Source organism: Phoxinus phoxinus, assembly GCF_949152265.1.
Source record: "Phoxinus phoxinus genome assembly, chromosome: 7".
Classification (NCBI taxonomy): Eukaryota; Metazoa; Chordata; class Actinopteri; order Cypriniformes; family Leuciscidae; genus Phoxinus; species Phoxinus phoxinus.
This window is the reverse complement of record NC_136882.1, coordinates 39,388,781-39,532,959: the sequence shown is the minus strand read 5'-3', so window position 1 is coordinate 39,532,959 and position 144,179 is coordinate 39,388,781. Positions and strand designations below refer to the sequence as shown.

General features: G+C 38.9%; 5 protein-coding genes and 1 long non-coding RNA gene across 12 annotated transcripts in view; 4 read left to right on the top strand and 2 right to left on the bottom strand.

Moving 5' to 3' along the window:
- Positions 1-13,355: 13,355 nt before the first annotated feature.
- LOC307002042 (uncharacterized protein) lies at positions 13,356-14,745 on the top strand. Its single transcript, XM_079619254.1, has 3 exons — positions 13,356-13,676; positions 13,875-13,904; positions 14,200-14,745. Exons 1-3 carry the CDS (start codon positions 13,433-13,435, stop codon positions 14,349-14,351), a joined length of 426 nt encoding a protein of 141 aa, XP_079475380.1. The 5' UTR covers positions 13,356-13,432; the 3' UTR covers positions 14,352-14,745.
- Positions 14,746-30,553: 15,808 nt separating this feature from the next.
- On the top strand, positions 30,554-32,650 carry LOC307001701 (uncharacterized protein). The gene is made up of 3 exons (XM_079618522.1): positions 30,554-31,156; positions 31,352-31,375; positions 31,663-32,650. The coding sequence occupies exons 1-3, from the start codon at positions 30,922-30,924 to the stop codon at positions 31,812-31,814; spliced, it is 411 nt and encodes a 136-aa protein (XP_079474648.1). The 5' UTR covers positions 30,554-30,921; the 3' UTR covers positions 31,815-32,650.
- A 28,432-nt stretch (positions 32,651-61,082) lies between these two features.
- On the bottom strand, positions 61,083-92,153 carry akap17a (A kinase (PRKA) anchor protein 17A). 3 transcript variants are annotated; one of them, XM_079619676.1, is made up of 6 exons: positions 78,625-78,787; positions 76,094-76,870; positions 71,061-71,209; positions 64,905-65,145; positions 62,741-63,234; positions 61,083-62,698 (listed from the first exon to the last, which is right to left on the bottom strand). In XM_079619676.1, the coding sequence occupies exons 1-6, from the start codon at positions 78,649-78,651 to the stop codon at positions 62,524-62,526; spliced, it is 1,863 nt and encodes a 620-aa protein (XP_079475802.1). In that variant the 5' UTR covers positions 78,652-78,787; the 3' UTR covers positions 61,083-62,523. The 3 variants fall into 3 exon arrangements, with proteins under 3 accessions (XP_079475802.1, XP_079475800.1, XP_079475801.1); XM_079619674.1 differs by lacking the exon at positions 78,625-78,787 and adding an exon at positions 91,180-92,153 and having other exon boundaries at positions 61,083-63,234; XM_079619675.1 differs by having other exon boundaries at positions 61,083-63,234; positions 78,625-78,723.
- Positions 79,969-83,544, top strand: LOC307001860. The gene is made up of 4 exons (XR_013798334.1): positions 79,969-80,774; positions 80,888-81,026; positions 81,166-81,357; positions 82,820-83,544. It is a non-coding gene; the product is annotated as an uncharacterized lncRNA (long non-coding RNA).
- Positions 92,154-92,349: 196 nt separating the features above from the next.
- On the top strand, positions 92,350-121,057 carry septin10 (septin 10). Its single transcript, XM_079619679.1, has 10 exons — positions 92,350-92,693; positions 94,830-94,944; positions 100,168-100,363; positions 101,529-101,715; positions 104,181-104,342; positions 105,918-106,014; positions 109,105-109,273; positions 113,082-113,214; positions 115,656-115,840; positions 120,337-121,057. The coding sequence occupies exons 1-10, from the start codon at positions 92,664-92,666 to the stop codon at positions 120,350-120,352; spliced, it is 1,290 nt and encodes a 429-aa protein (XP_079475805.1). The 5' UTR covers positions 92,350-92,663; the 3' UTR covers positions 120,353-121,057.
- Positions 121,058-137,094: 16,037 nt separating this feature from the next.
- LOC307002253 (E3 ubiquitin-protein ligase SH3RF3-like) overlaps positions 137,095-144,179 on the bottom strand; it is a 140,486-nt gene continuing 133,401 nt past the window's right edge. For 2 of the 5 annotated variants that reach the window (XM_079619672.1, XM_079619673.1), the window contains exon 10: positions 142,862-144,179. This exon is cut by the window's right edge and continues 1,015 nt beyond it. The gene's annotated coding sequence lies outside the window, so the exon portion shown is untranslated. Of the gene's footprint in view, positions 137,363-142,861 lie in introns of those variants that run through there. The other 3 variants (XR_013798442.1, XR_013798443.1, XR_013798444.1) reach the window with 3 other exon arrangements.

The window sequence follows — 144,179 nt, the reverse complement described above, 5'->3', positions numbered from 1 at the left end:
TAAGGGAAGCACAAGTAAGGGAAATAGATAAAGTCTTTATCAATAAAGTTTTCTCAGTCTGAGGTTCAAGAGTCTCTCCATGTTTTATGACATTTATTGTATATTTAGTGTATATTTGACCAAATTTCAGCAGTGCGCCACATATAAATCTGGACAAGGACTGGAGATTCGGTTTGGTGTCGATCATGCCTAAATGCCCTTCGTGAGTTACATTTAAAGCTTTAGCACAGAGAGACTGTAGAAACACAACGCGTGTCCCACTCAAGACTAACTGTCCAGTCACTGTTAGCTCACTGGCAATGTGAGCGTATGATTAATATTCAATAAAACAACCAGTGTGTCTTCCCTTAATTCACTCTCTGTGCGGATGCTCCCATACAGTAACATTACACATGAGAACGACTCGTCCACTCAGTTCTTGAAGCAATGCTTGCATGTGCGATGACTTTGGTTGATGCTTTCTTGTCAAAATAAGAAAACTGTTGCTTTAAGACACTTTTCACACATGTTTATTGCTGAAAATGATATCATTGATCTAGAGGAAGTTGAGGTGCTGGAGCTCAAACTGATGTGGGTTTCACACATATGCTACTCCGTTTGCACAGCGTATTTTTCCGTACCCATGTTACACAGCAGTGCAGAGATCGTTTATGAGGCCATTTCTGCTGATGAACGCGCTGAATTAAAGCGCATGGTTCGTGGTCAAAATGAAAACAGATTGACATGAAAATGTAATTTCATTATAAATGCATTGCATTTAATTAAATAAAATGTAGTAGTCTAATCTTACCATAATTACATTTAAATACTACTATTTTTCACAGTGCTGTTTTTGTCAATTTAAAGTTCATTTAAAATGTTTGCGATTTTTGTGAAGTGGTTAAATATGTTACCACTTGCTTGGCCAACTTAATATAGAATCTATGGCTGTAGTCAAGACCACCTTTGTGGAGTCCAAGACAAGACCGAGTACAAAAAGGTTCGAGTCCAAGACAGAACCGAGTCCAGGACAGGAAAAAGGGGGTTCAGTCTTCAGCTGGCTGGCAGGAGCTGCCACTGGCATATCATCAGACCTGTTGCCTGCTAGTTGTCTGACTCTGGCACGTTTCAGAAACCATTGATTTTTGGCAGTTTTTGTCTTTTGTGTTCCTCCCTCTCTAGCTCATTTATCATGCATCTGTTGATATGATTATGCTCTTTTGCATAATTGGCGTTTTAGAAAATTGTATCCCAAATAAACCAGTCAAATGGCCGTGATCAGACTGGTTGCTTACTGACGCTTTGCTGGACGCTGAATCCAGTCAGCCGCGGCTGAACTGCGAGTATAAAGCGTTGTCTGTCACTCTCACTCGAAGGAAAAACATTGTTTTCTTTTTATGAATGTCATGAATTTCAGGATGAACCCAATCGCAGACAGCTTGCAGAACACACAAGGTTTATTGAGGACAACAACAAAACCCACGAGGGGGCAAAACAGCACAAGTAAGGGAAATAGACTAACACGACTAAACTATAGACGAAGACTATGAAGAAGTTGTATATTAAACTACACAAAAACAAACACAATATCACAACTTCACTAGACAGAACTCTTGACAAGGTACTCACAGGTAAGTCGCATACAAAGCATGGCATAGAATGACAATGAACCGGCACAGGACAGCAAACACAAGGGGATTAGATAGGGAGAAACTGATAATGACGACAGGTGACACTGATAAGGTAATGATGACAATAATGACTAACGAGGAGAACAAGGGGGCGGGGTTGAGTAACGAGACAACACAAGCACACAGCCCAAACACAAGGCCATGTGCTTGCACACAAAACATGGAGATGATCCTGCCTCAAGACTTAAAGAAAGACAAGGACTAGATGGCAGAATCATGACAATGAATGTAATCTCATGCATTTATTCTTTAGGCATGAGTGATGTTTTAGAGAATTTTATCCCAATTAAACCAGTCAAATGGCCGTGATCAGACTGGTTGCTTATACCAGCCGCGGCTGACTGGATTGAGCGCCCAGCAAAGCGTCGGTAAGCAACCAGTCTGATGACGGCCATTTGACTGGTTTATTTGGGATAAAATTCTCTAAAACGCCAATCATGCAAAATAACATAATCATATCAACAGATGCATGATAAATGAGCTAGAGAGGGAGGAACACAAAACACAAAAACGGCCAAAAATCAATGGTTTCTGAAACGTGCCAAAGGCAGATTTCCAGACAAACTAGCCAGCCACTAACAGGTCACATGACATGCCAGTGGCGGCTCCTGCCAGCCAGCTGAAGATTCAACCCCTGCTGGAAAAAAGTCTTATGCATGATTTTATTTTGGTAATTATTTGTTGATCTAAAAGCAAAAACAGTGTCACAACACCCAGGATTTTTAAGTATAGATATTCCCCTTGATATCAAATAATCTTCTAAGAAAACAGAATGATGACATTTGGTGATAGCTCATAATAGCAGTGTTAGAACTGACACACAAACACCAACCCACTACTATTACCACTGGGTAACACTTTATTTTACGGTGTCCTTGATACAGAGTAATTACATAATTAAGTACTTAGATGTTGTAATAACATGTAACTACATGTACTTAACATGTAATTAAGTTATGGAACAGCCTGTACTTACACATTGTAATTACACACATGTAATAGGCAGCTACTGTTACACATATGTAACAAGCCGGGTCAGTTACATATGTGTTACCGACTTGGTGCAATGTAATTATATAAGAAAGTACTTAGTACTACACAATGTAACAAAAAGTACTTAAATATGTTACTAAGGTGTGAAAAAGCCTGCAGGGGTAACATGGGCTTTTACGCCTATGTAATGGTAAAAAGTCTCTTACACAGCTGTTAGTGTAACCGGGAGATCCAGATCTGTACTTTAGTTTGGATGAACTCACTAGTTCACAGCATAAATGCATGTAGTAGTTTCCTAATTACATAATATTACACAGGGATAAGCTACGTAAAATAAAGTGTATCAAGACTGTACTTTTGGTCTCGACCGAGACGGAAGTGAAACAGACGGTGAGTCTGGTATCCAGAAAAAGAGTGAGAGATCAGAAAAAACAAATGCAATGTAGCAAAGGTTATGCTGATTCAAACAAAACCTGCTACAGATGCGCACAGACAGGTCATTTTGCAAAAGATTATAAATGTCCCGCACGTGGAAAATCATGCAGAAAGTGCAATGGAAGAGATAATTTTGCAAAAATGTGTGAAACTGGGCGCGAAGCACTTGCTCTGGTGTGGGCGTGTGAACGATTGCACCCTTATGTTTATGGTCGGAAGTTTGATCTCGTCACAGACCACAAAGCATTGGAAGCAATTTATAGCCCTCGCTCAAAACCATGCGCACGAATCGAAAGGTGGGTCTTGAGATTACAGCCTTATGGGCCCTATCTTGCACCCAGCGCAATTGACTTTGAACACCGACGCATGTATCATTCCTATTTTGCACCCGCGCACAGCGGACTTTTCCCTCCACAGACGCACGTCGGTAAATTAGGAAATGAACTTGCGCTCGCGGGGGCGGTTCAGCGCAAAGAGGAGTGTGTTCCGGCGCAAAACTTCCATGGTGCTATTTTCCAGTTTTAGAAAGCAATTGCGCCACTGACCAGGAAAAAAACAGTCTAAAGACAGTGGCGCGTTGCGCGTTAGTGATATGGTATTTTAAGGGCGCGTGCTTGGCCATAATGTTAACGCGCATCCACTTTGATTCTCTAATATAAACAGACGCAGCAGTTTTCATTTTTGCAAATCATACATTATTACAAGGAAAAATATTAACACACGAGGGAAATCATTGTTGTGTCTGTGAAGATGTGAAAAAGATCTATCTAGATAAAAAAATAAAAAAATCTAGATTAGGCTACACATTTACTACCCAAATTATACGCCTGTTTAACCGAAGCTAATTTGGGTGGGTTTCTCCCATCATCCCCAATGTCACTTCTCTGTGTTTTACGGCTCTGACGAGAACGTCGGTTTCCTCGGCTGTGAACCGCTCCTGCGTGCGCAGGCAAACCCGCCGTTATAATAGCGATCCGCCGTGGAACAAGCGCGCCGGCTCTTAAAGGGAATGTGAGAGGACGCTCTGATTGGTTTATTTCACGTTACGCCCAAACCACACCTATGAATAATGAAGCTACTTCAGACCAACCCCTTTTAGATTTGCGTCGGGCGCAAGAGTCGTTTATCCGCCGGGAAAATAGCAACAGCGCCGGGATCCGCCCACAAAGTTACTTGCGCTTTGCACTTTGACACTTGCGTTTCAGATCGTTAAAATAGGGCCCTAGGACTTCCGGGTGATTGAGAACACACAACATTGCAGATCCTCTGTCACGTCTGCTGGGCCCATCAGCCAAAAGTGAGATGCACACACATAAAGCAGAGGAATATGTGAGGTTTATAGCAGTTTGTGCGACACCCAGCGCCCTCACCACCAAGGAAGTCGAGCAGATCTCAGCAAATTATATGGATTCACAGAGACTGAGAACTGCTATTCAAACAGGTTGTTTTGATGACTGTCCTGCATACAGACATATTGCAGGTGAGCTATGTGTCATTGGCCAAATAATACTCAGGGGAACAAGAATTGTTTTGCCACAGTCGCAGCGAGGTAGAGCATTACAGTTGGCACATGAGCAAAACTTAGCCACAGATTTACTTGGTCCTTTACCGGATGGACATTCGATTCTGGTTGTTGTCGGTACTATGAATATGCAGTCCTCAAGTCAACAACGGCAGAAAAAGTGATCAACCGTTTGGAAGACATTTTCAGTCGGCACGGACTTCCTTTAACAATCAGGTCAGATTGTGGCCCACAATTCAAGTCCAGTCTGTTTCAGGCTTTTTGTCAGGAGAACGGAATACACCATATCAAAACAACTCCAAAATGGGCGCAAGCAAATGGAGAAGTGGAAAGCCAATGGATGGTGAATTGAGATGTGCTCAAGAGCCGAGTTATGATAAGAAGCAAAAGGGAAGTTCAGAGGAATGCAAAGAGAACTGTGAAACATTTCAGAGAGGGGAACAGATTCCCAAACCTTGCAGACCCCAGAGACTAATCAGATTGCCTGAAAGGTTTAGAGACTATGTTGTTGAGTGACTGATAAAAGCTAGGTTATGTAAAAAGTAAAACAAGTAAAAATCAGATTAAGAGTTATGTTGTGGTGTGGTGCACCTGTTCAGAAAGCATTGCAGAAGTTATATTAAGATGTACAGTGTTACATGTACTTTGAATGTTTTGAACTGTCTTAAGTTGTAAGAAAATGTGAATGAGAACTTGTTTAGTTGGGGTAAGTTCACATTCAAGTGGGGGGGGGGGGGGGGTGTTGTGTATTGATGTGACGTCATCAACGACTTAGTTGTGTTGGTTTTAGTGAAACAGCTCTAAATTGGTTTAATAATTACTCATCTGAAAGAACTCAATGTGTCTCAGTTGAAAATTTTACATCAGCAGAACAAACCATTAAACCATTAAAAAAAGGTGTACCACAGGGTTCTGTTTTAGCACCAATTTTATTTTCTACTTATATAAATGACATAGATTGTGGGATAACCCAAGCTAGAAAAAAAATATATATGCTTTTCACACGTGGTTCCATCAAAACAGATTAGTTACAACACCAACTAAGAAACACCAAGAAAGGTTACAACACCAACTATCAAAACTTCTGTTTTTTCTTTATTAAGTTGTAGAAAATTATGTGACATCCAGTGTCGATCATGCCTAAATGCCCTTCGTGAGTTACATTTAAAGCTTTAGCACAGAGAGACTGTAGAAACACAACGTGTGTCCCACTCAAGACTAACTGTCCAGTCACTGTTAGCTCATTGGCAATGTGAGCGTATGATTAATATTCAATAAAGCAACCAGTCTGTGTCTTCCCTTAATTCACTCTCTGTGCGGATGCTCCCATACAGTAACATTACACATGAGAACGACTCGTCCACTCAGTTCTTGAAGCAATGCTTGCATGTGCAATGACTTTGGTTGATGCTTTCTTGTGAAAGTAAGAAAACTGTTGCTTTAAGACACTTTTCACACATGTTTATTGCTGTTGAAAATGATGTAATTGATCTAGAGGAAGTTGAGGTGAATTATCAGGAATAAAGATCTCGACGCTACAGCTTCACATCAGCTCATCTGTCATTTTATCACTGAAGCAGTTTTGAAGAGTTTGTCTTTTCATATTTGTGACTGAAAGCGCTGAAGATGTTTCGCACTGTTTTCTTCTGTCTGTGTTTCTGGCGTCTGGATGGTGAGTTTTAAATCTGTTTTTTTTTTTGGCTTATGTTATTTCTCATGTAATAAATGCAGTGGCGGCTGGTGATAATTATTTTTGGGGGGGCGCTTTTTTTTGTGGAGGGGGGTTATTTTTATTTTGATAAAGCTACTTTGATCTCTTTTTATTTACATTCCAGACCAACAAAGTAGTAACAAAAAGCATGTTTCCTACTTGAACATAATGTTGATCTCCTTTATATAGTCCCTTTCAAAAAATAAGAATATCATGGAAAAGTTCAATTATTTTAGGAATTCAACTTAAAATGTGAAACTAAGTTTATAAAAAAGGCTCATTGCTTGCAAAGTGAGATATTTTAAGCCTTGATTTGTTATAAGTTTGATGATTATGGCTTACAGCTTATGGAACCCAAAAAATAAAAAAAATTGCAAATTAGAATATTACATGAAATCACACTGTAGTAGTTACACAGTAATCCCATGGTCATTGAACCAGGTTTTGGTTATTTTGGCAGTGTGGGCAGGAGAAAATCCTGCTGAAAATCATCTTCATAAAGCATCTTCATAAAGCTTTTCTGCTGAAGGAAGCATGAAGTGCTCTAAATGTCCTGGTAGACGGCTGCATTGACTCTGGACTTCCAGGACATTAGAGAACTTTATGCTTCCTTCAGCAGAAAAGCTTTATGACATTTAGATTTTGTGGGTTTCATAATCTGTAAGCCATAATCATCACAATTATAACAAATAAAGGCTTGAAATATCTCACTTTGCAAGCAATGAGCCTATATAATATATTAGTTTCACATTTTAAGTTGAATTTCTGAAATAATTAACTTTTCCATGATATTCTAATTTTTTGGAAAGGGTCTGTAGGTCTCTTAAGTGAATTCACATTATCTCCGACGAAAGGGTCTGTACATTTCAGACCAACAAAGCAGCAACAAAAAGCATGTTTCCTACTTGAACATAAAACAATGCTCTTCTTTATATACATTTCAGATCAACAAATCAGTACCAAAAAGCTTTCCTACTTGAACATAAATTTAGCTCTTCTCTCTTTCTGGCCAGCAAATTTCTCAATTACTCTCTGATTAAAGTCAGTCATCTCTGTGACAAGTCTCTTCTCCATGGACAGCAATGCCAGTGCATTCAGCCTCTCCTGGGTCATGGTGTTTCTGAGAAAGATTTTAATTCTTTTCAAGGTTGAAAAGCACCTCTCAGCTTCAGCCGTGGTCATGGGTGTGGTTATGATAACTTTTAGGAGAGTCACAGTTTCGGAAAAGACTTCTTCGAGATTATTCTCCATAAACAGCTGGAATAGGTCCACAGCACCACGGCAGGCACTGAACTCTTGCTTGCTGTAGATAAGACTGAGCTCTGTCTTGAGCTTGCTTCCATTGAGCATCGGGTACGCTCTGATGGTGCTGCTCAATGCATCGTCAGGAAAGGTATCCTTGAACTCGTCAAACCTGTCCCCCTGCAACAAGGTGGCACAGACAAGGTGGTCTGTGAAGGAGAAACGCTCCCTAGTGTGTCCCAGGATTGTGTCACAGACCTATAGAGATAATTAAACAATATATAAATGTAAGGTAGTAGCCTGTCATCATATACTCACCCTCGTGTTTTTTTTTCAAACCTGTATGAATTAATTTATTCTTTATTTTTATATCAATTTTATATATTTATATAAATTTATATTCTCAGGAAAATAGCCACTTATCAGTTAATCGTTAATCAATCGATTAGGTCAATCAACTAATCAAGATTAATGAATTAATCGATAACTTGCATCCCTAATTTGATAATTTATATTTATGTTGCCAATTTATTATTTTTGGGATGCTGTTGTATAATGTTAAAACGATGATTTTTGTAAGGTTTTATACCAAACTAAAATAGTTTTCTTGAGTCTGTAGAATATGATATGCGGGCACGACATTTCTGCAGCAGAACAATATTGTAAAATAGTATTTTGACTGATTTCTATAACAAACTCACCTCTGCTCCAATCCTTTCACGTTCTTCCGGACTGAGCACCCGGCGTCTCTTTGTTGGCTGAGAACCACTGCTTTGTTCACCAATGGAGTGGAGAGAGTTTCTGCAAAGGACAAAGCTAATTTATTATAATATTGGCAAAAGAGAGAGAGTTAATAATGAAAGAGAAACCAAATAATGATCATATTACAGGAATACAGTTACCTGATCTTTTGTATTTCCTGTTGGAACTGTTGGATGCTCACTTTGATATGGACCGAATCAATGTTCTTCTTCTGGAGCTTGGCATAGAGGAAGTCTACATGTGGCATGATGTGGTGATACAGTTCCAGAAAGAACTTAAAATCATCATCCTCCAGTAGCATGGCCAGGGCACCTGCTTCTCTGACAGTATTGGGGTCAAAGTCACCGGAGTCTTGTATGCTCTCAAAACAGTGAATGAGATCCTCTCTGTGCTCAAAAACTGTATTAATGACACGGCTATGAAAGTGCCATCTGGCATTGCTGGATCTTGGCAGTCTATGGGCAACCACTTTATCCAGAAAACATGTCCGCTTGGTTGACTTAGAAAAAAAGCTGGCAAATCCACCAATGTTAGAAAAAAAATTTCTCGTCTTGGATATGTGAGACGTGGCCTGCTGCATAATCAGGTTGAGCTGATGAGCGTAGCAGTGGATATAGTGGGCATTTGGATACACATCTTGTACTTTTCTCTGTACACCTGCAGTGGCACCCCTCATCACGCTGGCCCCATCATATGCCTGGCAGATGAGCTTACTTTTCTGATCCTCAGGGAGGATAGAAGCAAGACGCTCTTTTAGTGCAGTAGCAATGGACTCAGCTTTAGCTGACTGCAGAGGGATGAACTCAAAAAATCTTTCCTGCACGTTATTTTTGTCGTCGATGTAGCGCAAAACAAGCACAAGCTGGGCCAGTGTGGCAATATCTGTGGTTTCATCTGCCTGGATTGATAAAAAACTACTTGTCTGGACTTCTTTGATGATTTCTTCTCTTGTAACAGATAACATACAGTCCAGAAGCTCGTTCTGTATAGTTTTCGATGTTCCCTTAAATACAGTAGCACTGTCAAGATGCTCTTTCAATGCTCCATCAAGAGAGGCCACAAAATCCACCAATCCGCGAAATATACCAGGGTTATCTGAGCTCTCACTCTCATCATGACCACGTAAAGCCAACTCAAATGCTCCACAAAACTTTACACAATCTATTATCCTGGACAGTATGTGTCGATTTTTTGTCACCTCTTCGTTGTGCCTCCTAATGCCAATCCTGTAGCCTTCGTCTAGTTGACAGTGCTACTGAAAACTGTATTTATGGGAAAACAAAACAGGGCATTGCTAACATCACATCCAGTCAGCCAGCTCCGTTTCTCGTAACAAGCGCGGGTAAAGCTCCGTTTGTAGCTTCGTCCTCTGTCACTTGCCTGCTGCTGGATGTGTAAATCTGGTTGTTCCGGTCCGAGATCCTTAATCTTTTTTTTTTCTTCAAGCAAAAGTCTCGAGAAAGGGTTTTTTTGTAAATAAATTACAGAATTTGGTTTAACTGCTGCCATTGCGTAATAAAAAGTGATCAGCCTAGTAGCAAGCAAGGTTATTTCCCGCGGCGTACAGTTGAATGACAGGTGACGAGAACCAATCAGATTGGATAAAATAACATGTATCCAATTATGATTGGCCAGGGACGCAACGACTTGCGCCCCGAGGAGGATCTTTAAGAAACCAATCAGAGACCAGCTTCAGGTCACATGCTGCCCGAGAATTTGTGTACTCACATAGACACCCATGTGTCCGGCGTCCCTCGCCCATGAAACGTATTGAAAAACATAGTAAATAGTTAATCGATTAAAGACAGTTTTTATTAAATTCTGAGCCTTACTACCAGCCGGCACATGAGTAAACTATTTTTTTTTATTTCATTTTAATATAATGTTTTTACACATGTTAATTTCTGAAATGTTGATGGGGGCGGCGCCCCAGCGCCCCCTATGGACAAGCCGCCACTGAATAAATGACTGGTTAACCTTCCTCCGCAAGGATCACTGGTGATCCTGAATTATTATTTTTTTGTTAATTTCATTACTAGTTAAAAACATCACACTCTTACTTAATCTGGACAATATTAGCTTTATTAGGATGGTTTAAAACTCCAGCTTCGATATTTGACCACTGTTTATAATTAAACTGGTTTTCAGTGACATTAATTTCTTAATTTATCCCAGGAGTGCAAAATAATTAATCTGTAACGTTCGTTATTTGGAATAGAAATCATCACTTATACAGCAGCCATTCATCTCATCTCCGGTTTATTTGTGTTCATATACATACAATATCCACGATCCGCGAGGGATATTAGTCCAATGGTGCGCACATTTGGAGAAATAATGAATTATTATGACATTTTTTTTAAATATTTTATAATGCAGAAACACATTTCTATTCAAATATACTTGAAATAAGCGATCAAAAATGCTAAAAACAGCTAACAGAGCTAGCGATGACTCTACTCTTCCTGACTCGAGTAAACCATGACATCAGCGCGATATGATTCGTTTCTAAATCTGTCAATCATCTCTCACGTGTTCAACGTGACCAAAAGGCTGTGCTTCTTCACTGACGCGCTGTCTGTTTACTTCCTCATTCTGAGCTACGAGGCAAACGCAACTAAACATCTCTTCGTGTGATTAAAAAAAGCTAATAAATTCAGGATTCAAGTATATCTGGTTTGTGTGTGTGCTTTCTGTTCGATTTTGGTTATTATATAGGAACAAAGAATGTTACAGTATGCATGCTAGTAAAGATAGCCCCTAGCTTCGTATAAAATGCTAAATAAAACATATTTTAAAATATTTTTTTGACTTGAAGCCATTTTAAACCGCGACCGGAATATGATTCAAATACTCGATGGTGTTTTAAAGTGAGCTTTAAGTAAAACTGTAATATTAATAAATTATATTGTGCCATTTAGCTTGAGGCTACATGATTAGCTAAATGCACCTGCTACATGAGCTTGACTAGCGTTAACGTTATTCCATACAATATTTTTTTTAAAGAATTTTCAAGAACAGTTATTTTTTTGTTCGTAGACTGAAGATAATATATGGATTACTTGTATTAGTGGGATGGCAGAGATTTAGATGACCAAGCAAATAACACAGGAATGCAGGCTATTATGGCTGATCTCAAACAAAAGAATAAGAATAAAAGAATAATGGCAGATTAAGTCTCTCACTGGCAGAAGTGTTAAATGTTTGTCGATTTACACTAATGGGCCATTTCTCCTCACCAGACATTAGTCAAAGACTGTAAATGGGTATTTATAGGGCAATAAAAATATCTGATAAGCATCTCCAAAGCCTCCCATGATATGACCTTATAATAGGCTTCATAAAATGCATACTTTTAGTGATATCATCCTCAGATTTAAAATGAAGCATGACCACACTTGTAGCTACACTTTAGTTGTGGTTATAAGTTGATATCCTACATTTAAAAAAATATTTTATACATTTAATAAATATATCCTTAATATTTGTTGTTTTTGTTTTGTTTGACCTTATATATCTCAATATTTATAACAGTTTGATGAATTTTGAGTCTTGAACTGTAAACTCTCAAGGGTTGGCTTTCTAAATATATGTTGGTTATGTGTCTATTCAGAATGAGTTCTGAGCAGAAATCTTTTTAGTTTGGCTATGTCATGAATGCATCACTTGCCAAAATTGAGGGTGCCGAGGAAGGGGTTAAATTAGTCAGAGAGGATTAACATTCACATCAGCACTAACATTTACTAACATCTACTAAAGATATATGCATTATACAGCAACTAAATTCAGCCTATAACTTGTTACAACATTAAAGTAAAAGTGTCTTTTATTTAGTTTTTGTATCATATGTAAATCTATTTCTCTTTTAATTCATCATCTTTTGTCTATTTCTGCAGAATATTATTAATATCACATTTAAATGATTAGAAGTATTTCAGTGAAGCTTCATCAAACCAACATCAAGTGATTTTAAAGCTTTAATCTGTGAAACTCTGATCTTCAGGTGTGTTTGGAGATGAAGATGAATGGAAGTTTATGATGAAGGGAGAATCACTCTCTCTAAACTCTGATCTCACTGAAATAAAGGATGATGATGTGATTCAGTGGAAGATTGGATCATTTGGAGAGACTTTAATCGCTGAAATCAATAAACGGGCCGACAGATTCGCTGTATATGATGATGTTCTTGATGGGAGATTCAGAGACAGACTGAAGCTGAACAATCAAACTGGATCTCTGACCATCATTAACATCACTGAACATTCTGGATATTATTATCTACAGATCAACGGTGTGAGAAAGAGAGAGATCCGTATTGGTTACTATGGTGAGGCTAAACACATTTCTTTCACCTTTATTTAACGACAAAATTTCAATTAATTCATACAACATTCCATTTCTTTATGTTATTTTATAATATTGTTTATTTCAAACTGACATTTTAAATTATTTAGTAAAACATTATTAAACGATTTCACATTATTAATCTGACAAACCCTGTTTGTGTTTTTGTTTCAGGATTACTGACGTCAGTGTCGGTGAAGGACGGAGAATCACTCTCTCTAAACTCTGGTCTCACTGAAATAAAAAATAATAGTTTTATTCGGTGGATGTTTGTAAATGAAACTATTTTAATATCTGAAATCAATAAACGGGACGACAGAATCGCTGTATATGATGATGTTCTTGATGGGAGATTCAGAGACAGACTGAAGCTGGACAATCAAACTGGATCTCTGACCATCATAAACATCAGACCTGAACATGCTGGACATTATGAGCGACGGATCACAATTACAGCTGAAAATTCCTATAGTTCAGCCAAATACAAGTTCGTTCTCGCTGTCTTTGGTGAGTTAAATACTTGTTTTACCATTTTATGTCTTAATACCCAGATACAATTTTAATCCAAACACCATTTTTCTTTTTTCTGTTTTTGTTTTATGATATTAATCATTTGAAATTTAAATATCAATATCTCTGCAACAAACTCAGTTTCTGTTTGTTGATACAGTTGAAATATCAGTGAATGAGGGAGAATCACTCACTGTAAACTCTGATCTCACTGAAATAAAGGATTATTATTGGATTCGGTGGATGTTTGGAGATGAAAACATTTTAATCGCTGAAATTAATGTAAAGGCCGACAGAATCACTGTATATGATGATTATCTTGGGAGATTCAGAGACAGACTGAAGCTGGACAAACAAACTGGATCTCTGACCATCATAAACATCACATCTGAACATGCTGGAGATTATAAACTACAGATTAAACGTACGAGAGCGATTCAGCTTTCAGGAAATTTCTCATTAAAAGCTTTCAGAGTTTCTGTCTCTGGTGAGTAGAGATCATTTCTCCTGTCCTTCAAATATTCTTGTTTTTTTTTACCAATTATTTACATATTTATTAATGGTTGAATCATTTTATAGTTTGAGATGATAGATCATATAAACACTGACTCAACCAAAAATAATCAAAAGTAAGATTGTTGATTAGATCTGTTCGTATTTATCTTTTCTCTCTCATGTTTTCCAGCTCGTCCGCCTGATCCTGATCCTGTCTCTGGTGAGTAGAGATCATTTCTCATGTCCTTCAAAAAAAAAAAAGTTTTTACCAACTATATACATATTAATTGTTCAATAATTTTATAGTTTGAGGTGATAGATCATATAAACACTGACTCAACAGATAAACACTGACTCAACTCAATCTTAAAATAAGATTGTTGATTAGACTCAACATCTCAACATCACTCAACTCTGTCACACATGTTCAGGTACGGCTGATATTAGTTGATGTCAGCGCTGATATTAGCGTTTATGAACTGATCTGATCTCAGTTTGATGCTTTTATTCCTCAGACTCTGTCCACTGTTGTGGTCCCACTGAAGCTGTGATCCGATTGGTCCTCTCTGCTCTGGTGGGCGTGGCTACTGTCATCATTCTGGTTTATGACATCAGATCCAGAAGAGCTGAACGAGATCAAGCACATATTCACACATCAGAAACCTAATGGTGTCACTTCTCATATTACTATTTTATGCCATTTATTAATCTTCATTTATTTGTAATGGCTTTATATGCTGGCATTTACTGTATGCTTATTTCCACACTAGAACATTATATGAGAACAAACAGCAACATATTTTCATTAACATTAAATGTGAGTGTTTGTCGTTGTAAATACTGATTCTTTACTGATCTAGTAATTCATAGTTGATTGGGAACTTACTGAAGCTCTTTTACTGACTAAACACGACACATTTATCTCAAATAAGACACAGATCTCACTTTACTACTGCTGTTCATCTGTCATTTAGATTTGCTTGCCTTTGTCAATAAAGTTTTTCATTGATTTTTTGATTAGTAAATCAAAAGGGACTTTTTTAATAAACGTATACGTATCCAAAAGAGAAATCAATTGAAAGACTTTCTGGTTTTTAACAAATTTGAAAGATTTGCATGAATTTTACCTCATTCATCCACTGGTTAAAGTTGGGTTTAGATTTAAACCGTATGTGGAGGTCCTGGGCTGGTGTCGGCACACGTGGTCTGCGGTTGTGAAGCCGGTTTGATGTAATGCCAAATTCTCTGAGACGCCTTTGGAGACGCTTATAATAGAGGAATGAACTGATCTATAAATGAACATCCCAGGACATTGTGTGTTTGATATTATCATGTCTTGTATGCATGCATGCTTTATGAGGGAAGTATAGTTAATGTAACCCCACCTATATCGTGTCTCCGATCTAATTAATCATTTAACGACTTACACTTTAGTGTACATCACCTCCTCATAGCATGCAGTGTGTGTGTGTTATTGTAACACTCGTTCGATATTAAAGACAGAATGAAACAAAAAAATAAGGGGGAAGCACATCCAAATATAATTGCCAAACACCAGCTCAAAATTAATATTAAAGAACAGTTGAAATTAAATACAACAACACCAGAAAGCAACAATACAATCACCCAAAACCAGCTCCAATACATACTTCTATATTAACTCAGTCCATAAAATATGAACACAAAAACACAAAATGATAATATGGGAATATGGATAATGTGTGTGTAATGAATATAAGGAATCTGTAATCCAATAATGATCAATCAGATTGTCTGTGCACACAAGTTTAGTTCAGTTACAACCACCATATCATAATAGAAAAAAACTCACTCAGACAAAAGTCCTCAAAGGCAAAGTTGGAAAAGAAAAATATATATAATCCACAAAGGTAATCCAACCGAAGAAAATGTGCTGCTGGTGTAAAGTCTGTGGTGAACGCATAGACTGCAGGTAGCTCACCAAACAAACACATTTGAGGAAATATATACGGCCTATATTGAGTGTTGCAAACCCACTGTTCCTCAATTAGTAACCAGAAGAAGGCATAAAAGTTATAAATTCAAAACCCCACTTTATTTAAAAGAGTGAGCAATCCCCAAATTGAGCCATCACACGGCTTAAAGCTGGATCACTTGTTCTTGTTTATATGGGTATTCTGACCCCCTTACCTGAGGCCGTTGCCCCCTGGTGACCAGGAAGATCATTGCACAACAGCTTTAGTCCGCCTAACAGTGAAAACACTCTGGAACTGTTACAATATTAATCTGAGTATAAATGCACACAAACGGCAAGACCCGTGTATAACCACACTAGAGACAAAGTCATGAATCCTCCCATCAGAGGAATTTTCCCGCTTGGAGATTCCACCTTCCTTATTGGTCAAGCCAACCCCGAGAGGAGGGACTTTTCTCAGGCTTTATAGAGCATCTACACAGCAGGCCTTCCTCACAACCAGCCGTGTGTTCATTCAGGAGAGACTCTCTCAACCACAGAGTCAAGGACAACATCGGGAGTTTGCCACAATTTCTTCATTCAATGCAGAAGAAGTCAATCACAACTCCAGCCATCGACTCACGAAACCACTGAGATCTTCTTCAAAGATGTCACACACCGATTCCACTGTAAAGGAGATGCAAGTAACGCACAATTGAAACATTGGTTTAATAATAAGCGGTAGACGCCTCTTAATGATGCGCTTTGAAAGAAGAAAGCTGATGGTTCATAGTTTCATTCCCTGTTCCATTTCTGGTTTCATTCTGTCACTAACCATTTCACTCGTGTAGCCCATGTATGAGTGTGTGAGTGTGTGTGTGTGTGTGTGTGTGTGTGTGTGTGTGTGTGTGTGTGTGTGTGTGTGTGTGTGTGTGTGTGTGTGTGTGTTTAGATTAGTTGTGTTTGTGATTTAGTTAATAAAACTCGTGCACAACAATACGTATTTTGTTCTGATTCTCTGCTTGCAACAAAGTCAATTGTATGATTTCTGATCTTGTGACGCTCTAAGCGCTGTACATGCTAAGAAATGATTATTTTTCTGTGTCCATGAAAAATTCCCTTTTCTTACAATCAGTGAGTAATCGAAAGTGTTCGCTGGGCAAACTGATCAATTGATTGTAATAGTAATATACATCCAATTAATCCAAATAACTGATCCAAATATTCATAATTATTCATAACAAGTTATTATTTATTATGAATATTTCCCCTTTGAGCTAATTTGTTACGGCTCTTCTCAATGGACAGGCCACTTGCTGGAAACAGTCAGATATTACGATTAGATCTGGATACGCTGTTCTGCTTAGCTAATATTTGTGAGGCTTTATTATTAATATTGCTTTATAAGACACACATATCTCACATTACTACGGCTGTCCATTTGCCATATTTATTTGTCTTTATCAATAAAGTTTTCTCAGTCTGAGGTTCAAGAGTCTGTCCATGTTTTATTACATTTATTGTATATTTAACCAAATTTCACTAGTGCACCACATATAAAGACTGTCGTTGTGAGACTGGGTTGGATTTACATTCAATAAAGCAACCAGTCTGTGTCTTCCCTTAATTCACTCTCTGTGCGGATGCTCCCATACAGTAACATTACACATGAGAACGACTCATCCACTCAGTTCTTGAAGCAATGCTTGCATGTGCGATGACTTTGGTTGATGCTTTCTTGTCAAAGTAAGAAAACTGTTGCTTTAAGACACTTCCCTTACGAAAAAAGTTAATTTTATGAAGTATACTTAAGTAATATTCAAGTATATTTTTAAGTATACATTATGTATTAGTATACTAATGTCAATATGTACTGGTAGTAAACTTGTAAGTGTACTATTTTAATACAGCTTGGGACTAAATTGGCCCACTTGAAGTATATAAAAGTATATGTTTAAGTGTACTATAAGTGTAACAGTAGTAAACTTTAAGTGCACAACTAGTTCATAATTGCGTTTCTCATTTGTACTCCAAGTGAACTTATGGGTATACTATTAGTTTACTATTTTAATACTTGTAGCAAATTTTTAGTTTATGAAATTACACTTTGAAGTACACTCTCAGTAAACTACCAGTTTAGTAGATTTATACTACAAGTTTTCTTTAAGTGAACTTAACATCATTCTTGTAGTTTACTAATTATATATTATTTTTGCTCTGTTAGTGTACTCTCAGTAAACTACTAGTATAGTAGTTTTATACTACAAGTTTTATTTAAGTGAACATAACATTATACTTATAGTTTACTATTTATATATTATTTTTGCACTTGCAGTAGGCCTATATAGTTCAAATGTAATTTTTTACTTGAAAAATACCTTTAACTGTTCTTTACTTTTATTTATTTTTTACTAGCTTCATGCATCCTTTTTTATCAACACTTGAATGTTGGTAAGTTTCATAAAGAAAGGCAACATTTTAAACAAAAATGTTGAGAAAATCTCATTTTTGTCAAAGACTACGCCTTGATCAGATCCAGAACGATGATCAAAACACAGATGGAGTAGATCGAGTCCAACAACCCCAAAGCTTCACAGTCGTTTTCTCTTCATGTGTTACGCTTCATTTAATTTGGAAACATTAAGCAGTTTTGATTCACACGCTGTTTAATGTTTGATGATCGCGCTATTTTACATCATGTTTCAGCTTCTTCTTCTCCTGTTTTGATCCGGAGATTCTGTACTAAGATGTGTCATAGCGCCACCTACCGTATAACAGTGAAAAAATGGATAGCTGAAAATTTCAGTCAATAGTGGGGAAAGAGTAAAGTAGAATTAAAGTAAATTCCTATGTACACTACCAGTGGACTAGCCTACACAAAAATTCAGATACGCAGAATTAGAAACATATCTGTTTTATGTCAAAAATTTAATCAATATTTTCAAACAAGGTAAGTTTCATAAGACTGTAGTCTATATGAAAAACTATGTAAAAAAAAAAGTATATTTAATATGCTACTCGATCAAAAGAGTTAACCTGTTAGCCTTCAGCGCCACTTTTGAAAAATCCCCAGAAATTGCATACCCAACCTAAAAAAGATTCAATTCATTGACCCTTCGTCCTAAAAGCTCAAGTATGGTCTCATTTGAAAGCTGACACCTGGCACTTTATTGGAAATGTAGAATGAATTATTGTCATAATGAAAAAAAAATTATGAATAGCTTCAAAGTTGTGTAAGTTATTAGAAATTTATTTTTATGAAACATCTTCATGAAAATTAAATTGAAGTTGGCCCGTCAGCACTCTAGAAATGCACTCCAGCTAAAGACACATGTCTGACCATGTTATATTTAAAATTTGAAGGTGATAAGTCTAAAACTCTGTATTTTGTTAAATGTTTTTCAAGATCATCTCAAATGACTTTATTTTGAATTGACTCTAAAATGCAAACTTGTGTTTATTGTCATCTATTAGCATCTATTCAGTCTATTGTCTCTATTGTTTTGTGGTGCAAACGAGCCCCATTCAGTGTCACTCTCTCCTGCTCACATTTACACCTTTCCAGCCGGCTTATGGCCATAAATATTCTTTTCCTTTGTCTCCATTATAATCGCTAACGACTGGCTAATCACGGTGTTTCACCCCCTAATTTCTTTCATAATCTTCACTTCACATTTGAAACTGTATCAAATGCCTTTCTCAAATAAAGAAATATTTCAGTAAGCATTCCGATTTAGAAAAAAAATCATAAAAAATAACAGCTAGATGGCAGGTGCAACTAGAGAGCTAGCTAGCATGTTAGCTTAGCACACCATCAATACACGACAATTTATGAGATTAAAACCCTGTTTGTGCTCCAAACTTACTTTAAAGCGCAAGTCGAGTGTTTTAAATAATCTTCTATGAGCTTATTTGGCTTCAGAAAAGAAAATCAGACAGAAAATAAATGAGTTTATGGTATTCTGCATGTTTGTAAAGTCTATATCGATTAGCATTGCATTATACATATAATCTATTATTATAAAAATACCTGACATGGCTCGAAGAACACAGGTAAATCAAATATCATTGCAATCATGTTTATTGTCTTCAAAACATCTTTATCTGCATGTTATAGCGATCTCTGAAAGCTAACGTTAGCTGTGTTTATGTCAGTGACGTCCTGGAAGGTCACAGGTTATTGTTCTTCTTCGTGAGCTCCCATATTTGGAAAAAACTGTGCATAGAGCGCCCTCATTCTGCTGTATGGATTGAAAACACAGTACATCAGAGTATCCAGCGCTCTTTATGTATACATCGACGCATTTGGATATAAATTCAATAAATATTATTCCTGTCTATAGAAATATGATGTAAACCTATGATAATATATCAATATTTCTCCAAATCTGCACATTTTTGAGCCAAAAGCCCTGAGGAACGTTGTTTTGTCACGCGTTCTCAAGACAACAGCACCGGAGTTTTTTTCTGAATGGAGCAGCTGACGCTCATAATTCATATTAAAGGTATCGACTCATTTTTTCATTACATAAATCCTGACACAAATTAAGACATAACTGTCACTATAAGTTTCTCAGAATACAATAGTGGTCAAATACTGAAACGTGAGACTTATATATTTTTAATGATGTATAGTTTGTCAAGGTAATAACATTAAATCTGATAGTAACTTTGAACTATTTAAAAAAAAAAACGCTTCAGAGCGTCCTCGCTCTGGTGAAGGCTAACAGGTTTTAAAACAACTACAAGCCACGCATACTTTGAATACTTAATTATCCTTTTAAGTATATCTCGATCAAAAGATTGAGTACAAGTACAGGCCAAATATACTTAGACTTTTCTGTTAGTATAAGTCAAGAATACTTAAGTGCAATTTGAAGTATATTTCTGAGAAGTACATAAAAAGTAGACTGAAAGTATACTTTCTTATTTTTAGTTTAAAAGAAGTATACTAATTGCACACTTGAATAAACTTCTTTTTCGTAAGGGAAGGAATGAACGGGTCAGTCGTTTTCAGCAAACTAAACCTGAAATGGTGGTACCATCAGCTGGAATTGACCCCAGAATCAAGAGACATCACCACGTTCGCCGTTCATAATGGTATATAGGTTCAAAGGACTGGTGTTTGAAGTGTCGTCAGCAAGTGAGCAGTACCAGCACGAAATAGCCACTGTTCTAGCTGGACTTCGAAGGAGTAGAGAACATATCAGACGACATCATCATCCATGCACCTGACAAAGAGTCTCATGAGAAAAGAATGCATGCAGTACCAGTGGCGGAGCCAGGATTTTTTCATGGGGGTGGCCAGGCAAGGGCCAGCAACCAGTCTAGGGTGGCACAGAAATTTTTATTATTTTAATTTCAAAATGAGTTTAACTATAAGCATTGGACTGTTTTAGTGCCTACACTACTGAATACAGTTAATTTATACTTATACTTGTAATTGAGATAGTAGTGAATTAGGAATCATGGAATACTGAGTGAATTTTTATCTTTTTTATTATTATTATTCACCACCTCAGGCATATTAATAAAGGGGCACATACTAAGTTCAACTTGCTCAGTTAGCTTGCTTCTGGTTCTCAAAACCCCCAATAGCTTGTTCTACATTGTTGCACCTTCATGAATGAGACATGCAGATAACTACTGTAGCTCAAAGATTAATCAACCTTCAGTGAATTTTATATAATCATTGAATTCTTCAACCAACCAGTTTGTCAAAAAAAAAAAGTTGCAACTGAAAAAGTTAACACTGCATATTAGTTGTCAAAATAAATATTGCAACAGTTCTATCATAGGCTACCTAAATTAAAAAGGGAAAAAAATGTCTCTTTTGAATCCTCATGTGCAAGAATGTGAACAAGGCGGAAGTCAACAGCACATAAATGCCAGAATGTAAAATTAGTTATTTTATGGGTTTAAAAATGATCCATTTTTGTCCTCTTTACAAATTAACACCAGCTAGTACAAATGCACAGTGCTTATATTTATTTGTAGGCTACATTTAAAAATGACATCAGTTTGTGCCTTATATTGTGATCTCACATAGAGGATTATTTTAGTCAGAGTTGTAACAAATACATGATGCATGCATGCAGTTTTGACACAGCTTTAATCGCCTTTTTGATTATTTCACGAGTCAATTGACGTCAAAACACGCCGCATTTGCGCACCGTATTTGCACAGTACAACGTCTGACAGGACAGTAAAGTTAGTTTTACTGACATTTGGCCTGACAAAATCTCATCTTACCGAAGATAGCCAACTGATGTAGGACAACGCGCGCCGCTTTTCTCAGCATCTGACAGAAGTGTCACCAGCTTTCACACACATCTTTCAAAGTGGCATCAGAAAAGGTTTACGCTTGTTGTTTCTTTGACTGCACATAGCGACGGTCTTGCAACCCACCAGTTGAGAAACATTGACTATTTACTATGCGTATATCACTGTCTGTTGTTCTGCTGAAGCTCGTTCGGCACCTGCACATTTCCGCACTCGTTTGACTTGCGCTGGCGCTGAGGTGCAGTTGGAGTGCGCGTCTCACTTTTTTTTTTTGTGTGGTCTTAAAGAGTACGGTTCTGCGTTAAAAAAAACGTAATTCTTGATGATAAAAAAAAGAGACAGAAACAGCAGTTGTGAGAGGGGTGGCCAAGCTTAGGCAAAGGGTGGCCACGGCCACCCCTGGCCACCCCCTAGATCCGCCCGAGACTGGAAAGCTGCGGCTTGACTCTGAATGTAGAGAAGTGCCGGTTTAACATTGACAAATGGGTGTTATGGGGCATGCTGCTGTCAGTGAAAGGCATAGGCCCGACGGCAGAGAGAGTGAGAGCAGTTGTAGAGGCAAGAGAGCCTGAAAACGTTTCAGAGGTGAGAAGTTTCCTCGGTTTAGCTGGTTATAGTAGCCGTTTCATACCTCAGTTTGCGAGCATCTCAGAACCTCTTCGCAGACTGACAAAGAAAGACACCAAATTTAATTTCAGAACTGAACAGAAGAAAGCTGTCAAAACTCTCAAAGATAAGTTGGCCGAGACAACAACACTGGCTTACTTTGACAAGGACGCACCAACAAAAGTCATTGTTGATGTTGGACCAAAAGGTGTTGGAGCAGTACTAGTAAGGACAAAAATTGCCAGATTTATACCAGTGTATAAATCTGGGGATAAAAATTATATGTGCAATTATCGTCAAAATGCAATTTATAGCCCTCGCTCAAAACCATGCGCACGAATCGAAAGGTGGGTCTTGAGATTAAAGCCTTATGATTTCCGTGTGATTCATATACCTGGAACACACAACATTGCAGATCCTCTGTCACGTCTGCTGGGCCAAAAGTGAGATGCACACACATAAAGCAGAGGAATATGTGCGGTTTATAGCAGTTTGTGCGACACCCAGCGCCCTCACCACCAAGGAAGTCGAGCAGATCTCAGCAAATGATATGGATTCACAGAGACTGAGAACTGCTATTCAAACAGGTTGTTTTGATGACTGTCCTGCATACAGACATATTGCAGGTGAGCTATGCGTCATTGGCCAAATAATACTCAGGGGAACAAGAATTGTTTTTGCCACAGTCGCAGCGAGGTAGAGCATTACAGTTGGCACATGAGGGTCATCTTGTCGCCCACAGTGATGCCTGAAGGGCCATGGCAAAATGTAGCCACAGATTTACTTGGTCCTTTGCCGGATGGACATTCGATTCTGGTTGTTGTCGGTACTATGAATATGCAGTCCTCAAGTCAACAACGGCAGAAAAAGTGATCGACCCTTTGGAAGACATTTTCAGTCGGCACAGACTTCCTTTAACAATCAGGTCAGATTGTGGCCCACAATTCAAGTCCAGTCTGTTTCAGGCTTTTTGTCAGGAGAAGGGAATACACCATATCAAAACAACTCCAAAGTGGGCGCAAGCAAATGGAGAAGTGGAAAGCCAATGGTCTTATTGGCAACGAGGATGAGTCTGACTACCGCAGAGAAGTGGAGGGGCTGGTGAAATGGTGCGAAAGCTTTAACTTGACACTTAACATCACAAAAACCAAGGAACTGGTAGTAGATTTTAGAAGGACCCCTAGTCCCCTCCGTACGCTCTCCATTAATGGGGTGGAGGTGGAGAGGGTCACTTCCTTCCAGTTGCTTGGGACCACAATCCAGGAATCCTTATCATGGGAGCTCAACACCAATAAGATCAGTAAAGCTCACCAGCGACTCCACTTTCTGCGGCAGCTCAAAAAGTTCAGAGTCAGCCGAGTTGCCATAACCCACTTCTATAGGTCAACTATTGAAAGCGTGCTCACTTTTTCCATGCTTGTCTGGTTCAACAGCTCAGGACAAAACTAGGATGGAAAGACAGCCCGGTCTCACCCCAAAACGTCATATACTGACGTGTCTTGACCATTCGGCAACATACGACGAAAAGGGTACCCTTTAACGTCAATATGAGACGCAGACTTAAGCGCACCAGCAGCGCCTCCTAGCGGTACCCTAACGCATACCTAAACCCAACCATTCCCGAATCGTCACATATGGACGTTAAAGGGTACCCTTTTCGTCGTATGTTGCCGAATGGTCAAGACCCGTCAGTATGTGACGTTTTGGGGTGAGACTGTGTTAGGAAAGAGTAGTACGCAGAGCATAAAAAATCATAGGCTGTGTAGCCTCCCTTCACTTTCTTCTCTTTTCTCCACCAGAATAATCAGAAAGGCTAAAAACATCATAGCGGACCACTCTCACCCCGCTCACCATCTCTTTAATCTCCTCCCATCAGGAAGAAGATATAGGAGCATTAAGACTTCCACATCACGTTTCAGAGACAGCACTTACCCTCTGGCTATCAGACATCTGAATTTGCACGGCATTTTACCAACTGTATGCACTTTCTTTGCCGAGGGGTATTGTCTCTTTAATGTCGGCGGGGTTTGGTCTACTGTTGGGTATTGTTGTTATTGTTGTTATTATTTTTGTACTTATGATGTCTGTCTTTAGGCTATTTACGTCTGAGAGTTGTACCAAGACAAATTCCTATCAACTTGTTGACATGGCAATAAATTATTATTGATTGATTGATAAAACGCATCACAGATGAAACGAGTACAGATTGGCCAAGCTGAGGGCCAGGATTGGAAAGAAGAGTTATGCAAATATGTGACTGTCTACAGGTCCATACAACATGCCACAACGGGCAAAAGCCCAGCAGAACTTCTTTTTCAGAGGAAGATCAGAGGAAAGTTACCAGACAACACAACTCCACACAGTGACCTTGAAGCTCGAGACACAGACACAGAGCAGAAAGGAAAAGCCAAGATATACACAGACCATAGACGAGGCGCTAAGACATCAGACATAGAGGTTGGAGATCAAGTGCTTGTAAAACAGGATAAAACAGACAAATTCACAACAACATTTCACAGCACTCCTCACAAGGTTGTACGCAGAGAAGATAACAGCGTTGTCGTTCAGTCACCCACTGGAGCAAAGTATGCGCGGAATACGACATTTGTCAAGAAGTTTCTGTCTGCGGAAACACCAACATTGGATGGTGAATTGAGATGTGCTCAAGAGCCGAGTTATGATAAGGAGCAAAAGGGAAGTTCAGAGGAATGCAAAGAGAACTGTGAAACATTTCAGAGATGGGAACAGATTCCCAAACCTTGCAGACCCCAGAGACTAATCAGATTGCCTAAAAGGTTTAGAGACTATGTTGTTGAGTGACTGATAAAAGCTAGGTTATGTAAAAAGTAAAACAAGTAAAAATCAGATTAAGAGTTATGTTGTGGTGTGGTGCACCTGTTCAGAAAGCATTGCAGAAGTTATATTAAGATGTACAGTGTTACATGTACTTTGAATGTTTTGAACTGTCTTCAGTTGTAAGAAAATGTGAATGAGAACTTGTTTAGCTGGGGTAAGTTCACATTCAAGTAGGGGGGGGGGGGGTTATGTATTGATGTGACGTCATCAACGACTTAGTTGTGTTGGTTTTAGTGAAACAGCTCTAAATTGGTTTAATAATTACTTATCTGAAAGAACTCAATGTGTCTCAGTTGAAAATTTTATATCAGCAGAACAAACAATTAAAAAAAGGTGTGCCACAGGGTTCTGTTTTAGCACCAATTTTATTTTCTACTTATATAAATGCACAAGAATGATTGAACACACTAGTGCTATCAGAAGACAGGATGATACATCCTCAATTTCTCGTAATTTTAAGTCTGCAAAACCACTCTTTAGCTGCCATGAAGTTCCTGGGCATCGAGAGGATCCTCCCCCACAGGAGAGGTGGAGATACAGACAGAAAATTACTCCAAAGGGAGGCCTTTTGGATTTTTTAACTTAAATCCTTATTTCCTGAGGGTATGAATGAAGAACTTGAACTGTCATGCTTTTTGTAAAATCTGATTATTCTCTGTAGTTGTATGTCTCATATTTCCTGCTAAATGTTGTTAAAATCTGCTGTGAATTCTGCTTAAGTGATCAATGAGGAAATTACTTACCTGTGATAATTGGATTCAGCTGACTGATCCTAATTACTGACTTGTTCAAAAAGGGTGAATCTTGTTTGTCAAGTGAGCACTGAGGAAAGCATGTGCTGAAACGTTTGCTCGCCTTGTCTGTTTTTAAATTCACCTGCACTTTATTAATAAAACTGTTTTCGTAGACATTTTTGTCTCAAGTGGATCAGTGTGCGGCTAGCCACTCTCTCTACTTCTACTTATATAAATGACATAGATTGTGGGATAACCCAAGCTAGAAAAAAAAATGCTTTTCACACGTGGTTCCATCAAAACAAATTACCCGAATTTAACTTTAGAAGGGGACTGTATAGAAAGAGTAAATTGTTATAAATACTTAGGCATATGGCTAGATGAAAAATTAGGTTTTAATCTACATATTGAAAATCTCTTGAAAAAGCTTAGACCAAAACTGGGTTTCCTCTTTCGTTTAAAGAATTTTTTTCCTTTTGAAGCAAGAAAGAGAATTATTCAAAGTTGTTTCCTCTCTGTATTAGATTACGGTGCTGTGATTTATATGCATGCAAGTTCATCTTCTTTAAAAAAGTTAGATTGTGTAAACCATGCTGCCTTACGTTTTGTGACGAGTGCCTCTTCACACACTCATCATTGTACCTTGTACGAATTGGACTTCTGGCATTGTTAGGCAAATTACCATTTTATATCTGTCGTCTTTTATCTTATTACACCTGTAATTATAGCACAAGATCTAGTGCTAAATTGCTTTTAAAGGTTCCTAGAGTACGTACAGAGCTGGGTAAACCTGCCTTCTCCTCCTATGCTCCCTGGTTATGGAATGAGCTGCAGAGTATAATAATGATAGAAACACTCCCCTCTTTGAAAGATTTTAAAAATCTCTTATTGACCAATCTAAAGAAAACGTGTGTATGTTTTGTTAAGTATTTTTTTTTTTTTTTATGAGTGCTGGATAAAATTTTATGTAAGATTTTGTGTTTTATGTTTGTATGTTGTTTGTGTAAAACTTTTTTGTGTAAAACTCCCTGGAAGAAGAGATGTTATATCTCAATGGGACTATCCTGGTAAAATAAAGGATAAATAAAACGTGATGACGTACAGAGTGGTGATAAAGGAGGAATAAAGTTAAGTCTGGTGTCTGTGTGGTTCGATCCGAAATAACTAGAAAGGTTACAACACCAACTATCAAAACTTCTGTTTTTTCTTTATTAAGTTGTAGAAAATTATGTGACATCCAGTGTCTATCATGCCTAAATGTCCTTCGTGAGTTACATTTAAAGCTTTAGCACAGAGAGACTGTAGAAACACAACGCGTGTCCCAGTCAAGACTAACTGTCCAGTCACTGTTAACTCATTGGCAATGTGAGCGAATGTATAATATTCAATAAAACAACCAGTCTGTGTCTTCCCTTAATTCACTCTCTGTGCGGATGCTCCCATACAGTAACATTACACATGAGAACGACTCGTCCACTCAGTTCTTGAAGCAATGCTTGCATGTGCGATGACTTTGGTTGATGCTTTCTTGTGAAAGTAAGAAAACTGTTGCTTTAAGACACTTTTCACACATGTTTATTTCTGTTGAAAAAGATGTAATTGATCTAGAGGAAGTTGAGGTGCTGGAGCTCAAAGTGACAAAGTTCAGAGAGTGAATTATCAGGAATAAAGATCTCGACGCTGGAGCTTCACATCAGCTCATCTGTCATTTATTCACTGAAGCAGTTTTGAAGAGTTTGTCTTTTCATATTTGTGACTGAAAGCGCTGAAGATGTTTCGCACTGTTTTCTTCTGTCTGTGTTTCTGGCGTCTGGATGGTGAGTTTTAAATCTGTTTTTATGTCTTCAGTTTTGGTACCATGCAATAAATGACTGGTTAAATTAGTGAGAGAGGATTAACATTCACTGTTACAGGACAGCACTGACATTTACTAAAGATATATGGATATAGAGTTTAGTCAATAATATTTACGAAATCTACTTAAGACAGAAAAGAACGACAGCATGAGCATATCTAAACTCATTATACAGCAACTAAATTCAGCCTAGAACTTGTTACAACATTAAAGTAAAAGTGTCTTTTTATTTCGTTTTTGTATCATATGTAAATCTATTTCTCTTTTAATTTATCATCTTTTGTCTTTGTACTGCTGCAGAATATTATTAATATCACATTTAAATGATTAAAAGTATTTCAGTGAAGCTTCATCAAACCAACATCAAGTGATTTTAAAGCTTTAATCTGTGAAACTCTGGGGCCGTATTCACAAAGCATTTTATCTTACCACTAGGAGTACTCCTAAATCGCACTAAAAGATTTTAGCTAGGAGTGTTCTCTTAAAAGTTATTCACAACGACTTTCAGACCTACTCTTAGTAAGGAAAAATGACAACTCCTAAACTAAGAGTGAGTCTTCGTTGCTATGGATGACGTCAATTATCATGCACGAGCTTCCTCGCAATGATCACGGTGATTGGTTGTTAGATGACAGGGCCATCATGCGGAACATAACACAGACGCACCAAATCATGGAATTACGACATCTAAATATGTCTGTGTCCTACAAATAATAATAATAATAATGTAATCGAAATGCATATATAATGACATGTTTGTGCAGGCCCCAGTGAAGTGTAATTCTAAAAAGGCAGAGAGAGAGAGAGAGAAAAGTTGTGAATTAAATAAAATTAAATCAAGGTAGCCTAATACCCTAATGAAAACCGCCACTTGCATTAACACTTGCTTGGTTAATTGACATCCTATTAGCCTGAATAGACTACTTAAAGCAAGGAAATATTGCTCCTATTGAAGTAATGTAATAGTTGAATGACGGTGGATTATGAACTCGCCAAAACGGAAAAGAAAGCCCAACTGGACGCAGGATCAGTTACTGCTGCTGGCCCAGTTGGTGCTGAAAAAAAAATAATAATAAAAGGGAAATTCGGCACTGGGATACAACATCGATAATTGTGAAGTTTGCATCGAACACAATCTGGGTATTGATGGAGTGGGTTTTCTTTCTATTCACAAACACGTCCTCATCCTGACGTGGTGCAATTATTTTAATATGTGTCCCGTCTATAGCACCGACCACTCCGGGCGCACCGGCAATATCCATAAAGCTGGCTTTGTTTCTTTGGAGTTGGCGAATGTCCAAAGGAAAACTTATGAACTGTCGAATAATATGGGGTCTACAGAGTGCATTGATGGTTTGGTGGATGGATCTGCTTACCGATGGCTGGGATATCGCTAGATCGTCGGCATTACACAATTGCATTTTCCCCGTTGAACTTGCCAGGTAGCGAAGTGTTATCAAACATTTCAATTCGGCACTGATTGGGTTGTTGCGATTAGTTGGCGCTGTTATTGCATCCCTCACAAGATCCACAACAATCAGTAGGCTATTCAAGGTGTCTTTGTAATAACTCCGTGTCATTGACTGTCTCGTGTGTCGCGCGGCGATTTAAAGATCCTTTGTGAATAGGTCTTAGTGAGTTAGGAGTCCTCTCGACTTCTTTTAAGCTGTCCCAGACTTAGGTGCTACTTTTAGGGCTAAAATGCTTCATGAATTACTCTTAGTGAAAAAAATTAGGAGTCCTAAAGTTAGGAGTGACACGCCCATTATTTTTAGGAGTTGCTCCTAAATTCGCCAGTTAGGAGCTACTTTTAGCCTTAAAATTCTTTGTGAATACGGCCCCAGATCTTCAGGTGTGTTTGGAGATGAAGATGAATGGAAGTATATGATGGATGGAGAATCACTCTCTCTAAACTCTGATCTCACTGAAATAAAGGATGATGATGAGATTCAGTGGAAGTTTGAATATCATGAATGCACTTTAATCGCTGAAATCAATAAACGGGCCGACAGAATCGCTGTATATGATGATGTTCTTGATGGGAGATTCAGAGACAGACTGAAGCTGAACAATCAAACTGGATCTCTGACCATCACAAACATCACTGAAGAGACTGGATATTATTCTCTACAGATCAACGGTGTGAGAAAGAGAAAGATCAATATTGGTTCCTATGGTGAGACTAAACACATTTCTTTCACCTTTATTTAATGACAACATTTAAAATAATTAATACACCATTTTGTTTATTTTTGTTTGTTTTATGATATTGTTTATTTCAAACTGACATTTTAAACTATGTAGTAAAACATTATTAAACGATTTCACAGTATTAATCTGACAAACACTGTGTGTGTTTTTGTTTTCAGCATCAGTGACAGTGTCGGTGAAGGACGGAGATTCAGTCACTCTAAACTCTGGTCTCACTGAAATAAAGGATGATGATGAGATTCAGTGGAGATTTGGAAATAAAAACACTTTAATCGCTGAAATCAATAAAGAGGACGACAGAATCGCTGTATATGATGATGTTCTTGATGGGAGATTCAGAGACAGACTGAAGCTGAACAATCAAACTGGATCTCTGACCATCATTAACATCACAACTGAACATGCTGGAGATTATGAGAGACAGAACACAACTAAAGAGGGAAATAAATATAATAAATTTGCTGTATATTCCTCTATTTCAAACATATACAAGTTCTTTATCGCTTTCTTTGGTGAGTTCATTACTTGTTTTACCATTTTATGTTTTAATACCCAGATACAATTTTAATCCAAACACAATTTTGTTTTGTTTTCTATTTTTGTTTTATGATATTGATCATTTGAAATTTAAATATCAATATCTCTGCTACAAACTCAGTTTCTGTTTGTTGATACAGTTGAAATATCAGTGAATGAGGGAGAATCACTCACTGTAGACTCTAATCTCACTGAAATAAAGGATTATGAATGGATTCGGTGGATGTTTGGAGATGAAAACATTTTAATCGCTGAAATTAATGTGAAGGCCGACAGAATCACTGTATATGATGATTATCTTGGGAGATTCAGAGACAGACTGAAGCTGGACAATCAAACTGGATCTCTGACCATCACAAACATCACAACTGAACATGCTGGAGATTATAAACTACAGATCAAACGTACGAGAGAGTTTTGGAGTTTATCATTAAAAGCTTTCAGAGTTTCTGTCTCTGGTGAGTAGAGATCATTTCTCCTGTCCTTCAAATATTTGTGTTATTTACCAATTATTTACATATTTATTAATTGTTGAATCATTTTATAGTTTGAGATGATAGATCATATAAACACTGACTCAACCAAAAATAATCAAAAGTAAGATTGTTGATTAGATTTGTTCATATTTATCTTTTCTCTCTCATGTTTTCCAGCTCGTCCGCCTGTTCCTGATCCTGGTGAGTAGAGATCATTTCTCATGTCCTTCAAATTTTCTTCTTCTTTTTTTTACCAACTATTTGCATATTAACTGTTGAATCGTTTTATAGTTTGAGATGATAGATCATATAAACACTTACTCAACACACTGATTGAACATAAAATAAGATTGTTGATTAGACTCAACATCTCAACATCACTCAACTCTGTCACACATGTTCAGGTACGGCTGATATTAGTTGATGTCAGCGCTGATATTAGCGTTTATGAACTGATCTGATCTCAGTTTGATGCTTTTATTCCTCAGACTCTGTCCACTGTTGTGGTCCCACTGAAGCTGTGATCCGATTGGTCCTCTCTGCTCTGGTGGGCGTGGCTACTGTCATCATTCTGGTTTTTGACATCAGATCCAGAAGAGCTGAACGAGATCAAGCACATATTCACACATCAGAAACCTAATGGTGTCACTTCTCATATTATATTTTATGCCATTTATTAATCTTCATTTATTTGTAATGGCTTTATATGCTGGCATTTACTGTACGCTTATTTTCAAGAAGCTTATTTCCACCCTTGATCATAATTTGAGAACAAACAGCAACATATATTTTCTTATTAACTCATTAGTGCTCAAAGTGTTAAATGTGAGTGTTTGTCGTTGTAAATCCTGATTTTTTTTATTTTTTACAATCTATTCAATCATATTCGATTGGGGACTTTAAAATTACTTCCAATCACACTTAAAGTCTCATATGTCTATTGTTATTATTGTTCAGATCAGACGTCTCATCAGACTAAACACGACACAGATCTCACTTTACTACTGCTGTTCATCTGTCATTTAGATTGCTTGCCTTTGTCAATAAAGTTTTTGAATGATTTTTTCTTATTAAATTTTTTAGTAAATCAAAAGGGGGCTTTTTAAATTGATTTATACATATCCAAAAGAGAAATCAATTTAAGGGCTTTCTGGTTTTTAACAAATTTTAAAGATTTGCGCAAGAGTTTAACTTCATTCATCCACTGGTTAAAGTTGGGTTTAGATTTAAATCATCTGCACTTATGAATGAAAAACTTTCCAAGACATAACAAGAAATGAATAAACTCAAACTCTTTGTTTTCCAGACAAATACCAAACCTAATTAACTTTCCGCACATCTCTCAGAATCACAACAAAAGAAAACGCTCTAAATTTTCAATATTTGCTTCACAAATTCACCTTTAAGTTCACCTCTTTAGCTTTAGGAGGGAGAGGAAAAGACTCATGGAAAATAATATTTTTTTTCTGATTGCATGTATTCCCGTCTAATACGGTTTGGGTAATAAGCCTGTAAAATAAAATTTCTAATGACTCTACTTGTACATTTTTAATCACAGAAATCTCAACCTTGTAAGGAGATCTGGTTCAGTTCTGGAGAGACTTTGAGTACAAAACGTCTTCTTTAACCATTAATCTTAAAGGAATTGGAACGGCTCTGATTATTATATTGTAAATATTAATAGTAAACTGCAGTTCTCACAAAAAGCATATTGCCACTCCTCCAGAACGGCTTCAAAGATGAAGTTCTCAAGGTGAATGCATACCTTGACGCTAGGAGTCAAACAACTAAAAATCAAGTCAGGAATCTCGGTGTGTCCCTAGAGTCAGACCTTAGCTTCAGTAGTCATGTCAAAGCAATAACTAAATCAGCATACTATCATCTGAAGAATATTGCAAGAATTAGATGCTTTGTTTCCAGTCAGGACTTAGAGAAACTTGTGCATGCTTTCATCACCAGCAGGGTGGATTATTGTAATGGACTCCTTACTGAAGACAGTTGCAGCTCGTACAGAACCAGGACACATGAACACATCACACCAGTCCTCAGGTCTTTACACTGGCTGCCAGTCACATTTAGGATTGATTTTGAAGTATAATTACTGGTATATAAATCATTTAATGGCCTAGGTCCTCAATACATTACAGATATACTCACTGAATATAAACCCAACAGATCACTTAGATCATTAGGATCACATCAGAAATACCAAGGGTTCACGCTAAGCATGAGTCCGCTTTCAGCTACTATGCTGGAACCAGAACCAGCTTCCAGAAGAGATCAGATGTGCTCCTAATCACATTCACATCCAAACTCAAAACACTTCTATTCTATTTTTTTATTCTAAACGGTTTTAATTATTCTTATTTCTTTTGATTATTTTAATTTCTTCTATGTAAAGCACTTTGAATTACCATTGTGTATGAAATGTGCTATATAAATAAACTTACCTTGCCATTGATTAGTCCAGAAAGAGGAATCCAAGTCTGAAGAAAGAGTCTCTTTTAGAAACACACAATGAGCTTTCTGCCCTTTACGAAGTAAAAAACTGCTTTTTCTTTTAACAATGTTCTTTAAGCCCCATTCAGAGAACCAAAACTATTTTGTCCATAATCATTAACGCTAAGCAGAAAAAAAAATACAGAAAAATAGGACTAATAGTAAATAAAAACACAAATTGACCCATCACTAAACTCACTCATTCTCTAAGAACATATATTGTACTTTCTTTGTTCTAATGCTTTTTATTAAGTCTGGTGCCCAAGTCTATGGAAGTGAAATTAAATACAGTACGTGTTGCACAAAAATATTTAACCATTACTCGCAAATGTGGGTTTGTTCATTTTTACTTTTAGTACGATTGTTTTAAACATGTAGCTACAACTGCACAGCATTAACCCAGCAAATCATTTGGCAAATAGTCACATATCAGTATCAGGCTAATAACCTATAGAATCACACTTGTAGCAGGTTTATTTGTATACTTATGAATTCCACCAGAAATATTACTTTTTGTATTACTGGGAGTTTCGTTTTGGGTTCATTCTGCCTGCGCGTCGGGTTAGTGCAGTGCGTGCGTGTGACGTCATCAGACCGGAGACTTGCGCCGCGCAAGTTTGACCTCAGTCAGAGCAATACTGGATTTGACTGAGGTGAGTTCACGTCAGGTCTCTCCGATAATAAAACGGAGATATAAGTTACTATTATCACTTATTTGTTGACTTATCACAGTGTAAGAGTGTCTATGATGATGAGTGAATCTTGCAGTAGTCTTAATGAACTACGAGCCGCGATATTGTGTTTATTATATGTTAAATGCAGTTTGGTAGCTGCTGCAGCACGTGGTGAGCTAGCTGTACGGCAGGCCATTAACATTGTATTGACGTGATGCTATTTTTTTGTAGATGCTAACCTGATGTCACGCAACACTCATTGCCATATTGTTTATGACCGCAGGTATGTTTTTTTTGTGTGTTTGTGCATATTGGTTCGAGATGACAATCAATATATGTGTAGTTTATATAATGGAATTAATGTATGACTAAGGGGAATTTACAATGTGTTTTTCTATTGGGAATATCTGTGATATTTTTTTGTATTTGTTTTGATTACAAATGTATGTAGTTTTTCTTTATGAAAAGAGGTTAAATGTGATTAATGTGAATACAAAGAGAGCAATACTGGATTTGACTGAGATGCTAACCTGATGTCACGCAACACTCATTGCCATATTGTTTATGACCGCAGATAATAAACTGCATTGTGACAGCTCGTGCCCCCGTGTCTACTTGAGAACAACCCAGAACACAACGCAGAAAAACAAGACGGGTTACACACTCCTTGCAGCTAATTCATTACAATGACATAAAATAATGTTGATTAAACAAAATACAAAAAAACTAATTCATTACCTCATCCGTGAACATGATTCCTGAATTCCAGACATCTCTGGATGGTGAAAACAACATTATTCTCTCCTTCATATCATCATCAAGCTTCACCTTTGTTATTGTTTTGAAAATGGCTGCGAAAACGTACATACTGTGCCTTTAACTTCAAATTGTCATGGAATCTCAATTTAAATAATTTTATTAGTGGAAAATTAGCTAGCTATAGCTAACTACCTGCATGGGATAGCACTTGCTAATGAGTACACCAATCATTTACTCCATCTGAGCCGGTTTCATAACAGACGCTATAGGCCGGGATTAAACTCCAACACCTGACTTGAATTAACAAATTGAGGCTAAAGCGGTTTCATAAAAGGCAATTGAAGTTCACGCAAACCCACTAATTTGCTCCAGGTTTATCTAGTCTGGATAATTGCGCGTGCACGCTTTTCTTAAGCAGTCCTAGAGGTCGATCACGGATCAAATCGATCCACCACAGCAAATATGTTTGAGACATGCTGTGTTCCTTACATCTCACAGGAATATTCTCCACTCTGTAAACTAGTGATGAAACCGAGGCTTTCTGAAGCGTTTGAGGCTTTCATTAAATTGTGCTGAGAAAAAAAAAAAAAGGTTACTCAAAGCTTTTACCACAATGCGCATTACTGACATCTGGTGGTCAGACTGTTTTCTCCACCATATCTACAGTTGAAACTGGAAAAATGTGAATAATATCGTGCAAAAGTTAATTTATTTCAGTAATTCAACTTAAAAGGTGAAACTAATATATTATATAGACTCATTACATGCAAAGTGAGATATTTCAAGCCTTTATTTGTTATAATTTTGATGATTATGGCTTAGAGCTTATGAAAACCTTTTCACAATATTCTAATTTAGAATTTGGGGTTTTAAGCCGTAAACCATAATCCTCTAAATACACTGCGTCCTCAGTGTCTCTGATGATGGGAGAACATGAAGACTCTTATGTTCACTCTTACATCCAACAACAAAACACCAGGATTGATCACGATCGCTACTCGCTACAGCTGCTCGAGCGCGGAGAAAATTGGCGGATGGTGTACAACTCACTGAGCGCGGAAACCAGGGGCGGCGCTAGGGGTGGGCTAAGGGGGCTTAAGCCCCGAATGTTTTGTCAAAAGCCCGAATCTTTTAGGTTTTTTTAAATAACTTCAACTTTGTTTAATTTCCTCTCAGTCTTTCTCACTGGAGCGGCAAAAAATGAAACAAAAGCTCTATTACCGTGCGTGCTGGCGGACGGTAATGCATCGCGCATCACTCAGCTTGTTTGCCAACTGCCAATAAAAACTAACGAAGAATATAAATCTTCTTCTTCGTCGTTGTCATCAGGGGCTGGCGGGCTATTGTATGTTACACCGGCGTCGTAGCGAGCTTACTGGCTAACCGGCTGAAGTTAATATGGACATAAAGTTTTTTATATGGAACACTAACAGTAAACCTCACCGGCCGGAGAGAGATTCAGAAGCAGCGTCGGACGAACCGCGGATAAGTGTATGCTGCGTTCACACCAAACGCAAATAGAGCGTCTGGCGCGAGTGATTTCAATGTTTAAGTCAATGTGAAGACGCGTTTACGCGCGTCTGGAGGTCCTGCGGCGCAAATGAGGCGTTTACTTAGCGCGGCGAATTCACCTCATTCGCGCATCGTTTTTTTATTTTTTATTTTATTGAGTAGGCCTAACTATCATAATTTTCCCAGATAGTGTATAGATTTTTAGGCATTCTATTATCTCAAACAGCCTGAAAAATAGTGCATTTAGCTGACGTAAATGGGGAAAAAATCTTCTGTTTCTGTTTCTCTGGCCTTGATCAGAGCTTGAACTCTTTGAGCGGTCGGCTCAATCCCCTTTTCAGCATTTCTATGAACTTAATATTGTATTAATGTTGAGTGTCAATCCTAGACTGCATGTAGTCTCTCAAATTATTACTCAACCTCACCTTGTTTTTGTGTGATTTGAAGACAGACTCTTGCTAATGTGGTGTTCATGTGGAACGTTGGAATCCATAGCGGTTGAATATTAATCATATTTTCATATCTGAGAACTCTTCGATCTCCATTAAGCCATTAGAGAAACTCTGAAATCATCTGAGAGAAGAAACAATTCAGACATTTGATAAGAAATGAACAAGTTAGAGGAGAAAGCCGAGACAAACACTCACAGGACAAGATCAAACTGTTGCTTTTAGTCACTATTATCATGTTATGGGTCAGTTCATTTCTGTGTAAAATGATGTCATTGAGGAAGTTGAGGCGCACTGGAGCTCAAGGTGAGAAAGTTCTGAGCTTCAAATAATGAGCTATAACAAGGAGCTAGATGGTCACATGCATTAACACTTAAGGATGTGGTTATTTTAGATGTTGGTGGAGTTTCAGCAGAGCAGCTTCACATCAGCTCATCTGTCAATCTCTGAAGCAGTTTTGAAGAGTTTTTCATATTTGTGACTGAAAGCGCTGAAGATGTTTCGCACTGTTTTCTTCTGTCTGTGTTTCTGGCGTCTGGATGGTGAGTTTTAAATAACTTTTTATGGCTTATGTTATTTCTCTTCTGGATCCATGTAATAAATGACTGATTAAATTAGTCAGAGAGGATTAACATTCACTGTAACGGGACAGCACTGATGGGGGAGCATTCAAACTCTAAGGCGAACACAAACTGACAGAAAAATCTAAACTCAGGAGGTGACAAACTTATTTATATTCAATGTTTATACAAGAAAATCCCCGAAAATGTAATGTAGTCCTGGAAACAATTGCTATACACTGTACAACAACATTTACGAAATCCACTACAGACACAGAAGAACCACAGCATTCTTATATAATATGTGTTCTTATATAACCACAGATATACAGATATATCATATATAATAAAAAAAATTTAACTTGCAGTCGGTAGTTGAAGGCGTCAGCATTTCACTGAATCGAACTTCCAACTTAAATTTTTATTTTGGAAGAACCTACTTTTTACTATAACAACAAAGTATATTTTTTACTTTGGTCTAAACTAAATAAAATGCTGTCATTTTGTTACAAGCTATTTTATTACGTTTACTCGGTACAATTCTGATTCAGAACAAACTATGTTTTTAATAACACTGTTTTTAATAACACTTTAATGTTGTATTTTCTTGCATGAGTTTATTGTTAGTCTCCAAACCGTTCAGCCATTTCTCCACTCACAGCATCAACTGTGCGGAAATAAACATAATGAAGTCTCGCCTCTGTGTTCACGTTGTGTTCATAAAGTTCTCACTCGTTGTGCGTTGTCATTTGTTTGGTTTGATTTCAGTTCGGACTAGATCACAGTTAATTCTCCAAAGCTCACTGAACTCTTCCTCTGATTGTTTTGTTTTTTTTAACGCAATCAGCTGCGCAATTTAAATTACAAACTTAATGGCTGCGGGTAAATCAGCCCGCTTGATTTTCTGCTTGAAGAATTTTGTTTGCTGGGTCAAGAAGTTTCAGTATCTTATGTAGGCTACCATACCAGCAATGAAGCTAAAGTTAGGTTCTGTCACTGAATGCACCAATCCTGTAGCCTCAACTCGAATGCCTATATATGAGACAGATCATTAATTAATTAATTCATTACTTCATTACGATTCTTACTTATGCCCAGCAACAGCGAACAGATTTCTTCCAGAGATTTAAGAATAATATGAACTGTGTCTAGATGGCTGCTGATCCAAGAGATGTTTTAGGTTCTTGACCTTGTAATGAAATACTATAGTGGGTTCTCTTTCATCATCTCGTTTCGAGATCCACCTATGGGAAGGGCATCTGTACCTGACCTCTGCAGAAGCATCGAATTGCACCAAGTCTGGCAAGACAGACAGAAGCGCGCTGCCAATGCCAGGTAAAGCCCCACCCCCCTACTTACGGACATATAAGGCCTGCATGCGCTACTGTTCTCCAGTTGACATTCGCTTCTTGCGATCTCTGCACTGACACAGTTCGGTTGGATTTACACTGCTCACATTTCTTGTCTACAGGAGGACAAATCGCCAGATCAGCCTCTGGCAGACGTGACAGTCGTTTATTTATCCTGTTCAGCTGTGTTCTGCATCCGGAGCTGCCCGCGCTCTCGCCGTTCTTACCTGCTCTTTCTAAAGAGCTCTCTAAATCTGCCGCTTCTCCCGGGGACAGCCTATCACGGGCCTGCCCGGCCGCGTGTGGTGCGCTGATTGCCGAGAAGGAACTTCACACATTCTGCGTGGCCTGCTTGGGCCTTAAGCACTTGGAAGAGGCTTTGGAGAACCCGGAGCACTGCAGTCATTGCCTGCTGCTGCCGAAGAAACTCCTGCGACGCCACCTTAAAGTTGCCGTGACCCACTGTGTCGAGCTTGGTCTTTCTGACTCGGATGGGGGACATGGTGACGACGACGCGCTACCGGCGGCCTCCCGGGGCACGACTTCTCTTATCTGGGCTGACCAGCACAGTCCTGCGTTCCCCAAAGAGGACATCTTCGAGGGTAACTTCCCACTCGTCGACGAACCGGTCGGTTCGTGTGATTAAGACGACGCAGACCTACTCGGGGTCTCAGAGGACGAGGAGGCCATCCCGCCCTCTGGCGTTCCCCAGGCCAGCGCCCCCGCGGCCTTGCCTCAGTCCATCCTCCCGGAAGTGTGTACAGAGCGCCACCGACCAGGAAAGGGACATTTATGATGGAAAAGTACTGGGAAGTGTTGCAGGACACCTACCGTGTGCTCGCGCACATCACATCTCTCCGGTTCAGGGTGAATGTGAACAAGAGCAATTTTACACCCAGTCAGACTGTGATTTTCCTGGGCTTGGAGTTGAACTCAGTCTCCATGCGAGCGCGTCTCTCTCAAGAGCGCATTCTCTCTCTAATGAACTGTCTGTTGCAGCTTAGAGAGGGGGGCGAAAGTACAATATCGTACATGCCTCAGGCTGCAGGGTCTTATGTCTTCATCTATCCAGGGTTTGCCACTGGAACTCCTGAGAATGAGAGCGTTCATGAAATGGGTTGTCACTACATTTCAGCCCGATACGCGATCTTTGCCGCTCCGTAACAGTGAGGCGCACCCGCTCGGCAGCCTTGCGCCACTGGATGAGTGCAGACTTTTATGCACAGGGAACCCCTCTGGGAACGGTTATGATTTGGACAGGCTGTTGGAGCGTCGAAACTTCACGCTCTAGCTTACAAGCTTTTGGTGTGGAGCAGACGGTTTTCCTGTCGTTACGTGCAACTCATGTTCCAGGCATTCTGAACAGAGGCGCGGACCTTCTATCGAGGGACTTAATTTATGGAGATTAGCGCCTCCACCCTCAGATAGTGGGAATGATATGGATGAGATAATTCCCACACAGGCCAGGGTGAGAGAGCAGGCCCTGTCTCTCATTCTGATAGCACCCAGGTGGCCCAAAGCACCATGGCTGGTGGAGATAATCCCTCTGTTATACGCCCAGTCGTGGCGCCTCCCCCTCAGTATAGACCTATTGTCCCAAGCGAACAGGGAAATTTATCACCCACACCCAGATAGGGTGGCACTCTGGGCCTGGCCCGTGAGAGGACGAACTTAAGCGCTGTGGTTGCTACTATACAGAATACCAGGGCCGTTTCTACGCAGTACTTAAATGACTGTAAGTGGCAAGTGTTGGTGTGTTGGCAAGAGTGGTGTGATGGGCGTGGTCTCACATCATACCAGTGCGCAGTTCCTGATATTTTGTCTTTCCTTCAAGAGCTCATGGATAAGGGCAGATCCTTTTCCATGATTAAGGTCTACCTGGCAGCGATTTCTGCTTGTCATGTGGGTTTTGAGGGCTCAACGGTTGGGCAGCATCCTCTGATCTGCAGATTTATGAAGGGTGCCCGTCGCTCTTTACCAGTCATCAGAAGAACGGTCCCTGAATGGGACCTCTCCATGGTGCTGGAGGCTGGGGGAATATTTACCTAAAGCTGTTGTCTTTAAAGACAGCTTTGCTCTTGGCCTTGGCATCAGCTAAACGTTGGTGGCGATAAGGTTTTCCTTTAACCTAATCCGGCCTTCATCCCAAAATACTTACCTGCATTCACATCGGAGGTGTTAGAGCTGTCCGCTTTTCACCCTCCACCTTTTTCCACTGCGTGGAAAAGTGTCCTGTCCATGCCATTCTTGGGTAGGAGCAGTGCTTTCCGGAAGAGTGACCAGCTCTTTATTTCATGGGCACCCCCTCGCAAAGGGAATCCCATACCTAAGCAACGCCTTTCACATTGGCTTGTGGGTGTTATAATTTTGGCATATGAATCGAAGGGAGTGCAGCCCCCAGGGGACGTCAGAGCTCATTCCACAAGGGGCTTAGCCGCCTCTTGGGTTCTGTTCAGGGGAGTTTCGCTGCAGGACATTTGCTCTGCTGCCACCTGGGCTTCTCCCCATATGTTTGTGCTTTACTACCGGCTGGATGTCACCAGAACCTCGCTAGCACAATCTGTTTTGGGGGTGGGGTCGTCTTAACACTCCCTTCTCTTGTGTGTGCTACACACGTTTCATGTCCTGCCTATACACAGCACTTAAGTCTGTGCGTCAGTATGGCGGGTTCATGATTATGGGATGTGTCAGGCACCGTGTTTGGGTGACCGTCTATCTCTGGCTTACAGAACCTCACTGTGAGTGTATTGGGCAATCGGGGAGTTGTCCATGTCTCTCCCATAGGAGGATCTCGAAACGAGATGATGAAAGAGAACAATAGGTTACTGTCGTAACCCCGGTTCTCTGAAACATCGAGTGGAGAGATCCACCAGCTTTGCCCCGCTTACCGCACAAGAAGTGAGTATACTTACTGGAGAACAGTAGCGCATGCAGGCCATATATGCCCGTAAGTAGGGGGGTGGGGCTTTACCTGGCATTGGCTGCGCGCTTCTGTCTGTCTTGCCAGACTTGGTGCAATTGGATGCTTCTGCAGAGGTCAGGTACGGATGCCCTTCCCATAGGTGGATCTCTCCACTCGATATTTCAGAGAACCGAGGTTACAACAGTAACCGATTGCTTTCTGATGAACTTGTAAAGTAGCCTGGCTCCGCCCTCCTACGTGCTTCCGCTCAATTTTCACTTTCCTTCAGAACTACGTCTGGGATTGTGGTGTATTCTTGGGTTTTCTCCAGTCAATTTTTAACCGGTCCAATCAGTGAACAGAAGGAGTGGCTGAGAACGATGACGTTGAGGTCCTGCGCTAGTTTGAGTCGTCATACATCACGACCAAACGTTAGCGATTGGTTATGGCAGATCCAGAGTGACTCTGGGCAGATCCATCCATCCATCCATCTTCTTCTGCTTATCCGGGGCCGGGTCGCGGGGGCAGCAGTCTAAGCAGAGATGCCCAGACTTCCCTCAAAACTTCTCTCCCTAGCCACTTCCTCTAGCTCTTCCGGGGGAACACCGAGGCGTTCCCAGGCCAGCCGAGAGACATAGTCTCTCCAGCGTGTCCTAGGTCTTCCCCGGGGTCTCCTCCCGGTGGGACGCGCATGGAACACCTTCCCGGAAAGGCGTCCAGGAGGCATCCGGAGCCGATGCCCGAGCCACCTCAGCTGACCCCTCTCGATGTGGAGGAGCAGCGGCTCTACTCTGAGCTCCTCCCGAGTGACCGAGCTCCTCACCCTATCTCTAAGGGATCGCCCAGCCACCCTGCGGAGAAAGCTCATTTCGGCCGCCTGTATCCGGGATCTTGTTCTTTCGGTCATGACCCAAAGCTCATGACCATAGGTGAGAGTAGGAACGTAGATTGACCGGTAAATCGAGAGCTTCGCCTTGCGGCTCAGCTCTTTCTTCACCACGACAGACCGGTACATCGACCGCATTACTGCTGAAGCTGCACCGATCTGTCTGTCAATCTCCCGTTCCATCCTTCCCTCACTCGTGAACAAGACCCCAAGATACTTAAACTCCTCCACTTGAGTCAGGAACTCTCCACCAACCTGAAGTAGGCAAGCCACCTTTTTCCGACTGAGTAGAACCAGGCTACTTGTAAAGTAGATCACAAACAAAATCGAAAAAGAATTTCACTCTCAGTCAATAATGCATGAACAACCACTAGATGTAGATTATGATTAAAACAGTGCATCATACAAAAATGTAAACCCCTATCTACAATATGGATGTTCATTCAGAGCTGTCAGTGAATTGCATGCTACAAGTTCTCCAGCGTTGTTTGGCCGCTGCTAATGAATATGTCCCAAGCGCTCCAAAACTGGCAACCAGCTTAATGACAATGAGTCAATGAATAATCCATGAAAAATGTGTATATAATCCACAGGTTTAAACAGTTCAAGGCAAGGAAAATCCGAATAAAATAATAATCCAATGGCATTTCCCACACGCATTTAAATGTTTCAAAGAATTTCAGTGAAGCTTCAAACCAACATCAAGTGATTTTAAAGCTTTAATCTGTGAAAAACTCTGATCTTCAGGTGTGTTTGGAGATGAAGATGAATTTAAGATTATGATGAAGGGAGAATCACTCTCTCTAAACTCTGATCTCACTGAAATAAAGGATGATGATGAGATTCGGTGGAAGTTTGGATTATATGGAGAGACTTTAATCGCTGAAATCAATAAACGGGCCGACAGAATCGCTGTATATGATGATGTTCTTGACGGGAGATTCAGAGACAGACTGAAGCTGAACAATCAAACTGGATCTCTGACCATCATAAACATCACTGAAGAGATTGGAGATTATGAACTACAGATCAACGGTGTGAGAAAGAGAAAGATCAATATTGGTTCCTATGGTGAGATTAAACCTGTATTTTTTACCTGTATTTAATGTTTTTTTTTTTTTAATGATTAATTCATACACCATTTTGTTTCTTTCTGATGTTTTAAATTAAAGGTACAATATGTAAGAATTTTGTAATAAAATCTAAAAAAATCCCTTGCACAGTGTGATATATTTCCTGCAGTTGTGTACTTGCAACTGAAAAAAAATCAGTTTTTTTAGTTCAGGGAGGCGCCGCCCCCCTTGCTGGCGACTCTGCTACCACTGTGTGCCTGAACGTCCGTGTTTTATGTGTTTTTATTACTTTTATTACGTTTTACTTCTGGATTATTAGCGTGATCAATCCCTGATGACACAACTATGATTTTATTCAACAATCGTACCGTTGTTTGCCTTTTGTGGCTATGGACATTGATTGTTTGGAAAGTTGCACAAACAACATTCCAGGTGATGGGAGAGCCCGGCCCGCCTCTCATAATGTATAGCCGGCATGACCTTCTTCAGCTGCGGGTTTTTGCACCAGGACGACTGGATCAGGATGCCGATCTGACAGATATCGAGCCTAGGGCCAAAGGAAGGAAGAGAGGCAGCAGAGGAGGTGTTCGGGTAGGAAACCGTCGGCGGGGATATAAACCTGTTCTACCTTCGGTCATTATGGGGAATGTCCGCTCTCTTGTCAACAAGGCGGATGAGTTGACAGCTTGTATGAAGTTCGATCGTATGTTCCGGCAGACCAGTTTACTCTGTTTTTCTGAGACGTGGCTGTCTGACAGGATACCTGATTCTCACGTGGAGATGGAAGGTTTCGCACTACATAGGTTGGACAGAGATCAAGCAAACACGGGTAAGAAGCAAGGTGGAGGTGTTTGTTTGTATGTGAACGACCGGTGGTGTCATACCCAACATGTTACAGTAAAAGAGAGAGTTTGTGATCCGAACATTGAGCTCATTGCAGTAAGTTGTCGGCCTTATTACCTACCCAGGGAGTTTTCCCATGTCATTGTCATGGTGGTGTATATTCCCCCATCGGGTAATGGGAAATTTGCCACTGAGACTATTTCGAGAATCACGCATGACTTACAGCGCTCCTCTCCAGACGCGCTGGTTATCTTAAACGGGGATTTTAATCACAGCTCTCTCTCCACCACTCTGCCGTCTCTTAGACAAATGGTGACGTGTCCTACGAGGGGTGACAAAACTATTGACTTGTTTTATACGAACGTTAAGGACGGTTATGTTGCCAAAGTGCTTCCTCCGCTGGGTAAATCGGATCATAACCTGATAACCTTGATGTCTAAATATACCCCGATGATACGGAAACAGCCAGTAACGTCAAAGACTGTGCGCATCTGGTCAGAGGATGCCTGTGAAACACTAAGGGGGTGCTTTGATTGCACAGACTGGACTGTGTTTTTTGATGGGGACAGTGATCTGGACAGTATTTCTGACAAAGTGACCTGTTATATTAATTATTGTGTTGAATCCATAATTCCTTGTAAACTAATCAAAATCTTTCCCAATAACAAACCATGGGTCACCAGGGAAGTTAAGGCTGCTATTAATAAGAAGAAAGCTGCTTTTTACAGTGATGATAAAAATAGGATTAAAAATGCACAAAGAGAGCTGAAAGTCAGTATCAGGCAGAGCAAATTAAAGTATAAGGAAAAAGTTGAAGGAAATATATCCTGTTGTAACACAAGAGGTCTATGGAATGGTATGAAGTCTATTACTGGATATGGGACCAGTAAACCCAGTTTATGTAATTTGGGTTTACGGGCTAACGATGCCAATACTTTTTTCGCAAGGTTTGATGAATTAGACTTTTCTTCACTTCATGAGAATGTTCTTTTTAACCTTCGGCAGAGCAGCTCTGAGGAATGTAGTCCAGCAATTACTCTTAACATTGAAGAGGTTCGTCAGCAGTTGAGGCGTATTAAACCAAATAAGGCCGCAGGCCCTGACGGTGTCCATCCACGCACCCTAAAAGTGTGTGCTGACCAGCTGTGCTCCGTCCTTCACTCATTGTTTTCTTTGTCCCTGTCTTCTGTCAAAATCCCTGTGATGTGGAAAACATCTTGTTTGGTCCCTATTCCCAAAAAAGCTAAGGTGTCTAACAATCTTTCTAATCTGAGGCCTATAGCTCTGACTTCGCAGATTATGAAGTGTTTTGAGAGGGTTGTTTTGGATCACCTGACTAGACATGTGTCTGCTTTTCAGGATCCTTTGCAATTTGCTTATAGGAAGGGTGTGGGAGTAGATGATGCATTACTATTTATGGTTCACAATATTTACAGTCATTTAGAAACTACTGCCAGTTCCGTCAGGATCATGTTTTTTGATTTTTCGAGTGCTTTTAATACTATACAGCCACATATTTTAGCTAATAAATTAATTGACTTTAAATTGCACAATACAACCATTGCCTGGATTCTAGAGTACCTTTTAGCACGACCACAGTTTGTTAGGATTGGTGATGAATATTCTGATACCATTCTAACTAATACTGGAGCACCTCAGGGTACAGTTTTATCCCCCTTTTTGTTTTCCCTTTATACCGCTGACTATAGGCATAGTCAGCCATCTTGCTGGGTACAAAAATTCTCTGATGACACTGCTTTAGTGGGTCTACTTAAACAGGGTGATGACCTTGATTACAGAAGGGAGGTTCAGTCTTTTTACAGCTGGTGTGAGTCAAATTTTTTGAAACTGAACGTAGGGAAGACTAAAGAACTTGTGATTGATTTCAGAAAGAAAAAAGAGAATGTCCTTCCAGTCACAATTAATGGTCAGTCAATTGAAATTGTGCAGTCATATACATTTTTAGGTGTCCATCTGGATGAAAAATTAAACTGGAAAGAGAACACTAATGTCCTAATGAAGAAGGCTCAGTCGAGACTGTTCTTTTTGAGAAAACTAAGATCATTTAACATCAGCACAAAGCTTTTAAATGTTTTTTATCAAGGGATTTTAGCTAGTGTTCTTTTTTATGCTGTACTTTGCTGGGGGGGCAGTATATCTGTTGAAGACAAAAATAGGATAAATAAGCTGATCAAGAGAGCTGGTTCAGTTATTGGTCTTAACCCAGATGTATTGGAGGTTACTGTGGAGAAGAGGATTAGTTCGAAACTAAAAATTGTCCTGCTTTTTGAAGGCCATCCACTACACAATTTGTTTAAAGGACTTAGAAGCTCTTTTAGTGATCGATTGGTAATGCCTCGGTGCTCTAGTGAGCGCATGAGAAGGTCTTTTGTTCCCGCAGCGGTCAGATACTTCAACGAACACTGTTAATTGTTACTGTAATTATTCTAGTCTGTTATAATGTGTGTTTGTGAAGCTGTGAAATTGAATCTTTCTTCAAATTGTGTCTCATAATCAGGGTCTATCAGTCTCCTAATGCAGAATTATTTATTTATTTATTTTGTCTGTTAGTTGTGTACTATGTTTGATGGCTATACTGTTGGTGGCAAAGCAGTTTCCCTACCGGGATTAATAAAGTTTATCAATCAATCAATCAATCAATCAATATCCCAAAAGTTCCCAAAGATTTTTAATTTCAGAGAAATTCCAATTTTAAATAATTGGCCGTCCCGGACTTCCTGTTCACTTGTCGCCCTTCACTGACGTAACCGCGTATCCGCGTTATCCCTGGTTTCCGCTCGTACTGCCATAGTAACCATGGCGACAAACGTGGACAACTGCGTAGTGTGTAACGTCTAGCTGCACGCTGTTGTTGTTTCGTTCAAACATTATGGACATGGCAAGCAGACTTTGGAAAAAAAAGGAGAAATAAAACGAGGATCAATATCAGCGTGGCGTTTTCGAGACGCCTAGAGCTAGCGTCCAAGACTAACTTTCACTCGACAGAGCTCTTGCATGTCCTTTATTAGACAGGTGAGCAAATGTACATAAACTATTCACTGTTATATAGTTCTACATGATGAAATGTTAGAATATGATCTGTATGTTATTCTAATGTTGATCTAGCTTACTGCTAGTTTCATACAGACAAACTAATACACAGAATAACATTATAACTTTAACACACTCAAATGCAGTTTAGTGTGATAATGTAGAGCGAGTGAGACAGCGCTGCGTTACCTCACAAGTTTCATTCATCTAATAAACTGTCCTGTGTGAGTATTAATTCAGCACTTGCGGGTCCTTATTCCTTTATATCGGCGAGGCTCACGGGACTCGCGTGTGGCGCTGATATCTGTCTCTCATTAGCAATCGTGCCCTGCTTCACACCACAGTCATGATAAAATCATCAATGTGTTCACTCATACATAAACATTATTAGATCCATCGGCTTGACGACAAGATCCATAATTCCGCAGAAAATTTTGCATCATCAACCTACGCCTTTGTTATTGTAACTTGTAATGTTATTTTTATTGTAGCAACCCCTAGTGGCGAAAAAAATTACATATTGTAGCTTTAAGTGATTTCACAGTTTTAATCTGATAAACCCTGTGTGTGTTCTGTGTGTGTTTTTGGTATCAGGAGCAGTGACGTCAGTGTTCGTGAATGAGGGAGATTCAGTCACTCTAAACACTGATCTCACTGAAATAAAAGGTGATAGACCGATTGAGTGGAGATTTGGAAATGAAAAAAACACTTTAATCGCTGAAATCAATAAACGGGCCGACAGAATCGCTGTATATGATGATGTTCTTGATGGGAGATTCAGAGACAGACTGAAGCTGGACAATCAAACTGGATCTCTGACCATCACAGACATCACAACTGAACATGCTGGAGTTTATGAGCGACTCCTGCAGAGTTCGGCCAGTGATGTCCTTCTCGCTGTCTTTGGTATTGGTTTCACCATTTTATATTTTAATCAAACGAAACAATACAAACACCCTTTATACACACTTTTTTATTTTTTATGTTATTGTTTTTTTGAAATTTAAACATCAATATCTCTGCTAAACTCAGTTTCTGTTTGTTGATACAGTTGAAATATCAGTGAATGAGGGAGAATCACTCACTGTAGACTCTGATCTCACTGAAATAAAGGATTATGATTGGATTCGGTGGATGTTTGGAGATGAAAACATTTTAATCGCTGAAATTACTGTAAAGGCCGACAGAATCACTGTATATGATGATTATCTTGGGAGATTCAGAGACAGACTGAAGCTGGACAATCAAACTGGATCTCTGACCATCACAGACATCACATCTAAACATGCTGGAGATTATAAACTACTGACCAAACGTATGAGAAACCCTCGGTATTCAGAAAGTTTCTCATTAAAAGCTTTCAGAGTTTCTGGTGAGTAGAGATCATTTCTCCTGTCCTTCAAATATGTTTTTTTACCAACCATTTACATATTGTTAGTTTGAAATGACGGGTTGTATAAAGACTGTCTCAACCAAAAATAAGATTGTTGATTAGATTTGATCTTATCTTTTTTTTCTGGCATATTTTTTAGCTTGTCTGCCTGTTCCTGTCATCAGCAGAGACTGTTCTTCTTCTTCATCATCATCATCATCATGTTCATTGGTGTGTTCAGCTGAGAATGTGGGTCATGTGACTCTCTCCTGGTACAAAGGAAACAGTTTATTGTCCAGCATCAGTGTGTTTTATCGCCACATGAGTCTCTCTCTGCCTCTGGAGGTGGAATATCAGGATAAAAACACCTTCATGTGTGTGCTGAACAATCCCATCAGCAACCAGACCGCACATCTCAACATCACTCAACTCTGTCACACATGTTCAGGTACGGCTGATATTAGTTGATGTCAGCGCTGATATTACCGTTTATGAACTGATCTGATCTCAGTTTGATGCTTTTATTCCTCAGACTCTGTCCACTGTTGTGGTCCCACTGAAGCTGTGATCCGATTGGTCCTCTCTGCTCTGGTGGGCGTGGCTACTGTCATCATTCTGGCTTATGACATCAGATCCAGAAGAGCTGAACGAGATCAAGCACATATTCACACATCAGAAACCTAATGGTGTCATTTCTCATATTACTATTTTATGCCATTTATTAATCTTCAATTATTTGTAATGGCTTTATATGCTGGCATTTACTGTACGCTTATTTACTGTATGCTTATTTACTGTATGCTTATTTCCACCCTAGAACATCATTGAGAACAAACAGCAACATATTCTCATTAACTCATTAGCGCTCAAAGTGTTAAATGTGTTTATCATTGTAAATACTGATTTATTTATTTTTTACAATCTAGTCATTCATAGATAATTGGGGACTTTTACTTCCAGTCACACTTAAAGTGTTGTATTATTATTGTTCAGATTACTATTTTACTGACTAAACACGACGCATTTCTCTCAAACACAGATCTCACTTACTACTGCTGTTCATCTGTCATTTGGATTTGCTTGCCTTTGTCAATAAAGTTTTTTCAGTCTGAGGTTCAAGATTTTTTTTTTCTCCCTTTTCTTTTGCTTCTACAACTGAAAGAAACAACGTACATAATAAAATCTCTGCATATAACAATCGTTTAGCCAGTGACCAAACAGAAAAATCACAGTAAAACAAACAAACAAATAATTAATTAAATTAAATACAACACACACAACAACAAAAAAAGAGAAATAACTCTTAAAAAATTATTATAATTTAACTATAAATTATATATTTTTTAATTAATTGATAAATATTCAAAAGAGAAATGTATGGGCTTTCTGTTTTTTTTTTACTGGATAAAGTTGGGTTTAGATTTAAATCATCTGCACTTATGAATGAAACATTTTCCAAGACATAAGAAGAAATGAATAAAACTCTGTTTTCCAGATAAATTTTCTATATTTGCTTCACAAAAAACTATTATTCACATCAAAAATCTAATTCAATGGTGGGATAAATCTCATTAAAGTTTTGATGTTCACCTCAAAATACTACTTTTTATATTTCAACCGTATCAAAATCTTTAAGCATGTATTCCCGTCTAATACGGTTTGGGTAATAAGCCAATAAAATAACATTTCTAAGGACTCAATTTGTAAAAAAAAATAAAAAAAAATAAATAAAAATAAAATAATATATATATATAAAAAAATATATCACAAAAATCGCAACCTTGTAAGGAGAGCTGGCTCAGTTCTGGGGAGTCTTCTTTAACCATTAATCTTGGAATGTCTCGGATTATTATATTGTAAATATTAATAGTACACTGCAGTCCTCCAGAACGGTTAGAACCATAACTGAAAAAAATCATCACCACATTGATTAGTCCAGAAAGAGGAATCCAAGTCTGAAGAAAGAGTCTCTTGTAGAAACACACGATGAGCTTTCTGCCATTTACTAAATAAAAAACTGCTTTCCTTTTAACACTGTCCTTTAAGCCCCTAACATTCAGAGAACCAAAACTATTTTATCCTTAATCATTAACACTAAACAGAAAAAAAATACAGAAAAATAGAACTAATAGTAAATAAAAACACAAATTGACCCATCACTAAACTCACTCATTCTCTAAGAACAGAGACATGTGAGCAATAGAAAGACAGGAAATCAAATATATAACATACAGTTATATTGTACTTCGTTTGTAGGCTACTAATGCTTTTACCAAGTCTGTGGCAGTGAAATTAAATCCAGTATTGGATGTTTAACCATTACTTGCAGATACTGTGTTTGTTCATTTTTACTTTAAGTACGATTGTTTTAAACATGTAAAACTGCGCAGCATTAACCCACCAAATCATTTGACATATAATCACATATCAGTATCAGTCTAATATAGCAGCACGTCACACTCCTCACAGCTAATTCATTACAGTGACATAAAATAATGTTGATTAAACAAAATACAAAAAAAACAAAAAACTAATTAATTACCTCATCCGTGAACATGTTTCCTGAATTCCAGACATCTCTGGATGGTGAAAACAACATTATTATCTCTTTCATGGCATCATCAAGCTTCACCTTTGTTATTGTTTTGAAAATGGCGGCGAAAACTTACATATTGTGCCTTTAACTTCAAATTGTCATGTAATCACGGATCAAATCGATCCACCACAGCAAATATGTTTGAGACGTGGTGTGTTCCTTACATCTCACAGGATTATTCTCCACTCCATCTGTAAACTAGTGATGAAACCGAGGCTTTCTGAAGCGTTTGAGGCTTTCATTAAATTGTGCTGAGAAAAAAGGTTAATTACTCAAAGCTTTTACCACAATGCGCATTACTGACATCTGGTGGTCAGATTTGTTTTTACCACCATTTATCTACAGTTGAAACTGGAAAAAAAGTGCAAAAGTTCATTTATTTCAGTAATTCAACTTAGAAGGTGAAACTAATATATTATATAGACTCAAACATGCAAAGTGAGATATTTCAAGCCTTTATTTGTTATAATTTTGATGATTATGGCCTACAGCTTACGAAACCCTTTTCACAATATTCTAATTTTGAATTTGGGGTTTTAAGCCGTAACCCTTAATATCCTTAAAACCCTTAAAATCCACGGCGTCCTCAGTGTGTCTGATGATGGGAGAACATGAAGACTCTTATGTTCACATCCAACAACAAAACACCAGGATTGATCACGATCGCTACTCGCTACAGCTGCTCGAGCGCGGAGAAAATGGCGGATGGTGTACAACCAAGGGGGTAATCCATCCGCCGGAAACTGAAGCCTCCGCGGGCGCCGCCATTGTAGCAGAACTTCAGCTGTTAGCATTCCATTGACTCCCATTCATTTTTGCGTCACTTTGACAGCGAATAACTTTACATCTGAGGCGTCCAAAGACTCCATATGTCCATTATTTATTTCTAAAGAAACTCGACAATGTATAAAAGGCTCCATTACCTTGTACCTTACGTTATGGCCCCGTAGAAGCCGTTTTTGTAAAAATAGGCTAACGATTGCGTCATAACTCACGCGACTCTCTGTCGCTCTGTAGAGAAATTACCGTATAGACCGGCGGAGAAGCTCGGGGGCAATCGGGGGAACGTGGAGGCATAAAGTCCGATAAAGTGAAGGGAGTAGCCCACAGAGAGTGATAAAGTTGATCCTGCTGCTAGCTCGTAAGCTAATGCTAACGCTCTCCGTCTCTGCGAGATTCGGAAGGGAATGATTCAGATTTCTCTCGGCACAGCTACTAGAAGACTGACAGCTGTCAGACACGTTGCTCACGTGTTCAAGCTCAGTTTGAGCCTGCGCAGTTCGCCAGGCGATCAGGAAGTGAGTGCTTCAAATGGGCTTCACTTTTCTCCGTTGAAGTCTATGGGGTCGCTGTGTCCATCTTATATACTGTCTATGTGTACAACTCACTGAGCGCGGAAACTATAGTAACGCAGGACTGTCAGTCAACGGCCGTGGGCGGGGCCTGAGAAGTATGATGTCACAATGCTCAGAGAATCATGTCTAATGAGACTGCTTTTGTTTAATGGGGATTAAAAATGGATTTGGTGGATTTTTATCATTGTAGGGTGATTGTGTTCACACACTGCCAACACACATTTATATCCAAATACCATTTAAAAGTGGATTTTGCATAATAGGTGCCCTTTAATTCACTATCTGTGCTGATGCTTCGTCTACTACAGTAACATTACATATGAGAACAATCCATCCATGTTCTTGAATCAATAACGTTTGCATGTGAAATGACTTTGGTTGATTTCAGTTACAGCTTCAGTGTCTATTTAGTGTAGGGGGCGGAGCTTCAGATTCTAGAGAGCATTTGATTGGACAGGAAATCTGATGAGAAGCTGAGTGATGTCATCAAAATCATTGATCCATTTTGGTGAAGTGAGAGACTAAGTTTTGAACACTTCTCTTCTAAATGTGAATTTAGTCATTGTTTTGGAGCACACTAGCTAATAGATAACAGCAAGGCTAACATATTCATACTAAAAGCTAAAAAAATCGATTTTGATTTCATGAGGACTTTAAAGGGATACTTCAGGATTTATTATCAGTATAAAACCTGTAGTATTTTCAAATGACCGTGCTTCCTTCCCTCATGTCCCCCTGAGACGAGAGATTTATGTATTTTTTGTCTGGAAAAAATCCTCAGATGACACAAAAATCGCCATTTTGCGTCATCAGAGGACTTTTTGGCCAGAGGCGAGAGACTCCAGCCAGTAGGAGGCGCTAGATCCGCATGTTCTCAGCCCGTCCATAGAGGGTGGGATCTCACTCACAGAATGCACAAATAGTGTCAGCCATCTTTTATTTGGAAGCTAAGCTAACCGGCTTTTGTTCTGTGGACAAAGCTGAATAGTAGCGGTTACCGTCCTCGAAATCGCCCAAAATGTCCGGGATTCGGCTTTTGCTTTCTGCGGTCGCCATTCATTGTTTACATGCACACCTTTTGTTCCAATCTAACTGAACCCATCCCGATCGGTGAATCTGAATGTAGTGTTTACATGAACGCTAAACAAGAGATCGGTTGATGTGCGTTTTAGCATTGCTAAGAATATTCCCGCTCCTCCGTGAGAGATACGAGACCGGTGCGTCTCACAGGCGCCGCTCATCAGTAATCACGCCGCCGTTCTCCCGCGGCCGTCAGCCTCGTCCCGCTCGCCACAGTGAACATGATGAACTGCGACTGGAGAACGCAAAAGCCAAATCCTGGACATTTTGTGAGATATCAAAATCCCGGGCAGACTCGTCACGGAGACTCACTAGTAGCCTTACGCCTTATTTACACTGCATACGTGTGCGGCGCATTACGGCTCCGAGATGGTTTTATTCCGTCCTCCACGCGGTGACAACTTCAGCATTTTTAGAAGCGAAGCGACTGGATGCGCGAGACCACGTGATTTGCCTGTCCGACGTGTTTTTTATTTATTTTTGGGTTTCTACCTAAAGCCGAGTTTCCACCGAAATTACCCAGAACAATTTGTCCCAGGAACTTTTTTTGCCCCAGATCGGTTGCTTTCTGCGTTTACACCGCGGTCTAAAGTACCGGGAAGATTATAAACTGCGCGCGTCCGCTCCTCCCAGTCTGCGGCGGACAGTAATCAGTTTATAATAAGTATGGAGGAGATTCAAACTGTGCTGCAGGTGTTTGTGATGTATTGGTTTACTAACGAGGTAATTAACAAAACGGCAGAAAAGAGACGAGCACTGATACTAAAGCGTGTTCAGAAAGCTCGTAATGCTATAAAATTAGACGATGCGGACATTGACCGTGAGACGGCTGGGACGAACGTGCAGAAAATTTCCTGTTACACAAATACGCTTAATAAAGCCTGAACCTCGTCATCGGTCCAGCTGTGTTTTTTTTATTTTTTATTAAATTCCATATTTGCAGACAGACGACTCTTACTGCATGAAGCCACGAACCGCAATAAAGTTTTAAAAATGCCGGTTAAAATAGAATGCTGCGTGGAGTCATCCAATCAAAATACGGCGTAAACACAACCAATCAGCATGTTCAGCGCACAAGTCCCGCCCCCGAAAGTTCCTGAACTTTGAAAAAGTACCACCTCGCCAGCAGGGACTTTCGGAGGGGGAAATATTTACCCGGAACTTCATTCAGACCCTGATTCCTGCGGTGTAAACACACCGAGTCCCAGCCCACAGTTCCTGGGGAAAGTTCCCGCGGTGGAAACGCGGCTTTACAGTCTTTCTGAAAAGGTTTCTACCAAGGATATATTGGTGTGAAATACAATTGGGAGTCTGCAAATGGTGTTTATTTTTAAATTGACAGTTATTTTAAATTAAATTGCCTATATTTAGCGAAGCGGCGCGAAGAGCCGCTTCTAGGAAACTTCTGAAGCGGCCGGTGTAAAGCACTAGAATGGGCGCGCTCAGCTCCGGTAACCGTGTTGCAGCCGTAATGCGCCGCAGACGTGTGCAGTGTAAATGAGGAGTTAGCCTAGCCTTGTTGTTTAACTGCGCTCTTACCGGTAGGCGTGGCTTGGGCGTGGCCTCGTAGTGCAGCGAAGCAAGTGCATTCTGGGAGTTGTTGTCTTTCATCCACATGAGCCAAAAATAAATTTTCTGGCTTTTCTCAGTCTAGAAGGCTCCAAATTCAAAAATAATTTCACATTTCTACTACATAAATTACCCATTTTAAATACACATTCATCTTTCCAGCGGTGAAGTATCCCTGCAGACTGATGGGAGTGGCCTTGGACGGCAAGCCCAGTGCATTATGGGTGTTGAAGTTATAATAGAGAGCCTAAAGGCCCTTTCACACTGGACGCGATTTTGACGCACGAATAATTCGCGGGATGGTTTTATTTTTTGATCAGCTGTTGTGTAATGAGTGCTTACACACCGAACGCGAATGTGCTGCGGCGAAAAAACTACTTTTTTTTTTTCGCTTCGATGTCGATTTTTTTTTACTTTTGCGGCGACAGAAAAGGCTTCAGCCAATCACACACAGTGGATTGTTTATTTGATTGCATGTAAACGTAGCCCTCACCTCAGCAGACTGCCAGACGCTGCTCCGGACCGATTGGTTCCCTGAAGTTAGTGGTTTGTCTCGTCAGATGCGGTGCCACTGTCTGAACGGGCTCCTCAAATTGTCCCTATTTCGCACGCGAACTATTAGCTTTTTCGTTTCACTTTTTCGCGTACGCGTCCGGTGTGAAAGGGCCTTAAGTCCCGCCCCTCCGCTTCCAGCTCATGGGACCTTATTTGGGAAAAAATATGTATGGTAGTCAATGGCGAGAGACAACTCATCTTTTATTCCGTCCGAACTGTCCCTGAATTACACATATGATGTTTGTCAATTTAAAAGATAATTATGAAAGTCAAGAAAGTTGCAGTTTGTCATAAAACTGAAGAGTAACGTTTAGTTTTATGTGGAAATCTCTCAATGAACTTCATCTCTCGTCTCGCACTATACGTCACCGTTGCTCGTGTGTGTGCAGTCTGGTACAACACACTCCGGCATCACGGCGTAACGTTACAATTATAACGTAAGACTATAGAAAACATGACAGACGTTAGCTTCAGTAAAGTTAGCTTCAGTAAAGTTAGCTTCAGTAAAGGTAGCTTCAGTAAAGTCAGCTTCAGTAAAGTTAGCTTCAGTAAAGTCAGCTTCAGTAAAGTTAGCTTCAGTAAAGTCAGCTTCAGTAAAGTCAGCTTCAGTAAAGTCAGCTTCAGTAAAGTTAGCTTCAGTAAAGTTAGCTTCAGTAAAGTCAGCTTCAGTAAAGGTAGCTTCAGTAAAGTTAGCTTCAGTAAAGTCAGCTTCAGTAAAGTCAGCTTCAGTAAAGTCAGCTTCAGTAAAGTTAGCTTCAGTAAAGTCAGCTTCAGTAAAGGTAGCTTCAGTAAAGGTAGCTTCAGTAAAGTCAGCTTCAGTAAAGTTAGCTTCAGTAAAGTCAGCTTCAGTAAAGTCAGCTTCAGTAAAGTCAGCTTCAGTAAAGGTAGCTTCAGTAAAGTCAGCTTCAGTAAAGTTAGCTTCAGTAAAGTCAGCTTCAGTAAAGTCAGCTTCAGTAAAGTCAGCTTCAGTAAAGTCAGCTTCAGTAAAGGTAGCTTCAGTAAAGTTAGCTTCAGTAAAGGTAGCTTCAGTAAAGTCAGCTTCAGTAAAGTCAGCTTCAGTAAAGTTAGCTTCAGTAAAGTCAGCTTCAGTAAAGTTAGCTTCAGTAGAGTTAGCTTCAGTAAAGTTAGCTTCAGTAAAGTAGCTTCAGTAAAGTTAGCTTCAGTAAAGTCAGCTTCAGTAAAGTCAGCTTCAGTAAAGGTAGCTTCAGTAGAGTTAGCTTCAGTAAAGTCAGCTTCAGTAAAGTCAGCTTCAGTAAAGTCAGCTTCAGTAAAGTCAGCTTCAGTAGAGTTAGCTTCAGTAAAGTCAGCTTCAGTAAAGTCAGCTTCAGTAAAGGTAGCTTCAGTAAAGTTAGCTTCAGTAAAGTCAGCTTCAGTAAAGTCAGCTTCAGTAAAGGTAGCTTCAGTAAAGTTAGCTTCAGTAAAGGTAGCTTCAGTAAAGGTAGCTTCAGTAAAGTTAGCTTCAGTAAAGGTAGCTTCAGTAAAGTTAGCTTCAGTAAAGTCAGCTTCAGTAAAGTCAGCTTCAGTAAAGTTAGCTTCAGTAAAGTTAGCTTCAGTAAAGTCAGCTTCAGTAAAGTCAGCTTCAGTAAAGTCAGCTTCAGTAAAGTTAGCTTCAGTAAAGTCAGCTTCAGTAAAGTCAGCTTCAGTAAAGTTAGCTTCAGTAAAGTCAGCTTCAGTAAAGTTAGCTTCAGTAAAGTTAGCTTCAGTAAAGTTAGCTTCAGTAAAGTCAGCTTCAGTAAAGGTAGCTTCAGTAAAGGTAGCTTCAGTAAAGTTAGCTTCAGTAAAGTTAGCTTCAGTAAGGCTTCAGTAAAGTTAGCTTCAGTAAACGTACCTTCAGTAGAGTTAGCTTCAGTAGAGTTAGCTTCAGTAAAGTTAGCTTCAGTAAGGCTTCAGTAAAGGTAGCTTCAGTAAAGGTAGCTTCAGTAAAGGTAGCTTCAGTAAAGGTAGCTTCAGTAAAGTTAGCTTCAGTAAAGTTAGCTTCAGTAAGGCTTCAGTAAAGTTAGCTTCAGTAAACGTACCTTCAGTAGAGTTAGCTTCAGTAGAGTCAGCTTCAGTAAAGTTAGCTTCAGTAAAGTTAGCTTCAGTAAAGTCAGCTTCAGTAAAGTCAGCTTCAGTAAAGTCAGCTTCAGTAAAGTCAGCTTCAGTAAAGTTAGCTTCAGTAAAGTCAGCTTCAGTAAAGTCAGCTTCAGTAAAGTCAGCTTCAGTAAAGTCAGCTTCAGTAAAGTTAGCTTCAGTAAAGTCAGCTTCAGTAAAGTTAGCTTCAGTAAAGGTAGCTTCAGTAAAGGTAGCTTCAGTAAAGGTAGCTTCAGTAAAGTTAGCTTCAGTAAAGGTAGCTTCAGTAAAGGTAGCTTCAGTAAAGGTAGCTTCAGTAAAGTCAGCTTTAGTAAAGTCAGCTTTAGTAAAGTCAGCTTCAGTAAAGGTAGCATCAGTAAAGTCAGCTTCAGTAAAGGTAGCTTCAGTAAAGGTAGCTTCAGTAGAGTTAGCTTCAGTAAAGTTAGCTTCAGTAAAGGTAGCTTCAGTAAAGGTAGCTTCAGTAAAGTTAGCTTCAGTAAATTCAGCTTCAGTAAAGGTAGCTTCAGTAAAGGTAGCTTCAGTAAAGTTAGCTTCAGTAAAGTTAGCTTCAGTAAAGTCAGCTTTAGTAAAGGTAGCTTCAGTAAAGTTAGCTTCAGTAAAGGTAGCTTCAGTAAAGTTAGCTTCAGTAAAGGTAGCTTCAGTAAAGTTAGCTTCAATAAAGGTAGCTTCAGTAAAGTTAGCTTCAGTAAAGGTAGCTTCAGTAAAGGTAGCTTCAGTAAAGGTAGCTTCAGTAAAAGTAGCTTCAGTAAAGGTAGCTTCAGTAAAGGTAGCTTCAGTAAAGTCAGTTTCAGTAAAGTCAGCTTCAGTAAAGGTAGCTTCAGTAAAGTTAGCTTCAGTAAAGTCAGCTTCAGTAAAGGTAGCTTCAGTAAAGTTAGCTTCAGTAAAGGTAGCTTCAGTAAAGTCAGCTTCAGTAAAGGTAGCTTCAGTAAAGTCAGCTTCAGTAAAGGTAGCTTCAGTAAAGTTAGCTTCAGTAAAGTTAGCTTCAGTAAAGGTAGCTTCAGTAGAGTTAGCATCAGTAAAGTTAGCTTCAGTAAAGGTAGCTTCAGTAGAGTTAGCATCAGTAAAGTTAGTTTCAGTAAAGGTAGCTTCAGTAGAGTTAGCATCAGTAAAGTTAGTTTCAGTAAAGGTAGCTTCAGTAAAGTTAGCTTCAGTAAAGTCAGCTTCAGTAAAGTTAGCTTCAGTAAAGTTAGCTTCAGTAAAGTCAGCTTCAGTAAAGGTAGCTTCAGTAAAGTTAGCTTCAGTAAAGGTAGCTTCAGTAAAGTTAGCTTCAGTAAAGTCAGCTTCAGTAAAGGTAGCTTCAGTAAAGTTAGCTTCAGTAAAGGTAGCTTCAGTAAAGTCAGCTTCAGTAAAGGTAGCTTCAGTAAAGTCAGCTTCAGTAAAGGTAGCTTCAGTAAAGTTAGCTTCAGTAAAGTTAGCTTCAGTAAAGGTAGCTTCAGTAGAGTTAGCATCAGTAAAGTTAGCTTCAGTAAAGGTAGCTTCAGTAGAGTTAGCATCAGTAAAGTTAGTTTCAGTAAAGGTAGCTTCAGTAGAGTTAGCATCAGTAAAGTTAGTTTCAGTAAAGGTAGCTTCAGTAAAGTTAGCTTCAGTAAAGTCAGCTTCAGTAAAGTTAGCTTCAGTAAAGTTAGCTTCAGTAAAGTTAGCTTCAGTAAAGTCAGCTTCAGTAAAGGTAGCTTCAGTAAAGTTAGCTTCAGTAAAGGTAGCTTCAGTAAAGTTAGCTTCAGTAAAGGTAGCTTCAGTAGAGTTAGCATCAGTAAAGTTAGCTTCAGTAAAGGTAGCTTCAGTAGAGTTAGCATCAGTAAAGTTAGCTTCAGTAAAGGTAGCTTCAGTAGAGTTAGCATCAGTAAAGTTAGCTTCAGTAAAGGTAGCTTCAGTAGAGTTAGCATCAGTAAAGTTAGCTTCAGTAAAGTTAGCTTCAGTAAAGTTAGCATCAGTAAAGTTAGCTCCAGTAAAGTTAGCATCAGTAAAGTTAGCTTCAGTAAAGGTAGCTTCAGTAAAGTTAGCTTCAGTAAAGTTAGCTTCAGTAGAGTTAGCATCAGTAAAGTTAGCTTCAGTAAAGGTAGCTTCAGTAAAGTTAGCTTCAGTAAAGTTAGCTTCAGTAGAGTTAGCATCAGTAAAGTTAGCTTCAGTAAAGGTAGCTTCAGTAGAGTTAGCATCAGTAAAGGTAGCTTCAGTAAAGGTAGCTTCAGTAAAGTTAGCTTCAGTAAAGTTAGCTTCAGTAGAGTTAGCATCAGTAAAGTTAGCTTCAGTAAAGGTAGCTTCAGTAAAGTTAGCTTCAGTAAAGGTAGCTTCAGTAGAGTTAGCATCAGTAAAGTTAGTTTCAGTAAAGGTAGCTTCAGTAGAGTTAGCATCAGTAAAGTTAGCTTCAGTAAAGTCAGCTTCAGTAAAGTTAGCCTCATTCATTGAGTGAAAAGGTATGACGTCACGTGCGCCTTTTGGGTTTGTAGTCTTTGTAATGACGTATGTTCACAGTCTTACACCTCAACAGTTTTAAATCAAACTGCGACTTTCTTGACTTTAAAATGTATCTTCTAAATTGACAAACATCATATGTGTAATTTAGGGCACAATTCAAACAAGATCAAAATATTTGTTGTCTCTCGCCATTGACTACCATACAATATTATTCCGAAATAAAGACCCATGGTCCACCGGAAGGGGAGGGGCTTAGGCTCTCTATTCCTATTTGACAAAAGACAACAGCATTTTTTCCTCTGTTTTCTCTAGTAAGGTAGCAGTGATTTCAAAAAAAGTTTTCACATTTCCACTGCATAAGCAGCCAAGTTTTATTGAAAGCCAGTTTTGCATGCGGTGATGTTTAGTTTAACAATGTAAAATGAATCAAGATACTTTCTATAATCCACTGCTTTATTGAGACCTGCCGGGAAGGTAACGCGAGTTAAAACATGTCCTTCAGTGGCGCTTCTGCCATAAAACAGTCTTCGTGACGACTTTACATGTGCGTTTCCAGCCCAACTCGAGTACTGGGCTTGTGCCGAGGGAAAACAAAGCTGGATTCCCCATTAAAAAAAAAAAACTCTATAAATCCAACTTCTACACAAGATTGGGAGTCCTATACAAAACTGCATTGAAATGAACAGATAATAAACACTTTCAAAAAAGTAAAATTCAAGTCATAAACCAAAGGATTGTAGTCTATGGAGTTTAATAACGCTGAACGAAACACTCGCTTCACAATCTGTGGCACAGACTACAACAATCAAAGCTTCAGTCTTTGTAAGGCAAACTAAAAAAAAAAAAAAAACGTGATACTTATGGGAAAAATACAGTCAGATAAGTTCAAGATACCCGTCATGATACTGTAGCGTTTAATTCAAGCAGTGAGTCGTACACACCGGTCAAGAACACGTCCAGCTCACACTTCACCTCAAAATCAAGTTTTAGAAATTAATCTTCTTTTTAAATTTAAATTTAAATCTTCGTTTAAAGCAAATGAGGCCGTTAATTAGAGACAATATTTAGGGATTGTTTTGCATGGTGACATTATTTTTGAAATAAAAATTGATGTAAAGTAATAATATATTAGTTATAATATTATAGATCCAAAAACTTATTTTCTTTGCTGTGAAATCTTTTTTTTTTAAACAAATCTGAATGATCCTAAAACAGGCTTCATGATTTTTATGAGAAAAGAAAGTCTGGGAGGGGGTATACAATCATTTTCAATAAGAAAAATTATAAAAAATAGCTTGTAAAAAAAAAAAAAAAAAAAAAAGATCCTTAATGGGCTTCATGTCTCTTATGAAGAAAAAACTAATTGTGGGGAAAATAAAAAATACAATCCTAAAACAGGCATAATTTTCATTATGAAAAATATAATTTGTTTGGGGAAATAATGAAAAATTAAATAAAACCATAATGATCCTAAAAAGGCTTCATGTCTTTTAAGGAAAACATTTTTAAAAAATTGGGGGCGAGGAAATAAAAATACAATCCTAAAACAGGCCTAATTTTCATTATGAAAAATATAATTTGCTACAGGGAAAAAAAATTAACAAATAAAATCGTAATTATCCTGAAGCAGGAAATTTGTTATGAAAAAGATACTTTGTTGAGAAAATAAAAAAATAAAGTCCTAAAAAGCAGGCCTGATTTAACTTTATGCAAAAGACAATTTCTTATTTTCCCTTCTATTTGTGTGTTGAGTGTGACCAGGACGCGCCGCACACGGCAGGTCTCAGTATCGTCTGGATCGGTGACGCGAGTGCCGGCGGCGGCCTCGACTGGACGAGCGACTCCTGCTGTTGCTGCTGTGACTCTTGCTGCTGCTCGGCCCGTGACTGTCCTTCCTCGCCCGGTGGCGCCGGTGTCTCGTGGTTCGGCTCCGGCGTCCGTTACGACTGTGACTCCGCCTCCCGGGACTGTGGCTCCGCCTCCCGCGACTCTGACTCCGCCTCCCGTTGCTGTGACTCCGTGTTCCGTTGCTAGGACTCCGTCTCCCACGACTCTGACTCCGCTTGCCGCTGCTGTGACTCCGCCTCTCGCGACTCTGACTCCGCCTCCCGTGACGTCGTGTATGATTCCTTCGCTCACGTCTCTCTCCGTCTGCTCGCTCCTCCACGCTCTCCGGTTTCTTTGGTTTGCCGTCCTGGTTGTCCGGCTTGATCTCGTCGCCGTTCACCTGCGTCGGGGCGTGGCAGATCTGCAGGTCCAGGTCGTTGACGGGAGCGCTCTCCATCTCGTTCTCGTCGGTGTTGGTGCTCTTCTTCAGCAGGTTTCCCAGCAGCCGGTCCCGCAGCTCGCGCTCTTTCCTCTGGAGCTCGAGCGCTCGCTTCTTCTCGGCCTCGACGCGCCGCAGCTCCTCCTCCTGCAGTCGTCGGCTCTCCTCCAGCTGATGGAGACGCTCCTGCTCCACCTTCTGCTGCTCCTGCTGCTGCTGCTTCAGGCTCTGAGAACACACACACAGCAATCAAACCGGCTTTATGAAATACGCTTCAAATTCCATTTTTTCCTCTTTCATTTTTATGGACTCTGTTTTTATGGTTAAATTAAATTTGAGTAATCATAAAAGAACAGCTATTTATAAAATCATGAAACTTACACAATTTAACAGCAGGCTACTAAAAGTTTAAGAAATATAAAAATTTTAGGGCCCTATGAAATCTTTTATTTTATGTTTTTTTTTAGTTTTTTTTTGTTGGTCCATTTAAATTGTTTTGGAGTCGTTTTAAACGATTAATTAAAAATGTTGTACTCAAAAAGCATGACTAAACTAAAATCATGACACTTATACACTTTAACAAAAAAATATAAAAAGTTCAAGAAAAAGGACATTTAAAGGTGCTATGAAACCCTTTTATTTTTTTCACAAATTCTGTTTTATTTTTGTCCAAATTTAATTTTTTTTCCACTTAAATTTTCTGGACTCTGTTTTTATGGTTAAATTACATTTTAGCAATCATAAAAGAAGATCTATTTATAAAATCATGAAACTTATACAATTTAACAGCAGGCTACTAAAAGTTTAAGAAATATAAACATTTTAAGGCCCTATGAAATCTGTTTTTTATTTTTGTCCAAATTCCATGTTTTTTTTTTTTCATTTAAATTGTTCTGGAGTCGTTTTAAAGGATTAATTAAAAATTTTGTAATCAAAAAGCATGACTAAACTGAAATTATGACACTTATACACTTTAACAAAAAAGTTCAAGAAAAATGACATTTTAAGGCGCTATGAAACCAGTTTTAATTTTGTCCAAATTTCATTTTTTTCCCGCTTCAATTTTCTAGACTCTGTTTTTATGGTTAAATTAAATTTTAGCAATCATAACAGAATGTCTAATTAATTAAAATCATGAAATTTAACAGCAGCCTATTGAAAGTTTAGAAAAATCTGGCCCTATGAAATCTGTTTTATTTTTGTCCAAATATGGTTTGTTATTCTGGAGTCCGTGATTATAATTTTAATTTTAGTAATAAAAAAGGATGACTAACTAATTAAAATCATGAAACGTATACACTTCAAAAACAATTATTAAAAGTTGAAATTTTTAAGGCCCTATTAAATCCTTAAATTTTTTCTCCAAATTCTTTTTTTTTTTCCATTTAAAATTTTCTGGACGCTGTTTTAATGATTCAAATAATTGATCATTTTAAACTTTTTTAAATTAGTTATGCTTTTTGATTAATCAAAAACTGTAGAATAGTAATATATCTCAGTCATAATTTCCTCAAGTTAAACCGAACTTTTATTTTGGCGGGTTGTTGTCATGAAGACCTTTGAGTTTGAGTGTGCATTTCTCAAATTAAATGGTGATTCTGTCGCTGAAATCATAATAGAACTATTACTGTAAAATCAGACATAACAGTCACACTGCGAATAATAGGAGTCACCGGCTACGTTTACATGCACAACCTTTGTTTCAATCGGACTAAATTAATTCGACTGTATGATAAACAGTGTCCTGATTAAATACTGTCCTCGTGTGCGCTGGAGTTGTGATGGCATAGAGTGCTGTTTTATCTCTATAAATAAAGGATGTGACTTCACTTATAGCGCAGCTGAAGCGTTAAGCATTTATTTCTGAACGGGGTGTCGTCCGAGGTCATGTGACGCACCTTTGCTCGGCTCAGTAACTCCGCGATGAGCCGGATGGACTCCAGGTTCCTCTGAGCCAGCAAGAGTTTCCTCTCCTCCATCACGATCTTCTGGTGGAGCTTCTTCTGTTCTTCCTCCTGCTGCTTCTTCATCTTCTTCTGGCTCTTCTTCTCCTCCTTCTCCTTGATCTTCTGCTCTCGTTTACGCAGTTTCTCCTCCCGCTTTCTCTCCTTCTCCTGCTCCTCCTGCTCACGCTGTTTCCTGAAACACCACCACACTCACTCATTACTGGAGATTCTCTACACGTGTCCAGTAAAATAGAGTTAGGTGATGAAGTAGAGTTAGGTTATACAGTAAAATAGAGTTAGGTGATGAAGTAGAGTTAGGTGATGAAGTAGAGTTAGGTGATACAGTAAAATAGAGTTAGGTGATGAAGTAGAGTTAGGTGATGAAGTAAAATAGAGTTAGGTGATGAAGTAGAGTTAGGTGATGAAGTAAAATAGAGTTAGGTGATGAAGTAAAATAGAGTAAGGTGATGAAGTAAAATAGAGTAAGGTAATGAAGTAAAATAGAGTTAGGTGATGAAGTAAAATAGAGTTAGGTGATGAAGTAGAGTTAGGTGATGAAGTAGAGTTAGGTGATGAAGTAGAGTTAGGTGATGAAGTAAAATAGAGTTAGGTGATGAAGTAGAGTTAGGTGATGAAGTAAAATAGAGTTAGGTGATGAAGTAAAATAGAGTAAGGTGATGAAGTAAAATAGAGTAAGGTAATGAAGTAAAATAGAGTTAGGTGATGAAGTAGAGTTAGGTGATGAAGTAGAGTTAGGTGATGAAGTAGAGTTAGGTGATGAAGTAGAGTTAGGTGATGAAGTAAAATAGAGTTAGGTGAAGAAGTAAAATAGAGTTAGGTGATGAAGTAAAATAGAGTAAGGTAATGAAGTAAAATAGAGTTAGGTGATGAAGTAGAGTTAGGTGATGAAGTAGAGTTAGGTGATGAAGTAGAGTTAGGTGATGAAGTAGAGTTAGGTGATGAAGTAAAATAGAGTTAGGTGAAGAAGTAAAATAGAGTTAGGTGATGAAGTAAAATAGAGTAAGGTAATGAAGTAAAATAGAGTTAGGTGATGAAGTAGAGTTAGGTGATGAAGTAGAGTTAGGTGATGAAGTAGAGTTAGGTGATGAAGTAGAGTTAGGTGATGAAGTAAAATAGAGTTAGGTGAAGAAGTAAAATAGAGTTAGGTGATGAAGTAAAATAGAGTAAGGTAATGAAGTAAAATAGAGTTAGGTGATGAAGTAGAGTTAGGTGATGAAGTAGAGTTAGGTGATGAAGTAGAGTTAGGTGATGAAGTAGAGTTAGGTGATGAAGTAAAATAGAGTTAGGTGATGAAGTAAAATAGAGTTAGGTGAAGAAGTAAAATAGAGTTAGGTGAAGAAGTAAAATAGAGTTAGGTGATGAAGTAAAATAGAGTTAGGTGATGAAGTAAAATAGAGTTAGGTGATGAAGTAAAATAGAGTTAGGTGATTAAGTAGAGTTAGGTGATGAAGTAGAGTTAGGTGATGAAGTAAAATAGAGTTAGGTGATGAAGTAGAGTTAGGTGATGAAGTAAAATAGAGTTAGGTGATGAAGTAAAATAGAGTAAGGTGATGAAGTAAAATAGAGTTAGGTGATGAAGTAAAATAGAGTTAGGTGATGAAGTAGAGTTAGGTGATGAAGTAAAATAGAGTTAGGTGATGAAATAGAGTTAGTTGATGAAGTAGAGTTAGGTGATGAAGTAGAGTTAGGTGATGAAGTAGAGTTAGGTGATGAAGTAAAATAGAGTTAGGTGATGAAGTAAAATAGAGTAAGGTAATGAAGTAAAATAGAGTTAGGTGATGAAGTAGAGTTAGGTGATGAAGTAGAGTTAGGTGATGAAGTAGAGTTAGGTGATGAAGTAGAGTTAGGTGATGAAGTAAAATAGAGTTAGGTGATGAAGTAAAATAGAGTTAGGTGATGAAGTAAAATAGAGTTAGGTGAAGAAGTAAAATAGAGTTAGGTGATGAAGTAAAATAGAGTTAGGTGATGAAGTAAAATAGAGTTAGGTGAAGAAGTAAAATAGAGTTAGGTGATGAAGTAAAATAGAGTTAGGTGATGAAGTAAAATAGAGTTAGGTGATGAAGTAAAACAGAGTTAGGTGATGAAGTAAAATAGAGTTAGGTGATGAAGTAAAATAGAGTTAGGTGATGAAGTAGAGTTAGGTGATGAAGTAAAATAGAGTAAGGTGATGAAGTAAAAAAGAGTTAGGTGATGAAGTAGAGTTAGGTGATGAAGTAGAGTTAGGTGATGAAGTAAAATAGAGTTAGGTGATGAAGTAAAATAGAGTAAGGTGATGAAGTAAAATAGAGTTAGGTGATGAAGTAAAATAGAGTTAGGTGATGAAGTAAAATAGAGTTAGGTGATGAAGTAGAGTTAGGTGATGAAGTAGAGTTAGGTGATGAAGTAAAATAGAGTTAGGTGATGAAGTAGAGTTAGGTGATGAAGTAGAGTTAGGTGATGAAGTAAAATAGAGTTAGGTGATGAAGTAAAATAGAGTTAGGTGATGAAGTAAAATAGAGTTAGGTGATGAAGTAGAGTTAGGTGATGAAGTAAAATAGAGTTAGGTGATGAAGTAAAATAGAGTAAGGTAATGAAGTAAAATAGAGTTAGGTGATGAAGTAGAGTTAGGTGATGAAGTAGAGTTAGGTGATGAAGTAAAATAGAGTTAGGTGATGAAGTAAAATAGAGTTAGGTGAAGAAGTAAAATAGAGTTAGGTGATGAAGTAAAATAGAGTTAGGTGATGAAGTAAAATAGAGTTAGGTGAAGAAGTAAAATAGAGTTAGGTGATGAAGTAAAATAGAGTTAGGTGATGAAGTAAAATAGAGTTAGGTGAAGAAGTAAAATAGAGTTAGGTGATGAAGTAAAATAGAGTTAGGTGATGAAGTAAAATAGAGTTAGGTGATGAAGTAGAGTTAGGTGATGAAGTAAAATAGAGTAAGGTGATGAAGTAAAAAAGAGTTAGGTGATGAAGTAGAGTTAGGTGATGAAGTAGAGTTAGGTGATGAAGTAAAATAGAGTTAGGTGATGAAGTAAAATAGAGTAAGGTGATGAAGTAAAATAGAGTTAGGTGATGAAGTAAAATAGAGTTAGGTGATGAAGTAAAATAGAGTTAGGTAATGAAGTAAAATAGAGTTAGGTGATAAAGTAGAGTTAGGTGATGAAGTAAAATAGAGTTAGGTGATGAAGTAGAGTTAGGTGATGAAGTAGAGTTAGGTGATGAAGTAAAATAGAGTTAGGTGATGAAGTAAAATAGAGTTAGGTGAAGAAGTAAAATAGAGTTAGGTGATGAAGTAAAATAGAGTTAGGTGATGAAGTAGAGTTAGGTGATGAAGTAGAGTTAGGTGATGAAGTAAAATAGAGTTAGGTGATGAAGTAAAATAGAGTTAGGTGATGAAGTAAAATAGAGTTAGGTGATGAAGTAAAATAGAGTTAGGTGAAGAAGTAAAATAGAGTTAGGTGAAGAAGTAAAATAGAGTTAGGTGATGAAGTAAAATAGAGTTAGGTGATGAAGTAAAATAGAGTTAGGTGATGAAGTAGAGTTAGGTGATGAAGTAAAATAGAGTAAGGTGATGAAGTAAAAAAGAGTTAGGTGATGAAGTAGAGTTAGGTGATGAAGTAGAGTTAGGTGATGAAGTAAAATAGAGTTAGGTGATGAAGTAGAGTTAGGTGATGAAGTAGAGTTAGGTGATGAAGTAAAATAGAGTAAGGTGATGAAGTAAAATAGAGTTAGGTGATGAAGTAAAATAGAGTTAGGTGATGAAGTAAAATAGAGTTAGGTGATGAAGTAGAGTTAGGTGATGAAGTAAAATAGAGTTAGGTGATGAAATAGAGTTAGGTGATGAAGTAGAGTTAGGTGATGAAGTAGAGTTAGGTGATGAAGTAAAATAGAGTTAGGTGATGAAGTAAAATAGAGTAAGGTAATGAAGTAAAATAGAGTTAGGTGATGAAGTAGAGTTAGGTGATGAAGTAGAGTTAGGTGATGAAGTAGAGTTAGGTGATGAAGTAGAGTTAGGTGATGAAGTAAAATAGAGTTAGGTGATGAAGTAAAATAGAGTTAGGTGATGAAGTAAAATAGAGTTAGGTGAAGAAGTAAAATAGAGTTAGGTGATGAAGTAAAATAGAGTTAGGTGATGAAGTAAAATAGAGTTAGGTGAAGAAGTAAAATAGAGTTAGGTGATGAAGTAAAATAGAGTTAGGTGATGAAGTAAAATAGAGTTAGGTGATGAAGTAGAGTTAGGTGATGAAGTAAAATAGAGTAAGGTGATGAAGTAAAAAAGAGTTAGGTGATGAAGTAGAGTTAGGTGATGAAGTAGAGTTAGGTGATGAAGTAAAATAGAGTTAGGTGATGAAGTAAAATAGAGTAAGGTGATGAAGTAAAATAGAGTTAGGTGATGAAGTAAAATAGAGTTAGGTGATGAAGTAAAATAGAGTTAGGTGATGAAGTAGAGTTAGGTGATGAAGTAAAATAGAGTTAGGTGATGAAGTAGAGTTAGGTGATGAAGTAAAATAGAGTTAGGTGATGAAGTAAAATAGAGTTAGGTGATGAAGTAAAATAGAGTTAGGTGAAGAAGTAAAATAGAGTTAGGTGATGAAGTAAAATAGAGTTAGGTGATGAAGTAGAGTTAGGTGATGAAGTAGAGTTAGGTGATGAAGTAAAATAGAGTTAGGTGATGAAGTAAAAAAGAATTAGGTGATGAAGTAGAGTTAGGTGATGAAGTAGAGTTAGGTGATGAAATGGAGTTAGGTGATGAAGTAAAATAGAGTAAGGTGATGAAGTAAAAAAGAGTTAGGTGATGAAGTAGAGTTAGGTGATGAAGTAGAGTTAGGTGATGAAGTAGAGTTAGGTGATGAAGTAGAGTTAGGTGATGAAGTAAAATAGAGTTAGGTGATGAAGTAGAGTTAGGTGATGAAGTAAAATAGAGTAAGGTGATGAAGTAAAATAGAGTTAGGTGATGAAGTAAAATAGAGTTAGGTGCTGAAGTAAAATAGAGTTAGGTGATGAAGTAGAGTTAGGTGATGAAGTAAAATAGAGTTAGGTGATGAAGTAGAGTTAGGTGATGAAGTAGAGTTAGGTGAAGAAGTAGAGTTAGGTGATGAAGTAAAATAGAGCTAGGTGATGAAGTAAAATAGAGTTAGGTGATGAAGTAAAATAGAGTTAGGTGATGAAGTAAAATAGAGTTAGGTGATGAAGTAGAGTTAGGTGATGAAGTAAAATAGAGTTAGGTGATGAAGTAAAACAGAGTTAGGTGTTAAAGTAAAATAGAGTTAGGTGATTATTTTACTTTATGCCCTAACTCTATTTTACTTAATCACCTAACTCTATTTTACTTCATCACCTAACTCTATTTTACTTTATCCCCTAACTCTATTTTACTTTATCCCCTAACTCTATTTTACTGTATCACCTAACTCTAAGTAAAATAGAGTTAGGTGATAAAGTAAAATAAAAGCTTGAATTGTGAAATAGTTTAGAGAGGAAAAAAAGCTTTTATAAAAGAGTTTAAAAAGCTTTAAGGTTTTAAGTCTATCAGACAAATAGTTTTCTATGCGGTTGCTAAGGTAATCTGGGTGGTTGCTAGGGTGTTGCTATGTGGTTGCTAGGATACTCTGGGTGGTTTCTAGGGTATTCAGGTTGGTTGCTAAGGTGTTTCTGTGGTTGCCAGCTAGGGCACTCAGGGTGGTTGCTAGGGTGTTGCTATGTGGTTGCTAGTGTATTCTGGATGATTGTGAGGGCATTGCTATGTGGTTGCTAGAGTATTCAGGGTGGTTGCTAGAGTGTTGCCATACAGTTGCTAGGGTGTTTCTATGTGGTTGCTAGCTAGGGCACGCAGGGTGGCTGCTAGGGTGTTGCTATGTGGTTGTTAGTGTATTCTGGGTGATTGCAAGTGTGTTGCTATGCAGTAGCAAGCGTACTCACGTGGTAGCTAGGGTCTTGCTATGCGGTTGCTAGGGTACTCACGGTGGTTGTTGGGGTGTTGCTATGCAGTTTTGAGGGTTTTCTGGGTGGTTGCTAGTACATATATTATCACATTGCTATCATGATCCATGCTAGTTGACAGACAGACAGATGGATGGATGTATAGATGAGTATAAACTAAAGGCCATACTTCTCTTCCTCCTTCCGCCGCTCCTCTTCCTCCTTCTCTCTGCGCTTCTGTTCCTCCCGCTGTTTCTCGAGCTCCTGGAGCTTCAGTCGCTCCTGCTGGCGTTTCCTCAGCGAGGAATCACTCAGGTGTTTCGTCGTGTCAAAGGTCACCTGAGAGGATGAATGATCAGGTTATGCTTATAATAAACATCTTAAAGGATAATTCCGGTATTTAACACTTTGAGTCTATTTTGTAGTTTGTTTTGGTGGACAAAGACATTTTGACAATGGCTCCTGTCTCGACTTTTTGACTATTTTAGAATTGCCCATGACCGCTTTATAATGGGAGTCTACGGCCGTGCACAAACATGTCCTCAACACAAACATGAACCTTAACGTTCGTTTTCAAAACTGTGCAACTCACCGAGTGGTTAGTGGTGTTCGTTGATGATTAAACCCAATTAGCGTAGCGAAAAACGTAGTCGTGTTTTATTTGGCATTTTGTAAAATCCCATGGATTTCCATTGGAGGACTCATTACTGCGCTACCGGAAACGGAAAGGGGGCTGTTTACATTTGGTTGTAGTCTTCTCGCTCGGTTCTCCGTCTCTCAGAAGGCTAGCGTGAGCAGAGCAACTATGTTCCCGGAGTAAGCGAAATAAACAAACAAAAAAATCATTACATCTAAAATGGATTAGGAAAGGTGGATTATCGCCATCTAGTGGTCGGGATTGTGCTAACGCTTCAGACTCAAATATCAAGCGGTAGTTTATACGCGGTTGTGAAGTGTCTGAAAAAATCGTTCCACTATAGAAAAATAAACGGATTGAAATCATATATTGCGCCGATATATTTGTTTTTAATCATCAACGAACACCAACTAACCACTCGGTGAGTTGCACAGTTTTGAAAACGAACGTTGAGGGCTGTTTTAAGGACATGTTTGTGCACGGCCGTAGACTCCCATTATAAAGCGGTCATGGGCAATTCTAAAATAGTCAAAAAGTCGAGACAGGAGCCATTGTCAAAATGTCTTTGTCCACCAAAACAAACTACAAAATAGACTCAAAGTGTTAAATACCGGAATTATCCTTTAAAGCTTCATATTTACTGCTATATGAACAAATGGTTCCATCAGTCTAAAAACCCTTTCAAGTGAAATATATAAATATATAAATATTTAAATAAGCATGTTCAACAAACAAACACATTTAAATTAGAAATATCGGTAACACTTTACAATAAGGTTTATTAGTTAACATTAGTTAATGTATTTACTAACATGAACTAACAATGAGCAATACATTTGTTACAGTATTTATTAATCTTTGTTAATGTTAGTTAATATAAATAAAGCTGTTCGTTGATTGTTCATGTTAGTTCACAGTGCATTAACTAATGTTAACAAGATTTTAATAAAGTATTAGTAAATGTTGAAATTAACAAAGATTAATCCTAAATGCTGTATAAGTGCAGTTCAATTAGTTCAAGTTAACTAATGTATTTAACTAATGTTTACTAAAGAACCTTATTGTAAAGTGTTACCGAAATATATTTAAATATGTATATTTTGTTTACTAATAAAATGTTTAATTGCCTTAAAAAAAAAAAGGTAATGATCCTGAAAATACACTTTTATGCTAAATATAATGAATGTTTTTTTTGTTTAAAGCAGCACTAGGTTACTTTTCTTTTTTTTGCTCTCGGGGTCCCCCTACAGTTGGGAAACAGTATTGTCCTCTACTACTGTCGTAAACTCTGTCATCCTACATGCACGTGCATTTGTTGACAACCATGATAGCCCTGAACACTGTAGGAGGAGTTCACATGCAGGTGTTCTGCTTGCGTCGCGTGTGAAATGTCTTCATCCAGGTACAGTGGCATATATTTCAGCATGTCATGATATGAATATAATTTCATGGGTTTTATTTTTTTTTCAAACGACAAATGATCGCGATGCTCACGTTTACAAGCCAGCGTCATTATAGTAGCCTAGTCTATTGGTTACCGTTTTACTGAATCTATATGATACTACTTCAATGCAATGTTTGAGTGGTAGATATAATAACCATATATCGTCAATATTATAATATCAAGCTACCATAGATGATTCTGCAAATTTTACAAATCGATTTGCAAATAAACAAATATCACAGACATAATAGGTATCCTAAAATATTATTTTGTACATCTTATATATTTACTTGCAAGAATGTAGCCCCTATCAAACTTGTACACGCCGTTTAGACATAGGCTTTCATTTGATATTTGAAAGTCCGCATCGGCATCGGCCACCTTTGATTTGTGAAAAAACGGGACATTCAGATTATTATTATTTTTTGGGGTCTGAGTCTGAGTTGTAGGTTGTACATAGTATTTTCTTTGACACTGGTGGCTCATCCGACTTTGTTGTGTCATCCTCATAGACAGTGGTTATCCTCCTCGTCCGTCTCTCTCCCCATTTCACACAATAGATGTAAATAGACAGTTTTTAAAAAGCTAGCTAGCAACTAAACTCACACTGTATCATCTTGGATGCGTGTTGATGCGCGCGCGCGACCGACAGCACAGGCAGTTGCTAGGCGATAAGTTGAGCTTCTAATCAAATAAAAGTAAACGCCTGGCATTGGCCAATCCACTGTTTTACCCATTTTTACCATGGTTTTTACCCGTTTACGGACACAGGATTGGATGTACTGTACACAACTATGAAGAAAACACAGTAGCGGTAGACGGAAACAGTTTAATTTGAAACCAGGAAATTCTACTTTAGAAGTAACGTATATTTTCACAAAAAAACGGGACAATTCGTGTCCCGGCGAAAGAATATGAATTTTCTGGGACTGTCGCTCAAAAAAGAGAATAATCCCTGGAAAACATCGAGCACCCCTCCTCCTCCTCCAGTTCACGCCAGCGAGGAAACGCTGGCCCAATGTTGATCCTCGTTCTGCCTTTAATACGATCACTTTCTCGTTTCCTCTTGTTGCTTTCCTCCGACAAAACCTTTGCTTTCTTGCTTTTCTGTGCTGCTTCGGCCATGACTATAACATTTGGCAAACAAACGCTAGTTTGGCTCGCACGTCCGATTTTAAGGAAGTGGGGGTGGTGGTGGAAGTGACGTATATGCCGTAAAGCAGTCGAATTTTGTAGTTCTCTTTGTTCGCCGGTTACTACCCGAAACCCGAAGTTTAAAAGTACGATTAAAAACGCTACAGACCCCGTCAGGCTATGGCAGACGTGTCATTCAACCTATTGTAAGTCGATGTACCATCACAAGAGACTTGGAAATATATTATTAAGGTTGAAAAGTTACCTGGTGCTGCTTTAATGTTAAATGGTTTAAGGATTAACTGAGTTCTAGACAGGTTGTGTGTGTGACACTTACACACTTTAACTTCAGAGTTTCCCCAAACGAACACGCTTTAATGAACAGCGCTCAGTTAATTCAACTTTCCGTCGGCTGAATAATACTTGAAATCATAATACAGTCCATCATCTAATTAAAGGCCCTCTCAGTGCCGGTGTTATTCTGCTGAGCAGACTCCCTCTCATTAACCCGACTCATTAAAAATCATAATCTGCTCAATGCCGAAGCGAAGCAGTGGCGAGTCGAGTCGAGCTGATAAACCAAACATTTCTATGAGCTTTCCTTCTGTGCTTTGCATTCACAGACCAGGGTTATTATCGCTAACTAAAACTAAAAACAGTTTAATTAAAATAAATGTTGACGAGATTAAAATAAAACAGCTAGATTAAAAAGTTAAGACAAACTTTAAGTTGGCTTGACAAAAGCCGGACCAGAGAGTTTAAAGAAGTTTGAAGTTTAAAGTAGTAGATAGATAGATAGATGCAGTTGCTAGGGTACTCAGGGTGGTTGTTATGCGGTTGCTAAGGTACTCAGGTTAGTTGCTATGCGGTTGCTAGGGTACAATGGGTGGTTGCTATGCTGTTGCTAGGGTGTTCTGTGTGATTGCTAGGGAACTCTTGCTGGTTGCTATGCTGTTGCTAGGGTACTCTGGTGGTTGCCAGAGTGTTGCTATGCGGTTGCTAAAGTAATCTGGGTGGTTGCTAGGGTGTTTGTGGTGGTTGCTAGGGTGTTGCTATGCGGTTGCTAGGGTAATCTGGGTGGTGGCTACTGGCTAGGGTGTTCTGGGTGGTTGCTATGCTGTTGCTAGGGTACTCTGTTTGTTGCCAGGGTGTTGCTATGCGGTTGCTAAGGTAATCTGGGTGGTTGCTAGGGTGTTGCTATGCGGTTGCTAGGGTAATCTGGGTGGTGGCTACTGGCTAGAGTGTTCCGGGTGGTTGCTAGGGTATTGCTATGCGGTTACTAGAATACTTTGGGCGGTTGCTAGGGTGCTGCTATGCTGTGTTTCAGTTAGTTTCTTTCTCATTTTTGTTTAGTTTAAGTACTAAATAACTAAAACTAAATAAAAAAAACATTTATAAATACTATATAGACATTTAAAATAAATAAATGGGGGAAAAAACACAACAATATGAAAAAAACTTTAGCTAAAATTAAAGTGAAAATATTAAGATTCAAAATATTAACAAAAACTCTAATAGTATGAACGATACTAAAACAACAACACTTACAGACTTACATTAAATCCCCAACTAAAAACCGGGCATGATTATGTTCAAATTGTATATAAATTATTTTATAAAAACCCATTACATGCAAAGTGAGATATTTCAAGCCTTTATTTGTTATAATTTTGATGATTATGATGGCTTATGACAACCCCAAATTCAAAATTAGAATATTGTGAAAAGGTTTTCATAAGCTGTAAGCCATAATCATCAAAATTATAACAAATAAAGGCTTGAAATATCTCACTTTGCATGTAATGAGTCTATATAATATATTAGTTTCACCTTTTAAGTTGAATTACTGAAATAAATGAACTTTTGCACCATATTCAAATGTTTCCACAAGTGTCCACACCTGTACAAGTGTTGCCAGTAGAAGTACAAAACTTGTTTAAGCAGAGCAGGATCTCATATCTCATGATTCAGGATGACAGAAAGAACGGGATCTAGAAGGGAATCAAACCTTAATATTGCAGGCGACGGCTTTCCCATCGTCCCCCTTCAGCATCAGCTTCATCCCTCTCAGAGAGTCCATGGCCTTCACGAAGCCCGTGTGGTCCAGATACTGCACGTACCCCTCAAAGTTCAAGTGTCCCCCGAACGAGAACGTGTTGAAGTTCTTCCCGGTCATCTCTTCCCGGTAGGGATCCAGCATGGGAATGTCGACGTTGCGAATCTTCCCGAAGCGCTCAAAAACGTTTTTAAGCGTCGCTTCCGAAGGCTTGTCGGGAGAACCGTCCTTCTGGGCGAACCATTTACAAGGAAGCCCTTCGAGGTGAACGGTGTCGGGACGTTCTCCCGGCACGGTCTCGTTCATGTCCTTGGCGTCCCGGAAAAACGAATCCCAATCGTGGCGTGTCGGGAAATCGGTTTTGTTCTCGGCCGTGCGCACCTTCAGGACATCCGTGAATCCGCTCAGCTTGATGCTTTTCCCCTCGAGTTTGCTGAGGATTCGCTTCACGACGCTCCTGTTCTCCACTTCGCCTTCGAAGCGGATGAAGTCCATGGTGCTCTTGGAGATCCGGAGCGAGGAGAACTGGTCCGGATGAGCCATAGACTTCAGCCTCTCCATCACTTCCCAGTTGGAGATGGATTTCCCCGGCAGCTTGAGGTGAGGAAGAGCCACGCTGATGGTCATCTTGGCGATGGGCTTCAGGTAGAGGTTGAACTCCGGACACAGATCCACGGCCTCCGCGGTGTCGGTGACTATAGACGTCATCATGGACGCTTCAGGTGAACACTTTAGAGAGAAAAGAGACGGATCAGTCTTCAGTGCGGCAATCTTCACTTAAAGCAGTAGGTCACTTTAAAATGAAAATATTATATAAATATTGATTTTATGATGGATAGATGCACTTTTATGATGGATAGATGCACTTTTATCATGGATTTATGCACTTTTATCATGGATAGATGCACTTTAATGATGGACAGATGCACTTTTATGATGGATAGATTCACTTTTATCACAGATAGATGCACTTTTATGATGATAGATGCACTTTTATGATGGATAGATGCACTTTTATGATGGATAAATGCACTTTTATGATGGATGGATGCACTTTATTGATGGACAGATGCACTTTAATGATGGATAGATGCGCTTTTATGATGGATGGATGCACTTTTATGATGGATGGATGCACTTTAATGATGGATAGATGCACTTTTATGATGGATAGATGCACTTTAATGATGGACGGATGCACTTTAATGATGGATAGATGCACTTTAATGATGGATAGATGCACTTTTATGATGGATAGATGCACTTTTATGATGGATAGATGCACTTTTATGATGGATAGATGCACTTTTATGATGGACAGATGCACTTTTATGATGGATAGATGCACTTTTATGATGGATAGATGCACTTTTATGATGGACGGATGCACTTTAATGATGGATAGATGCACTTTTATGATGGATAGATGCACTTTTATGATGGACAGATGCACTTTTATGATGGATAGATGCACTTTTATGATGGATAGATGCACTTTTATGATGGATAGATGCACTTTTATGATGGATAGATGCACTTTTATGATGGATGGATGCACTTTTATGATGGATAGATGCACTTTTATCATGGATAGATGCACTTTTATCATGGATAGATGCACTTTTATCATGGATAGATGCACTTTTATAATGGAGAGATATCAAGGATATTTAAAAAAAAAAATCTTATTAAAAAATATTTCAGATAGTTTAGTTTACTTAGAAATACTAAAATTACTCAAACGGAAAATAACGCAACTAAAATTTATACAGAAAACTGATATTAAAAAATAGAAAAAAAGCAACAAAAAAGAAAGAACTAAAACTTAGATGGAAAATATAAAAATAAAAACTAATTCAAAATATGAATACAACAATAATATATTAATAATACTAAAATAACTAAAATGTCAGTGATTTTATGATATATATATATATATAACACATATATAATAAAATACCATTACATAGACAAAATTCACAAAACATTTGAAAGAGTTTATTATCCTTTGATAGATGTTGGATTCCAGCTGATACTGATGATCATGGACTAATACTGGATGATATTTCAGTCTGTACTAGTTATTAATATTACAACAGGACTAGTGATGAAACTTAACATTCACAAGCTCAGCCACTTGATTCCGAGTCTCTGTTCGAGAATATTATGATTTTACTACCATAATAATTGTTGTAACTATGTTTGTTTTTTGTGTGTGTAAAACACGATCCATACAACTAATAACATCACTACATTAAACCTCACAGAGAGTCGCTTATTCTAATAAATCGCTGATTAGACAGATTACGGAATGATATAGAGATCAGACACACATTAGTGCGAGAGATGATGATGATGTGTAGATTATTATTGATGAGTTATTGATATCGGAATCATTGACCAGTTTAAGCGGGTGATAGTGACACTCGACTCCTGGGCACAGATGAAGGGAATCATGTTTAGACATGTAAATGTTTACTAACCTTTCTGAATTGTTCGGACTGAAGCATTAATAACAACAGCAGTCCGCTCACAGTTGAAACAAACGGACATGATGTTTACAGCTTCCGCATACGTCACACAGAGCCGGAAGTCGGAGAGGAGCTCTGCTGCCCCCACGCGGCGACTGCTTGACCTGCAGCTCAGTTTCCTTAGAAATTCATCAAAATAAAGTTTGTTCTGAATTAAAGTTCTCAAAAGACACATATCTGTTAATGTCAGATAATAAAGCCACTCTTAGATCATGAATAATAAATACAAATAAAATAAAACATATATAAATACATAAATATAAAATAGGAGATGATTATACAAATTATATATAGGCTATAATTTTATATAATGTATAATTTAAAATGATAAAAAATAATTGTATAATTTTAAACAATAATAATATATATATAATTTATGTTTAAAATAATACAATTATTAAAAATATACAAATAAGCAATTATAATCTATCCTTAAAAACTAGAATGATTTTTAGAAACATTTTCTTTCTTATTTCATTATTTTTTTTATTTAAAAATAATAATGTGATTAAAAAAATGTTACATATATATCTATTAAATATATTAAATTTAGATTAAAATAAATAATAAATGTTATTAATTAGATTAAATAAATAAACTAAATAATAGCTAATAATAATACTATGGTGAGTAGAAAAATATATATAATAATGCAACTTAATAGAAACAAATTTTAGATTTATAATATTATTTTTTCAGTGTAAATTGGATGTTTCTAAAAAATGTTTTTAATTTTAAATGATTTTTAATTTACGGACGAGGTCAAGATCATATTTGGCATCTAAAATATTGAAAAACCTTGTTTTGTTGGACAGAAAAGTCGATGCATCAGTCTTATTTATGACTAATAACCTATTATACACACTAAAAAACGTTGGGTTATTTGTTTAACCCAACCGTTGGGTTACACATATTGGGTCAATATGTTGGGTTATTTTTCAAAAATATTGGGTTATTTTTAAAATCGTTGGGTAATTTCTAGAAATAACCCGACTGTTGGGTTAAATAGCCATAGCGACGGTTCAAATTTTAACGGTCAAGTGTCAGACAGTCAACACAGAAGCTGCTGCTGCATCCTGATAATGAACGGTAAGTCATATCGTTTTTATTTATATATAACATTAAGTATTGTGTACTGAGATACTTGAATATAATTATTCTAAAACTAAATTTTATATTTTTAAAAAACGAAGTTCCATTTAGGCCGTTTTAATGATCCCAGGAAAGTGAGATCGGTTGGAAATAAACTTAACGTTAGCTATCTCCGTTAGCTCGCTAGCTGTAATAAAGTAATTAATTAAAACATTATACTAGCGAAAACGTTAGTGATGTAACGTTACTACCAGTAAGTTACCTAATATAAACTAAGTAACGTTAGGCTTAAGTTAGTCTGAAATCACTAGCTAGCATTACGCCTGTTTTACTGTATTCGTGATAGCAAAGGTCTTATTAAAGGGACTTTAGTGATGGTCTGTCACAGCTGAAGCAGTGCTCCAGACTGGTAGCGTCCTTTTTTGTATAGGTGTGACTACAATTGTCACTAAATGCGGAACGAAAGAGCTCTATACTCATTAGAACCGTAGTGCGCGGACCATCTATCACCTCGGCCCAGCGGCGCGAGCTCAGACATCGGTCACACGACACCACAACAGCGCTGTGAGAAGCGTTTGAATTCGCTCAAATCTCCGAGATGAGAGGAAGATGAAAAAGTGCAGATATTCCCAACAACATTGAAGCTGAAATAATGAGAAACATTGTGCAACAAATAAACGATTAGTGCATGATTAGTTAAAAAAAGTTTATGTTTTCCAATACACAGATTATTACCTTGATTTACAACACAAACTGCAACTATGGTATTTTGGCAGAAAAATATTCATAATGCATGTTAATATGCATGCATGTGCATGTAACAGTATTAATAATGGATAGCTGAAGCATCCAATTATAGTATTATAAGTGTTTTTTTTTCTTATGAAGTTTTGCCTTTTATTTAAATGTGTTTTACTAAACGTGTTATACTTTTGTTTTAGACAAATGGGCTAATTTGTGAAGCAGACTACAACAGTTGATCTTCTGCCATTTAATTGAAACCTTTCAAGGTGAGTAAGCAATTAAAATAAGTGATATATTAAAGGTTTTTTATTAACTTATTTTTAAAGACTAGTTTACTTATCTGAACATATTTTTTTTTTTCTGCTTCATTCTAACACAGGAAGGAGTAAATGGAAGTTTTACGCTGCTGGATGACAATGGTTCTCAACTCTGGTCCTGGACAGTGGTACAGTAGTGCACATTTTGGATGTCTTCCTTATCTGGCACCGGTCTTGGTGTCCCTCTAATATAACAAGCTGGTAAGTTGAATAATGATAAGAGAGACCAAATGTGCAGTGCTGGGGCTACTACATATACAGGTACAGTTAATTACTTATGTTTGCTTGTTTTTTCAACTGTCTTCCCTCATTTTAATACAATATGTTTTAATTTCTGTAGAGTCTGAGCTGGCTGATGACTGACAATGATTGAGTGGCAAAAGAAAGCAAGAAGTCCTCACAGCCAAGTTGAGGAGTTCGTGAGACACACACCACCTCAACAAACTGCAGTGCGTGGAATTGATCCTCTGGAACAAAAACTATCGAAGAAATCATTCGAGAACATCCCAGACTTCACCGTTTTCTTGGAATGGTAAGTTTAATGATGTTCAGTATAGCGGGTTTGCACGTGACGTCACCATCGAGTGACTGCGGTTATACCCACTGAGTGGCAGAATGACTGCCGCAAAAACACCAATAAAATGGGAAAGAGCTTTTCAATTTGTTTGTACAACTAGATAAATCAGAGGTATATTTTTACAGACTGCCGAAAGCTAGTGGGAAGTTCTGATCATTTTACTATGTCTATAATCTATTTAAAATGTTACATGTCAATAGCCAAATTCACCAAACACATTCAATGTTGATCACATTAAGAATAAGAAAAAAATTGCAATGCTAGGAAGAGGCCAAATTATGAGAAACAGAAATGATTGATTCATTTATCTGCGTCTTCAGCCAATGCAGTCTGTTAGTTTACCTCACCTCCCAATTTGAGTCGTTCATTCATCCCATGAAATCCTCATAAACTGAGCTTTGCAGTCTGTAGTACCGGATATAGAATTGAATAGTTCACGTTTCGAGTCTATCGACTTCAGGTTCAAATAATTTCTTTCAACACATGACAGCCACATAAACTGAAGCTATGCAGTCGGCACCGGATACAGTGTTGATTAGTTCATCTCTGGTTTGAGTCGTTCAGTTTTATGTCACGTAACTGTGTTGTTATTAGACTATATAATATATATATCTTTAGCAAAGGGATTTTGGCATTGCCAACTCTTTAGTATCACATTAATATGGAAAGAACCATCATAACAGAAATTCTTAAATGATCAATTTAAAAAAAATTAAAAAGCTATAATTTGATACCAAAAGCGCAGCATGATACTGTAAAAAAACTGACTACTGGTAAATGCTTGTTTATAAGAAAGTTTGGGAATTATTAACTCATTTATGTGTCCAGCACTGTCACATGACAAAAGAACGAAAGACTCGGATCAGACTCAAAGACTCGAGAGATGAACTAATCATTTCTCTTTCCAGTACAGAACTTAAAGGATGTTGCGCATGTGCGGTCAAAATGAACAAAGAATTTTATCAACCAACACGAGTGCTTTGTGTAAAAAATCATAATCGCTGCGTTCACACTCTTGTCGTCTGCTCTCGCATTAACACAACACGTATGCGTTGAGGTGCTCTCGTGAACATGCGTTTGAGTTTAATATTTTGTATACTGTAATGATGTCTTCGCTACCTTACTGGGGCTTAAAAGTGATAGTTGCAAAAATCTCCCAGACTCATCAAAAAGCTCTTTATTATGTTCCGAAGATGAACAAAAGTCTTGAACGGTTTGGAACGATATGAGGGCGAGTAATTAATGACAGAATTAAAATTTTTGGGTGAACTAACTCTTTAACACCAGGTGTAATGACTAATTAGAGTGACCATAATTTAATTCAATACAGCACTGCTTTGATGTAACTTTTTCATAATTTAACACTGTTGATGTTGTCACAGTGCATGCCCAACTGAACTTTATTTATTCTTTTAAGGTTGGAACTAACATGGTGCCTATCTGAAGTTCTGAACCGTAAGACAAGCCCGGATCCACATGACTGCTGCTTGGGGACAAAGAGAACTCGCAAGTTTTGATCATATTCAGTGTGGAAGCAGTTGAGCAGAAGACTTTATTTCAACCAATGGATGCGTTTCAAAAATGTTTTACATATATGACATAAACCATTTCAAGACCTCTGCACCCATTTGGTTGTTTTTGTAGCATTCAAACTTTAATATATTCAGAGTAGTTCCTTCAACACATTGCTGCCTCATTAAGAACTTTGATCATCATCATCATTAGGTCCTGTAGTCAACATATGTATTTGTAGTTTTATTACTTAAGGTATGTTTACAACAACACATCTATGCATTCAGTGTACAGAATAAAGTTGTGATTAGGATTTAATGTTATTCATTTGTGTATTCTGTCCATATTTGTATAGGAATTTAATGTATAGTTCTTGTGCTGTATATATATATATTATGTATGTTTTGAATGTGTTTGTACATATTTGCATAGGTTTTTAATTTATTATGCGTGTTGTATGTACACTTGTATTTTGAATTTATGTACACAATATATTTACATTAAATGCTAGACTCCCTAATATATATAGTGTGTCATTTATAAATATATTTGTTGAAACATATGTATTTTTTTATACAAATAAACAATCTGTATTTGAAAACAATGGATTTTATTTATTAAAATAAGGTCATAAATAAAAAATAAATATTTAACTCAACTGTTGGGTTATTTTAACCCAACTGGTGTTTAACCCAATGCATTGGGTTAAAATAACCCACAGTTGGGAAGGTGCTATACTAACCCACAGTTGGGTTATTCGTTGGGTTATTTTTAACCCAACATTTTTAAGTGAGTACAATGCAAAGTAGAAGTTTATGAGGTCTGATGTTAAAATAAGACTAAACTCTCAAAGTTTGCACACGTCACGCTCGAGAAACAATGTTAATCTTCTGCAAATCTCTACCGGACAAACAGATTTAACAACGAACAAGAGATGTGATGTGTGCCAAATACACTCTAAAAAATGCTGGGTTGATTTAACCCAATTTTGGGTCAAATATGGTCAAACCCAAATGTTGGGTTAAAAATGTAATTATAAAAAATGTAACCCAACGGCTGAGTTTGTCCATATTTGACCCAAAGTTGGGTTAACACAACCCAGCATTTTTAAGAGAGTTTGATCTTGACCTCGTCCGTAAATTAAAAATCATTAAAAATCAAAAATCTTTTTTTAGAAACATCCAACTTACACTGAAAAAATAATATTATAAATCTAAAATTTGTTTCTATTAAGTTGCATTATTATATACATTGTTCACCATAGTATTATTATTAGCTATTAATTCGTTTATTTATTTAATCTAATTAATAACATTTATTATTTATTTTAATCTAAATTTAATCTATTTAATAGATATATAGAGAGATATAATAGAGATATACATTTAATCTATTTAATAGATATATATAGAGATATAATAGAGATATAAATGTGATCTATTTAATAGATATATATGTAATATTGGTTTTAATCACATTATTATTTTTAAATAAAAAAATTAATGAAACCCCCTGCCTTACTCTAAAAAATGCTGGGTTGTTTTAACCCAATTTTGGGTCAAATATGGACAAACCCAGTTATTGGGTTAATTTTTTTAATTGCATTTTTGATCCAACGTTTGGGTTTGTCCATATTTGACCCAGAATTGGGTTAAAACAACCCAGCATTTTTTAGAGTGATGATGAATGTAAGAAAGAAAATGTTTCTTAAAATCACTCTAGTTTTAAAGGATAGATTATAATTGCTTATTTGTGTCTCTTTAATAATTGTATTATTTTAAACATAAATAATGACTAAAATGACTAAATGTGTGGCTCTGGAAAATGTTTCTAAGGGGAGAAAAAAGTATGGATTCAAAACTTTGATTATAATTGACAATAGTATAATATTATTAGATGTGTTTGTGTTAATCTCTGTGGTATTTCTGATCCTGCCGCTCAGATCATGGAGTTTAATCTTATTAATTCTGCACATGACCTGTACTGTATGTCACATGACTGATGATGTCATATATGAGGCTTTTGAGTGACATCATCAGCGTATGAATTGTTCAACAATAATTGGCATTGATGGTTCACAAAATGGTTCTTATTGCACAAACCTGATTAAAAAAACACTAATTTTATTAACATTTAGGCTGTGCACTAAAACAATATAATAGTTTATTTATGTTTTTGTATACCTAGACATATTTCCTTCAGTCCTTATGTATTTGTGATAAATTCAATTCAATTAAATGGAGTTTTGTGGAAGGAAGCGCTATAGAGATTTGCTGAAATATGCAATAAATAAATACATAAATACATCAAATTACACGTGTTTCTGTTTCTATATCACGTCATGAGAAAAAAATGACGTAATCATGTGAAAAAGACTTTTTAATCATAATTTTCATAATTGACTTGCAATAATTTCAACTTTTTGTCATAATTATGACATAAAAGTCAAAATTCGGACATAAAAAGTTGAAAATATAACATACCAAGTCATACCACAGTAAGTCATATCCTTTTGAATTACTGGTATGTCATAATTTTGACTTTCACATCATATTTAAGATTTATCAAAGCATTTTTTTTTCTTTTCTTATCTAATGGGCTTTCATATGATTAATTCTAAACATATCCTGTAAAACATCTCATCAGATCCCGAATAATGAATGGACAGCAGACGCCGGTTAACTTCAGTGTCATTGAAGAATCATTCCTCATTTTATTTGATCAAAAGTTCAGCGTTTGTTCTCCAGACATGATTATGATTATGAATGAGCAAAACATCAGAGACTCGAGGAACAGCCACACACACACTCACATTGTCTTCAGGAAATGTAAACATCTAGTTGGAAGGAACTATATATATATATATATATATATGTGTATTTCTAGCTATGCCAGCCTAAAACGTCAATTTCATTGTCAATAAAGGCACTTTAAAGACACATTTGGGATTAGTTTTCTAATAATATCATAAATCTTAGTACATTTGAGCAGCTAAAAGTGCATTGGGTTAAAGTAACTGGTCCTGGAATTAGACTTTCTCTTAAAGCAGCTTTTTAAAGGTCACCTATACAGCACAAACACACTTTACAGGATAACAGTCTCGATACATGAGGATTCCTGCGTTCGGAAGACCATCATTAAAGGCACGGCACCTTGAACAGCACAATCCCATCATGCATCATGCCAGACCAACACAAAGTGCATCCGTGGAGATGAATGCGGAAGAAAAAATACATTTTTACAACAAAACACTCACCAAAATGAGTGAATATCCCAGTTATCAGACAATTATGACCTAATTATGACCTATAATTACAAAATAATTATGAACTATAAGTGTGTAGTGTATGTTTGTGAGACGTTTAAAGGTTGTGTAAGAATTGTCTAAAGAACTTTTTTTCAAATTGGCTTAAACTGTCTTTATATACCAATACATAATTAAAATGTAAGTACTTTGAAAAAGAGAGTATAAAGATTGAGTGACTCTAGTGTATTTAACCTTCAAAAAACACAGCTCATTAATTCCATTCGGGACGAAACAAGTGATTGGCTTGCGCGACTGTCACTCTCCGTCGCCATGACTACCGCCGCTATTACTGGCTCTGCCCAATAATTTTTAGGCGGGAGTGAATGGAATTAATGAGCTGTGTTTATTGAAGATTAAATACACTAGAGTCACTCAATCTTTATACTCTCTATTTCAGAGTACTTGCATTTTAATTATGTATTGGTATATAAAGACAGTTTAAACAAATTTGAATAAAAGTTTTTTTAGACAATTCTGACCTACCCTACCTTTAATGCCATTTCTGAAAAATCATGCTTTCGTAAATCATTAATTATGACATAAAAAGCCAAAAGTATGACGTACTAAGACACATGCATTATGAAAAAGTCATTATGATGTAAATATATGAAAATATATACTGTACTAAGTTGAAATTCTGACTTAAAAAGGTGACGTAATCATATGACAAAGACTTTTTAATCATAATTTTGATGTCTCATAATTGACTTGCCATAATTTCAACTTTTTGTCATAATCATGACATAAAAAGTAAAAATTCGGACATAAAAAGTCGAAATGATGACGTAATCATATGACATAGACTTTTTAATCATAATATTGACGTCTCATCATAATTGACTTGCCAAAATTTCAACTTTTCATCATAATTATGACATAAAAGTCAAAATTCAGACATAAAAAGTCAAAATGATGACGTAATCATATGACATAAATACTTTTTAATCATAATTTTGACGTCTCATCATAATTGGCTTGCCATAATTTCAACTTTTTGTCATAATTATGACATAAAAGTCAAAATTCTGACATAAAAAGTTGAAAATATAACATACCAAGTCATACTACAGTAAGTCACAACCTTTTGAATTACCGGTATGTCATAATTTTGACTTTCACATCATATTTAAGATTTACCAAAGCATTTTTTTCTTTTTTCTTATCTAATGGGCTTCCTTATGATTCATTCTAAACATATCCTGTAAAACATCTCATCAGATCCCGAATAATGAATTGACAGCAGACGGTCATAAAAAGTCATAATTATGACATCAAAGTGACATAAGCCATAATTATGAGATGAATAAAAAAAAATCATAATTCTGATATACTGCACAGAGTTGAAATTATGACATAAAACGTCGAAATGATGACATACGTAAACAGCAATATGCAGACAAACACAAAGTGCATCCCAAAATAATCTATAAATATTTACATGTTCATTAGAGCGTCGTTTAAAATAAAATAAAAGAGTTGTGCATAATTGTGTTGAAAGAGATGATTGCATTAAAAATTGCTCCAGTTGATCATCCTCGAAAGTTAAAGGCAGCTCTGCATATATATTCAAATATAAAAACCACATTTTTACCGTGAAAAATTAAATATGTGGAAAATTGTTTCTATTACATGATTGTGTGTTTGTTCTACTCACTATAGTACCACACCGTTAGATGTATTATTTATCTAAATCCATTTTTTAATAGTTTTTTTATTATTTCAGTCTTTATGTTAATAAATTCAGTAATTGTATCTACTGATTTTTATTAAAAAGTTTAGTTTAATCTTATTTTTTATTATTTATTTTAAAAAGCAGCAGCAACACTTTACTTAAAGCCTTTATATATAATGCATTATAAAAGTATTTTAATGCTTTAATATTGCACCTTATATTGCATTGTATGATCTCGCAGTGTAACCGCCGTTATAATACATTATAATACACCTTTAGAAAGTATATTGCATTAAAACCAACATGTGACAAACATCCAATTTTAGATATGCAAATATTATAATGCATTTTAACTTTTTGTTACATGAAAATATATTATGCATTATAATGTACATTATGAACCTTTATACATAAAGGCTTTAAAGTCCCCCAATACTTGTATCCTTTAAAACTGTATCACCAAAATGACATATTTAAATGTTTTTTCTATTAAAAAAATGTCTTCATGCCTTAAAATATCTCGAATGTATCTCGACACCCTTCCCAGCAAAAAAAAAAACATATCCCAAGAATAGACTAGTCGTTTAATTTCTTTGTGATCTAATTGATAACTAGTGTATTCTTCGGCTGTCGTTTAGATGTCTTGTAAACGCATATTTGCTTGCTGGGTTGCCTCATTTAGTATGCGCGGTTCTATGAATATGCAAATGAGCCCCGCCTCCACTCACTCACTCCCTCACTTAGAGATCCACTGGTTGACGATCACACGTTGATCTGATTGGTTACAAGGTAGCCTAGTGTGTGACGTCAGAAACACCAGCGATTTCAAACCGTGTTTTTGAGACTGTCTTTGGTTCACTGCAGTTTTTAAGCAGAAAATACTCAGCAATGCTGTCGACTCATGAACTTACACATGGTTTAAGCGTATTAAAAACACCACATAGACACATAAACAACATTAAAAACTTGTTTTTCATCACAGGGGGACTTTAAGTAAAGTGTTACCAAAACATCTAAATCGTAAACCTATCAGGCACCTTATTTTGCACCTTGATTTGCATAATATGCATCGTTTATTTATCACACTTCCATGATCTCAGCCAAAGAGGTTAGAAACGGGCCTGGATTTGACCGGGCTCGTGAGCGAATCTCCTTCCTCGTTCTCCCTGAACGAAGTGCTGTGAACGATCTGCGTTTTGAAGCGGTTCCTCTGGAGCCGGATCCTTCCGATGGAGGACTTGCGATACAGAGACCTCGGTTTCACATCTGCGATCTCCTCCGGGTGGTTCAGCAGCCGAAGCGGGTTCAGGTTTGCTGGGAGGACTCTGGGAAGCTTCCATCGGCCAGATCCCGACGTGTTCTCCATCTCCGAGTGCGTGCAGTCCCCTATAATGTCTTTAATGTCCCCGGTGACGGTGTCCTTCAGGTACTGACACGCTTTCTTCCCGCTGTAATCCCTCACGTCTACATCCGCATCGTACGCCCCGACCAGGAGCTTCACCACCTCCATGTGATTGTGCATGGCCGCGAGGTGCAGGGGTGTGTAGCCGGCGCTCGACCGCGCGTTCACGTTGATGCACACGTTGTGTTGCTTGGCGAAATCCACCAGCTGGGCGAAGAGCTCCAGTTTGCCTTGCTTGGCCGCCCAGTGCAGACACATGAAGCCGGTCACGAAGTCCCTCTTGGAGATGAGTGTGGGTTCACACACGAGCAGCCGCTGGAGACTGTCCCATTCTCCATCTGCCGAACACATCATCCACTCGTGCTCCAGCGGGTCTAAGGTTACCGACGCACAATCCTCATCCACAGAGGACGATCTGAACTCACTGTTTCTGCAGGGCATGTGGCCGTGGGAGCTCCGATGCACCAGTGAGCGCCTCACCTGCATGTGCATGACATGTACACACCAAATATTACATGCTTTATGTGCATTTGCATCATATATTATATGCATTATGTGCTTTTGCATCATATATTATATGCATTATGTGCATTTTCATCATATATTATATGCATTATGTGCATTTTCATCATATATTATATGCATTATGTGCTTTTGCATCATATATTATATGCATTATGTGCATTTTCATCATATATTATATGCATTATGTGCATTTTCATCATATATTATATGCATTATGTGCATTTTCATCATATATTATATGCATTATGTGCATTTGCATCATATATTATATGCATTATGTGCATTTGCATTATGCATTACAGTACATGAATTTGTGTTATATATTATATGCATTACAGTACGTGCATTTGCATGAATTATTATGTGCATTATAAGCATTTGCATGATCTATTATATGCATTATTAGCATTTTCAGTATGCATTACAGTATGTCCATTTGTATTATATATTATATGCATTACAGTACGTGCATTTGCATGATCTATTATATGCATTATTAGCATTTGCATTATCTATTATATGCATTATTAGCATTTTCAGTATGCATTACAGTACGTCCATTTGTATTATATATTATATGCATTACAGTACGTGCATTTGCATGATCTATTATATGCATTATTAGCATTTGCATTATGCATTACAGTGCATGCATTTGGATTATATATTATATGCATTATTAGTTGCATCATATATTATATGCTTTACGTGCATTCGTATTATATACTGTATTATATGCATTATACATGCATTTGCATTATTTATTATATGCATTATTAGTTGCATCATATATTATATGCATGATTAGCATTTGCATTATGCATTACACAGTAAGTGCATTTGCATGATCTATTATATGCATTATTAGCATTTGCATTATCTATTATATGCATTATTAGCATTTGTATTATGCATTACAGTACGTGCATTTGTATTATATATTATAAGCTTTATGTGCATTCATATTATATATTATATGCATTATACGTGCATTTGCATTATTTATTATATGCATTATTAGTTGCATCATATATTATATGCATTAGGCCTATGTGCTTTGCATCATATATTATATGCATTATGTGCTTTGCATCATATATTATATGCATGATTTGCATTATGCATTACAGTACGTGCATTTGGATTCTATATTAATATGCTTTATGTGCATTCGTATCATATGTATTATAATATGTGCATTTGCATTATACATTATGCATATACATAATTATATTAATTATGTAGATTTACATTATATATGATGCATGTGCATTTGCATTATATATTACGTGCATATGCATTATGTGCATTTGTATTATTATTATATGCATGCATTATATTTGCAGCAGTGAGTCTGACCTGTGGAGAACTGCTCATCATGAGCTCTATGAAGTTCTTGCGGCTGCCTTTCGGGGTGCTGGCCTCCTCAGACTGTCCATCATGTGACTGTGCACCATCCTCAGAAGAGCCCAGCAAACTGCGCTGAGATCCCCTCGATGTTCTCCGGCGAATAGTGATGACCTGTGATGAGGATGAGGATGATGATGATGGTGATGTAACGCAAGCTTTGCCAACTGGAGCCTCCAACTCCAGTTCTCCTGCCCTAGATTCCGGCTGTCCGGTTGGCTGAGCATTGGAAAGCTCTGGAACGCTTGATTTGCTATCGTTATCATTTGATCCCTCTGAGAGATCACAGTGAGAAACTAAAGAACTGTCTTTCTCGATCAGTGCGATGTCTGACACACACACCTCCTCACATTCAGCATCTCTCACAGTCACAGCGCCTGCGTGCACCTCAGATTTTATATTCAGATCATGTTTTTCTGCCTTAACATTGCCGTTCTCTCCCAAATGCAAAGCATCGAATCCTTTATTGACGTCTTCGTCATCATCATCCACATCATCGGGCTTCTCATCCTGCGCGCGCCCGCTCCCTATCTCCGCGTATCTGTACTTCTTCTTCAAACACACCACTTTCTCCCCGTTTTCCTGCTTCACGTACGCGATATTGTCCACAAAACGCTTAAATCTCTCTTTTAACACGGCTCGCTTCGTTTTTTCACTGCTTAGGAAGACTTTGAAATGCGCTATCAAGTCCTTGTTTTTCACGCGCCCCTCGTTTTCCAATAGAAAGTCCAGAACGGATTCTTGCGTGCACTCCGTCGCCATTATTATATCATGTTTTATATTTATACATGCGAATGAATAAATTAACGTCATCGGACATCGATAAATCGTTTGTCTGGGCGTCTTGTATTAAAAGTAGGTTGTAGATGAGATTGAGTACTGTACGCGGTGCGTCAGATAGGGGTCGGTAGAGCTTATAATGATGATTGCATCCTAGCAACTCCTCTTGGGAGAATATAATCACTAATGTGAAACTGGAGTACAGTAACCTTCATTCTGGCTCAAACGCGCTCGGCGTTAACGTTGCGGGCGGCTTCTAATTGAGCCAAAATGGATTCCAGTTACATCTCTACAGCGCTCAGGGCGAGTCCGTGCTTGGAACGTACCACTTTGCTGGGACAAGGGGGGTTGGGAATGTTCTGAACATTAGAGGTAATATTTAGTGAAGTCGACCATGCGTTGTAGCTTTAATTTGGGTTAAAAATGTAAAAAATGTGAATGAAAGTGCTCGCTAACATATTTGGCATGTGAAGTGGTGATACTCTGTCGACTAAAATTCAGACAAACCCTCTCAAAACCTGCGAAATGGTAGCGCAGATGTTCCCAGTGGTGTGTCAGCTGGAATTATTTGGACGAGGCGGGTCACAGGAACTTTTGACTTTCACCCGAAAGAGAACCGAGATTTCACCAAATATTTGCAATTTTCCTGCGCGCAAATGGCATCCTCTGATGTGGTTCGACAGATGGTACGTTTGAGATCAACATATTCCAGGTTCTGACTCTTTTCTCGTGTCTATGACTGTGTGAAGTTTGTGACAGTGGGAGTGAGTTGGCGTGAGCGCGCTTGGGAGTGTCTGGACCTGCGCTCAACTATTTCACTCACTGGCGCGCGCGCTCCTCTTTTATACAAACAACAACATGAATACAAACATCCGATAAATCGATTTGAATAGAGTTATCTGATTTATTCATTTAAATACATGTATCTGATTTATGAATCTGAAAGAGGGGCTCAAATATATTCATCAATCAAAATACTAACATGCAAAGAATCGATTTGAATAGAGTTATCTGGTTTATCAATTTGAATGCATATATCTGATTTATGAATCTGAATGAGGAGGAACCTAAATATATTTATCAATCAATCAAAATACAAATATCCAAATTAAATAATCGATTTTAATAGAGTTATCTGGTTTATCAATTTGAATGCATGTGTCTGATTTATGAATCTGAATGAGGAACCTAAATATATTTATCAATCATTAATCAAAATACAAACATGCAAATAATCGATTTGAATAGTTAGATTTATCTATTTGAGTACATGCATCTGATTTATGAATCTAAATATAAGTAATCTAAATGTAAATACAGTACCTTTCAAAAGTTTGTAAACATTACTAGTATTTTTAATGTGAATTTTGAAAAAAGTCTCTTATGCTCATCAAGGCTGCATTTATTTGATCAAAAATCAGGGGGAAAAAACAGTAATACTGAGAAATATGATTAAAATGTAAAATAATGGTTTTCTATTTTAATGTACTTTAAAATATAATTTATTTCCGTGATGCAAAGCTGAATTTTCAGCATCATTACTCCAGTCTTCAGTGTCACATGATCCTTCAGATATCAGTATAATATGCTAATTTTATACTCATTAATTATCAGTGTTGGAAACATTTGATAATATTTAATTTGATGTTTTTTTATTTTTATTTGTTAGAAGTATACAAGTCTGTGAAGTTAGGAATATGTGACGTTTTCTGTTAAAGCAATTAGGGATGCACGATACATTGGCCACCATAGCCTAGCCCTATATGTTCATTTTTAATGTTATGGTTATCGGCCCGATACGAACATTTGGCTGATATATTAAAGCCGATCCTTCATCTCAGACACGTCAGATTCGCACTGTTCAACATGATGGTTTTGAATTGTTTGAAATATGATTGGAATCTCTTTTAAGTAAAATACAGATAAAGTGCAGCGCTCTGTCATATCGGCTCACACAATTATAATAAGACCATCAATATAATTGTCTGCATGATGAGACTTGTGTTTTTATAATCAGGCTCTCAAAAAATATATACAAATTTGGATGTAGATTTATCGTCCAATATACTGGTTATCGGCTTTCAAATATATATTGAAATTATCGGTACTATTGGCCAAAATGTTAATATCGGTGCATCCTTAAAAGCAATTATTGCTATACATATTTGTATATATACATAGTTATATACATGTATAGAATATATATATATATATATGTGTGTGTGTGTGTATGTATATATTAGGGCTGTAAACGATTAATCCAAAATAAAAGTTTGTTTACATAATATATGTGCGTGTACTGTGTATAGTTATTTTGTATTTATATAAATAGAAATACACACACACGCATGTATATATTTAAGAAAAATGTGTTATTTATATATAAAATAGTTCTAATTATATATAATAAAAATCATATCAAAATTTATATGCAGTATAAATGCAATTATTTCTTAAATATATACATGCATGTGTGTTTATTTATATATACAAAATAATTATACACCGTACACACACATATATTATGTAAACACAAACTTTTATTTTGGATTCAATTAATCGCGATTAATCGTTTACAGCCCTAATATATGTATAGAATATTCAGCAGATCTAGAAGTCTGAGACCACATTGAGAATCTTTTAAAATTGAAAGTTGTGAAACTGTGTTAAGTATGAGTTATTATGACATATATTAACTGGAGTCAATCTGATGAAGACATGTTTGAGAGAATGATTTGAACAGTAGCTTGTAGCGCTCTGTGGGTTTAGCAGCGGTCAGTGTCACGGCGAGGCTTTCTCACTCACTCACTCGTTTCTTCCAGGACAAGAACGCCCGTCCGCTGGCTCTATCAGGACATGTTGGCTTTGACAGTCTGCCGGATCAGCTGGTGAACAAGTCCACGAGTCAGGGATTCTGCTTCAACATCCTCTGCATTGGTAAGAGACATGGCAGGAATCTTCTAGAGATGTGCATTATGGTAGTTTGAATTGATTGACAGATGTGGCTGCCAAAAATGCATTGAAAAGTCAGTGATTGCTTGTTTCTGCCACTAATTCTGGCTATTTTTCTCCTAATTGCGAGTTTATATCCCACAATTCTGACTTTATTGCGAGTTTATATAAATCATTTTTTAATAATTGTGGGATATAAACTCACAATTCTGGCTTTTTTACTCAGATTTGTGACCTAAACTCACAATTCTGAGATTTTTCTAGCAATCCTGATTATGTCCTACAAGTCTTTGCATGAAAAAAAGTCAGATATATGAGTTTATATCACAATTCTGAGGGAATGGTCAGAATTTTGGGAAATAAATTCGCAATTTGGAGAAAAAGTTAGAATCGTGGGATATAAACTCAGAATTTCACGAAAATTTTTTGGGATATAAACTCGTAAAAAGTCCGAATTGTGGGATATAAACTCGTAAAAAGTCTGAATTGTGGGATATAAACTCGTAATTGTGAGAAAAAAGTCTGAATTGTGGGAAATAAACTCGTAATTGCAAGAAAAAAGTCAGAATTGTGGGATATAAACTCGTAATTGTGAGAAAAAAGTCTGAATTGTGGGAAATAAACTCGTAATTGCAAGAAAAAAGTCTTAATTGTGGGATATAAACTCGTAATTGTGAGAAAAAAGTCAGAATTGTGGGATATAAATGTCACAATGTCTGGGTGATGTCCCCTGGGTAGCCACTAGAGGTCCTCTTCCCCCACAGGTGTCAGTCACTATTGGACTACAATCCCCATCACCCTTGTCGGACTCATTATTCATTATCACACTCAGCTGTTCCCACTCACCTTGTTACTGTCTGTCTATTTATACCCTGTCTGTTTAATCACTTGTTCTGGAATCCTTGTTTCATGTCACCCGCTTCCCAGAATCTGTCTTGGTTTGTTTTAGTGTTTGTTTCTTGTTTTTGGAGTGCTTATATGGTTTTTGACCCTTGCCTGGACTGGTTTTGTGAGTACGGATTACCCTAAAGAATTACTGCACTTGGATTTCACCTTCTCGTGTGCGTGTCGTGACAGAAGGATTCCAGCAATATGAAGAAATCCAGCAGCACAGGTATTCGTACCACTCGTCCTTACACCTGGAAGGAGAGGGAGAGAAGAGGGGAATTATTCTCTCTACGCCAGCAGGGTCGGACGGTCGAGGAATTGAGCGTAATTTTTTGCACTCTGTCCAGTGGGTTGGCATATAATGACGCAGCAATTAAAGACATCTTTAATCATTGCCTTGATGATCCCTTGCCAGCCTGGGAGATGAGGGGACTGGAAATCCTGGACTTTGAAAGATTTGTCCAATACCTTAATGTCCGCAGCAAGTGGAGTATATCAGTTGGGCCTACGTCCCCAGACAAGATGGCTGACTCTACGCCGATGTCTCCGGCCAAGAGGCCTGTCGTCCCGGAGGCCGTCCCCGAGCAGCCTGCTGTCGTCCCGGAGGCCATGTCCGTGCAGCCCGCTGCCTTTCTGGAGGTCGTCCCCGTGCAGCCCGCTGTCGTCCCGGAGGTTGTGCCCGTGCAGCCCGCTGTCGTCCCGGAGGTCATTCCCGTGCAGCCCTCTGTCGTCTCGGAACTGCCCACCATCAGTCCAACCACAGCCAAGAGGGCGGTGTTCCTCTTTTACGCAGTGGTGGTACTGCATGCGTGGAGGAGGCACAGGACGTCGGCCGGTCCAGAAACTGTTCAGGTCACGTCTGCCGAGCCTGAGCTTCACGTCACGTCTGCCGAGCCTGAGCTTCACGTCACGTCTGCCGAGCCTGAGCTTCACGTCACGTCTGCCGAGCCTGAGCTTCACGTCACGTCTGCCGAGCCTGAGCTTCACGTCACGTCTGCCGAGCCTGAGCTTCACGTCACGTCTGCCGAGCCTGAGCTTCACGTCACGTCTGCCGAGCCTGAGCTTCACGTCACGTCTGCCGAGCCTGAGCTTCACGTCACGTCTGCCGAGCCTGAGCTTCACGTCACGTCTGCCGAGCCTGAGCTTCACGTCACGTCTGCCGAGCCTGAGCTTCACGTCACGTCTGTTCCAGTTCCTGAGCCGGTGGTGTCTGTTCCAGTTCCTGAGCCGGTGGTGTCTGTTGCAGTTCCTGAGCCGGTGGTGTCTGTTCCAGTTCCTGAGCCGGTGGTGTCTGTTCCAGTTCCTGAGCCGGTGGTGTCTGTTCCAGTTCCTGAGCCGGTGGTGTCTGTTCCAGTTCCTGAGCCGGTGGTGTCTGTTCCAGTTCCTGAGCCGGTGGTGTCTGTTGCAGTTCCTGAGCCGGTGGTGTCTGTTCCAGTTCCTGAGCCGGTGGTGTCTGTTCCAGTTCCTGAGCCGGTGGTGTCTGTTGCAGTTCCTGAGCCGGTGGTGTCTGTTCCAGTTCCTGAGCCGGTGGTGTCTGTTCCAGTTCCTGAGCCGGTGGTGTCTGTTCCAGTTCCTGAGCCGGTGGTGTCTGTTGCAGTTCCTGAGCCGGTGGTGTCTGTTCCAGTTCCTGAGCCGGTGGTGTCTGTTCCAGTTCCTGAGCCGGTGGTGTCTGTTCCAGTTCCTGAGCCGGTGGTGTCTGTTCCAGTTCCTGAGCCGGTGGTGTCTGTTGCAGTTCCTGAGCCGGTGGTGTCTGTTCCAGTTCCTGAGCCGGTGGTGTCTGTTGCAGTTCCTGAGCCGGTGGTGTCTGTTCCAGTTCCTGAGCCGGTGGTGTCTGTTCCAGTTCCTGAGCCGGTGGTGTCTGTTGCAGTTCCTGAGCCGGTGGTGTCTGTTGCAGTTCCTGAGCCGGTGGTGTCTGTTCCAGTTCCTGAGCCGGTGGTGTCTGTTCCAGTTCCTGAGCCGGTGGTGTCTGTTCCAGTTCCTGAGCCGGTGGTGTCTGTTGCAGTTCCTGAGCCGGTGGTGTCTGTTGCAGTTCCTGAGCCGGTGGTGTCTGTTCCAGTTCCTGAGCCGGTGGTGTCTGTTCCAGTTCCTGAGCCGGTGGTGTCTGTTCCAGTTCCTGAGCCGGTGGTGTCTGTTCCAGTTCCTGAGCCGGTGGTGTCTGTTCCAGTTCCTGAGCCGGTGGTGTCTGTTCCAGTTCCTGAGCCGGTGGTGTCTGTTGCAGTTCCAGTTCCTGAGCCGGTGGTGTCTGTTCCAGTTCCTGAGCCGGTGGTGTCTGTTCCAGTTCCTGAGCCGGTGGTGTCTGTTCCAGTTCCTGAGCCGGTGGTGTCTGTTCCAGTTCCTGAGCCGGGTTCTGTTCCTGTGCCGTGGTCGTCTTCGCCCTGGTCGTCTCCACCATGGCCGCCCGAAGGACCTTCCCCGTCCCGGCCGCCTACACAGCCGGATCCGCCCTGGCCACCTGAGGGAAGGTCTCCGCCATGGCCGCTTGAGTGGTCGTCTCCGCCGTGGCCGCCCGAGGGGTCGTCTCCACCCTGGTCGCCCGAGGGGTCGCCTGCTTCACCCTGGCCGCCCGATGGACGGTCGTCTCCGCCTTGGCCGCCCGATGAGTCGTCTGTTTTGCCCTGGCTGTCAGTTAAGCCGTCAACTCCTGTTTCTGTTCCCTTCCATGGACCTGGCCCCCCATCCCTCCCCCTGATCCTCCTTTCCACCTCCCTCCTGGACTCTTGTTTTGTTTGTTTTTTGTGGGTCTTGGAGCGTCTGGTAGCCGCTCCGTAGAGGGGAGGTTATGTCACAATGTCTGGGTGATGTCCCCTGGGTAGCCACTAGAGGTCCTCTTCCCCCACAGGTGTCAGTCACTATTGGACTACAATCCCCATCACCCTTGTCGGACTCATTATTCATTATCACACTCAGCTGTTCCCACTCACCTTGTTACTGTCTGTCTATTTATACCCTGTCTGTTTAATCACTTGTTCTGGAATCCTTGTTTCATGTCACCCGCTTCCCAGAATCTGTCTTGGTTTGTTTTAGTGTTTGTTTCTTGTTTTTGGAGTGCTTATATGGTTTTTGACCCTTGCCTGGACTGGTTTTGTGAGTACGGATTACCCTAAAGAATTACTGCACTTGGATTTCACCTTCTCGTGTGCGTGTCGTGACAATAAACTCGTAATTGCAAGAAAAAAGTCAGAATTGTGGGATATAAACTCGTAATTGTGAGAAAAAAGTCAGAATTGTGGGATATAAACTTGTAATTGTGAAAAAAAAGTCAGAATTGTGGGATATAAACTCGTAATTGTGGGAAATAAACTCAGAATTGCGAGAAAAAAGTCAGAATTGTGGGATATAAACTCGTAAAAAGTCTGAATTGTGGGATATAAACTCGTAATTGTGAGAAAAAAGTCAGAATTGTCGGATATAAACTCGTAATTGTGGGAAATAAACTCGTAATTGTGGGATATAAACTCGTAATTGTGGGAAATAAACTCAGAATTGCGAGAAAAAAGTCAGAATTGTGGGATATAAACTCGTAAAAAGTCTGAATTGTGGGATATAAACTCGTAATTGTGAGAAAAAAGTCTGAATTGTGGGATATAAACTCGTAATTGTGAGAAAAAAGTCAGAATTGTGGGATATAAACTCGTAATTGTGAGAAAAAAGTCTGAATTGTGGGAAATAAACTCGTAATTGCAAGAAAAAAGTCAGAATTGTGGGATATAAACTCGTAATTGTGGGAAATAAACTCGTAATTGCGAGAAAAAAGTCAGAATTGTGGGATATAAACTCGTAATTGTGAGAAAAAAGTCTGAATTGTGGGATATAAACTCGTAATTGCAAGAAAAAAGTCAGAATTGTGGGATATAAACTCGTAATTGCAAGAAAAAAGTCAGAATTGTGGGATATTAACTCGTAATTGTGAGAAAAAAGTCAGAATTGTGGGATATAAACTCGTAATTGTGGGAAATAAACTCAGAATTGCAAGAAAAAAGTCAGAATTGTGGGATATAAACTCGTAATTGCAAGAAAAAAGTCAGAATTGTGGGATATAAACTCGTAATTGCGAGAAAAAAGTCAGAATCGGAAGGAAATAAATTCGCAATTGCGAGGACAAAAGTCAGAATTATGAGTTTGTTTCGCAGTACTATGAAAAAGTCGCTATTACCTTTTTTACTTTATTCCGTGGCAGAAACAAGCTTCGAGATTGCTGTGACGTCAAGCATTCACGTCCAGCCTGAACAAGTTCTGTGTCGACTCGTGAATATGAGTGCACACAGTAAACACTTCTGAAAGCAGTAGCATTTTTATATCGTAAATCTTTCTCTTTCACAGGCGAAACTGGGATTGGCAAATCAACATTGATGGACACGCTTTTCAACACCAATTTTGAGAATTTCGAGTCTTCTCATTTTGAACCGAAGGTGAAGTTGCGCGCGCAGACGTACGATCTTCAGGAGAGTAATGTCCGTCTGAAGCTCACTGTGGTTAATACTGTCGGCTTTGGAGATCAGATGAACAAGCAGGAGAGGTCAGTCCCGGTCAAGTAAGGAATAATTGACGACAGGCCGTTGAATTATAGAAAAATAATGCACACCCGAGGTGGTAATGCGGTCACGACGCGAAGCGGAGTTACTCCTCGGGTGTGCATTATTTTTCTATAATTCAACGGCCTGGAGTCAATTATTCCGCTTATACTACAGTTACCACACCTCGAAATATTGTTCAGATGATGAATTTCAAGATGTTTGTAAAATTTTTGTCATTAAAACGCTCTTGTATGTAGGACTAATTCCTTGCGCATCTAAACCCATGCTCCGCTGCTAATTCCAAAACGTCATTTTAGAGTTAGCGGAGGTTTTAAACACCGCTGTGAACACAGACTGAACGCGCTGAACACGCATGCACATGATCAGTCATAAGTATCAAATTACATTCATAACCGGCCTTACAGTAAGTGTGTCCCCGGCTTTATGCAGTTATTAATGCAGTTATGAGAGAGAGAGAGAGAGAGAGAGAGAGAGAGAGAGAGAGAGAGAAGCATGTGCGTCAATATTATTATTTATTAATTCAATTCGTTTTAATTAATTTGTTCATTCTTTTTTTCTATTAGTGACAGTAGACTAGCCTAATAAATGAAACACAAAGCCCGTTTAACAAGTATAGTCCTATCAATAATTATTTATTTGTTATATTATCTTCAATAATTACGAAAACCCCGTGCAGCAGGACTATCAATTTATTTAAATATTCAGTTCAATTTTCTATTGATTATGTATAGGACTGTATACTTTATTTATTAAAATTAAACTGCACGTTTCCATTGATTGTGAAGTTAGACACTGAACAGCGCAGATCGAGCGCATGGGGCTGCAGTTTTTCTTGTTATGAATTGGATCCTATTTTCCGTTATTACATTAACTACGCGCAGTGATATGGAACTGTGATGCGGTCAAGACCTGCCGGAACTACTTTAGCCGTGCGGTTCCCTGAAAATAATTGCACACCGTAGAACGTTCGTCAACCAATCAGATTCAAGCATTCAACGGCCCTGTAGTATAAGTCATAATAACATTTAATAAGCATGTTAGAGCTGCACAATTCTGGATGAACTGATAATCATGTTGTTTTTTTATGTTTATTGCTGCTGGCTATTTGAAATGTGTGCATATATTGAAGGTCTGCCTCTCTTCCAGTTACCAGCACATAGTGGATTACATTGACACACAGTTCGAGTCGTACTTGCAAGAGGAGCTGAAGATCAAGCGCTCTCTTCACAACTACCACGACTCCAGGATCCACGCCTGCCTGTATTTCATCGCTCCCTCTGGACACTCGCTCAAGTCCTTGGATCTGGTCACCATGAAGAAGCTGGACAGTAAGGTTAGACCGAAGCCCGTGTAGTTCCTACCAGCCGTTTGTTGTAGTCCTTAAAAAACGATTTCTGTAAAAGCAAATATCTCCCTTTGCTCTGAACTTTGAGCGTTGTAACTTTGCAGATGTTGTTTATGATCAAACAGCAACATTACACATTAACTACAGTTAGAAATAAATCAACCACCCTTTTTAAACTTGTGTATGCCGTTTTTAAATCCTCGAATTCAGTGATGAAGCAGCAGCACAGATTTGATGTTTACAGTAGGGCTGCAACTAACGATTATTTTAATAATCGATTCATCTGTCGATTTATCTTTTCGATTAATCGGATAAAAATAAAAAAGCATTCATTTCCAACCCTTTATTCAAAAACAGAACTGACAGTGCAAATTCACAGTGCAAAAAAATCTTCAGAAAGTGCACAAACAGGCTCAGCTCCTTGAACATCCCTGAGCTGTTAAAGTAATATTTTTTTTTTAAATTGACTAACACAAAAAAACATACACATGTATGCTTTACATCTGCCAAATATATAGGACTTTTTTTTTTAAATAAAGTGCACAAAAATATGTATATTTTTGTTTAAGGGACCTGAGCTGTCAGAACAATAAATAATTTTTAAAATACAAAGAAAAATACAAATCAGAAAACTTAACAGGATTTGTTTAAACGTCAGAACTTGTTCTCCACACTAGAGGATGGATACCCGACCCGAGCCCGACGGGCCGGGCCGGGTTCGGACAGATATTTAGAAATGATGTTCGGGTTCGGGTCGGGCTCGGTCACATCAGCGCGATAAGGCATTGAACATTTTAAATTTAAAACAGCTTATTATGTAGGTAGCCGATGTGCCTGATGCTTTCACTTGATGCAAACGTTCGTTTTTGTGATAAAAATACATGTAAAATATTACCATAACATCCGTCTTCCTGCGTGCGGACATTTGTTTATGTAGCCATGACAACGAAACGCGTGCATAATGTGCGCGCCTGTGTAAGAGCGCTTGTTGCTCCGCGCGCTGATGCGCTTGTCCTGTTGACATTTCCGATTGCCTTCCTACAGTTGCTTAATAAAAGCGGGCTTTCCACACAAACAAACGTACAATTGTCATTAGTATGAGAAAAAAAATGGGATTTTAACTGCCGGTCTCGGGTCGGGCTCGAACATATATCTTTATGCCTGTCGGGCTCGGGTCGGGTTCGGTTACTGCTCTGTCGGACGCGGGCCGGGCTCGGACTGAAAAATTCGGCCCGATCCGCACTCTACTCCACACTACACTCACAGACGCACAAATTCTCACACTCACAGACGCACACACTCACAAAAAAATACAATGGATTGACCACCTCGTATGGTGTGTATTTTGCAGCTCATCCTTTCCGAGCGTATAGTGAAGTTTCTCTGAGTCATTTAGACTTCGAGTAAAGAATGAAAAATGCAGTGCTGCTCGGACACACTCGGTCTCTCTCGTGCGCAGACACACTCGCGCGCAAACACACGTGTCTCAAGCGCAGTGTCGCTCGCGGAGTTCGCTTCGCTTTTGTCCAGTCCGGCGCCTCATAGCTCTGCGCTCAACTTAAAAAAATTGTTTAATTTTTTTTAAACATCTCCGCGTCGCGCGACACAACTAATCGATAATGAAATTCGTTGCCAACTATTTTGATAATCGATTTTTATCGATTCGTTGTTGCAGCCCTAGTTTAAAGATTCAGTCACTTAAACCGGGAAGGGTCACAGCACTTGTTGTCTATTGTTAGTGTCACTGCTTCTATTGTTCTCATTTGTAAGTAGCTTTGGATTAAAGCGTCTGCTAAATTAATACATGTAAATGTTAGCGGTGTAACGATTCCCTCATGTCACGATTTGATACATATCACGATACTGTCCTCACGATATAATATTATTGCGACGATATGATATAAAATGCTAAATTTGGGTTTACATTGTGTGTGTAAATGAACAGTCTTGGACTTGGTGCTGGAAACCCAAAGCACAGGACAATAGAGACTCCAGAATAACAATATTCATGATTCTGAAGCTGAAAATACAGGATTATTTTAGACGAATATTCTTGCACTCGGTCTAGATATATTTATAATAATGTATTCCACTTTTTACTGGTAACATCAGACATTTGGCATTATCAGGACACACAAATATTACCCCATTGCATTATTATACATTAAATTCAACATTATATATAGTAGTTTAATGAAGTACTGACACTAAAACAAACAAAACAAAAAAACACAGTAATTTTTATTTTTGGTGAACTATCCACGATACATATTGTTGTATTTTTATATTGCGATATATTGTGACACCGCTAGTAAATGTAAATGCGATATATAATAATAGAGTTGTAATTAAGGTTGGGCTTCATTTGAATGGAGACTTTGTTCTCAGTAAGGAACGTCTGAAACCGGACCTGTGTTTTCTCTGTGTTTAGTTCAGTCTGTTCTGTTCCTCAGGTCAACATCATTCCCGTCATCGCTAAAGCCGACACCATCTCCAAGAGCGAGCTGCACAAGTTCAAGATCAAGATCATGAGCGAGCTGGTCAGCAACGGCGTGCAGATCTACCAGTTCCCGATCGACGACGAGACGGTGGCGAAGATCAACACAGCCATGAACGTGAGTTCACATTCAAATACATACATATTTAAGAAATATTTGCATGCATATTAGGGCTGGGATGATGCACCTTTCTCCCGATCGAAACTATCACGATACTTGTGTGCCGATACGATATGTATTGCTATATTGCGATTCTACAAGTATTGCGATTCAATATTGCGTTTTTTTTTTTTTACTCTAGACCACGGGGAAAAGTTAAATCAATACACTTATACAGAGACTGTACATGATGTGTAAGATGAGTCATATTTACAAAAACAAATCCTCACATCTTTCTGACTTTTATTTCAGAAGCATCATACAATACTACATTCTCTTTAAGGCGAGACACTACAGGTGAATAGGGTAAAATGTTAACTAGCAGATATCACCATGAAACTTTCCCAGTTGATCTACATTAAGATGAGGGAAAAATGTATTACAAGTTTTCTGTAATTGAATGTTTAAATATGTAAATTAGGCAATATCTAAGTAAATATGCGCTAATTTGCATATATAAAAAAAATCTGAGTATTGGATAAAGCCAGGTTAAAAAATATTTTTTCATTGTGTTCAACACGTGGGCTGTTTGTCTTCAATAAAATCTCTGTCTGCACCGTCATCACACACACCATTAGAAAGCTCTCTCTCCTGTACAATGCTGTCGCATCCAAATATGGTAATTTCCTTTTTATCAGCAGCCAATCGTGAAAGTAAAAGGGCTGAATGCGCAATCTCATTGGCTGATGATAAATCTTCAAAGCCCGTTTTCTCGAAATGACTTTTCTCTCATTCTCCAAGTCCGAAATCTCCTCTTCAGTCGCACCGATACACACCAAACCTTCCAGTCTTGTGCCTAGTTATATTATGAAGACATTTAAAGAGGGATTTGTAAATATATTATTCCTAGCCTGATTTATATAACATTTTATTCCAAAAAAACATGGCAAAAATCTTTTTTTTAAGGCTATTGACAGTATATTCTGATTTACAGGATAACAAAAGTAGATATCCATAAATCCCTCTCTAATTTTTTTCCCATCTAATATGTGAACACAATGAAAAAAATTATTTTGAACCTGGCTTTATCCAATACTCAGATTTCTTTTTAAAAAATATATGCAAATTAGTACATATTTACTTAGATATTGCTCAATTTGCATATTTAAACATTAAATTGCAGAAAACTTGTAAATAATGCATTTTTTTCTCATCTTAATGTAGATAATCAACTGGGAAAGTTTCATGGTGATATCTGCTAGTTAAAATCAAAGTCTGAAAAGTTACTTCCGGGTCTGGAATGGTTCTTTCTGATGACATAGGCTTGACGGCTTGGGTTGCTTAATCGCTTAACCACTCCCTCAAACCGTTACTCTGCTGTGGGCGAGAGATGGAGAGGAGGAGCGCTGAAGTAAAACCCGCTGTTCAATATTCCCTTTCACTCGGAAATGCGTCACAACACTTGAGAAAAGTCGTTTGCAACTTCCGGTTCACGCGGACTTTAAGCGTTTCATGACCCGTCAAAACTGAAGGATCGTGTGTTTTGTAAGTGTCCTTGTTTTGAGTTTGTCAGTGTTGTGTTTGCTCCTCCAGGGTCATCTTCCGTTTGCTGTTGTTGGCAGTACGGAGGAGGTGAGCATCGGGAACAAAATGGTCAAGGCGAGGCAGTATCCCTGGGGAGTCGTGCAGGGTGAGCCTTTGGTTTGATTTTAAATCCTATCCAATGGTTGAAAAGAAAGGACGGTCACTAGTAGGTTGTGACGGCTGTCAATCAAAATGTGGAGCGGTGATTCGTTCCCTGTGTTCACTGTCAGAAAACATTAATTTTATTTAACAGAATTAATCAACTTGTTGCTTGCTGTGGTGGTTTTAATTCACATCCTTTCTAAAAAAAAATTTTTTTTTAAGTTTTTGGTTTAATATGTGACCCTGGACCACAAAACCATGGGTACATTTTTTGAAATTGAGATTTATATATCATGAAAGCTGAATAAATAAGCTTTCCATTGATGTATGGTTTGTTAGGATAGAATATTATTTATATATATATATATAATTAGAATATTTGGTCGAGACACAACTATTGAAAATCTGGAATCTGAGGAGCAAAAAAATGTAAACATTGAGAAAATCTCCTTTAAAGTTGTGCATTTATGTTCACGATTGTGCTGCATTCACTCACAAAAATACATGTTTTATATATTTACGGTAGGAAATTTACTAAATATCTTCATGGAACATGATCTTAATATCCTCATGATTTTTGGCATGAAAGAAAAATGGATCATTTTGACCCATACAATGTATAGTTGCTATTGCCACAGATATACCCGTGCGACTCCAGACTGGGTTTGTGATCCAGAATACAAATGTTTTTATTACATTTAGATAGACATTATATAACAGTTTCAGGTTATGTTTTAGTGTCGGTAACGTCCCACACAAACTTTTAATCGTCCCACATTTGTTTTGTTTGATGGTGGTCACTAGAATGCGGATCGGGCTGAATATTTCTGTCCAAGCCCGACAGGCATAAAGATATTTATGTCCGAGACCGACAGTTAAAATCCCATTTTTTTCTCATACTAATGACACATGTACGTTTGTGTGTGTGTGGAAAGCCCGCTTTTATTAAGCAACTGTAGGAAGGCATTCGGAAATGTCAACATGATGAGCGCATCCGCGCACACGGAGCAACAAGTAAGGGTTGATGCCCGACGAGGTGTCCATTGTCAGGTATTAATGGACGACGGCAAGGCGTGAAGTCCTCGAAGGGCATTAACCCGCTTATACCATGTTCACTTGCCAAATAACACATTTTTAAAACATTAGTTTATATTTTTATTAGTTTTACAATCGAAATCTAACTCCTTTACTAGGTGTCCTACATCACTTTTTAATGGACACCCTGCAGCCAATCAGAATCGAGTATTCACCCAGACCATGGTATAAGCGCACGCTAACACGTTGTCACGGCTACATAAACAAGTTTCCGCACACAGGAAGACAAATGTTATGGTAATATTTTACGTAAGCAATAAGGTACGAGAGGCTGTGCTGTATCGTGAATAAGTCACGGCTGAAGGGCGTTGTTAGGCACGACGCGAAGCGGAGTAATCAGCCGTGACTTATTCACGATACAGCACAGCCTCTCGTACCTTATTGCTTTTATAAAACGGTTACCACACAATACAACTATTAAAGCCGAAAAATATGTATCTATGCAACTTTCATGAAGTAAAATCACTAAAAGCCTTCCTTCCGCTGGAAAAAATAGTCCCTGACCGTAAACAGCAACAGAAGTTATATACATTATTTCACCAATAGATGGCGGCAAAGACTGTGTTTATGAGTGAGTCAGTCAGCAGAGAAGACTTTTACACTGAAAGGACTCGAACTTGTGATCACGGAGAAGGAAGACACTGACAGATGATATGGGCTCGGGGAAACCCCTTAACTGTTAAAATGACAAGATATCGCAGCGGACATTCAAACTGATTGTTTTTATTGTGAATATAGGACTGATCTGAAGGAAAATGCTATATCTACTGTAAATGCAGGTACAGTCGCTTACTCGATCTCTCACAATACTCTACTATAGCTTCAGTGAACAATATCGATGAGATCAAACATGTGTTTGTGTTGCTAAGAGCGGTTGCTAGGGGTGTTGTGTAGTGATACATAGAGCCGTTGGGTGAAGCGGTCACAGCCGTGTTTTATCGTGAATCAAACACAGCTATTGACCAATCAGAATCAAGGACTGGAACTAACCGTTTTATAAACGTATTTTAATCACAAAAACGAATGTTTGCATCAAGTAAAAGCATCAGGCACATTGGCTATACATAATAAGCTGTTTTAAATCTAAAATGCCTTATCGCGCTGATGTCATGTGACCGAGCCCGACCCGAACCCGGACCTAATTTCTAAATATCTGTCCGAACCCAGTACCCATCAGGCTCGGGTCGGGTATCCATCCTCTAGCGCAGTGGTTCCCAACCTTTTTTTGTCTGAGACCCTTTTTCCCAAGAAAATATTTTAGGGCCCCCATTTAATGACATTATCGCTCTTGTAAGCTTGCAGCAAGGATGACAAAATATGTTGTTTTCAAACAAACGGTATGTTTACTATAACCAGATATGTTTATGCACAAATAATAGCCTATCATATTGAAAACACAATAACAAAAACATCAGTAGGCCCTTTGTAATTTAAAAACGTAAGCCTAGGAGTGGCCTATAAATTATCCCTATTTGAAATGCAATAACACAAATATTCACACTGGTGTGTAGGTAAAAAAAAGAAAGAATATAGGCTATCACTAAATGACTGATGTCTGGGGCCTCAATACTTCCATGTTATTTGTGAGGCTTTATTTGTGGCGCTTTTGGCGCTATAGCGAGTGATAATAAACTTGCGTTTATCAACAGAATAATGCGTCTTTCGGAAGAACATTGTAGCCGGAACTACTTCTCTCTGTGTACGTCTATGACGAGTCACGCAGGTCCTGGGCTACTCCGCATCCGAACCAGTGTAAAATAGTCCCAATATTACTTATTATAGGAGTACCAGTGGCTCAGGATAAGACAAAAAACGTATTGGAAAATGGATTCAACTCACTCATTATATACATTTTGTAAATTTTGAACAGAAAAAGGTTAAGGACTTTTATTTAATGCTCATTGATCAAAACTTTAAAAAATATGACGCGACCCCCCTGTTGGGAACCAATGCTCTAGTGGTCACCCTACTCGTGACCGCCTGCTCGTTTGTCTTCCAGTGGAGAACGAGAACCACTGCGACTTCGTGAAGCTGCGCGAGATGTTGATCTGCGTGAACATGGAGGATCTGCGGGAACAGACACACACGCGCCACTACGAGCTGTACAGACGCTGCAAGCTGGAGGAGATGGGCTTCAAGGACACCGGCCCGGAGTGCAAACCTGTCAGGTGAGCTGTCCGTCACCCAGCGCATTACAGCGACTGCTTACTAGCGCTGTCCAAATGGCGGAAGAGCTAAATTATTTCTTAAAGGGGTGTTTGATTATGACTTCACTTTTCTAACTGTAGTTAGTGTGTAATGTTGCTGTTTGATCATAAACAACATCTGCAAAGTTACAACGCTCAAAGTTCAGAGCAAAGGGAGATATTTGCTTTTAAAGAAATCACTTTTTAAGAACTACAACAAACGGCTGGTAGGAACTACACGAGCTTCCTCCCGTTAGTGACATCACCAACCCTAGAATTTACATAAACCCCGCCCCCGGAACACGGTTTATAGATTATCAAGACAGAATATGCTAATCAGTGACTAGTAGATAACTACACATCAGCTTCATAACTTCATCAACTAACCATTCAGAAATGTCCTGTTCTTCTACATGCTGTCACTTCTTGAGTCTCTCCATCATTGTCTGACTCTTGAAGCTCCGCCCCCTGTGCCGGGCGCAGCAGCTCATTTGCATTTAAAGGGACAGATACAAAACAGTGCGTTTTTGCTCAGCCTCAAAAAGTGACACTTTAACATGATATAAAAAAATATCTGTGGGGTATTTTGAGCTAAAACTTCACACACACACACACACACACACACACACACACTCTGGGGACATCAGAGACTTATTTTACATCTTGTGAACAGGACATTATAGGACCTCTTTAAATATTAGCAAAAGTCTAATTATATTTGAATTCTGAAGGCAATACTTAAAGGACAAGTTCGGTATTTTACACTTAAAGCCCTGTTTACAGATCGTATCTGATGAAATAGAACGGTTAAGATTAAACTTTAGACAGATGCTGCTGTCGCGAGAATTTTTGGTTTATATCGCTTTCCCCCCTCACCCCCACAATGGTTGTCTATGTGCACTGGAAGATTCCTTCCTAAAACACATTAAACTTTCGTTTACAAAGACGTGAAACTCACCGAGTGGTCAGGGGTGTTCACTGATACGGTCCCCAAAAAAATCGCTGAAAAAGATGCATTCCAACAGGTTTTATCGTAGTTTTTGTCCAACTCCATGACTTGTATTGAATGTGCTGTGTGAGGTGCGGTATTACTCCGCCGCTTGAGTGTCTATTATTCAAGCTCTCAACGGAAGAATCACGGGTGTGACACGTTTGGCAAAATAGGTCCTAAATAAACCTAAAATTCTCGCGACAGCAGCATGTGTCCAAATTTTAATCTTAACCGTTCTATTTCATCAGATACGATCTGTAAACAGGGCTTTAAGTGTAAAATACCGAACTTGTCCTTTAATGTTAGAGGAAAAAGGAGCTGTATTGTCTCCAATGCCCACAAGAGGGCGCATGTGAGCGCAACATGCTAATATAAATCAAATCAAGCATTGCATAGTTTATTAGAATGAAATGACATGCTTTTAAAGTGCATTAACTTTTGAAACATTGTTCTTAAATAAAATATAATTCCTTAATATGCATGCAAGTTTGTGTGTGTTTGTGCATCAGTGAACATGTCAGGAGAGCTAATCTAATTTGTTCTGAATCTAATTCAGAACAAATTTACTGCCGTAAAGCAGTATCTCCGCGCGTACGATGTGTATGACGTCATTGACATTTTAAAAGACTTTTTAAAGCAAATAAGTGACTCTAAAAAATCTAACACCCAGCAATGTGTAATTTCTTTGCATCTCCTTTCGAATACAACATTCAAATTACTAGACAAAAAATTATATCCTGAGAAAAGTGGATTTTGAGGGGTATAGCTCCATAGACCTCCATTCATTCTGCACTCGTCCCGTGAGCGCCCTCATGTGGAGCCAGAGTGGAACTGCAACCAGTTCAGAAGCCGGAAGTTTACTGGGAGCGGCAGTTCTCCCATTATTAGACATTCTCTGACACTGTTGTCTTGTAAACAAAAAAAAAGGGTTGTCAACAAGCAGTTTTCATTAACGAAATTAACACTACTACTTCCTCGAGCACTTCACCAGACAGAGAAACTAAGATGCCACTGTTGCGTAACCACTCATAAGCCGGTTTGGGAGAAGGGAGCATGGGAACTGTTGGTTTAACCTCGTTAACAAGGACATTCCACGCATTTCTTCTCGGCTTTTCAAAACAGAAGCCAGAAAATCACCTTGAACTCTCTCACACACACACACACACACACACACACTCACACACACTACTAATGGCCCTGTTGGTTTTCTTAGCGAGACCCTCATTGATTTGAAGGCCACAAAGAGAGTTTTTAAAGTTTGAGAAAACAACAGGGTTCCTGCAAGTCCTTAAATTCAGTTTGGTCAAATTTACAGCCATAACATTTTTTAAATGGCATAACAAAAGTGTTAATTATCATTTTAAGTTAAATTTGGGGACAGAAAAACAGGATTTTCTCTTTTATTTTAATAAGTATTTTGTTTGCACGAAGTGTATCCAAGTCTTAAATTCTGGTTTATCAGATTTAAAGCCATTAAAAGTCTTAAATATCTTAAATAGCATAATACAAGTATTTTTAAGTCAATACTTTAATGAGATCTTAAATTTGGGGATGGAATTTTTTTTTTTTTTTAGATTAATCACTTTTAGATTAAGCACAAAAGCTGCTAATTGAATAAATGTAAATGCAAAAGGTGGAGATTTGTCAAACTAAATGCAAACGCTGCATGTTTTAAGTCAAAACGCAGAGTTGCACTTTCTACAGTCTCAGAGCCGTTTATAATCAATAAATACTGCGCATTAATGCCAAGCAAATGAGCAGATTAAAGTAGTCAGCATAGATATTTCAAAATAAAAGTCCTTGTGTATTTACGCTCGTTTATAATGAAAAATATCAGCACACTATTCTTTGTATTGCCTTTAATTAAACTGAACTGATCTGAATAATGACAAGAGCCGCTTTACAGAATAAATTTAATTTGTCTCATATTTGATGAATTTTGAAACAATTTCTATTGTATAAAGTGCTATGGAAATAAAGCTGACTTGACTTGCAAATTCCAATATCTTTAATTGAAATGTATTGATGTATTAGTACATAAAGAGTCTGAGATGCATGACTTATTTAGAGATTGTACAAGTTTGTCCTGCATGGACAGACGGTATTCATTTAATTCGTACAGGTCTCAAAAACGTAAGTGGAGAGGAGCTGATTGACAACACAGTTTAATGTTTAATGATGCGACTGAATGAACACGGGTGTATCCGACCCAGATTCACTTGTTTTATTACAGATTTATGATATTAACAACAACAGATCATTGAGATGCATTTGAATTGTGATGGTTCACTGAAATATAATCTAAAGTGACCATCGACCACAAAACCAGTCACATGGGTCAATTTTACTAACCCTGAAATTAAGTTGTATACATCATCTGAAAGCTGAATAAATAATATTTCCATTGATGTGTGGTTTGTTAGGATAGGACAATATTTTAAATATTGAAAATCGTGCAAAAAAATGTAAACATTGAGAAAATCTCCTTTAAAGTTGTGCATTTATGTTCACGATTGTGCTGCATTCACTCACAAAAATACATGTTTTATATATTTACGGTAGGAAATTTACTAAATATCTTCATGCAACATGATCTTAATATCCTCATGATTTTTGGCATAAAAGAAAAATGAATAATTTTGACCCATACAATGTATAGTTGGCTATTGCCACAGATATACCCGTGCGGCTCCAGACTGGGTTTGTGGTCCAGCGTCACATGTCGTGAGGTTTAAAAGACACTGCTGCTGATATTCTGTGAATAAAGCACTTTGCACTGAAGTAGTTTTTCCTCTTCAGTCTTCAGCAGACGTACGAGGCGAAGCGGCAGGAGTTTCTGGGCGAGTTGCAGAGACGAGAGGAAGAAATGCGGCAGACGTTCGTCCAGAGAGTGAAAGAGAAAGAGGCCGAGCTGAAGGACGCAGAGAGAGAGGTACGACATTCATCATGACTGATGCTGCGCAGCCGGGTTATTGTTAAAGTTAATGTTGTTTATGTGTCTATGTGGTGTTTTTAATCTGCTTTAACATTTAACACACACCATGTGTAAGTTCATAAGTCGACAGCATTGCTGAGTATTTTCTGCTTAAAACTGCAGTGAACCAAAGACAGTCTCAAAAACACGGTTTGAAATCGCTGGTGTTTCTGACGTCACACACTACCTTGTAACCAATCAGATCAACGTGTGATCGTCAATGAAAAATGCGATCGTCATTTCAGTGTATCCCTATACGCCAACCATCATAATTCATAATGAGAACAGTTTATAAATCTGTTTTCAACAAAATGCAATTAAAATGTCTGTCCAACATGAACAGGGTCCTTACATGACAACAAGATGCGTTTAGCAACTTAGGTGAATTTAAACAATGGCTAAATAGTGTTTTAGAGACGGCTAGCTGTAGTCTCGCGCTGAAGTCCCGTGGGAACTCCCGTTGTAGCCGGAAAAGGTAAATAGAAGTGTGTGCAGGTGGAGGAGCGTCGTGTGTGTGAAGAGTGTGAGGCTAGTTCTTCGTCTGTATACTCGGGTTCGAATAAATAAGGACGACCATCAAACTCAAAAGCCACTTCCATGTGTTCAAAATCTTCTATATTCTCCATAGTTACGTTACGAACCATTTCTTCTTCATTTGTGAGCAACTCCGATCATCACTCTTCACACACACGACGCTCCTCCACACACTCTTCACACACACGACGCTCCTCCACCTGCACACACTTCTATTTACCTTTTCCCGGCTACAACGGGAGTTCCCCGTTGGGAAAGGGATAGTTCACCCAAAAATTTTAATCAGAACATGACTTACTCACCCTATGACATGCTTCTTTCAGACGAACACAATCGGAGTTATATTTAAAAGTTCCAGCCGTCTGCCGGAAGCTAGTTATTTTAGTTTTGAATATGGATATTTTTTTTACACGAACGCATCGCTTCACTTCAGAAGGCCTTTATTAACCCGCGGAGAGCCGTGTGGAGTGCTTTAATCATGAATGGATGCACTTTTATGGACCTCCAAAGACATACGGCCATTCACTGGCGCTATAAAGCTTGGATAATGAAAGAGCCAGGAATTTATTTTAATATAACTCCGATTGTGTTCGTCTGAAAGAAGAATGTCATATACACCACCTGGCTTCAGGGTGAGTAAATCATGGGCTAATTTAAAATTTTCTGCCAAAATAAAATTCACCATAACACCGTGTCCTAACCAGACGCGATGCATTAAGATTCCAGCGACAAATAATTTGTCGGTCAACACTAGACGCGACGCGACTGCGAGATGCGTAAAAATCAATCAAAACCCACTGCCGATCAGAGCACCGTGTGGGCGGAGTCTCGTGGCGAGTGCACAGCCAATCGGAGCACCGTGTGGGCGGAGTCTCGTGGCGAGTGCACAGCCAATCAGAACAGTGTTTGGGCGGAGTCTCGTGGCGAGTGCACAGCCAATCAGAGCAGCGTGTGGGCGGAGTCTCGTGGCGAGTGCACAGCCAATCAGAACAGTGTTTGGGCGGAGTCTCGTGGCGAGTGCACAGCCAATCAGAACAGCTTGTGGGCGGAGTCTCGCGACGAGTGCACTGCCAATCAGAGCAGCGTGTGGGCGGAGTCTCGCGGCGAGTGCACAGCCAATCAGAGCAGCGTGTGGGCGGAGTCTCGCGACGAGTGCACAGCCAATCAGAACAGCATTTGGGCGGAGTCTCACGGCGAGTGCACAGCCAATTAGAACAGCGTGTGGGCGGAGTCTCGCGGCGAGTGCACAGCCAATCAGAGCAGCGTGTGGGCGGAGTCTCGCGGCGAGTGCACAGCCAATCAGAACAGCGTGTGGGCGGAGTCTCGCGGCGAGTGCACAGCAAATCAGAGCAGCGTGTGGACGGAGTCTCGCGGCGAGTGCACAGCCAATCAGAGCAGCGTGTGGGCGGAGTCTCGCGGCGAGTGCAGAGAGTAATCCTGACGGCACTCGCAAGAAAATGGATAAGTAAATATTCAAATTCACAAATATTACACCATTTAAACATTATTAAAATACATAGGCTACTGAGTTACTAACACAATCTGTCAAAGAATACACTTGTTTGTTCACAGTTTGAACGTTCTATTTTCTATTTGTTTAATTTCAAGATCTGATGTGAATTCTCCAGTGTTGCTTTTACAGCTACAAATCTGGAGCACTAAATGATATTCAAAGTCACATGACACGCTTTTAACATTAAATAAAGCACATAAACAGTGCCTGAGATTATCATTGCCACACTTTGTGTTTGTTGTGCCAGCGCGACGGCGCAGAAAAATAGAAACCGTTTCTAAAATAGTGTCATTGATGAGCTAGCATTCACTAGTTCACCGTTGGTTCGGTCGCTAACGCTGTGGCCGTGCAGTTGCAGGGTAAGTTCGAGCAGCTGAAGCGCCTGCATGCGGATGAGAAGAGCAAGCTGGAGGAGAAGCGCAGGAGTCTGGAGGAGGAGATGAGCGCCTTCAGCAAACGCAGGGCCGCCACCGAGCTCCTGCAGGCCCAGGCCTTCAACGCCAGCACCAACAACAAGAAGGACAAAGACCGCAAGAAGTGAGTATACACCAGAGCGCTTCGAACGCAGTTGCAGAAGCAGGTTTGAAGATCCACCTATAAGCAGGGTTCCCGCGGGGTCTTAAAAAGTCTTAAAAAGTCTAAAATTCTGAACTTTAAATTTAAGGCCTTAAAACGTCTTAAAAATGGCCAGATTTTCAGCCGAGGTCTTAAATTTTATTTAGTCAGGTCTTAAAAAAGTTTTACCCTCGTTCATTTCCTGAAATGCTGGCCACAGAAAGTTATTACAAAGTAGCAAAAAAGTATCGAGCCGTAGCCTTCAAAGCGGAGCTGTAGCAGGGGTGTCTGATACGGCGCTCGCAAGCTCCAGCAGCTCGTGCCCTGATTGGCGGTAGCTCGCCAAGAGGCCGTTCACATATTGCGTCTTTTGCGCACTCAAGTTCGTTATTTCAAATATAGGCGCGCGCCAAGCGCACTCATATTAGAAGCAATGCGGCCGTTTTTTCCAGGCGGAGCGAGATAAAAAAAAAAAAGCTCAAGTTTTCAGAATTCTGCAAGCGCACCGCAGGTCATGTGACAAGAACCAACCAATCCGCTTCACCCTTTCCGTAACAACATTGAAAGCTCAGTCAATATGAAGGATGGGGGTGCACCGTGACCCAAACACTGCAGGTGTTTTTCTCTTCTCCGTAAATAAATAATGGCTTCAGCAAGCGTTTATCAGTGGAAATCCATTAGCTAGCTACTGTCGTTGTGGAGAGCGCAGTGCATGGTTGCATAGCAACGACAGACGCAACGGGAAAATCGGACCAAATCTTTCTATTAATAATAAAAGATAAGCTAATCTGCATTGTAAATGTCAGTCATTTATATTTTTTTGACACATTAATTCTATAAAAGATTATTTAAAGGCTGAAATACGTGAGGTTTATCTTTTTATAAAACCTTTTTTGTCAAAACGTTATTTGAACTTGTACATTAGTAGATAACATGTTGCAAGACACTCTTTTAAAATCTAGCCATCATTTTTTACGTTATTATGTTAATGTTTATGTAAACAAAAAGTGCATATTGATGCTAATTGTATTTGTTATTTGCTGGTTAATGCGTCATGTAGGTCTTAAATTTAAATCTTTATGGTCTTAAAATGTCTTAAAAAGGTCTTAAATTTGACTTACTGAAACCTGCACGAACCCTGTATAAGTCCTCCAGGGTTCGTACGAGGTGTTTAAGGAGAGACACGGCAGGCAAAAACAGTTTTTTTTTCACTGGTCAATTTTGAGATTTTGGGCTATTTGTCTTCAATAACATGTCTTATTTCAGACTTGTGGTGACACTACAGTAGCCTAACTACGTCAGACTCCCTACTTCCGCTAATTTCATTTCGCTCCTGTATTCAGTCTGAGATAGCGGCCTATCTTTCAGTTTTCCACCGGCCTTTGGACGGCCGGGCCAATCAACGAACAGAGGGCGGGCTGAGAGCCGTGACGTAGACGCTAAGCGCCGAGTTTACATTGTAGGTTAGAGAAATCGAAAACCGAAACGAGACACGGGATGCAATTCGCTCTGTTATGGAGAACCAGTGCCGCTGCTCCCACCACGCGCTGTGCGTAGGGAACCAAGAGCTGAGGAGGCACCAAAAAAATAGCGTTCCGGGAGTCTCCCGCATATAGGGATGTTCGCCGGAGTCAAATGTGACGTCACGATATGGGCGTGGTCGCGAACTGGTTGGCAGAAAGAACCAAAACATGTCGCAGACTCGCAGCAGTCTACCTGTGTTTTGTCAGCATATGCTAATTATTTGTCCGAAGAACCAAAAAAGAGATATAAGGTTAAGCTTTTATATAACCAGGGTTCATGTTCTCTGCCTGATCAATATCACCTGAGTGAGAATTGGAGCAAAAGCCCGGACACATGGCCAGATTTGACATTCGGCGACATCTATCTGTATCTCATCGACACGCCATCTATGTTTACCAGAGAGTCGATGAAGGCGTACAAATCTTTGGATGCCTATAAATTAAGTAATAATTACGAATATTACTTGTTGTAACTAAGGATAACTGGTAAATATGTTACAACTAGAGTAAAAATACAGGTGTAATTTATCCATGGGCTATATTTTGAATCAAAATTATCTTACCTCTGATATATAACATTGGTTAACATATAAGTAAAATGTATGAATGAAAATACAATAATTTGCCCTTAATTTATAAGGGTATGTCAGTGTTATTATACTTCCATTGCTCAGTCACAGCATGCACAAAAAGTTATGTAAACAAACACTTTGACACGTCTTCCGCGGTATTTTGTACAGTTATTCATTCATTAATTAACCCATCAATGCGATAGAACCTACTAGTAACATTTATTTACAAAATTAGTTTTAATTTTTAACGCAAAATGTAGGTAGCAGGCGCGATCGTGGTCCGCTGGCTCCCATTGTTTTCCGCTGGGTATAGACGCCTAATTGCATAAATTCAAAGCTTTCTTTCTTGATTCAGGCTGTTTAGGTGCGCGGTAGAAGCTCTTGGGGTTATTACTCTTATCGAACCTGTTAACACAGCCGATCACAAAGCACGATACAACCATTTTTCTTCTGTGTTTGCGCTGCGCTTTAAGCGGTCATTACTTTTCTTCTGCCAACCAGAGCGCGTCGTGACGTCACGGCGAACATCCCTATTGATAGCGGCTCACTGACGCCCGCGAATTAGTTAAAATCTCCGGAATCTAGAGCGAGCGCGCCCGCGAGACAGAGACTGTGCTCCAAACCGCGCAGCGCGTGCACGGCAGAGAGAGCAAGAGAGGCGCGTGTGCCTCATGAAGCTTCTCGGGGGAGAGGGCATCATAAAGGAATTATGCTTAGGGCACCGAAATGGCGAGCAGCGGCACTGGCTGTGTTTAAAAGATCTAATCCTAAATTTGAGAGTTGGCTACAAATATTTTCTTGTTTCACTCAGTCAAAAATAAGTTTAGAGGCCGTGATTGTACCGTGGATGCGTAGATTAACGACGCATAATCTGCAAAAGTCGTTTACAGCCATGTTCACTCCGGTATTTCGCTCGCATCATCATGTGTTTACAGTGTAAGTTCGATCATAGATTTGAGTTCGATGCATGATGTCTGTGGTTCGATGCGGCTGTACAGGCGCATAACATACGTCCTAACTGAACTTATCTGATTGGCTTACGGGTAACCAATGATTTTAAACTTCAGACAATCGCCCCCTAGCGAGAGAGAAAACACTTCTCTATTATGCCATTCCAGACTCTGTCTACGAAGCAAAGTGAAGGAGCAGAGTCTGGTATTACCAGGCTAACACTACAGGTGAATAGGGTAAAATTTAAAAATAATAGATATCAGCATGAAACTTCCTCAGTTGATTACTTACGCAAGTATATAAAAAATGTATTACAAGTTTTTGAAATTTGTATGTTTGATTTGCAAATTAGGCATTATCTCATTAAATATGCGCAATTTTGCATATATTTTCGGTAGATAGATCTGAACATATGATAAAGCCAGGTGCCAGGAATGATTTGTTAACAAATCCCTCTGAAAATATCTTCAGAATACTGCTAAGTGTATAACTGGACAGTTTGGTGTACATATTCAAGAACCGCTATAAAGCCAAAACAATCTGTTACCTTAAATTATACGTTTATCTATGTAAAGCAGCTTTGAAACAATCTACATTGTTAAAAGCGCTATATAAATGAAGATGACTTGACTTGACATAGGCTGAGATATTTATACTGGAGATGGAGAATGACAAAAAACTCATTTTGAGAAAAAGGCATTTAAAGATTTGTAATGTAAAAATTCATACTTTTTTTAGTGGAAACAACTATTTACTGACACAATATCTCATCAGATCATTAGCAACAACAATACAAACCACCTAAATCACATCAAAACTTATAAACACAGCATTTATGGCCTTCAACTGAGCAGAAAAACAGTCAAAAACACACATCTGAGTGTCAGAGCACGTCACATGATGCATCTGAACCAATCACGGTGTCAGAAATTGACATCAGCCAATGAGATTTCACTTTTAGAGTTAAATGCCCATTGTACTTTCACGATTGGTTGCTGATTAAAAGGAAATGACCGTATTTGGATCCGACAGCATTGTACAGGAGAGAGAGAGCTTTCTAACTGTGTGTGATGACGGGGAGCAGACAGTGAACGCGGATGATTTATAACGCCAACTTTTGTTGAATTTATGATAAATCTACAGATGCAAAACAGACAAAGTGTAGTAAAATAAAGACCTAAATGTGTATTTCAGACTTTTTTTCACCACAAGTCTGAAAGAAGACATGTTATTGAAGACAAATATGCCAAAATCTCAAAATTGACCAGTGAAAAAAATAGTTGTGTCCATATTGACTGTCAAAATAGTGAATTTTAGATATTTAGCTATGATATAAACTGGGGAATAATGTAACTAACTAATAATAAACTGGTGGGTGTTTCCTCATTGTGTGGATGCAGATAATCACATTCTCATGTTTTTTCTTCCTCAGCTCTGGATTCATGTGAAGATCATCATAACCGGCATGTTTACGCACATCAGTGTTTTACCATTTTATAAATGTACATTGATTCCAGTTGTATGTTAGTGATGTAGCAGATGGAGATACTGACACACCAGCATATATCGTGTTGACGGTACTGTACCACGGAGATCCTCACAGCACACGTCACAGCTTCACTTTCTGTGCCTACAAATAATGGAAATCATTTCTTATGAGCACAATGTAGATGGTTTATAAGAGAAAATGCTCTTTTTGAACAAATGTTACTCTAATCTACTATTTTTTACTGGTAAGCATTTACTGGACTTGTGTTTTTATGGTTGAGGAGGGCTGAAAAACATTCATCAGAAATATTATAGTAAATTTACCACAAGTGTTTACCTTCTTCCATTTATTTTCCACATTTTATACTCGTATGTTACATGTATTTAAACAGTGTTATTTTTTGGGTGATGTTTTAACCAAATAAACGTGTATTTTTCTGCAAATTCTTGTGTTTTGTGATAAAAGTTCAGACTCTTCGGTTATTTTTTATTTAAAAAAAATGTATTTCACTGGAATGGTACAAAACGTGGTAAACTTGCTATTGTGAACACAAAAAAAATTATGGACATGATTCATAAATGGTCCTGAGTAGGGCTGTAACGATTAATCGTGATTAATCGCGATTAATCGAAATCCAAAATAAAAGTTTGTGTTTACATAATATATGTCTGTGTATTGTGTATAATTATTTTGTATATATTAATACACACACATGCATGTATTTATTTGAGAAATATTTCCATTTATATACTGCATATATATTTTTATATGATTTATATTATATATAAATAGAACTATTTTATATATAAATAACACATTTTTATTAAATATATACATGCATGTGTGTGTATTTATATATACAAAATAATTATACACAATACACACACATTTATTATGTAAACACAAACTTTTATTTTGGTTTTCGATTAATCGCGATTAATCGTTACAGCCCTAGTCCTGAGAAGAATAGTCACATCTAGTGGAAGCGTTTGGTACTGCGCCCAAACACTCTTACTGAAAGCTTTTTTTGAGGTTGATATCTCATTTTTTAGATCAACCTCAAATTTGGAACAAAACTTTAGACTTATGACTTTGAATAAGAATAACAACAAACGTTAAATTCTATCATTTAAAAAAAAAAAATTATTTACTTTAAAAAGAGTCTTCAGTCTGTGACCCAAAGCATTCAAGATTTATGAGAGTTAAAGTTGGACATTTCAATTTCAGGTTTATGCTCAAAAAGTGAATGAATGGATTATAACTAGGGTTGCAAAATTCTGGGAATTTTCAAAGATGGAAACTTTCCATGGGAATTAATGGGAATTTAAGGGAATTAACAGGAATTTATGGGAATAAACTGGGATTTTTTAAAATTGAGGGTTGGCTCTTCATAGGGAACTTAAATATAGTTGAAGAAAGTATATTTTAGCATAATCTTGACTAAAACAAACAGATGTCGTTCAAATACACTTGAATATCCATGCCATTCCTCACATGTACAGAAGCCCAAAGCACAAGACTATTGAAGGCACACATTTGAGCCTGTGGACTAAACAAAGTGAAGTAAGTTTTCTTACTTTAAGAAGAATATTATATATAGATATAGATAGCAAGATGATAAGTTAGATGCTAAGTAAGCTAGCATAACTTTATTTAGCACATAAGGCAGATGATAGCTGTGGCTGTTTTTCTCCTGCAATATGTTTTGAAGATCATTCCAGTTGTTTAGCTAGCCTTATTATTTATATATCTGTTCATGCCATTGCATTAGTATTCTTAAAAGCTCTCGTCTTATTTTACAGAAAAATGCCACGTTATTTCCAAAATTCCCCGGCTTAAAGGATTAGTTCACTTTAAAAAAACACTTTTGCTGATAGTTTACTCACCCCGATGTCATCAAGATGTCCATGTCTTTCTTTCTTCAGTGGAAAAGAAATGAAGGTTTTTGATGAACACATTTCTCCATATAATGGACGTCAATGGGCCCCAAACGGGTCAAGGTCCAGATGACAGTGTCAGCGCCGCTTCAACGGGCTTTAAACGACACCAGACGATGAATACGGGTCTTATCTAGCGAAACCATCGTCATTTCACACATAAATAAAAAAGTTTAAGTTTTATAAGCACAAGCGCTCGCCTTGCTCTGTTCTGTGATGCGCGTTCGTGACGTCACGTAATACACAATTACGTTGAAAAGGTCACGCAAATTTCTGTCCTGACGAAAATGTTCTTTTATGCTTTTTAATATTACAACACCAGGATACGCACACGACATGGGCATTTTAAACGATAAACTGACACAAAGACATTTGAATATGTGTGTATGGTCCTCCTTCCGCACATTATTATTTGCATATACAGTATGGTTTCAATGTTTCCACACACGCTAGCAAGACAAAACTTGGGCTGCATCGGATCTAATATATTATATAGACTCATTACATGCAAAGTGAGATATTTCAAGCCTTTATTAGTTATAATTTTGATGATTATGGCTTACAGCTTATATAAACCTCTTCAAAATATTCTAATTTTCATAAGCTGTAAGCCATAATCATCAAAATTATAACAAATAAAGGCTTGAAATATCTCACTTATCGTGAATAAAACACAGCTATTGACCAATCAGAATCAAGGATTGGAACTAACCATTTTATAAACTAAAATATAGTACATTCATTTAATTGACACACAAAAAAAAAATCTGTATTTTTTGACAGACGAATACGCGAAGAGCACCAGAGGGTAAAAAATAAAAATAATAATAATTTTCCCTCATTGCTTGTCTGGGACATAACCTCAGACTGACGTGGAAGAGATCGGCGCTGGACTGTCTCAGAATTGTTTCCCGGGATCGTGGTCACTTCCGTGTCTTCAGGGGAATTTCAAACAAGCCAGTTTGAAGTGTGACGTGGCCCGTAGTGAAGGGAATAACCTCATTTGGTGTCGGCTCTTGAAATAATCATCTACATTTGCATTTAGATAGTCAGTTGTCGACGGCATGTCTTGAGCGACTCTTCTCGGCGTTCGGCGGGGAAATTGGTTTGTTACTCCAGCCTTGCTGAGGAAGATTTGAAATTTCCAATTACAAGACTCGGGACAAGAGATGTGGCACTTCCAGGAGTGAGCGTGCGGAAAACTTGGAGAGCAGGAACAAGCAGACGGGTCGTGATTCGATTAGAGCGAGAGTCTTGCCATCGATGTTCATCTGTGCATACGGGACTTGACGAAAGAACTGAGCAGAACCGGTCTCTTGATGTTCAGGGCAAAAGCCTAATCAATCTAAACATGATAAATGTGGTTAATATGTGGTTAATAGCCACAATATTTAATGATGTGCAGAACTTCTGCAGAGATCTTTCTGTGAGATTCGATCACGTTCTAGGACTAGAATCCGAACTATTCTGGTTTTCAATCCCAATCCACTTAAAGGTGCAGTGAGCAATTTCTGAAAAACTTTAAAATTGGATCTAAAGTGTGTGTGCTAAAAGTCCTAAAAAAAGTGCTAAAACACACTTAGTTGTACCCAATCAGCTGTAAGGGGCGTGTCCACACATTAGGGGAGGGGGGGGGGGGGTGTTGGTGTCTGTTGCATTAGTGTGTTTGTGAATTTAGGGGCGGAGCTATCAAGATAGGGGCGTGTTTGTTGTGGTGATTTCAAATATCAACAGCGTTTCTCAGAAATCGCTTACTGCACCTTTAATTCCCGTTCCTTAAAAGTTCACTGACATGTTTAAGCTTCACGTGGCTTCAGTTACACTTTTTGTTTTTAATTTGATAAGAGCGAGAGTCTTGCCATGGATGTTTATCTGTGCATACGGGACTTGACGAAAGAACTGAGCAGAACCGGTCTCTATTGATGTTCAGGGCAAAAGCCTAATCAATCTAAACATGATAAATGTGGTAAATATGTGGTTAATAGCCACAATATTTAATGATGTGCAGAACTTCTGCAGAGATCTTTCTGTGAGATTCGATCACGTTCTAGGACTAGAATCCAAACTATTTTGGTTTTCAATCCCAATCCACTTAAAGGTGCAGTGAGCAATTTCTGAGAAACTTTAAAATTGGATCTAAAGTGTGTGTGCTAAAAGTCCTAAAAAAAGTGCTAAAACACACTTAGTTGTACCCAATCAGCCGTGTCCACACATTAGGGGAGGGGGGTTGGTGCCTGTGTTGCATTACTGTGCGTTCACACCGGACGCGAATAGTGCGTCAAATTCGCGCCTGCCGTGTCTAGTTATACGCTTGACCACTTTGTGTCCATTCGCGCGTCAAGAGCGAAATTGATGCGTGTAAAAACATAAGTTTGAAGCAAAATTGACGCTTGTTGACGATTGTTTCGAAACCTGTTGGCGGCCATCTTTTTACAAGATGTGCGATCATAATCCTATGTCACTTTATGCCACGTGAACAAGCAGGCTCCTGATTGGTTAACGCGGCGCGAATTGACGCAGAAGTTCCTTTTTTTCAACTCAGGCGGCAGACGCGAATTCGCGTCAAAGCACAAAAAGCACTATAAAATCATTCGCGCGTAACGTGCCAGACGCTCAATTCGCGCGAACTTGAGGCGTATTCGCGTCTACCGCGCTGCACTCTACGCCTCATTCGCGCCGCAGGATTTTTTACGCGCGTAACGCGTCTTCGCATTGACCTAACATTGAAATCACTCGGGCCTGACGCGCTATTTGCGTCCGGTGTGAACGCACCATTAGAGTGTTTGTGAATTTGGGGGCGGAGCTATCAAGATAGGGGCGTGGTCCTTTTGGGTAGGGGTGTGTTTGTTGTGGTGATTTCAAATATCAACAGCGTTTCTCAGAAATCGCTTACTGCACCTTTAATTCCCGTTCCTTAAAAGTTCACTGACATGTTTAAGCTTCAAGTGGCTTCAGTTACACTTTTTGTATTTGTTTGTGAATGAGACTACACTCATGATTTTAAATAATCAGTTAATAATCGGATTGAAAAGCACGTAATCACCTCAATCAATCCAAATTAAATTTCGATTGGATTGGAAGGGGTGTTGTGGACCTGAAATGTATGGAATTCCAAAGCTGCCAAAATAATTAAGAAATAAATGCATAAATAAAAAACAAAAAAAAGAAAGAAAAAAAACGTGTATACGTAAATAAATATACAGAGAAATGTATGAGTCTTTATACTTTTATTTCCTTATTTATGTATAATTGTACATTTATTTATTTCCACATTCTGTGTATGTATTTATGTCTACATATTAATTTCCACATTTATTTATTTTCACATTTCTTTGTCCGTATGCTAATGAGGGGGGAGTGTTTTACCTCATCAGACATCAGCAATCGAGCTCAGAGTGGCAGTGCTTTAGCTTTGAGGCCACAGCGACACCTTGTGGTGTGACCAAGCAAACACGAGGTTTGTGGACATTAATGAGAGAATGAATGACTTAAGGAGATACGCACTATGCCCCAAATATTATATCACGGATTAAGTCGATTAAAATCACCGTAACTTTATGTACAGGTGAAACTCGAAAAATTAGAATATCGTGCAAAAGTTCATTTATTTCAGTAATTCAACTTAAAAGGTGAAACTAATATATTATATAGACTCATTACATGCAAAGTGAGATATTTCAAGCCTTTATTTGTTATAATATTGATGAGTATGGCTTACAGCTTATGAAAACCCCAAATTAAAAATTTGAATATTGTGAAAAGGTTTTCATAATATACTTTGACACGGAAGCGCGTGAAATTATACAGTATTAATCACATTTAATGTAAATGCGCTGATATGGTGCTAATAAGAGCTTGTGTTTATTGTCGATGAGACTCACATAAACTGAGTGTGAAAATGAACAAGTCCACATTATTGATCAATGCATTTGAAACGTGAAGGTAAATTAGGTCACATTCGTGTTTCCTAACTTTGCATGCACAACATGTGACAGTTTAAAAACCTTAATGCATATTCCTAAAATGAAGCTCTCAGATAGCCTACTAATAATTAACCACAGATTGGAATTATTCTGAATTAAATCAAATTAAAGGTTCTCATGTACACGCAGCTTAGTGAAACACTCATATTAATTCAGATTGACATAAATGAGTTTATGCAAACATAACCTACCTAATGAAACAGCTGCTTCTCTGCAGATGGACACACACGAGCTCCACAGAAACAACACGAGCCCACGCAGTGATTAGTCCAACAGTAATTCATCCAATTAGTGTTTACAATGATGAGTGGAATCGATTCTTTCTGCTGTGACTGGATAATTGCTCTGTGTGATTCATTTAACTCTTCCCTTGCCATTGACGGACTTTTCCGGCAACCCGTGCTTCCACTGGTATACGGCAGGGGGCGCTATTACACATCTTCCGAAAGAGTGCAGAATCTAATGGAAGCTCGTTTCCGCCACAGAATCACAAATAAAAAAGGTAATTGCAACTTTTTATCATTCATTTTTATCATACTTTTTTTCATATATTCCGTGATATAAGTCAGAATTGTGTTATAAAGTCAGAATTGCATGAGAAAGTTGTAATTATGTTATAAAGTCAGAATTGTGAGATATAAAGTCGCAATTGCGTGATATAAAGTCAGAATTGCGAGATATAAAGTCAGAATTGCGAGATATAAAGTCAGAGTTGCAATATATAGTCAGAATTGTGAATACAAAAGTCAGAATTGTGAGATATAAAGTCAGAATTGCGTAATATAAAGTCACGATTGTGAGATATAAAGTCAGAATTGCGTGATATAAAGTCACGATTGCATGTTAAAAAGTCAGAATTGTGTGATATAAAGTCAGAATTGCATGAGAAAGTTGTAATTATATGATATAAAGTCACAATTGCGTGATATAAAGTCAGAATTGTGAGATATAAAGTCAGAATTGTGAGATATAAAGTCAGAATTGCGTGTTATAAAGTCAGAATTGTGAGATATAAAGTCAGAATTGCGAGATATAAAGTCACAATTGCCTGTTATAAAGTCAGAATTGTGAGATATAAAGTCAGAATTATGAGATATAAAGTCAGAATTGCGAGATATAAAGTCAGAATTGCGTGTTATAAAGTCAGAATTGTGAGATATAAAGTCGCAGGAAAAAAAGGCACAATTATCTTTTAAAATATGTTATATGTGGCGGAAACATAGAATCTCTGTATTAATACAGATGAACAAGCAGAAACAAGCCATAGAAGCATTGCTTATGCACGTAGTCTTTGATAACAAACAAAAAAAACGTGATCTCAACTTGTTCAAAATGTTGCTTTAAAAAAAATTGTTTTATATAAAGCAAAGACACTGTTCTTTCTTTTAATTTATTGCATGTTCAGATATTCATACAACAAAAATATTATTAAGGCCGTGAAAGTTTTGTGAAAAAAAAAAAAAAATGCTGGTGTTACGAGTTTCAAATGGTGTAACTGGAGTAACAAATGATTTTGACTGGGGTTCACTACTCTCAACTCTCCTAGATGTCAGTCTGGAAAACAGAATCATGGAATCAATGAGTGAAAGAGCGAACCGCCATCTTCATCTCAAAATATCTGTATCTTTATTACAAAGTTATCAAGTCATGGTATAAAACAATAACATTCCCTTCGTGTAAACATGTTTCAGTTTCAGAGTGCATTTGTTAATTTCAAGTTAAACACCTCAATACAGTTTTTTTCTTTACTCTCCACATATCAGTGAACGACATCATTCACACTCACATTCACAGAAATAATCATGTCTTTGCAACAATCAACATCACTCTTTCTTTTAAAGTGCAAGAATATCACAAGGATAAACCATGTTTTATGCTATATAGCTATATATATTTATATTAATATATTTGTTTTCTTTTTAACTATAGGTATCCACCATATTACTAATGTAACAATGAGAATTATAAACCCTCTTTGGCTATAACTGAATATTTACATGACTTTAAAGTCACAACATGAATCATTATACACATAGGGAAAACTGTTCAACTTACAATACACTTTTAAACACGGACCAGACACCTAACTGCCTCTGTATAACTTTAGTAATGATTACCCTTTAAGTTTTAAACAACATAACCCCTTTTCTTAACATTTACAGTAATTTATAACATGTCAGGATACCCTAAAAACCCGAAATAGAGCATTACCAGGAAGTGAGGACATTGGTACACAGATTCACACATTCAGCCACAATACACGTGTGTTATACGGCCGCTCGCGCCATTGTTTGCAAACCCTTTTTCCCGCGATTATAAGCGCGGCTCTTTAACTCGGCTTCACACATCAACAACTCCATAACCAACTTATCACAGTTTCTCTACATCACATACACTTTAGGAGGAAACAGTTCTTGTAATTGTTTTACAAAGTACGAACCTGGAAAACAGAATCATGGAATCAATGAGTGAAAGAGCGAACCGCCATCTTCATCTCAAAATATCTGTATGAGAGACGATGAACGCGTCCGTCACCTAAACAGCGCGGTGCAACAATATCCGCACTTTTTGGTTCCGCTTTCTTTGGTTCCCCCCCTACATTACTATAGTAGTACGCAATAAAAGTTGCAATTATAATAAACGCTGCGTGTTATCACAAACAAATATCAAATAAACACTGAATTGTTTTACACAAAGATATATCACACACTCCCCAACAAATAAAAGTGGCTCCTGACACGAGATACTCTTAACAATTTCCCTTTGAACATTCACTCTTTTCAACAAAACACATTTCAACTCTCAATTAGTGTATCCTGTATGTCCTATATAGTGTGTGTGCTAGATCTCGTCTAGTGAGTATAGAATGTGTGTAATTGTCTTTCAAGGCTTCTCATCCACAGTGAGCTGGATACACAACAGGTAAGTAAGGGTATGGGGCCATGGACGGGGGTTGGAAGTGGTGGAGGTATGGTGCACTGAGACACTGGTAAGTACACTGTACTGGCTGGATTTCAACTGCACTCACAGTGGGCCGCGGGTGATAAGCAGGTTGACCCAAGGATGGGTAAGTAAACACATAGTTTGGCCGTCTCTCTCTCGTGGAGTGTCTCAATAGGACCTGATGTTCTGGTTGTGGTGTGGGGACAGTGTTCTCTTGATGGACAGCATGCAGTTCCTCTTGAACGGTTGCAGGTCGAAGCTGTTCCATGCCATGTTCATCCTCACTGAATGTCTCCTGTTCCTCGTCTCTAACACTCTCCCTGTCCTGTTCAGGTTCTACATCAATCGTTTCTCCCAGGTGGGTCTCATTCTGTCCAGATCTGTTTTGGGAGTCAGGATTAACATGCGGCACAGGTAGGTAATTCCCAGCTCTTGGTTTCTCCATCGGTATTCGCAGCCAGTAACGAGGCACGCATTCCTCTTCCTCAGAGTCACTTATATCTGGATCCTGTGTCTCATGCGTGGGTTGCAGGATGTCTGAAGCTCTCTTCTTTCTATTTTGTGACTCAGCTGTACTGGTAGTCGGGTTCTGAGGAGGCTCTACAGGCAGGTCGTTGACTTGCAACAGGAGGTTCCTGTGTAGAGTTCGAACTGGTCGGCCTCCCGCTTCCGGGCTTACTTTGTAGACAGGATTTTCTCCAACCTGTTCTCTCACAATGTAGATAAGCTGCTCCCAGTACGGTCTAAGCTTTCCCGGCCCCCCTCTCTCACTGAGATTTCGTACCAGGACTCTGTCCCCAGGCTGAAGAACCACACCTCTGCTCCGTTTATCATAGTATGTCTTCCCTTTGGAGCTTGACTGTCGGCTGTTTGCGTCTGCTATTCTGTACGCCTCCACCATTTTTCCAGCCCATTTCTCAGCATATCCTTTTGGTCCATTAGTTTCAGCTCCCTCATCTGTTATGAGGCCGAAGAGGATGTCCACGGGTAGGCGAGGATGTCGGCCATACAACAAATAGTATGGGGAGAACCCTGTGGCCTCATGCCTTGTACAATTATATGCCTGGAGTACATGGGGCAGGTGGTCTTTCCAACTCTCCTTCTCTTTCTCTCCCAAAGTGCGGAGCATCTGCAATAGCGTGCGGTTGAATCTTTCTGCAGGATTGCCCTGGGGGTGATACGGAGAGGTTCTCGAGTGGGCGACACCAGCTAATTGCCTTAGACTTCTGAAGAGTTCATTCTCAAACTCTCGACCCTGGTCATGGTGTAGTTTGGCCGGGTATCCAAATCTGGGAATGAAATCATTGAAAAGCCTGTCAGCAGCTGTCTTACCAGCCTTGTTTCTGGTGGGGTAGGCTTGCGCGAATCTGGTAAAGTGATCAACCACTACCAGGATATACTCGTATCCACCTTTGCAAGCTTCCAGGTGAAGGAAATCGATGCACACTAACTCAAGGGGTGAATTTGAGGTAATACTTCCCATTGGTGCTCTTTCATGTGTGGCTGGCTTCTTCTGTTTAATGCAAGAGCACTTTCTGGTCACATACTCCTCTATATCTCTTTTCATGAAAGGCCAATAGAATCGCTCCCTTGCTAGGTTCAGAACTTTTTCCACGCCAACATGGCACATGTTGTTATGTAGCTGGGTGAGTACTGTTCGTCTGTAGGTGGCGGGCAGGACCAGTTGTTGTCGACCTGCACTCTTCCTGTAGAGAAGGTCATTCTCTATGTGTAATCTGCTCCACTCTCTTAACAGCCTCCTTGCGTGTGTGTCCATTCCCCTTTTGACATCCTCTGTTAGTGGTGTGTCATTTTCCTTCAACGCCATTACTTTCCCAATAGCGGGGTCTTTTCTTTGTTCCCTCACAAGCTCATCATGATTGACTTCCGGCAGAGGCTCAACTTGAGGTTGGCTGTGGGATGTTAAGTTGAGGGCTGCCACCCAGGCCACATCTCCTTGTTGTGCTCTCCGGCTTCCTTCCCATACAGCACATACTGCCTCCTCCGATATCTCTTCCGAACACCCAGCCATGAAGGTGTCAATGTCCAGGGGGCAGCGTGATAAGGTGTCAGCATCGATGTTGGTTTTGCCTGGCCGGTATTTGATATCAAAGTTGAAATCGGCCAGCTGTCCCACCCACCGGTGACCCACTGCGTTGAGTTTGGCAGAACTCAGAATGTATGTGAGGGGATTATTGTCCGTGAAGATTGTGAAATGTGGGGCGTAGAATAAGTAGTCCCGGAACTTCTCGCATACCGCCCACTTCAACGCGAGAAATTCCAGCTTTCCGCTGTGTAGGTGATAATTTTGTTCTGCCGATGTTAGTGTGCGTGACCCGTACCCAATCACCCTCATCTTCCCATCCTGGTTCTGATAAAGAACTGCACCGAGCCCTTTTTGGGAGGCATCTGTGTGGAGTGTGAAGGGGCTATTGAAATCGGGATACGCCAGCACTGGGGGTTTGGTTAGCCGATCCACAAGCTGTTCAAGGATCTGTTGGTGTTGCATATTCCATTCTACCGGAGTACGGGAGGACTGCTGATTGCATTTTGTTTTTCCTCGTGACGGTTTGGCTGGAGGGGTGCTGGGCTTCGACTGGAGCAGATCATACAGGGGTTTAGCTATACGTGAGAAATCCTGCACGTATGTTCGATAATAGCTCAGGAACCCAAGCAACTGCCTGACGTCCCCAACGGTCTGTGGTGTCTTGTCTTTCAGTGCCCGCACTGCTTCAAGGTCTTTGGGGTCCATTTTTACTCCTTCCGCTGACACCAACCGGCCGACATATCGGACCTCCCTGCGGAAGAGCTCGCATTTCTCCGGCTTCAGCTTTACCCCGTGGTGTTGCAAGGCTTGGAGGACTCTGCGTAGCACCTGCACATGTTCATCAAAGGACCTGGAGAAGCACAACACGTCGTCGAGGTAAGGGATGCAGCATTCGTCTCTCAGCGTGTCAAGCATACTTTCCATGCTCCTTTGGAAAGCTGCTGGGGCGTTCGATAGCCCAAAGGGTATTCTGACCCACTCGTACAGCCCCCATGGGGTTATGAATGCGGTCAAGTACCTGGATCCTTCGGCAATAAAGCCTTGATGGTAGGCTTTCCCCTGATCGAGGATTGAAAACCAGGCATATCCTCCCAGGGAGTCAGTAAGGTCCTGAATTCTGGGAAGAGGGTGACGGTCCGGCAGGGTTTTGTTGTTTAGAAGCCGGTAATCGACACACAGGCGCAAGGACCCATCTTTCTTCCTTACACAGATGACAGGAGCTGAATAAGGCGACTGGGACTTCACGATCCACCCTTTAACCAACAGCTCCTGGATGTACTCCTTAACTTCCCTGTAGAGTGGTTTTGGGATGGAAGCGTAGGCCCTCTGAACTGGGATGTCATCCTTAGTCCTGATCTCCATCTGTAGGGAGGGGATGCACCCTATGTCGCCGCTGTTGCGGGCGAATGCTCCACATTCCTCGTAGAGCACTTCCTTTACCGCCTGTTGTTGTTCAGGGCTGAGGTGACTGATATCAACAGGAGGAAGCCAGGGCTCGGGTGGAGAGGTGCTGGGAGAAGCGACGGCCTTGACCTCAACTGATGTCATCTTTCTTGGTGTGGGATCAGCCTGATGTAACTCTGGTGCATCGGTCTCAATGACTTTGATGACATGTTGGATGGTTCCCAGAGAGGTTCTTCTCGGCAGGGTGACCTCATGTTTTGAGTGATTGGAGATGGGCACTTTAACATAAGGCCGTCGGGTGTTATTGATTTCCAAGAGGCCTTCTCCTACACTCAACTGCCCTAAGACAACGCTTTCCTCCGTCGGTTCGTATAGTACAATGGGGTTAGAGACATCAAAGTTTGGGGGTACCCTACACCATACATGAGCTGTTCTGCCAGGGGGAATGATAGTATGGTCTTGGCCCACTCTTATAGTGACTGGATCACAGTATGTCCTAGGAGGCACTTGAATGAAATTCACAATGGTCTCCACCTGTTCCTCATCTATCCCAAAGGCACTGCGGAGAAGGCTGACCACCGTTGCAACAGCATCGCCCGAGGACTCTTTCCTTCTGATGATCTCCTGGAGGACATTGGCTCCTAGAAGGGGCTGGGGCAGTGGCAGTGGGCTGACTAGGAAAGGGGCCTGTATGGTGAGATTCGGGTCTTCATTCCCTACAAGATTGACAGTGAGCTCAACCCACCCACTATAGGGGACAGCATGTCCAGTGACTGCATAGACGCCAAGTTCTTCATCTAAAAGCTCAGAAAGGGGTCTCAAGATATGATTAGGAATGTGAGTGTCAGTCCATTGTTGGTCAATTATGCTCACCTGCGAGCCTGAATCAAACAGGACTGTAGCTGGGTACCCGCCAATCAAACATTTCAGCAGACTTTTCTTCCCAATTAGGGGTGCCTTGCAGGCGATGTTATTCTGGCTGGTCAGTACATGTGGATTTTGCTGTTTGTTTTGCTTGGGGTGCCTTGTTATTTGATTGTTACTTGTTACTATTTGGGACTGAAGCTGCTCACCGGTCTCTGGGCGTCCCTCCACAAAGACCGAGCCCCGTTTCCCTGCACCCTGACCCGTTGCAGACATCCCACTGCTCTGTGTCCTGCCTCTCCACACACGAAGCAATGGTTACACTCCTGTGCATTTTGTTCGGTACATTTCGGACAACGAGCTGTCCTTCCTCTCACCTGGACTGTAGGTTGCCCCAGCTGTGGTTGGACAGGTCTGCTAGAGGTTGGCTGAGGAGGAGGATAAGACACACGAGTATTTTCTGTCCGCTGCTCAATCAAAGAAGCCACCATTTGTGTCAGGGTCTCTACCTGAGAAGTGAGCTGTTGTATTGTCTGGAGATTCTCATTGTCTGATGGTGTATCCCGTGACTTGTAATTGTTGTTACGATCTACTGTCTCAACCTTGGCGCTGTGTGCTTGTGTTACCTTTTGTCGGGGAGTTTGGCCCAGCCTGCGCTGGTGCTCGTTCTCATCACTTATTATTTTCATGACCTGTCGAAGGATTTCCTCATCTGTGACTTGACTGTTTGAGATTAGAGGCCTCAGTCTCTGTCGGAGGTCAGCATGTTTTGTCCCCAAACCTTGATAGATAGTATGGAGGAACACCTCCTGGATGGTCTTGGGATCATATGAAATGTCTACACTGACCTGTCGAGACTGGAAAAGGATTTTCTGCTTGAGCCCAATCATGCGGTAGAGAAACTGCTGTGGTGATTCTTGGTCTGATTGCCTGGCGCACATCAATTCCTGGAACATCTCAGTCGTTGCTTTCTCTCCGAGGTGAGACCTGAGGAAACCTTTGAGTTCAGATACTGTAATTGAATCTTTGTTTACAAGCATATCTTTAAAAGCCCCTGGTTTAATGATCCTCAACACCCCTCTCACCACCTCTGCTTCCGCAAAACCCTCTTTCACTCCCTCGTCGATTTGTTTGCTGATATTGTTGAAATTTAAATCAGAGTTCTGATCCCCAACCTGACCACCATGTACTTTGAAGTCTCTGCGCTGCAGGTAGGAGAGGTCCTTCAGTATTACTGGTCTCTCCGAGGTCATCTGTGGCATACAGTGTAACTCTGACTCAGTCTGGTGGAGGTAAGTTGTGGGTGGTGAGGTCTCTGTAAATTCACGTCGTCGCAGTTTCTCACCCATCTCTTCATACACTTGTCTCAGTTCTTCTAATGACTGTGTTGTTGTATTGGTATGAGTGTTAGAGTGGGGTTGTGTTTGCATAACTGTAATGTTAGGGCAAGAATGAGGTTGTGATGCAGAGTTTGGGATTGTAGTGGATGGACTGTGACTAGGTGTAACGTGTGTGCTACCATCACTCAAAGTACCCACTGGAAAATTAACAGGTGCATCAGCATTAATTACTCTACCTATCAAATCATTTAAAACCAACAACTGACCCATACCCTCATCCTCAAGTCCCAATAAAGTGTCAGATTGCATGTAGGAGACTACATACTCCATGCACCCTTCTTCATCATTCGCATTCAGCTCTTCTTCATGTTGACTGTTAATTGCAATTTCTTTTGCAACCTGATAGATGTCGTTGCTTGAGAGTCTGAATAGTTGTTTCTTGATGCCCCATACTAATTCTTTACGCGTTGCTGACATGGTGTGTAGTTCTGATGTCCCCTTGTGGATTGTGAGTTCAGTAAATCAGTGGTGTAGTGACTTAATCAGTGGAGTAAGTGGCGTGTGTGTGTGCGTGTCGACCTCCCAAACACAGGTGAGATCCCCTGATGCTGGAGTGCGATGACCAAAGGATCGGCGTGTAGTCCTCTGGTACGGGCCTCTGGATCAGCAGTGCGGCTCCTAAGCGAGGTTGAGATCCCTTTTCCCTTTGGTCTCCCTCCTTGGACACCCACGGCTTGACTCCTGGCCTGCAGCAGCGTCTTGTCACCTTGGTCGCGTGGTTCTAGTATCTCTGGATCTGCTCCTCCTGGTTGTGATGAGGAGAGATCCCGGACGAGCCCCCACAGTTTGTTACGAGTTTCAAATGGTGTAACTGGAGTAACAAATGATTTTGACTGGGGTTCACTACTCTCAACTCTCCTAGATGTCAGTCTGGAAAACAGAATCATGGAATCAATGAGTGAAAGAGCGAACCGCCATCTTCATCTCAAAATATCTGTATCTTTATTACAAAGTTATCAAGTCATGGTATAAAACAATAACATTCCCTTCGTGTAAACATGTTTCAGTTTCAGAGTGCATTTGTTAATTTCAAGTTAAACACCTCAATACAGTTTTTTTCTTTACTCTCCACATATCAGTGAACGACATCATTCACACTCACATTCACAGAAATAATCATGTCTTTGCAACAATCAACATCACTCTTTCTTTTAAAGTGCAAGAATATCACAAGGATAAACCATGTTTTATGCTATATAGCTATATATATTTATATTAATATATTTGTTTTCTTTTTAACTATAGGTATCCACCATATTACTAATGTAACAATGAGAATTATAAACCCTCTTTGGCTATAACTGAATATTTACATGACTTTAAAGTCACAACATGAATCATTATACACATAGGGAAAACTGTTCAACTTACAATACACTTTTAAACACGGACCAGACACCTAACTGCCTCTGTATAACTTTAGTAATGATTACCCTTTAAGTTTTAAACAACATAACCCCTTTTCTTAACATTTACAGTAATTTATAACATGTCAGGATACCCTAAAAACCCGAAATAGAGCATTACCAGGAAGTGAGGACATTGGTACACAGATTCACACATTCAGCCACAATACACGTGTGTTATACGGCCGCTCGCGCCATTGTTTGCAAACCCTTTTTCCCGCGATTATAAGCGCGGCTCTTTAACTCGGCTTCACACATCAACAACTCCATAACCAACTTATCACAGTTTCTCTACATCACATACACTTTAGGAGGAAACAGTTCTTGTAATTGTTTTACAAAGTACGAACCTGGAAAACAGAATCATGGAATCAATGAGTGAAAGAGCGAACCGCCATCTTCATCTCAAAATATCTGTATGAGAGACGATGAACGCGTCCGTCACCTAAACAGCGCGGTGCAACAATATCCGCACTTTTTGGTTCCGCTTTCTTTGGTTCCCCCCCTACATTACTATAGTAGTACGCAATAAAAGTTGCAATTATAATAAACGCTGCGTGTTATCACAAACAAATATCAAATAAACACTGAATTGTTTTACACAAAGATATATCACACTGGCGATGGCTTGTAACTTAAAAAATTTTTTTTTGAAAGAGTTAAAGGTGCACATCATAATCACAATGATGATGTCTATAAGAATAACTCCACGAACCTTGCTTTTAAATCAAAGGCATTTATTGCTAAAATGTACTTGACAAACAAACAAAAACAAACCACATTATCATCATAATCAGTATAAGACAATGTGAAAATGAAAACAATGTCAAAGTTCTTGAGGAAATATTCCCCAACATCTCCACTCGAGCACCAATATCATATAAATATGTCCATCATCATAATCAGAGCCGCTTCGCTCCGTGAAGTTCATGCTCTCGTCGATCATTCTGCCGTCATCTATGATGCAAAAAGAGGATTCACACTCCTGTAAACACAACATCTCACGGGTCAGAGTTACACACACACACACATCGATCATGTGAAGGATCATCATCATCATCTCATCTCCAACATGGAGACCAACGTGTGCTTGTCGCAAAATGGCACCTCCAGATGTGAGGAACACGGCACCGTGATCAAATCCACAATGATTTGATATAAAAAGAGCATGAGAGTAAAAACACAGTCCAACAGAAACCGAAAGCAAGCCACTCGTGTGCATGAGTCGTCTTGTGCTTATGGAGAACGAGCGGACATACGCGGAATTATGCTGGAAAAGTCCATGTGCTCATTAATCTTTAATATTGATGCTCATCACCTCTACATTCAGACATGTGTCCGTACAGGACATGCAGACACTGCGGCTTCTGTGCTGTTAATATAAACCACACCTGGCGTTCGTGTGTCGACAAACTATTGTATTATAAGTTCAAATGTGTCTGTATAACACATTAAAAACTTATTATAAGGGCAAAACACAATGTGGACATAAACTAACAACTGAAGTCAGTAAAAGTGATGGTTCGGAGTAATTTCAACCTGTGGTCCTCGGGCCGTTTTTCCCCTCGGTGGAACATTATTAAAGTTCGAGATTATTCAGAGATATCAGCCGAATGGTTTAGTGCGGGCGCTAATGGATCCAAGGTTGTATCTGGTAAATTACCGCACTAATAATGCCCGGGATGGCACTAAACTTCTACAGTAGTACACACAGGTTCTGTACTCATAAAACAACGCATCGTAAAGTTTGTAAGTACATCAGGAGTTGATTTAAATAACACTTGCCTGATGGCGTATGCTACCGCTAACCCGGACGTCGAGGTCACTTCAGCCGCGTTTCCACCGCGGGAACTTTCCCCAGGAACTATAGGAGCTTTGGGCTGGGACTCGGTGTGTTTACACCGCAGGAATCAGGGTCTAAATGAAGTTCCGGGTAAATATTTCCCCCACAGAAAGTCCCTGCTGGCGAGGTGGTACTTTTTCAAAGTTCAGGAACTTTCGGGGGTGGTACTTGTGCGCTGAACATGGATGCTGATTGGTTGTGTTCACGCCGCATTATGACTCCACGCAGAATTCTATTTTAACCGGCATTTTTAAAAATCTATTGCGGTTCGTGGCTTCATGCGCGAGAGTTGTCCGTCTGCAAATATGGAATTTACTTCTTTTTTTTTAAACACAGCTGGACCGACGACGAGGTTACGTATTTGTGTAACAGGAAATTTTCTGCGCGTTCGTCCCAGCTCACATTCAATGTCCGCAATACATCACAAACACAACTGCAGCACAGTTTTAATCTCCTCCATACTTATTATAAATGTGGCGCTCAAAACTCATTACTGTGCGTCGCAGACTGGGAGGAGCGGACGCGCGCAGTTTATAATCGTCCCGGTACTTTAGACCGCGATGTAAACGCAGAAAGCAACCGATCTGGGGCAAAAAAAGTTCCTGGGAAAAAAGTTCCTGGGACAAATTGTTCCGAGTAATTTCGGAGGAAACGCGGCTTTCTATTATGATTTGGGAAAAGCCCGTAAAAGTCCTGGCAGAAAGCGATGCATAAGGGCCTGTTCACATATCGCATCTTTTTTGTGCGCTCAAGTTTCTTTATTTCAAATGTAGGCGCGCGGGGTATGCACGCTCATATTGCAAGCGACCCCCGTTTTTTCCAAGCGCGTCCGCGCCGCATCGAGATAAAAACATCTCAACTTTTCAGAATGCCGCAAGCGCACCGTAGGTCACGTGACAAGAACCAACCAATCAGCTTCCTCACCTTTTCTGTTTACGTTGCAACCTCAGATGAAAAATGGAGGAGCAGCTCATCACCTGAACTTTATGACTTGTCAAGCTCTCATTATTTATCCTTGCTGTAACGGAGAGCGCAGCTGATGGTTGCTTAGCAACGACAGACGCCTCCGGAGCGCAACCGCCCTAGTGCTTTGGAAAAAGGAGAACGCGGCGCGCCTAGCGTTTTCTACGCGTTTTTAGGCGCGATATGTGAACAGGCCCTAAGGATGTAGTGTAACGACGCCCAGTTCCAGGAATGCACTGATATTTTGTTGGTAGTACCAGTTTGCAACAATTATTAGTTAACACTAAATTGTCAACACTTTTGAAAAAATAATAAAACATTTTTGGATATACCAAAAAACTTTTTCAGCAACACCAGGACTTTTACAGGCTTTTCCCAAATCACGGAAGTGACCTCGACGTCTGGGTTAGCGGTAGCATAAGCCGTCAGGCAAAGTGTTATTTAAATATAAACTCCTGACTAACTTTCCAATGCCTCATTTTATGAGTACAGAACCTGTGTGCACTACTGTAGAAGTTTATTTTACCAGTAATTTACCAGATACAACCTTGGATCCATTAGCGCCCGCACTAAACCATTCGGCTGATATCTCTAAATAATCTCGAACTTTAATAATGTTCCACCGAGGGGGGAAAAGGCCCGAGGACATGCAGTGCAAAGGACCACATGTTGAAATTACTCCGAACCATCCCTTTAAACTGGTCTTTTCTCCTCTATTGTGTCGTATATCGAGAAGCGCTTCTGGAGCAGGAACACATGTGGGCGGGGCTTGATTGTGTCTGTGGGGAATTGATTGGATGGTTGTGGTTTGCTATTGGCTGATCTCATGTGAGTGACAGGTTATAGCCCCGCCCACATCATCAGAGAAGAGAAGAGATGCTGCGAGAGGAACTTATTCTGATTCAAGATTAGCAGGAACATCAATTTAAAACAATAATAATAAATCATTCTGAATAAACACTGCAACAAGAATTGTTTCCATTTTGATTTCATGGTGACTTTAAAAAAACAGCGCTGACCGGACATAAGAACACGTCACTGTGTGAGCGGCTCGAAACTGCGCTGGTTTTACATGTAAAACACACACTAGTGGACTTCTGTCAGGGTGGACACGTTTAATTTGGCATAAATGAGCATTTTCATTTGAAATAAGTGCAAATCTTCAGCTCAAACTGTAAATCATGGCACTAGCAACGGCAAAATAATGGATTTGAATACAATTTTTGATTAATTTTATTTAAATTTTAGTTAAAGTTTTAGTATTTTTGTTGTTTTTGCATGTTTTAAAAAAAAAATGTCTATGCATTATTTTTACTTCAGTTTTAGTTAATTTTAGTACATGACATTAAACGAAATGAAACGAAATGAAAATTAACTAAATGAAAATGAGAAATTTTGCCTCTTTGTGTTTCTCCTCTCGGCTACTGACATTTTGTTGGCTGAACAATAACCACACAAAATAACTGGCATCATTTAATATCGCTTCATTTGATGAGACGGTCTCCACTGACTAAAGCCCACCGTGTGTATGGCAAGCCGTTTTAGCTTTTATTAATTTCCAGGATATGAATTCTTGATATCAACAATTACATTTTCACTAGTTAAAATGATAGTTATTGATATCAGGAATTAGATTTATACTAGTAACAATGGCAATTTTTGAGATCAGGAATTACATTTTTACTACTTAAAATGTTAATTCTAGATATCAAGAATTTAATTATTGATATCTGTAATTGTATTTTCACTAGTGAAATGTCACCATAGGCTGCCATTCAAAATCAATTGTTGATATCAAGAATTCAGTTGTCACTAGTTGAAATGTCTATCCTTGATCAACAATTGAATTGCTACTAGTAACAATGTTCATTTTTTATATCAATAATTCCATTTTCACTAGTGACAATGTTAATTTCTGATATCATGAATGTGATTGTTACTAGTAAGAAAGCCATTTTAGATATCTGAAATATTATTGATATCAGAAATACATTTTCAGATATCAAAAATGAAAAATGTTACTAGTAGCAATTCAATTGTTGATATCAAGAACAGACATTTCAACTAGTGACGATTTAATTATTGATATCAGTAAATCGCATTTTTACTAGTAACAATGTAATTATTGATATCAAAAATTATTTTTCTACTAGTAAGAAATCAATTCTTGATATCAATAATTGATTTTGAATGGCAGCCTATGGTGACATTTCACTAGTGAAAATATAATTACAGATATCAACAATTCAATTGTTGATATGAACAATTACATTTTTGATATCGACATTTACAATTTTGATATCAAAAAATGTAATTGTTGATATCAAAAATGTAATTGTTGATATCAAGAATTCATATCCTGGAAATGAATAAAAGCTAAAACGGCTTGCCATAGCGTGTGTGAGTTTGTGCTTCAGATTCGATCGGCTCGGGTCGGTGTTTGAATCTTTTCTCCTGAGCGTCTCTAAAATAAAGATGCGCTGCGTGATCTGAGCTCAACAGGTCCGTCCGTGTCCTCTAATGTAGAGCGTCTGACGGAGATCTGTCTTCATTCAAACCCCTTAAAGCCTGAAACAGACTCTACACGAGGACAGGAGCGCTGATGTGTCAATCACACAGATACATGAGGTTCTCAGTGTCGCGTATCGAGGACATTAGTGCTCAGAAATGTGAAGGAAACCCTCCTCAGTAACTCACGAACACATTAGTGTCGACATGCCAGTCTTTTCTTCACTACTGGCTTCTGGAACAAGAAGAAATGTGGGCGGGGCTTGATTGTGCCTGTGGGGAATTGATTGGATGGTTGTGGTTTGCTATTGGCTGATCTCATGTGAGTGACAGGTTGCCCCGCCCACTTCATCAAAGAAGAGAAGTGAAGCTGCGAGAGGAAGTTATTCTGATTCAAGATTAGCAGGAACATCAATTTAAAGGGATAGTTCACTTTGAAATTAAATGTTGGTGTGTTTTATCTTACCTGAAGTGCATCTAAGATGTTGGTGTCTTTGTCTCCGCAGTAGTTTCAATTTTCATTATTTTTAGGTCAAGCCGTTCTTGTCTGTCAGTCATATAATGCAGGTGTATAGGCACTGTCTCCAAAAGCATGCAGAGAAAAGTCCAAATTAAAAAAGTGCACATTGATGGCCTAAGCTCGCGCGAACTCATCCGGGAGTGTTGAGTTTTCACTTATTCCCAATTTGTAAGCCTTCTATCTTGACACACGACTCGCTTCATTGTTCAGGCCAATCAAAGGCATACGTTGAGCCGTACAGCCAATCACACGCGTTTCTGCTGAGTTTAAAAATGCGACCTCCAATCGAAGGCGGTTAGATTAGTTTCCGGGGAAGAAATCCGGTGTAAACAGATCAGATGGACGTGGTTGTGTAAAAGAGATAAAAACTATATAAATACTGTTGGTTTTATCACACAAACCGCTTGTTTCGTGTCTTAGGCCATCAATGTGCACTTACGATGGGGAATTGTGTAATTTGGACTTTTCTCTGCATGCTTTTGGAGACAGTGCCTATAGACCTGCATTATATGACTGACAGACAAGAACGGTTTGACCTAAAAATATCAAAATTGAAACTTCTGCGGAGACAAAGACACCAACATCTTGATGCACTTCAGGTAAGATAAAACACACCAACATTTAATTTCAAAGTGAACTATCCCTTTAACACAATAATGATGTGCACCGATGCAAAAGAAGAAAAAAAAATTCCATTTTGATTTCATGCTGACTTTAAATGTTAAATATGACCAGAAACCTGCCACACGCTGGCCAAACGTGTGTGTGTGTGCTCGTGTAAAGTCTGTTTCTGGCACATTCAGCACATGAACACTTCTCTGGCGCTCAACACCTGCAGATTCACAGCAGAGACGCTTCAGGATCAGTGAACGAGACGTGATGAGGCAGTAAACCCGCACGTCCCAGCATCCTCTGGGAGAGACAGAAGCAGCGTTAAAGTCAATCAGGAGAGTTTGTGCTTTCTCAAAGAGCTTCACTACTGTAAACCAACTTTCATTATGAGCCGTCCTGTGTGTGAAGCTCAACAAAACATGTCCGGATCATATTTCACTCAGAAAAATAATCATATGCATATATATATATATATATATACTCACACACTGTGATCATTCAAAAGTTTGGAATCCATACGTTTAAAAAATATATATATATATACTTTTGTTCATCAGGGACGTATTGAATTGATCAAAAGTGTCAGTAAAGACATTTATATTGATACAAAAGATTATATTTCAAATAAACGCTGTTCTTTTGAACTTTCTATTCATCAAAGAATCCTGAAAAATAAAATAAAATGTATGACGGTTTCCACAAAAATCTGAAGCAGCACGACAGTTTTCAACACTGATAATAATAAATAGGGCTGGGATTTTTCGCTTAATCGATTTTTCAAATGTGGTCGATTCAAAATCGATTCTCAAAGGCCAAAAATCTATTAATTTTCTTCCAAAAGCCTATTAGTTTTCCTACAGTGTTCATAGGCTTGCAGCCTCCATGTTGCAGCGAATGCTGTGAGATTTTATGTTAGTTTTCTCTTAAACATAAAATAACCTGATCCTGATTGATCACGGCATGCGACGGTTCTGACTTGGTATTCATTGTATGCATTTGAAGTTGGGTTTTAATGTACCCAAGAGTTCCTAAAATAAAAAGAGTTAAATATACAGGTTTGTGGATCGATTTCTTTTTATTAATTAACCACTTGTAAACTTATGTTCATCGGGTTTTTTTAATTTTTAATTTTTTTATAGGATTTGTATTAAATCTATATTCATTGAGTCGAATCGGGAATCGAAATTAGAATCGAAACTGAATTGAATTGGAACATCTGAATTGATACCCAGCCCTAATAATAAGAACGATTATTAATAATTGAGCACCAATAATAATTGATGTAATTTAATAATTAAATTGATAATAATTATAGTAAAAAGTCATTATTCCAAACTTTTGGCCAGTAGTGTGTGT

Bases quoted from the DNA above. Each gene is read 5' to 3' on its own strand.
- LOC307002042 (XM_079619254.1), top strand. From the start codon at position 13,433: ATGTTTGGAGATGAAAACATTTTAATCGCTGAAATTAATGTAAAGGCC. The intron at 13,677-13,874 runs GTGAGTAGAGAT...CATGTTTTCCAG, and splicing joins TTTCAGAGTTTCTGTCTCTG to CTCGTCCGCCTGATCCTGAT. The intron at 13,905-14,199 runs GTGAGTAGAGAT...TTTATTCCTCAG, and splicing joins TGATCCTGATCCTGTCTCTG to ACTCTGTCCACTGTTGTGGT.
- LOC307001701 (XM_079618522.1), top strand. From the start codon at position 30,922: ATGTTTGGAGATGAAAACATTTTAATCGCTGAAATTAATGTGAAGGCC. The intron at 31,157-31,351 runs GTGAGTAGAGAT...CATGTTTTCCAG, and splicing joins TTTCAGAGTTTCTGTCTCTG to CTCGTCCGCCTGTTCCTGAT. The intron at 31,376-31,662 runs GTGAGTAGAGAT...TTTATTCCTCAG, and splicing joins TCCGCCTGTTCCTGATCCTG to ACTCTGTCCACTGTTGTGGT.
- akap17a (XM_079619674.1), bottom strand. From the start codon at position 92,040: ATGACGTTAATTTATTCATTCGCATGTATAAATATAAAACATGATATA. The intron at 76,871-91,179 runs GTCAGACTCACT...TTCTCTCTAAAG, and splicing joins TGATGAGCAGTTCTCCACAG to TGTTCACCTGAAGCGTCCAT. The intron at 71,210-76,093 runs GTTTGATTCCCT...TCATCCTCTCAG, and splicing joins CCGTCGCCTGCAATATTAAG to GTGACCTTTGACACGACGAA.
- septin10 (XM_079619679.1), top strand. From the start codon at position 92,664: ATGGCATCCTCTGATGTGGTTCGACAGATG. The intron at 101,716-104,180 runs GTTAGACCGAAG...TCTGTTCCTCAG, and splicing joins TGAAGAAGCTGGACAGTAAG to GTCAACATCATTCCCGTCAT. The intron at 106,015-109,104 runs GTGAGCCTTTGG...TTTGTCTTCCAG, and splicing joins TCCCTGGGGAGTCGTGCAGG to TGGAGAACGAGAACCACTGC.